Below are 144,179 nucleotides of genomic sequence, written 5' to 3' on the forward strand. Positions count from 1 at the left end.
TTACTGTATTTCTGGCTGAAAAGTGCTGTGACTTTTTTGCAAAGATCACTCTTCAGCGTTTTTGCAATGGATGCCGCCGAAGCCGGAGCTGAGAAGGGAACTCCTAGAAATGCAATAGAGAATAAGGAAAAATGGTGCGTGATTGTATGTCTGTGTCGGTGGGAATGCGGTATGGAAGGGTCCTGCCATGGAGGATTTGAGCTTCCATTGGCAGGACATCAAAAACTTAATAATTTATCAATATTATTTTATACAAAGATGGTTATTATTAGTATTATTATTAGTATTATTATTATTATTATGTATAGTATATTATATTATTATTAGTATAGGTATCGAATAGGTGAATGGATGAATGAATGGGATGCCTGGGTCTGGGGCCCTCCGTTGTCGGGCCTGCGCGGGTGTCGCCTTGTTGGGGGGTTCCCTCTCTCCGGGCCCGTCTCCGGTCCCCCCCGCTGCCTCTACGGCGGGGCGCCCCCTCTGGTCTTGGAGGGCCACTTTCGTGGGGGACGGGTGCGCCTGCCCGCGTCGGCGGCCGGGGCGGCTCTGTCTCTCCGGGCAGGCTGGCCCCCTGCCGGGTGGGGGTCGTTGGCCTGAAGGGTGAGGGCCTCCTGGCCGCGTGTCCGGCCCGGACCGGGTGGCCGGGGATTGCCTGGGTCGCGGTCCGCCGCCGCGGGATCCCTGGCTGCTTCTTTCCGCGCCGTGGGGGCCCCGCCCGCGGGCCCCCTCGGCCGCCGCCGGGTGGGGGGGGGGCCTCGCAGGCGGTGGGTTGCCTCCCTCCTACTTCTCCCCTCTGTGGGGTTGCCGGTGGCCTGGGTTCCGGGCTCTTCCTTGTCGGCCTCTGGTCTCGCGGGTGGCGGGGTTGCTCCCCCCCCTCCCCCACTATAGATACACTTCAGGTGGAGCTTTGTTTGGTTTATTACACACACACACACACACACACACACACACACACACACACACACACACACACACACATACACACACACATATAGTCATTTAGTCACATGCATACACACACACACACACACACACACACACACACACACACACACACACATGCATGATCATATACATACACACACACACACATAGACATACACACTGGCTTGTTCACCTGCATGCTGGCTCTCTAGTTTTTGGGTTTAGGTAGCGGTAGCGATAGCTTAGCTCAGACTGCGATCAGATCTCAAGATTTAGGTCGATTGCTGTTCGTGTTTTGGATGGCTCCGTGCCGGTTTCGTGCTTTGTTTGTGGTTTTTTTGTTGCAGATTTCCAGTGCTTGACGTGTGTCTCCGTGTGTTCCTGCTTCCTGGATTGGCAGTGGATGTCGTCACCCCCCCCCCCCCACCCCCCCCCAAAAAAAAAAACAAAAAAAAAAAAAAAAACACTGGGTTTGTATGTGTATATTTATGTATGTCTACGCATATGTGTGCGTATATATATGTATATATTACATATAGTAATAATGCACATATATACACTTTTGGTTTCTACCGTCATGGTATCAATCAATAATATGTGTGCAGACAAGGTAAAAAAAAAAAAAAAAAGAGAATAAGGAAAAATAAGAAAAAAGAGTAACTCCGAGAATAGTTGAAGTTAATTGTAAATGTAGAGATCTACAAACCTCTACAATAGACTGCAAAATCAATTACGATGGCTGATGGCATCAGGAAAGCCTCTCCTACTTTGGAGTAGCTGGTTCGGACCATAATGTTAGGGCTTTGGGTGTCACAGGCAAGCGCCACCGCCTCCACTCCAACTGACTCCAGCCTGGCCACCTATAATAAAAAAAAAAAAACAAAAAAAAAAAACAAGGACATTAAATATAAACAGAATTTGTATTCTACACCAGGAGAGAGAAGTGGAGTGATATGTCATGCAGCAAAGGCTGTCGTTGATGAGAGGCAGTCCCGTGGGCTACAGCTATACTGGTGACTCATAAAGTTTTCCCTACATAAATATCTTCGCAGAAATTAGACAATCTACAAGCTCAATACTCGCAAAGCAAGCTACGACCCTTGAGCTTGTCGATCTGGTATTGTCAGCAAAGATTTCCCCCAAATATGAATGCTGGGGTTTCCGAGGTTAATTTGTATCTAAAAGCTACTATATGTTTAGATTCAACCATAGACAATAATTTTGCTTCACATTAATAAGTTCAATAACTTCTTGATTGCAGATGGCTTTGGAAACAATATTTTCGACAATATCAAACGAAAACATTTCGATTTTGTGTCAAATAAATGATAGAACTCAAACCACAGGGCAAATAGTATGGAACAATTAAAATAGATTGGCTCTGTGACTAACTATAGTACCCGGTTTCCAGAAGGTGACATGTTAGCTTGTAATTCATAGAGTTAGGTAGTATTTAGGCTAGTGTTATAGGAAAAACTGTTGTATTGTTTCTGTGAAATTAGGGTTAGGATTAGGATTAAGATTAGGCATAGTTGTAAAAGCAAAAAAGATGAACTGACAGTCACAGCGTACCATTATAATGTCACAGTGCGTCTTTGGTTGAACCTAGTGGTAGTTACATATACACATTCAAACCTGCTTTTCGACACAAAATGTAATCTAAATCCAAATGTCATGATTTATTTATTACTTATCTCCAAACATACTAATTGGGTTGGAAATATTACCCCTCCCCAACATTGTTTGCAGAGGTAATTATATACCGATTTCTGAGCACTGTCGTGGGCGCCGCCATAACAACGGTGTCGAACGTTTTGTACCACGACACCCAAGGCCGCGGTCAGGAAATCAGTCTATAAAATAGCTACCTAGTGATTTGTCCGGTGAGATAAAGGAAATACATGACATCAGCCTTGGTTTTCAAAGCAAGTCCTAGTGGATTCAAATAATTTATATTTCCCCAGAAGTATTAGTAAGTAGAGATCTCTTTTGTTGATTTCAAACCTCCATCTGGATCCGCTTGATGTGGCCGTCTATTTTTTTCTGCCTTTGTTTGTCGCTAAGGGGCTGTGGGGGGTCTGCAGCGTTCAGAGCTGCAGCCCTCCGCCGATAGCCCCTCTGAGTGTCCTCATCTAATGAGGACCACTTAGTGGCCGCCTCATTGAAAGAATGGCTTGTTCCTGAGATTGGAAGGGAAAATCACATTTAAGCATGTCTGAAGGGTTAATGAAGTGTTAGTATGGCAGTTATTTCAACACAGACACCCTAAATAAGATACTGTATAGACAAAAATACAATGAGCAGTTCAAACTAGAAAGATGCAATTTGAAATCACAAGTGTGGTTGCCATAATGCTGAATTTCCAGTAACATTGACCAGTGTTTTCTCTTTTTTCCTCTCTCTTTTGAAGGGTTTTCCCAATGGATGATGAAATGAAACAAAATGCTAAAAAGGTTAACGATAATTCAAAATAGTTGACGCTATGCTGCAGTACACATGCTGTAGTTAAAAGACACTCACCAGCACCGATTTCCTCCCCCACAAACACATTGTAGCCGGAGCTCCCTTTGCTATAAAGCAGCTTATGCTTTGGGGGCCGGGGGGGTCCAGCGGGTCTTTGCCCTCTTTTGTGGTTCCCGATCCAGTTCTGAACAACACAAAATGTAATTAAGGCAAGTTATACTTAACATTTAAAAAAAAAACACACAGGTGAAACCTCGCTTACATAGTTAATTGGAAGTAAGTGATGATTTCAAGTAGTCTATTTAGGGTAAACATTCCTGATCAAAATAGTGTGGAAAAGAGGTGAAGAAACAGGTGCAAGTAGGCTTGAATGGGTGAAAAAAGTGTGAGGTGTGGGTTGTATGGTTTAGACACAGTATGGAGCTTAAGCTATGGACTGCTATGGCAAATGACAAAAGCAACTGGAAATGATCAGCACTCGATAGATAAAGGAAAAGCAGAGCTGGAGGTAGCGGAGTCTAATACATGTTGAGGTTCTCTCTGGGTGTGACAAGAATGGATAAGATCAAGTATGAGTAATAAATCGAATTATCAATAAAAATATATCTGGAGATATGAGGGACAGCTTGTTAGATATTTGAGGTATAAATTCAGAGGAGACGGAATGAGATGATTTGTGGTATAAAAGAGGAGGGATAATGAATGGTAGGAGGCAGCAGGAGACTTCCGGGCCTTTATTATTTGAATTGACTTTTAAATCCCCATTATAACATAAGCTCTTGCTTTCTTTTCATTATTTTTGATATGTATATGATGAGTACTGACATAGTTCTGTTTACACAATGATGTACCCCCTTCCAAAAGTAAAAGGCCGTTAAGTAAACATATGTTTACTATTGGAAACAAAGCTCTGTTTAATTAAACATTTAATCGAGGAGTATGACTGCTCCTTCAATTGATGATAACAATGAAAACATAATAGCCAGAGAGACAGAGGTCTAGATGAAACACACTATAGAGATTTCAGGCTGGGCTGAAGGACAAATGAGGGGGTGGAGGGTAAAATGGTAAAAGTCAAAAGGAAAAAGAAGACAGTTGGGAATGCACAATGTAGATCCAATAATCTTATGTTATCTAATGTTACCTGATTGGAAACTTACTTTTATAACTTCAACTGACAATCCTGTCCTCCGAGCTGCTTCCTGTAGCAGCTCACCATTGGACGAGGAGGTGTTGGACAGGCCTTCGTTATAAAGGGACACCAGCACCTCCCTCTGCTCCCGGGAAATCGGAGTTCTGCTTGCTATGGAATAATCAAGAGAACACACGCACACACACAGCATGTTAACTGCCTTGCAGAACACAAAACTAATAAAGTGTGAAGTAACCAAAGATTGCTAATATGTCATGACACATTGTAGAAACATGTTGTCTATGGAACCCAAACCACTAAAATGCACAGGTAATTATGGTGAACTTGAATCTACGTGATTAAGGGAGATGTACGTTTTCATTTTACATGTCCTCTGGGCAATAAAAAAAACAACATTAATATCATTTCACTTTCAAGACATGACAGGGTATACACTACATACATAATACCTGAGATCTTACCTTTGTCAGCCATATCGAGCCTAAAAAGAAGGGGAAACAAGGCTTAATTTAGAGGTTTTCTGTTTTCATTACACAATTTACATTGATAATAATCTTGGAAACACACACACACACACACGCACGTGTACACACGTATATGTGTGTACATATATTTATTACACACACACACACAGTCCAAAGTTTAATTATAGTAGGCTACGCCGTAAGACTGATTTATGGTTCTGCGTTACACCAACGCAGAGCCTACGGCGTAGGGTACGCCGTAAGACTGATTTATGGTTCTGCGTTACACCAACGCAGAGCCTACGGCGTAGGGTACGCGGCGACGCGCACCTTACGTGGAAATGCAGTCTTTTTTTCTGCTATTAAAATATGATTTGTAATGTGAATTTACAACACTTTGAACTACAAATAATAGTTTTTGAGGCTACATCATAGATTGCGCATGCTCTCTGTGAAAGCATGAGGCAAATCGGGTCGAAGCACTGCTTCAACTGTGATTCCTTCACGAGGAGCGACCAGGATTTCAAACATGCTTGATTTTCTTGCGAGCACACGATTTGTGATCGGGAGCTCGTCGTGAGGTGTTAATCTCTCATCGTTACCCCACGTTTACTGCACGAGGCACGACCAACGATTGGGTCAAAATCCGTCTCGATCCAAAAAATGGTCGCACGACTGGAAAATCGTCTCAAAACGAGCCGACAATCGCACAGTGTATGCAGTAAAAATCTCGTGGGTATACACTTGGCTACATTCTTGCATTCAACTTAAAATAGATCAAACTATTTAACTTAATTTAATTGTACCAACCTGTGTCGTGTGTCCACGCGTGGGTCTGTGGCTGGTCAACGGATACGGAACTGCCTACGTAGGCTACGCCGTAGGTTACGTAGCATTTTTATGCAGAAACTAACTCAAAATATTGATTAAAAAATAAGAAATGTCCGCCGTGTTTTTTTTAAAATTCATGATGACAAGAAATGTCCGTTTACATCCACTCCAAAATGTCGCTAGAAATGTATTCAAAACACATTTTTATGCAGAAACTAACTCAAAATATTGATTAAAAAATAAGAAATGTCCGCCGTGTTTGTTTAAAATTCATGATGACAAGAAATGTCCGCCGTGTTTTTTTTAAAATTCATGATGACAAGAAATAGCATTCTGTATTCAAAACGCATTTTTATGCAGAAAGTAACTCAAAATATTGATTAAAAAATAAGAAATGTCCGCCGTGTTTTTTTTTTTAAATTCATGATGACAAGAAATGTCCGTTTACATCCACTACAAAATGTCGCTAGAAATGTATTCAAAACGCATTTTTATGCAGAAACTAACTCAAAATATTGATTAAAAAATAAAAAATGTCCGCCATGTTTTTTTTTTTAAATTCATGATGACAAGAAATGTCCGCCGTGTTTTTTTTTTAATTCATGATGACAAGAAATAGCATTCTGGGAAATTTTTAGTAGCTGGGTTAAAATGCATAGAGAAAGCCATTATCAACCCAAAGAATCATGATAAAAAATCTACCGGGTAGACAGTATCCCGTCTACTCACACCATTGAAAGCTCTGATTACACACTGATAAATTCCCATTCAATGGACTGATTGCATTCGAACCGGGTGCACTAATCTTCGCCAGCTGTAATGTCCCTTCAGGCAGTCTGTAATACTGACTGGCCGAGGAAGTCTGCTAGGTCATCCATCTCATTGTCCTTTAGGTTGAGGACCTTTGTCATGGTGGCCATGTGTTTTCTCAGTTTAGATGAGGACAATGCTCCTGGGTGGTTTGCTCCACAGTTCTGAGCCATCTGACGAATAACATTTCTTTGGCATGATGGTTGTGCTATGCCCAGAAACATCTTAATATGTCATGTTGACATAATAATAATGAAGTCTATTGAAGTCTACACATTTTAAAAATCACTCACGTATTTGGATAGAGATTTTGTCAGCAGCACTGAGAATCTGCATCAACTGATCAACTCCATAATGGTTGGCCTTTCGCAGGGCTATGCCATCAGGCAGTCCAGTCATTGTGAGGAAACCCTTCTCTGCTTTTAGGTAGGGTAGTAAACCCACACCCCCGGCATCTTCTAAATGACACAAACACCAGAGCAAATTGTAAACGGACAATATTCTGCAGGTCTGTTTAAAATAACACAATTTAGATAGACAATTTGAGTCATTGATACTTACTGTATTTCTGTCTGAAAAGTGCTGTGACTTTTTTGCAAAGATCACTCTTCAGCGTTTTTGCAATGGATGCCGCCGAAGCCGGAGCTGAGAAGGGAACTCCTAGAAATGCAATAGAGAATAAGGAAAAAATAAGAAAAAGGAGTAACTCCGAGAATAGTTGAAGTTAATTGTAAATGTAGAGATCTACAAACCTCTACAATAGACTGCAAAATCATTTACGATGGCTGATGCCATCAGGAAAGCCTCTCCTACTTTGGAGTAGCTGGTTCGGACCATAATGTTAGGGCCTTGGGTGTCACAGGCAAGCGCCACCGCCTCCACTCCAACTGACTCCAGCCCGGCCACCTATTTAAAAAAAAAAAAACAAGGACATTAAATATAAACAGAATTTGTATTCTACACCAGGAGAGAGAAGTGGAGTGACTGAGAGTCTGTGGTCTACCAAACATGTACGGATTCTCATCCAACACATCACAATTACGGCGATTCTGAACAAGCAAGTCCATTGATGACACCATGTCAGGTGTGAGGAGAATGGGGACCTTTCGACCACGTTTACCTTTTATCTCAAGTCGCTGGAAGTGCTTACACAGCTTCTTTTCGACTTCAGACAAGGCAAGCTCCACATCTGGCTGAGTGACAGAGGTATCCCTCAAGGTAAAAGCATTCAGAGGCATCTTGGATACTTCTCCCTCTCTTCTCCGGTTGAAAAGTATCACCTCACAAAGGGTGACTTTGGCAAGTTCAGCTCAGTTCTTCTTCACCACTTCTTCCGTGAGATTCCTCTGGCACACCATCCTTTTTTCATCAAGATACTGGTGCATCTTTCTCACATCTTCAGCAAACGGAAGAAACTGAGGAGTGTTCCATTTTGCCTCATTCAGATTCCTAAGTGCATGAGAAGACACACATTCGCTCCATTTGGTCCCACAGATTTGCTTAAAGACCCGCACATTGTGAATGATATTCTCATCACCTGAGATCATCGCCTCACATTCGAGAACATCAGCCACTTTCTTTAGGTTGTGACCCAGCTTACGTGCTAAAGATGGGGTTTTGTAGACATTTGTTTTCTCATCCAAGCCAGCCACCTTCTTAACAGCTTCTATGACATGAGGGAAGTTAGCTGGCACAAAGAAATCTGACAGCATCTTTAACTTGCCATCTTTCTGTCCTTGGAGAACAACCCGCCCAGTCTCACGCATCTTTTGATGGATGTATTCATGCCTTGTGACATCTTGACCATGCTTATTGAACAAGTGTTGTCCAAATTTCAAGATGCACTTCTCACTGCGGACAACCTTTGTTATGTCATCATTGTTCATGTCAAGCACTAGTTTCCAGAACTGTGCATTGACGCTGTCTGGTACTGGCTCTGCATATTTACAAAGGGCTTGGACTCTAGATGTTCCCGGCTTTATTCCTTTCACTTTTTGACTGAGTTGACACCTCTGCATATGCCTCAATAACAATAGATTGTTGGCGGGGAATGACTATTCCTTTTCCCTCTTTAATCACTTTATTATTATGCGCACGGTTTCCTTTATTTCTCAATAAAGACAGCTGCAGCTGTCTTTATTGAGAAATAAAGGGACATTTGTCTCTTTAGAGCCTTTGGGACATTTTAGTGCATTTTCCACCTCTGGTTTGTCACTGTGTTTGGATTCCAAATGGCGTGATATTTTGCTGTAAGGTTTACTGCAAAATACACAATAAAACCTTTTATTGTAAAGCTTGCCGCCATTTTCCTTTTTCTTCAGGGTCATGACTGTCTCATCAGAAGACGAGGACTCAGTGGGGTCAATGACATCAGGTGAAGAAGACTCAGTGTGGTCACTTACAGCCTGGGAGCTAGAAGGGGTCACATGACTTCTCTTAATTGGTTGGACTTCCATAGAGAAAGCTGAAGTTCTTTTCTGGACACTTTTTTTCTTCCTTATGGGCTGTTTAACATCCGGTGAACTGTCACTGTCTCTTAGACTGTCGCTCTCAGAGTCATTAGAATCAGGAACATATTCTTCTTCACTGATGTCAGAACTTGATAAACACTCCTCTGTGTATCCAAGCATTTCTTTGTGAAGCTTAAAGAAAAAGAGAAAAGAAAAAAGAATGAATAATACATGGATTGGTAAAGTGACTGAACTTTAACATGGACGTTTTAATAGTTCTCCCTACTTTTACTAGTTCTCCCAGACTGAGAATTTGACAGAAACACGGCTATTTGTAACAACTGACAAGTTGAACTCCCCGTTAAATGTTTCTGCTGTTACCTCAGAAATGACTTGTTTTAATGTTCTGATTGTGCTGAGCCACAATCATTTTGTTGGATTTTGTTTGTAGACTTTCTTAATTTTTTTTTATAAAAACAGGAAGACATTAATGCCCTAACAGTGGAAATAAGCTTTATTTTATTTTACATTTTCTAACATGAGATTTACACTAAATATGTGTTACTGACAAGTGGTGATGTTAAAAATTGTTTGAACAACAACTGTTATGGCACTTTAGTTCACATGGTAGCAGAACATTTAAATAAAAGTGTATTTTACACTACTTTTGAATTCATTATTTGATTTTGCATATACAATGCAATTAATTGTGATTAATCAGGAAAATAATTCGATTAAAAAGTTTTAATCGTTGCCCAACCCTACTTTTTTCACATTTTAAAATAGGTAAGTTATGTTTTTCCCCATTTAATCAAATCCCTGCATTCCAAGATGCACCATCATATTAAATTTAAGTTCAACATCAGTGCAATGTTATCTTAATTGAGGGAATTGTAGCCTACAAAAAACTAAAAGTACACCATTGATAACTGCTGCTTTTCTGGCCTAAGAAGAACAACATTAATTTGCTCTGCTTCTGAAATACGTCTGAACTCTTCACTTGATGGGAGGAACAGATCAACACCAACTGCATGCAATTTGCAAAAATGGACACTTGGACGAACATGAAAATCCATCTTTAGAGGAATCAGATTAATCATAATCTCGTCATAACCAAACTTTCACACCTGGAACAAATTTTGTTCCTAAAAGGTGACGAGGGTTTACTGGCACATGACAAATAACCGAGTTCTTGGACAGCTTTGTTTTAAATGCTGCATTACACAACAAGTTAAATTAACAGATGGACACCACAGATGGACACCCAGTTAGATGGTGATTCTTTGTAGGTAAACTTACAATCACACTTTCAGTTCATGTGAGCTCAGGCGTGCTCATGTGCTGGACCACCACAGCTGGAGTTGGTTCAAGGATGATGGTATCATCGCTCTCAGGTGAGAGATTTGGCTTTCCTGAACCCATTCTGATATGATGCCATTAATCCTCTGCTCTAGTGTATAATTGAGTCTCTGGACCAAGATCTTTTCCATCCATTTACACATATGAGAGGTCAAGGCAATGGGTCTGCAGTTTCCAGGGTTATTTGGATCTTTACCGGGTTTACTAAAAGGCAAAATAAGTGTCTTCCAACTTTTTGGCATGACCCCTTCTCTCCATATCTCATTAAATAATTCCAGAACAATTCTTAATACTTGATCAGGCAATTTGCGAAACATCACATAGCTTAGTTGTTCCTGTCCTGTTGCTGTATTCCCAGTGCCATGTAACACTATTTCTAACTCACTCATAGTCAGCTCGGCATCGAGAGTTGAGTCTACGTTATATTTTTTCCTAATTATATTCTGGTTTTCACTTAGTATTTCCTCTTTCCTCTTCTTATGCCGCTCATCCAAATGATTTCTATCATGTACACTGGCAAAACTCTTACCCAGCAAATTAGCCTTTTCTTTATCATTTACAGCTGTTGTTTCTCCATCCTCTAATATTGGTATGTTAGTTTGCTTCCTCTTACCACTCATCTTCTTTAACATATTCCAAACATCGCCTAATTTCACTTCTTTGCCTATAGTACCACAATACTCTCTCCATGTGCTCTTTTTACTAGATCTAATAATCCTACGAGCCAGGGCCTTTTTCTTTTGGTAGTCTATTATGTTTTCTTGGTTCAAGTTACTCCTCAATACTCGTAAAGCTCTATTTCGTTCTTTGACAGCTTTAGTACATTTTTTATTCCACCATGGCACTACTTTTCTTTTCCCAGTTATACTGCTTATGGGTATGCTCTTCAATGCAGCATTCCGAATCACATTAGTCACTGCAGCACCACATTCTTCTATATTACCATCCATTGAGATCAAACTAGCTTGCTCTATACAGTATTCTTGAAATTTACCCCAATCAGCTTTTTCAAAGCACCATTTATTTAGCTTGTATCTTTCCTGGGCAAAAACATTAAGATCTATAGAGCAAAGAATTGGAAAATGATCGCTTCCTATGCTAGAGTTGTCATCAACTTTCCATTCAGATGAACATACTAAGTTTCTGGATACTAACGTTAAATCCAGACAAGATAGGGTATTTATATATATATATATATATATATATATATATATATATATATATATATATAGTTATATATATATATATATATATATATATAGTTATATATAGTTATATAGTCTAGTTCCTTTACCATCATTGAGACAGACTAGAGATCTTTCTTCTAATACTTCCTCCACCACATTTCCATTATTATCTGTGTGTTTACTGCCCCAGAGACTGTTATGTGCATTAAAATCCCCACACCATATTTCTTTTTTATTATCATGCTTAATTGTATTAAACATTTCGACACACAACTTCTTGCAAGGGTTGTAAAAGTTAATTATTTTAATGTTGGCCTCTACATTATATACAGTACTTCGATAGTTACACATTCCATGTCTGCTGGTGATGATAGTCTTCTATACTCTGTTATCTTTAATAAATGTAATACAGCCACCTCCTTGATTGTCTACCCTGTCATGCCGAGCTGAGGTATATCCTGGCAGAACAAAATCAAGGTGAGGCCTTAGCCAGGTTTCTTGCACACATATAGGCTATCTGTTCATTCATTTGAGCTATTGTTATATATTCGTCTTCCTGCCTCACCTCTGTCTTGTTCCCTTTCGGTGGCATTGTTGTGGCACTTATTGAAGTGAGTCGAGCCTGGCTGGCGGCAGCTGGATGATGTTGGTCTGCAGGTGATGTTGTTAGCGGTTGCTAGCCTGATGTTGTCTGGTGTTGTTAGCAGTTGCTGGCCCGGTGTTGTTAGCAGTTGCCAGTTAGATTTTGTGGTGAAGGTTCTTATCTGTGTCAGTGGGAGTTGAATTGGTTTCCGTTCTCTCGGAGTGGATCCCGTTCTCCGTCCGTCATTTGACTGCTCTGTGGAGATGAAGCTGAAATCCGGGCTGCGTCTTTTCTCCGTTTCTCTCTCCTCGACCATGTGGAATCGTTTGGTCAGTACCTGGTACCAATAGTACCAATAACAGAGGACATAACAGCAATTTTTATGTTGTATGTTTTATGTTTACTTGTAACCTGGTACACAGTCACTCTCACATCCTTGCATCCATGCAATATTAATCAGAATTGTTCAGCCTAGCCTGCCGCTGTCTGTCTCCCAGCCTCTGATATTTATTCAGCCAGTTTCTTCTTTTATCTTGTTAATGAAGGCTTGTACTTCAGTCGGATTGTTAAAAGTGTGTGTCTTTTCTCTGTACGTTACTGTTGCGGTCTCCCCACAAATAACATTGAAATATGGCTTGAAAATGGAAACCACAACATCAGGAAGGGCACCAACAAAAGAGTACAAGTAAGGAAATAAGGAAAAAGGGGACCTGGAGATGCCGGCTGAACTAAGGAGCATGGGGGGGGCACAGCCCACCCCTTTAAAGGGACGTTGAAGCTGGACCCCCCCCTCCCTAACTCAAAACCCAACTAACTACAAACAAATGAGCAAACGACCTAAAATAAAGACTACCGGCCATCTCCAGGCCCAAACTAAACTAAGGATCAAATTAAACAAAAGCTAACAAAAGAGCATCCAGTTTGGTGTTGCTTGGTCTGTCTCTCCTGGCACACTGAGCAGAGAGGAGTTGTATATGCTGATGGGAATCAGTTCAGGTGTGCCAGTCCAGGTGTGGTACTCTGAGATGGGAGGAGACAAGATTAATTAGCTGATTGAGAATGGTGTGTGTTGAGAGAGAGAGAGAGAGTCATGGCCACACGCAACACCCCCACCCTATGATGGTGCATACCGGGAGTGCAACGTGAGGTCGTTCACTCATCAGAAAAGGAGCGTGACAATGTGTCGGCCAGGACATTATCTTTGCCACGGACATGCCTGACCTCCACATTGAAGTACTGTAAAAAGACAGACCATCTCATCAACCTCCGATTGGTGTTCCGCATCTGGTTCAGGAAAACGAGAGGGTTGTGATCAGTGTTAACGAGGGTGGGTTCATTGGAGGAACCCACATAAACCTCAAAATGCTGTAGGGCCAAAATAAGCGCCAGTGCCCAACTTCAGTGCTAGCATTAGCGGCATCCTCGTCGTGGCCATGGTCTTCTCTAGCCTCTCGGCTAATCGTATGCTCCATGCTCCATGCGTCCTGAAGTTAGTTAACCTCGACTGCGTCTGCGTTTTTCCGATATCCTTACTTAGTTTCGTTCGCCTTCGCATAGCCGCTGAAAGTTGAAAGTTGTCTGCACTTTCAAAGCAGTTTTTAAAGTTTATGTCAGGATTTAGCCAGGATTTCGGCGGAGCAGAGTTGAGCGTGACTTACTAGGAAGTGGCCATAACCGGAAGTCACTCCAAAAAAAAAAAAAAAAAAAAAAAACATTTTTAATAACACTAACTAACCCACATCAATATCGGATCGGATTGAATCAAATGGTGATTTAAAAAAAAAAACAGAAAACAGAAGGGCTAATACAGCATTTCACTTTTTTACTTGAAACCTTTGGGTAGCGACCGCACGGCAGAAAAGGGGCCATTCTTTTAGTGTGGTGCAGCGCAGAGATGGCGGGGGAATATGAACTGGCCTGAAAAAAATGTTTCAGTCAAAATGTTTTTGCTTTAATCCCTAAATATACCTTTGAGACCTTTCAAAGAATCATCATGGATATTGAAAGTAGGCTAACTTCCCTGAACCAGCTTTTAGCTGACTTGAACTATAATGAAATAATATTAACTCGTGATCTAAACTGGGACTGGTTAAATTCTAAATCTGATGTCTTCAAGGATTCCTGTGCATCATTAAATCTTACACAGCTCATTGAAAGCCCCACACATCTCAACTTGAAGTGTCCTGATAAATCATCTTTAATTGACTTGTTTTTGACTAATGCTCCACACAAGTTTCTATGTCAGGTGTCTTTGCAAACGACATAAGTGACCACTGTGCGATCGCTGCAGTCAGAAATGCCAAAATTCCAAAATCCAAACCTCGCATCTTGATAAAACGTAACATGAAGGCCTTTGTTGAACAGGGGTTCTTTCATGACTTATATAATTTCAACTGGGAGCGTATTGAACTGATTGATGAAGTAGAGACTGCATGGCAATTTTTCTCTGAAGGTTTCTCCTCCCTGCTTGATAAACACGCCCCCTTCAGAAGATATAGGGTTAAGGGAAGGGATAACCCTTGGTTCACGCCTGATTTAGCTGATCTATTGCATAATAGAAATCTTGCCTGGGCTAAGGCCAGAAAGACTCAGTCCGAGGCTGACAAACTTATATTTAGGCAACTTAGAAATCGTTTTACCCTCTCCATCAAAAAAGCAAAGTCCAGTTTTTATCTTTCTGCTGTAACGAAAAATTTAAATGACCCTAAGAAATTTTGGAAAGTGATTAAATCTATCTCACCCACTGACAACCATAGAGAATTCCCATGCTGTATTGTCAATGACGCTACCACTGTAACTGATAGGGCTACTGTACTTGATTGTTTTAATAATCACTTCTCTGCCTCTGGCTCGTTATTTTCTGGGTCTTCTTCCTCAATTGCTTTGCCTACCCTTAGCCCTGTGTCTTCTGCCCTAGATGCTGGTAACATGTCTGGTCAACCTTCCTTTGCTTTTAGGTTGTTCTCAGTGGAAGATGTTCGTAGAGCCCTTCTCTCTCTTGACATTACTAAATCTGCAGGCCCAGATAATCTGGAACCATATTTTTTAAACTTAGCTGCTGATTTCATCGCCAAACCCCTCCAATATCTTTTTAATCTCTCAATCACTACAAATTGTATTCCAGAAATTTGGAAAGTCGCTTATGTCCTTCCCCTTTTGAAAGGGGGGGACCCTACTTGTTTAAATAATTATCGACCTATCTCCAAGCTGTCCATTTTGTCGAAGGTCCTTGAAGGTCTAGTAAACGGTCAGTTAAAGTATTTCCTTCATATTCACAATATTCTCTCTCCATATCAATCTGGCTTCAGGAAACAACACAGCACAACTACAGCCACTCTCAAACTCACCAATGACATAATAGACTGGCTGGACCATAAGAAACTTTGTACAGCTCTTTTTGTTGACCTTTCTAAGGCCTTCGACACAGTCGATCATTCTATTCTGAAGCAACGACTGCTTGACGTAGGTTTATCTGAGCAGGCCGTTGGTTGGTTTGATAATTATTTGTCTAATAGAAAACAATGTGTGCACTTCGAAAGCACCTCATCCACACTGTTAAATGTTACCACAGGTGTGCTTCAGGGCTCAGTTCTGGGACCCATTTTGTTTGTTATTTATGTAAATACACTGGGCAGAAACATGCCAAATGCCAAATTTAATTTTTATGCTCCACTCTTGCCGAGGCTCTGGGCAACTTACAGACTGCTTTTAACCTCATGGAAAGTCAGCTTATTGAACTAAGAATTGTCCTAAACGCTGCTAAAACCAAATTGATGATATTTTCCAATGGCAGGGAAGTACCTGTGTCTCCCCCCATCATTTTGTGCTTACAAGGTTGTGAGATTGAACTTCTGACCTGTTACAAGTATCTCGGCATTTTAATCGATGATCGGCTTTCTTTTAAACCACATGTAGAAAACCTGGTAAAAAAATTACGACTGAAACTGGGATTTTTTTTCCGTCACAGATCTTGTTTTTCTTTTTCTACCAGGAAAAAGCTGGTTGCTGCCACTTTCCTCCCTGTACTTGATTATGGCGATCTCCTTTATATGTATGCCCCCGCAAATTGCCTACGCTCACTGGACACCGTGTATCATGGTGCCTTAAGGTTTGTTACTGGATGTAAAGCCCTTACTCACCACTGCACTCTATATGCCCGAGTTGAATGGCCATCATTAGCAGCACGGCGCCTTATTCATTGGCATATTTTTATTTACAAAGCTATCCTGGGCCTGCTCCCCCACTATTTATGTAACTATTTCTCCAAATCCCAGAGCAACTGCCACCTACGTTCCAACGAGTTTTATTTACTAAATGTGCCTAAAGTTAACTCAGAACTTGGTAAGCACTGCTTTAAGTACGCTGCACCTGTTGCCTGGAATGCACTGCAAAAAACTCTAAAGCTAAAGGAGCTCATCAATCTTGGAGCTCTGAAAAATTGTGTTAGAGAAATTGGAGCAGCTTCATATCGTACTTGTTTCTGTTTTTAATGTGAATCCAGAGCCTTACCCTGCGTTCACACTGAAAGAGTCACAAGCGTCCCGACGCCAGCATCTCGCCGCTTGGTGCATTCACACTGAAAGCGTCAGTGCCTGCAGCGGGGCGGGGGTGGGCGGGGCTAAAGCTGCGCTGCAGAACTGAAGGGAACAGTGGGAACAGCCTACACATCTTCAGTTTCCTATTTCACCATAGATCACACTTTGGGACGCCTTCTTTATATTTTAGCGTTATTTCCGCGTAGATAAGAGTGAGTTTGATGCTCCTTTAACAAGTTTGGTCCGTGGATTCAACATCAACCGCCAGATCCCACTCCCGGTGAACCATAAATCCGCCTAGGCTGATTTATGGTTCCGCGTCACACCAACGCAGAACTACGGCGTAGTGTACGCGGCGACGCACACCGCACCGCGTCCCTACGCCGTCGGCTACGCCGTCGATTTAACGCGGAACCATAAATCAGGCGAAGCTGCAGTCTGTCTGCGCTGATACTGACGCACCGGGTCGGAGCGGATTTGGTCATGTTTAAACTGTGTTTTGTGATTAATAAGCACGGGTTTTAATTATTTTTCGTTGGATCAATGTAGCAAATAAAATCGTTGGGACCATCCAGCTCCTCAACCCTCAGTTACGTGTTTAACGTGAGCAGTTCAGGTAAAAACGGCAGTCAAACCAGCAAAATGTCATTTTGCTGGATGAAATATATTAATTCCTGATAAAATTAGTTTGTTAGTGCACAGCTCTGCTCCTGTACGCATGTGAATCAGTGTACGTTTGTGTGAACATGAAAGTACAATCTGCATTGAGAGTTCTCGCTTCGGGAATCCCGGTGTGTGATTGGACGACGCCTCGGCGTCAACGCTGCTCATTTGCATAAAGTTCAGATTTTTCAACTTTCAAATTGACGCGCCGCGCCCGCCGCCAGACGCTCCTGCCGCCCCCGCCGGTCCCGCCGCCCCCGCCGCCTCTCGACGCCCGTTTTTCATAGACAATGAATGGCAGCCAGACGCCTATGACTCCCGTGACGCTTTCAGTGTGAACGGGGGGTTAGCCCTGTTGCTTCCCCCTTGAAATGTATTTTATCTGTGTGTTGGGATTTCTATGCCTTGTAATTGTTGTAATTTTTTGTTGTGTGACTTGTGTGTCTGCAATTGTAATTTCTGTGTAAGTGTAAGAATATTTAATTTAATGTTCATACATAATTCTTTGTTTGTTTTTTATATTATCAAAAGATTAGCCTACCTCACCTCTGAGCTGTTTGTTGTGCTTTTGAACAACTGTTAGGCTATTGAAAAAGTATTTTCATATTTTTTTATAGTTATATTTTAAAGAATAGCCCAGCTCACCTCAAAACTATTTGACAAGGTTACTGTAATGTTGGAAATGTAATAAAAGAAATGCAAGAAGTTGAAATGTGTCTTTTCATAATTTTATCTTGGAGGTAAGTAATTCGATTACTTGTGACAAGTTGACGCAATTTCATTCGTTTTTCTGAAAGTGAAAAAATACATTGTATTCATACGACATATTACTTTGTAGTTATGTAAGATTTTGGCTCAAGCCAGGGTGAAAATATAAGTTAATGCAAAGCATAAAAAAAATTGCAAGTTGAAATTATGATTTCATTGTATTGGAAAACTTTCCTTGGTTTTAATTATATTTTTTAATTAACATTACTACATTTTTTACTTTGTTCAAACAATTTTGTATTGGAAAAACTAAAAAAATTAGATGTGACAAGTTATACAAAACGAACACAAGGTTTTTACGGAAGAGTATTAGGGCCAGGCAGGGGAAAAATAAAAATATTTTAGAGGAGGAAGATTTTTTTTCATTATGCACTTCGAGAAAAAAGTCGAAATGTCGAGAAAAAAGTCAAAATGTTGAGATTAATCTTGAAGTACAATTTCAAGAATAAAGTCGAAATTTCGAGGATAAAGTTGAAATACATTTCGACTTTTTTCTCCATATGAAATGTCGAGATTAATTTTGAAATACAATTTCAAGAATAAAGTCGAAATTTTGTGAATAAAGACGGAATTTTGTGAATAAAATTCACAAAATTTCGACTTTTTTCTCGAAATTGTACTTCGACATTAATCTCAACATTTCGACTTTTTTCTCGACATTTCGACTTTTTTCTCGAAGTGCATAATGAAAAAAAAATCTTCCTCCTCTAAAATATTATTTTTATTTTTCTCCTGCCTGGCCCTAATACTCTTCCGTACAAGGTACATAAGAAAACAACACACAAAAAGACCTGCATAAAACAATCCCCATTTCCCACCCCCTCCCCTCCTCCCAGGACTTAGATCTTGTCACAACAGGGCTGGCCATCAAATCATGGTCACTATTCAGCTTGAGTCATCAATATATTGTAGAAGGGATTGCCAAGTCTTATTGAACTGTCTGTTTGTTTGTAATGTAACAGGAGGAATTTCTGTTTTTTTTCCAAAACATCAAAACAAGTTTCTTTGCTATAAAAAAAGCACAAGATAGCAGTTGTTGTTGACATATATTAAGTTGAGAAAACTGATCAGAGACTCCAAACACGATCAAAAGTGGATCCAGTTTCAACTCTTGTTTGCAACATGTCTGACATAGTTTTAAATATGCAAGACCAAAATGGAATTAACTTAGGACACAGTGCATAACAGTTGAGAAGAGTGGATTCTTCAGTAAGACATTTGTCACATAGTGGGGATATTCTTGGAAACATTTTGTGTAACTTTGTTTTAGCATCTTAAATTGAATAAGCTGGTGCCTAGAGTTAGCAGAGCACTTGTATGTATTCTCTAGAACAGTGGTTCCCAACCTTTTTTCCTTGGAGCCCCCCCTACTTGTGTCTAACACCAGCCGGGCCCCCCGACCCGTACGTACTAGCACCAAGGGTAAAGTGATTCGTTACAAATCTTTAATTGAAAAAATGAACATTAATTGTTTTTTTTTTTTATACATTTCTCTTTGCTTTACCCTGTGTGTATATATATGACTTTTTTTTCTCACCTTCATTTTGTGTCACCAATGTACGGAGCCCCTCTGGTGACATTTGAAAAAAATAAAATAATGCGTGGGCACGAGATACATAATGCATGCCCACGCATTGATTATCTCGTGGCCACGCATTAATAACTCGTGGCCACTCATTAATAACTCGTGGCCACGAGATAATCAATGCGTGGCCACGCATTATGTATCTCGTGCCCACGCATTATTTTACTCGTGGATGGCATTATAACCTACTGTCTGGACTTCGTGGATGCACCTTCCTTGGTGGGATGGTTATTCATCATTAATAACGGTAATTATAGTCTATTTATATTAAAGAGCAGGAGTATTGTCATGGCGAGTGTAGTAATAACATGTGACATTTGAAAAAAATAAAATAACTCGTGGCCCCGAGTTATTAATGCGTGGCCACGCATTCTTTTATTTTTTTCAAATGTCAGAGGGGCTCCGTACCAATGTATAAAATATGCAGTAAAAATAATTGCAAGGACATAAAAATATTTCTGAAAAATGTCTTTTTTAATATGAGAGTACACATTTTTAACATTTTTCCTTAAACAACCTGTCGGAGTAGTATCCGACAGGTTATTAACAGGTTGCTAACCCAATTGCCCTTCCTGACACTACTCTCTGCATTTACCCGGGCTTGGGACCGGCACAAATAGGACACTGGCTTGTGCCCTGTTGAAGCTGCATTTATTTTATGTTTTTTGCTTTTTTTTTTTTTGAATCTATCAATCATATCTGGCTTTTGCCCTGTTGAGGCTGCATTTATCTTCCTTTAATCTTTTTTTTTTTATCTATCAATCATCATATCTGGCTTGTGCTCTGTTGAGGCTGCATTTCTTTTGTATCTTTTTTTTATCTTTTTTATTTTTTATTCTCTCTGTCTATCTCTATAACATGAGTCTTCTGTTTGTCCTGGCAAAAATGGTAACAAATTCATCCATGTCTAATGTATTTGTTATAGATTTCTGATGTGTCAAGATGACCAAGTTCTTTTTTCCTCCGTGCAACATGGTGCAACGGTAGGGGGTTAGGACACGTGCAAGTGTGGAGAAGGAACTCTCACATGAAGCTGAAGACACACCAATTACAAGAGCTGTCACATACAACTTGTGCAACACAGGAAGTGATTTCTCGTATGTCTTCATGTGTTTAGACACAGTGGCCAGGTCTGTTTCATTTGGACAACATAACTTGGACAACATTGGCTTTGCAACAATGAGTTCGCTTTTCAGAGTCGCATAGTCTGTTCCACTTCCAGTAAGTGCATGCAAAGGTTCCAACAAGGTAGTCTAGAAATCTCTCAGAATAGGGTACGAGGCTTGATATGGCTGTCATTAGGTCTAAATTCTTCTTTGAGAATCTGTTTTCCATGTCTGAAATGGCCCTGATGAGGATGCTGAGCAAGGATCTTTTGAGAGACTGAGAGGGGGTGATGGTGGGGTTATCAGTATCTGCATGACCCACAGTTGACAACACAACACTTTCACCGAGGTGTTTGCTCAATATTCTCCCTCTTTTAGGTTAATGTGACACACCCTGATCCTCTGCAGATAACTGTGAAAGCTCAGTCTAGACATCGTCTTTGCAGATGTCTTTCAAGGACTCCAGTGTTTGAGTAACAACCAAACCTGCAGAACACACATCTACAGCATGAGACTGTGGAATTCCATTTGCTGGTATTAAGACACTAAGCACCCACACAAGAAATGTAGCCTCTTAATTTGAATTAAAAGGCCTGATGCTTCAGTGCACAACTCAACTGAGGCCTCATCATCCTCTGAAATCTCTGACAGGATAGTACAAAGATTTATTCATTCTCAACAATGCACCTTGTCATATCATAATGGCTTGTTCAGCGAATTTCAATTAGTCGTCTGAGACAAGGAGCATCATACCTTTCTGACACATAGTGGTGATGGAAGAAGTTATACAGGGAATTGCAGAGATCAAAAAACTTTTTGGCACGTGGCTCACCCTGCATAGCATGCACAACCACTAAATGCAACTGGTGGTTGTAACTGAATAGATGGCACATATCTATCCAGCTTCTTTTGAAGTAGTGCTTGGACACCACCTTGTACTCCACTCATCACCAAAGCACCATCATAACACTGGCTAACTATATTGTCAGCACTGTAGCCAGCCTCAGAAATGTGTTTTAATATCTCAGTGCAGGTGTACTCAGCATCAAGTTGGTGCAAGTTAAGTCATCCAATTAGATGCTCCTCTGGTATGGATTTACTTACAAATCTTAGAATTATTTTTCTACATTTGTCCTGTCCCTTGTCCCATCACTTTTTATACAGAATCCTGCAGAGTCAGCTTTTGAATATTTTGTCTGTATCTCTGCAAAAACCATGCTGGCTAATGTTGCAATTATTACCTTTAGATGTGTATGTTGCATTTTTATTCATGCTCTTAGCAATAGCTCCTTCGCTGAGGTGTACTCAAATAATTTCAAAAAAAGACCAGAATCAATGTCATCATGATCACCAGCATCAGCATTGCTGTGGTCACGTAAGTTTTCTTTTGTTTCACGGAGCCCCAGCTCGTTAAGACAGAGAAACTTAATAACATCTCCAATGCTTTTAACATAGTACCGGTTCTTTTCAAGTGCTGTTTTACCGCCCAGCATACTATCGACTGTCGCTCCAGACGCCTCTCTGGACTTGTGTTCTGACCAGGTTGCTGCAGCCTGTATATGATTGTGGCTGGATGCAAGTTTCTGCAGTCCCCTTCCACTTTCAAGTGCCGCTTTCCAGTTAGTGTAACCACGCACGGTAAAAACATCCCTTTCATTACCAACACTCAGTACTCAAGATGAGGAGGGATGAGGGGGGATGGCATCCCCCCTGAAATAAAAATGGTCAAAATCATCCCCCCTGTAAAACTGCCATCCCCCCTTTCAATCCCTTATGTAATTTCATCAATGAATGGTGTTTTACTGCTATTTCAACATTTAGAGTCATCACCAAAATAACTTATTTGACAATTTTCACCGGGACCGGGACCGCAGGCCAGAATGCAGCTCCCGAGGCTCCGGCCTGCAAACATGCACAAAAGAGAAAAAAGGGGGCCCGGCACAAGAAACTACAGGAACGATGGACAAAAACGATAGCTATGAGATATTTATAATAAATAAAAATGGAAAAGGAGAAGAGAGGAAGGGTGAGAGGCACCGCCCAGCGGATCATGTCGGTGCCCCCCTGCAGCATAAGCCTATAGCAGCATATCTACCGCAAAGCTAAATTTGAGACTAACTATTATAGTCTTGTTCTGTAGACTGTAAACTGTATTACACAGTTTAATTTCCCTATCAAGGTTGTTCCACAGATTGACTCCTTTTACTGAGATGAATCTCTGTTTCACGGTCGTTCTTGTCTTGGTTTTCATGAACATACATAATCCTCTCAGTTCATAATGACTGACTCTGCGTTGGAAGAGCTTCTGATCACAGTCAGGGAGCATGTTACTATTTATTTTAAACATAAACTGAGCGGTTTTAAAATCCACCATGTCATGAAATTTAAGAGTATGTGAGTTTATGAATAGATTGGGTCTTTTTTTTTATCTGGTTAAATAAAGGTGGAAAGAAAAAAAAATCTTGGTTGATGAACAATAATCTGCATTATTTATGATCCTAATGACGTAACAACAAGGGAACTAACTTCCTACGGTTAAAGGCCCTCTTTTTTAAGAGGAGTAACATCATATAAAGTGATGAATCTAGCAACTTAAATGAATTTACAGTATTGTCAGATAGGCATCCGCTGCAATAACTGGGGCCCGAGCACTGATGGTGTGAGCAACATATGGTAATCTTTATTATACGGTATTTTGTTTTTCTCCACAACAAAAATGGCCTTGTTGGCAGCTTTTCCATACTACAAACTCATCACATTTTGCACATGTATCAGGTGAGGCAGAAATGTTCACATTTTACAGGTCCTCTACATGGGCATGACAAAAAAGGTCTCAATGGAAACACCTTGAAAATGTCAAAAATTGAGAGCATGGTAAGTTTTGCCTACGATTTGTAGATTTGTAAAAAGGGATGTCCCAAGTCTCAAGAGCCCATACTCTAAAATGTACAGGAAGTCTGCCATTTTTAGTTAAATTTGTGATTTTGACCTCATTTCTGAGCAAACGATTCCCAGAGGCTCGATCGGATATATTTGGCCATACTTGGTCTGTCTTCTTGAGCTATTGCTCATGGTAAATGATGTGGCTTTTGAGTTTTCGTCAGAGGGCCGCAATGATTGCACACACATCAGATGTCACAATAAATTGTGTTATGGGCTCCAGGCATGGGCTCAATAAGGCCACCTATTTCACATTTCTTGATGAGCCCCACCGTTTACTTTCACCTACTGTAGCGGCCATTTGCTTATCAAACAGTCACTGCCTGGCTGTGCTTAGAATTCAGTATGACGCGTGCAAATACGAGCCGTTCCAATGTTTCCAATATAATTTTATTCCTTAGTGTTCAACCAGGTATCGCCGCTTGTAACATAAAACAAACAAACATAATATCCACCTGCTATTTCCTCCTTGTTCCATTCGCCCGAACGCACGGTCAAAAAACGTTTTGCCTCCACACAGCCACCTGTGTGTGATTACACCCTGATTAAATAGGCCGTGCTAATTGATGGTATCACTACTCCCCCTAGTGGGCATAAGGCTGACCAAACACAGGATAAACACATTGTACAATAACACAAAATGGCTCTTACACCTACACTGATGAAATTTGTGTCAGTGATGTATCAGACTAAGACAGGTGTCAAGCCCAAAGCCTGCAGGCCAAATCCAGCCTGTCATAACTGTTTATGTGGCCATCTAGATATTAAAGGTCATAATTGTCTCATCAAAGCAGCCACCCTCCATCATGCAGCGACATTAAATACTGCCACAACCGGCCCTTTGAGGTCATTCATGAGCTTGATGTGGCCTGAAATTAAAATGAGTTCGACACCCCTGCTCTAGAGGTAGAGACTGGAAGAGATAAAGAAGGGGCGGGAACACATTCATTTTAATTATTTATTTTCTATTACTCATATCCAGTGGGAGAAGGATCCATCTAGCAATATCAGACTTGATCTCTTCATTTATTGGGCCGTAGTTGTTTTCAAACGGTTTTGAAACATCTTTAGTAAGGTTTATTCCTAAATATTTTATTTTATTTCCCTTCAGTATCTGGGTGGGGGATATAGTTAAATGTGAGGATTTGAGTTTTCTGGATATTAAGCTTATATCCAGAATATACATTATATTTTTTAGCAAGGACATCAATCTAGGGATGCTTGATTCTGGGCTCGTAAGAAAAAGCAGGACATAATCTGCAAACATACAAGTCTTGTGTTCTTCTCCCCTAATCGTAGTCCCCTTTATCTCAGAGGCCTCTCTAATTGCCTGAGCTAGGGGTATAAAATAATACACCAATAACAATAAATAATGCAAATAGTGTCGGACTCGGGGGACAGCTTTAGCGAGCCCCTCTTTCCAAATGGACGGTTTGCAACAGTTGACCATTAAACCTGATCCTAGCTGTTGGAGAAAAGTATAGCGCTCTAACAAATTTAATAAAACCATCTTTGAAGCCGAATCTAGCAAGTACCCTGTATAAATATTCCCAACCCACCGAGTCAAATGCCTTTTCGGCATCAGCCTATAGGCTGACCAAGACTGCACTGATGTTTTCTGATGTAATATGATTCACCACCTGTAATGTTCTTCTCAAATTATCCTGTGTCTGTCTGTTTAATATATACAAGTTCAATAAAAAAAATTAAATCTTATTGTTTCAGTAAGATAAATTGACTACTTATAAAGCTCACATAAACCCCTTTTTATAACCTGAAGTGGGATCATTTCTGACCAGCTTTAAAATGATCTTGTTTCTCCAGGGAATCAGCTGAATGTCTGCAACAGTCATAATTTACAACAACCAGCATTGGATTTCTTTTGTAGGTCAGATGGTGTAATTTTCTGAAAAGTTTCCATTGTAGTTTTTGACGGTAGTTTTCTTTTGGAAAACATTAACAGTTTGTCAGAGCAACACCACTCAGTCTTGTAAAAGAGATTTAGAGGTGATCAACAGAACAAATTGAAAGAAATCCGATACAATTATAAACAGGAGGAAGCTGGTACACTAATACAGCTGGATGTAAGATGTATGTTCTCTTGATAGACAGAGAAGTCTAGAGACAGACATAAAGACTCACTGACCACTTTATTAAGTAACCCTGGTATACCTAAGTAATTCAATAAAAAAAGAAATCTGATGTACGTAAGAAAGGCTTAAAGTTTAGGATGACACACTGTGTAAGACATGATTAATGTTTTACACTTTATTATGATATAAAAGAAAAAAAAGAAAGACATAAAATAAAAGTTTGGGTATGTACCAAAGCCTGCACTTACTTTCAATTATTCAGTTTTGTCAAGACAAAACTTTCGGCCTCTTTTTTGCAGTTTTCCTTTGTGGCTGTTTGGGGTGTGTTTTGGGATTATTATCTTGTTGTAGAAGTCATTTTTTTTTGTACTTCAACCTTTTCCTTCTCCTCCTTTTCGTGAATAAAGTTGAAATGTTGAGAAAAAAGGCTAAATTTCGACTTTATTCACGAAATTTTGATTTTATTCTTGAAATTTTATTTCAACATTTTAACTTTTTTCTCGAAGTGCACAATAAAAAAAAACTTCCCCTCTCAAATATTTGTTCTACTCCATGGCCCTGATACTCTTCCGTACGATACAGTAGTACCGTAATAAGGATTCCTACAAAATAAACCTTTGTGAACTTTCTTTTGTACTCCACATCTGAAACGGACATCCAAATGTTCTGTAAACTGCCTTTTCCTAATTTGATTAAAAGCTGAGCAAATGGCCACCTGAAAACGCTTTGCTATCTTTTTGTAGCCTTTTCTAACTTTGAGGGCATGAGTTTTTTGCTTTTTTAGCTACTGTCCAGCTGCATTTTCACGAAGCTTAAAGGGTCAGGGCATTACAGTTTGCCTCATTGTCCTTTCTTGTCATAACCTCATGTGCAGCTCAAACCACATGCGTTTTGTGGGCCTCTCTTCTTTTGTTTTCTTCTAAAACATGTAAGAGAGATTTAAAATGGGTGTCCAAACTTTTGCACAAGACTGCATATTAGCCTACATAACACTCAGACCAGAATCAGAATCAAAAAGAACTTTATTGCCAAGTAGTTTAACACACACAAGGAATTTGTTGTGGTGATTGGTGCAATACAAAAGAACAAATAATATTAAAAGAATGCAAGGCAAGTTTATTTATATAATGCACAATTCAACACAAGGTAATTCAAAGTTGTTCAATTTAGTTGTTCAATTTATTTATTTGGTAAGGTACAATGTACATCAATCAGCATTTAAAAAAATGTAGATGCACCCAGCCATAGGCTGGTTTACATCCGTAGTCCCCCTGCCAGATGTAATCAGCAAAAGTCATACAAACGACAATAATAACAATCACAAAAAAAAAAAAACAATATAGCACACATAACATAGCATATGCATTCACAATAGAGGTCAATGATGATAAAAACAGTACTGGCGAAATGAATGGTTTGAGAACTAAAGTGCTGTAGTGCTATTTTGTGCCTGCTGTGGTACATGATAAATAATAATAAATAGGTAAATGTTAAAGTGCTGCCAGTACATGATTATGGTACATGCAAAACAAAATAAGTAAAAAAAAAAATAAATAAATAAATAAATAAAGTAAAATAAGTAAACAAAAATAAAAATTATTAATAAATAAACAAAGAATAATGTTTGTAGGGGTCTGTACGGGGTGTGTAGATGAAGTTTGAGATTCAGCAATGCAGAGTCCGGTACTTAGTTATTGTTATAATTGTGACTAGTTGTGGTTGTCAGTTATATTGTGAGGTAGTTAATAGATAAGCAGTGGAGGAGGGAACCAGACTGCCATAAATACAGAAGTGATGATAGATAGGAATTTATCATAATAATAAAGTGCTTTACATCAACATTAAAAGCGGCAAGACACAATTAAACTGTAAATAACAAATAAAATGAAATAAAATGATAAGAAAAGAGGTAAAAATAATAAAAAGCACAAGTTGTTAAAAATAAGGGCAGTAGAGTACAGCAGGTAAGTATTTAATTAAACAGTACTGTTTTTAGTCCTGATTTAAAGGAGCTGACAGTTGGAGCAGACCTCAGGTCTACAGGAAGTTTGTTCCACCGGTGAGGAGCAGAATAACTGAACGCTGCCTCACCTTGCTTGGTTCTGGTTCTTGGAACACAGAACAAACCAGATCCAGATGAACCTCAGGGGTCTGGGAGCTTCATAGGAACTAACAGATCAAGCATGTATTTTGGTCCAAGACCATTCAGGTCTTTGTAGACCAGCAGGAAGATTTTAAACTCTATCGTTTGACTCACGGGAAGCCAGTGTAGTGATTTCATGACCGGTGTAGTTTGTTCCAGTTTCCTGGTGTTTGTAAGGACTCTGGCGGCAGGTTCTGGATCAGCTGCAGCTGCCTGATTGATTTCTTAAGGTCAGTAAAGATGCCATTGCAATAATCCAACCTACTGAAAATGAATGCATGAATAAGTTTTTCCATGTCTTGTTTAGAGAGAAACCCCTTAATTCTAGCAATGTTTTTCAGGTGGTAATAGGCAGATTTAGTGATAAACTTTAGATGGCTGTTGAAGTTCAGGTCTGAGTCAATAATTACACCATGATTTCTGGCTTGATTTGTAGCTGTCAATGACATGGAGCCAAGGTGAGCACTGATCTTTTCCCTTTCATTTTTAGGGCCAAAAATAATCACCTCTGTCTTTTCTGCATTTAGCTGGAGAGATTTAAAATGGGTGTCCAAACTTTTGCACAAGACTGCATATTACCCTACATAACACTCAGACCAGAATCAGAATCAAAAATAACTTTTTTGCCAAGTAGTTTAACAGACACAAGGAATTTGTTGTGGGGATTGGTGCAATACAAAAGAACAAATAATATGAAAAAAATGTAAAAAAAAAGACACAACATTTCAATTCCACAGTAAGATCATCAGCCTAAATTCATTTTACTGAACCCACTCGTGTACCCCAAGGCAAATCTGCATTTGGGAAGTCATCATTCTCATGTATTGCAATGACTCAATGGAAAACTCTGCCAACTGACATTATTTCATGTACAAGTCCCCGAACCTTCTCACATCCTGCCAAGTGCTGGTTACTGTCAAGACAAGTGTGTGTACATTTATGAAGTGTGTTGTGTGTGTTTGTGTTGGGGAAGCAGCCTAGCTTTAATCTTAGGTGCCAACATCTGACAGATCCCATGCTCTGTTGAATCTGCTTCCATGTTTTATTTATCTATTCTATTTCATCTATGGTCTTTTTGCTTTGTTCTGCTCTTTTACTTATTTTTTCTTTTTCTATACTCATTTTTATGTAGTAGCCTATTCCATCAACCTGTCCAGGGATTACAGGTGGGAAATAACAAGTTGCTACAACCAGTACTGGAGTTGAGGGGGGATGGCATCCCCCCCTGAAATAAAAAAGGTCAAAATCATCCCCCTTTTAAAACTGCCATCCCCCCTTTCCATCCCTTATGTCATTTCATCAATGAATGTGGTTTTACTGCTATTTCAACATTTAGAGTCATCACCAGAAAAATAACAGCAGAAAAATAACTTATTTGACCATTCTCACCTGTTTCAAGTAAATTTTCGCTGGAAATAAGTAGAAAAATCTGTCAGTGGGACAAGATTTATCTTCTCATTACAAGCAAAAAAATATTGTTCCACTGGCAGATTTTTCTACTTATTTTAAGTGAAAATCTACTTGAAAAAGGTGAAAATTGTTGTTTTTTCCAGTGATGAGTCTTGTTTTAAGTGTAATAAGATTTTTTAACTAAAATGAGACATTTTAACTAGAAATAAGACAAATATTCTTGTTAAGATTTTGAGTTTTTGCAGTGATCCATGTTACTTATCCTGTGAAGGACAGAGTCATATTGATAAGTTCAGAAAAGTGTTTTTTATTGTTGTGTTTTGATGTATTTGATGTAAGCCCAGTGGATATTTAAAGCTTACAGAAGGCTGCATTTAACTGCTGCTATGTCATTCCTGCAGTATTTCTGCAGGTGTTTTGGTCAGTGCTATTATTTGTAATATATTATATTATTTGTAATCAGCACAAATATTATCTGTCCCCATATGATAAAATCCACCATCCCCCCTGATTTTTTTTTTTTACAACTCAAGTACTGGCTACAACCTGGCACAATGCATATTATCTTGCAAAAGATCAATTTCAATGTATTTATTTGGTAAGGGACAATGTACATCAATCAGCATTTAAAAAATGTAGATGCACCCAGCCATAGGCTGGTTTACATCGGTAGTCCCCCTGCCAGATGTAATCAGCAAAAGTCATACAAACAACAATAATAACAATCACAAAAAAAAAAACAATATAGCACACATAACATAGCATATGCATTCACAATAGAGGTCAATGACGATAAAAACAGTACTGGGGAAATGAATGGTTTGAGAACTAAAGTGCTGTAGTGCTATTTTGTGCCTGCTGTGGTACATGATAAATAATAATAAATAGGTAAATGTTAAAGTGCTGCCAGTACATGATTATGGTACATGCAAAACAAAATAAGTAAAAAAAAAAAAAAGAAATAGAAATAAATGAAAATAAATAAATTTTAAAGTAAAAATAAGTGGTAATTGTCACTAGTTGTGGTTGTGATCAATGTCTTATTGTGCACTGTCCCTGTTTTGAAATAAATAAATAAATGACCAATTCCACGGGCAGAGCCGCAGTGAGCTGACTCATGTCCAGACTCCTGTCCAGACCTGGCCCCCCCCCTGCCCCCCTCCCCGGGGCGGTGCTGCAGCAGAGGGGGCCGGGGATGGGAGTGTCCCGGCCCGGGCCGCACACACTCACTGCGGCTCCGCGCCCCTCACACTCCACGTCTGCTTCCGCTGCAGCTTGGATCACTCACCGCGGCTCCCCAGGTCCACACCCGTCCATCCATCCGCTTACAGGCTTCACGTCCAGGTAGGACCGAGTAATAACTGCATTCAAGGAAAACCCCCGAAGCAGCCGGGGGCGCAGATCACGGCTGTAATCTCGGGCAGTGATTTATCTAATGCCCGCTCGTCCGGTCCAGACTGGAGCAGCGGCCTGCTGGCATAATAAGAGCAGCCCCTGCGCTGCTCACCGGGGGCTTTATGCTGCGTTCCATTTACCTCGGAAATCGGAACTGGGAACTGGGAATGGCAGCCATCTCGGAATGGTAACTCGGGAGTGGTGAACCTCCCCCCACTTTCCCAGTAGGAAATCCCACTTCGAGGGGCGTTCCAGTTGAAAATTCCGACTGAGAACTGGGAAATTCCGACTTCCGAGGACAAATGGAACGCGGCTTTAGAGCCGTTCATTTCTCCACAGTAAAGGGGAGACAAAACAGACTTTGCAGCGTGTACAACTCATCGGTCTCCATATATGGAGAGGCGGTGGAAACTGGCGGAAATTCAGCGCAGTTTCTGTGGCCGCAGGCGGAGGTTTATTACTATCTTATTATTACTCAACTGAGCTGAGTTCAAAGTGTCATAATGGGTAAAATATTTTATCTGGCAGTGTTGTTTCGTGTAGCTCAATACAATCAAGTTGATTATTGGATAATCTCGATGTTAACCCGAATTTTTTCCTGGCAGACATCAATTCAATTCCATTCCATTTTATTTATATAGCGTCTATTACAATAGTGGTCGTCTTTAGGCGTTTCCAGAGATCCAGAACATGACCCGAGCAATTATTACATAAACGTAGGAAGGTAAAAACTCCTCTAGTGGGATACATCTTAATCCGTGTGCATAGATATTTGTGGTTGCTATAGAGACAAACAGTTACAAATAGTTAGTGAGTTCATTGAGGAAGTTTAACCAACACATCCCGTGTGAGGTGAGTGTGTCATGCATTGTGATGCAGCCTGTGGTTGAGAAAGAGACTGTCAGAGTCAGATGCTGCAGTCAGAGTTAGTCAGAGGTATGACAAAAAGCACCAACTGTTTAAAGTCCCAGAGAGCTGAGGGCCTTCTGCAGGGTTAGACTGCAGGGTGTGTTTGGATATCACATCAGAGGACATTCCTAGCTTGCTTTCAACCAAATCAAAGAGTATAGATAGAGTATAGATTTGCATTGTATATAGTCACACATCACTGCCTCCATGTTCTCAAAAACAGAGGTGGTGTTTGTGAAGAGTTTTGTGATTTAGGCCATGCAAATGTTGCTTCTTTTGTTAGTGTCTACATCTCTGTATTCAGCACTAATGTCAAATTTGAAATCATGATACAACTTCATTGTTTTTTCCCCCCTTTTTAATTTGGACATGTGTAAAAAAAAAAAAAAAAGATTGTCTGAAACTGACACAACAAATACGTGAAAAACAGTTTACTATTTCAAAAATCTGTTCAGCAAAATTATTTCAACTGAGGCTGTGACGGTGCAGTTGAAAGATCCAGCTATAGTTCGAACTCTATTTCTGAGCTAACTTCATATCCCCTGATAAGATTTGGAAATTTTTTGGTGGCAACAGTGGTTTTCTCTTGGGCTGGATTTGATGCAGAACTAACAGGCTTGCGTGTGACTCGTATTTTTCCATCTGAAGTGGAATCTCTTGTCTTATCACAGATCGTTTGCACATTCCTTAAAATCTTTTGTCTGACCCAGATGTACATGGAAAAGGCATTTTAGTCTTTTTTGGCTGGGCATCATCAAATAAGTGTGTTGGATTCTTCAAACAACGAAGGCCGAACCTTAACTGTAGGTGACAGACCAGCGACAGCTCAAACAAGTGTTTGCTTTGGAGCGCCACGTCGTTTATCCCGTACATCCATCCATTCATTAGCTAAACCCACTTCTTTCTGTTCAGGGTCACGGGGGAGTGCTGTAGTCTATCCCCACTGTGTTTGAGTGAAAGCCAGGGGCGCACTCTGGACCGGTCCAGTTAAAGGGAAAGTTCGTTTTTTTACAACCTGGACCTTATTTCTGGCATTTTTTATGGTCGTATACTCACCCAGGCAAGTTTGGTGTCATTTGGAGTCCTTCGGAAGATATTAGGGGGTTTTTTGCGAGCCGCTTCTCCATATAATGGTAGCGAATGGGGGCACAGCGGGACACAGACGATGCAGCGTCTAAATAACACATGATTGCCGCGAAACACGTTCATTTCTTTTATGAATCACTAGATCTGCTTCCAGGACCTGTTGTCTACATCCGGGGCTTTGTGTGTAACAAATAAATCAGTTTGTAAACAAGACCTCTGAACTCATGACGTCATCTCTCTACGTGCACTCTGTCCTCCGTTCAGTGAGCTCTTCAGCCGTATACTCTGGCTCAAAACGGTAAGGACGTCCATCATATTCAAAGTCGTCGTCCACAACCTCAGAATTTGACAAATATTCAGACATATTTCAAATAACTAACAGTAAACTAACAGTAGCGAACTCCAGCTGTACACAGAGCTGTGTCTGGGATGCGCGCAATATCTTCCTCCAAATGACACCAAACTTGCCTGGGTGAGTATACGACCATAAAAAATGCCAGAAATAAGGTCCAGGTTGTAAAAAACCGAACTTTCCCTTTAAGTTAACCAACTCACATACTGAAAGAATGGAATTGGGCAGCTGTTGAATACGTTCATTATGGTCGTGTTCCTGAGAACAGACGCTTCTGCTTTTCTGAAATATGAGCAACTGTGCTTTATTTCATTTATTCCGGACAGAGAAACAGGCGGCAGACAGAGGACTTCACCTTGTGTTTGTTTCCCTCAAAGAGTTTGCAGCTGCTTTGTTCCTAACACCGGCCCGTCATATCCTTTAATAAGCATCCATATGACAGAGAGGCTGTTTACAAAGTCTTTAACAACCGTTGTGCCTCTCTGTTTTGTATTGACTCAACAGATGTTAGGGAAGCAGTGTGGCTGCTGAAGGAGGATGTGCAGAGCATACTGGGATGTTCGCTGACCGAGCTGAGTAACTGCCCACACGAGGCTCGGTGTGGCATGCATGGAGAAAATGAGTCATCAGAAAAGCTCCCCCTTCTTGAAGGAGAAGGTTTTTTTCCTTTTTTTGTGTTTTTTTTTCTCTACATGAGGAGGGGGGGGGGGGGGGGGGGTTGTGGGCGTGGAAAGACTGAACAGATATTGCTTTTATACCCCAGAAAAAATCAGATTTTGCAAATTATATTTGTTTTTGAATTGGGAGTGCAGCAGGCAAATCACAAGGGCTTTATAAAGATTTTATTTCTTGTCATGCGATTGAGTTCACGGTTACTCCGGAGTGGCTCGGGCCCCCGGGGTGATGGCAGATACAACAGAGGATGGTGATAAGCCGGGGGGGGGAGGGGACAAAATAACTGAGGCTGGAATGGCACGCTCGTTCTGTGTTCGTTAGGAGAAGAAGGGGTGGCAGGCGGTCCCACGGAGGAGGGGACGCAGACAAACCCTGCACAGACGGGGTTCACACTACAAGACACCATCTCCTTTTTTCCAGCACGCCTGTGAAGAAGTACTGACCAACAGTCATGTGACCTGTTCTATTTATGTTTGCAGCAGGGTGTGTGTGTGTGTGTGTGTGTGTGTGTGTGTGTGTGTTGTGTCTCACACACACTACCCTCCTTGAGTCACTTTATCCACCTTGGAGAAGCTCAAACCCTCTCAGTGTTGTTTCAGCAGGAAAATCACAGTCACGGCTGTCAACGTGTCATGATCTCAAAAAGCTAGATATGCAGCATGTTTGGGAGCATTTCCAATGAGAGCTGAAGTGAATACAAGGCTACTTTTTGTATTTACGCTTAAACTACCATACCCTCTGCGCTGGAACCCCAGCAGTTTGTGTAATGAGCAGTTTTAAGTACCGTTAAGGGACTTGGGTGTGCGTGAAAACACCCATCTCTGTTTCAGTGAGGATGTTTGCGTGCAGGCTGTTTTTGGATTCTGCCTATTCTAAATTGACAAGACGCTGCAGTATATCAAGCAGAATAAATAGATTTCTTTTCCGTGCTGCCTGTGAACACAATGCCATTGTCTCAATGGGTTGTTTCAGGTCTCATGATATTTAGATTTGGAGATTGTGGTTTTTTACTTCACTTATAAGCCTTGTAAATAACAAACTCTAACCCTATTTGCAGAATAGTTTGTCAGGAGATGCAGCTATGGATGCCAGCCAGGGTTGCTTACGTTGCTGATTTATGATCATAAACTAGTTATAACAGCCCAACTTTTTGGCAGACACAATTGACCTCATTGTGTTTCTTTTTTAGCCTTTAGATAACTATGGGTTATCTGAAGCTGTTTGCAAATCAAGACCAGTAACACTTGTATTACACTGACATTACTGTGTTTACTGTCATCTGTTTTTGGAGACTACTGTCAGGCGTTAACAAAGCTTAGCTCCGCAGCAGCAGCGCTGGGACAGCTACAGCTGCTGCTCTAGCAGCTAACACGCAAGTCTCAAAGGGTTGATATGACACATTTTGTGTTTAGCGAACTACACCGTTATTCCACTTTCTTTTTTTAGACACTGAATTATGTTGTTCAGTGGCTGAATGTGATTACTGGGAGAACTTTGCCATAGAGTTGAGAAAGTAAACCCAAACCACAATCATTTCCAAAACTGTTTTAACAGTAATATTAAGATTAATAAAAACAATCCGTCTTAAATGGTGTGGAGACTTACACACACACACTCACAAAAACAAAAAAAAAACACTACTGGAAAATTCAGGCTTTCACACCCATCCAGTAATCATAACGGAACGACTGGGTTCCTCTAGTTCAGTGGTTCCCAACCTTTTTTCCTTGTTTCCCCCCTACTTGTGTCTAAGACCAGCCAGGCCCCCCGACCAGTACGTACTTGCACCAAAATAGTCTTTAATTGAAAAAATGAACATTAATTATGTTTTTTTTTATACATTTCTCTTTGGTTTACTCTGTATACATATTAATTTGTTTTTCTCCAATGTCACCAATGTATAAAATACACATAAAAGGACATAAAAATATTTCTGAAAAATGTCTCTTTTAATATGAGACCAACAATTTTAACATTTTTCCTTTAAAAACCTGTCGGAGTAGATTAAATGTTGAGTAATGATATAATAATAAGGAATGAAATCATTTCCTCTTTGTCACTAGTGTATAAAAAACACAAAAAATATTCAAGACATTCATAAATTATTCCTAACAATGTCTTATGAATGACTTATGAATATATTTTTTACAACTGCATAATTTCAAAGCAGACAAAGTGCCGCGCCCCCCCAGAGATCTCTGGCGCCCCCCCAGGGGGGGCCCGGACCCCAGGTTGGGAGACACTGATCTAGTTGTTTCAAATCCAACTAAATGTGGCGGTAGACACTGTAATGTCATAGAAGTTCAGATGGTGCTCAGCCTCATACGACTTCAGGACATTGATGTTTTGACTGTGAGTACGTCATGCTGTAGTTAGTTAATATGCTCTATGCTTCACAGTGAAGGTGAGATGAAACTATCAGTGTCCGACCCACAGGCGGACCTCTAAATATGACTTTGGTTCCACACAGCAATCAGTTTGTGAAAAAAATCGTTTCTAAGAAAGATATCGATTGTAAAAAAAAAAGTGTACCGTATTTTCTGGACTATAAGCCGCACCCGCTCTATTTAAAAAAAAAAACAATAAAAAAAAGATATACAAGCCGCAGATATTTCTGTTGTTAGATTAGATATTTACTACATGTACAGAAGGATTTTGAACTGTAAATGATGTATATGTTTGTACCTAAATAGATCCTTTTAACACGGCAGAAACTTTGCTGATTAAAACAGGACAGAACCAAGAGAAAATAACCGGTATTTATTTATCTATTTATCTGTTTGAAATCTGCTTCTACCTACTTCTATCTGCTAAAGAAGAAGTAGCGTATTCTTCTTTGCATTTGTTTTGTCTTAGTTTTGATTCTAATACCAGTTAGAGCGCCCCGAGCGGTGGAAGAAAAATCCACAGAATAGCTGCACCTTTGTATAAGCTGCATGGTTGAAAACCTATGAAAAAAGTAGCGGCTTATAGTCCAGAAAATACGGTAATTCTTTTCCATGGTGGAAAAGTTAGGGAATTCCAAAGCTACGGAATACAGTTACATAAGATGAGTGTGCACACGGGGAACAGAATGAACCCCACGCTGGTCGGCCTGGTTGGATGGATTCTAACCTCTTCCTGCTTCCAGGGTCACGACCAGATTCCTGCCACGTTTGTGGGCAGACGAGAGCCTGAAAGAACGGCTGATTCCTGCTGCAGTGGGGACGGTTAGTCATGCAAGTTGAATGTGTTCAAGTCCAAACAGTTTGCAGTTTTCAACAGTTACATTTGATATGTTTGCCAACAGCTGGTTAAGAGTAAAGACAAAATGAGACATTGGACTGAAATAGTGAACGGTCACAGAGTCTGAGCTCTGCTTCACTGTAGTAATTGTTTACAGTCCAAACTAGAAATTAATATGGGGTGTGGTGTTAGTGTGGGCTGGAATCTGGTCGCAAATTTTAGCAAAGCCTGATTTTTTTTTTGTATGAATTATGTAACCAGACTGTTAATCTGTAGCTACTAAACATTTGCCAAAAATGTGACAAGTAGTGTATTTTTGTTTAATTGTAGATAAGGAGGTGTACTTTCTCTATTCTGCCACTTTTATTTTATTTTTTTCTGCCGCTTTTATGAAGACTGATCCAGCGTGAGCAGTTAACTTTGAACCTCCTTTTACACCAGAGTAATGTTGCATCTTCACAAACCCGTCTGTGTAATCCATTCTTTATATCTCACTTCTCTAAGACAAATATCTTATCTGAACAGACAACATCAGCTGATTACAAGTTCACGTTGTTCATTCCAGGCTTTCATGACAAAGAGTTTAATCAGATGCTCAGCTCCCGTTACAGAAACCTCAAATATCCACTCAAGCCGCTGTAAAGCCGGCAGGCTGCACTGCAGCGCAGCGCAGACACACACTTGAAACCCTTGATTAGGCGCCATGTGTCTCCTGTACTGTCAGATACAGCTCAAGTGTTTGGTATTTGTTTTTGGGTGTGATTGGATGGATGCCTGAAAGTAGATGTGGGAGGAATTATTATCTTACTGTCCACTATTGTCTACGCTGTAGTAAAAGGCTGAGAGACTGCTCCCGTGACTCTAACTGGAATAAGAGGAAGATACTGAATGGATGAATGAATCTTTCACTCCACACTTTTGAAGTACACTAAATGAATTATGGTGTGAAGTTGGGTACTGATTAACACGTATAATCATTTTACTCGACATCTATGATGTCACTGTTGTCTGGGAATTGGAATTACATTTTGTCAGGCTGGCAGTGGCTTCAAGTAAAATTATCATGTGATGCTCTCAAGTGTTTGTTTTGTTGTTTGTTTTGATCATTTGTCCTCTACACTAGGTTCAAGTATTTTGGATAGGGCTGTGCGATTAATCGATTTTAAATCTAAATCGGATTTATTAATCACAATCGATGTTAAAAAAAGGAAAATCGGAAAATGGATTTTTTGCAGCTGGCTGCATTACAGACACAGCCCGTCTAGTCATCTTTGTTTGGTCTAGAAAATTGTAAATGTACATACAATATACACACACACACACACACACACACACACACACACACACACACACACACACACACACACACACACACACACACACACACACACACGCGCATGATCATATACATACACACACACACACATAGACATACACACTGGCTTGTTCACCTGCATGCTGGCTCTCTAGTTTTTGGGGTTAGGTAGCGGTAGCTTAGCTCAGACTGCGATCAGATCTCAAGATTTAGGTCGATTGCTGTTCGTGTTTTGGTTGGCTCTGTGCCGGTTTCGTGTTTTGTTTGTGGTTTTTTGTTGCAGATTTCCAGTGCTTGACGTGTGTTTCCGTGTGTTCCTGCTTCCTGGATTAGCAGTAGATGTCGTCACTTATATATGCTTTTGGTTTCTACCGTCATGGTATCAATCATTAATACGTGTGCAGACAAGGGAAGAAAAAAAAAAAAAAAAAAAAAAAAATTGTAAATGTTGTCACTTCACTAAACTCAAGGAGGATTTACAGTATCTTTCAATTGCACTTCATTCCCAATAGGGAAATTTGTTTGCTATTTTTCTTTAAAAATAAAAGATAAAATATTTGAAACAATTTATTCCATTGTCTTTTGTAGTTTTACCAAAAAAATCGAAATCGAAAAATCGGGTTTTCAGAGAAAAAAATCGGGATTTTATTTTTGTCCAAAATCGCCCAGCCCTACTTTTGGATATAAAATTATAAATTGCATATCCAAAAGCCATGAACCTTGGATCTCTCCTGGCCCTCAGTCTCAAGGTTCTCTTCTTATTTTAATGGGAAACAGATATACTTTATCAAATAAGATGTACTGGGGTATACAGTCGTTATGCAAGGATGAAGGGCAAAATCCTCTTGTTGAAAAGCAGTTTTTGATGATAATACTTTAGCGTTTTATTCACCAGCTTCTCTGACAGTTACCAGGATTTCCTCTCTCACTGGCCCCAGAGGAAATACTCAGTGACTCATTTTACTGTGTGTTTATTGATTAAAACACTAAACTTTATCTTTGCATCCATGACAACAGCGGAGCCTTAAGGGAGTGGCTTTGTCTCAGAAACAGGGAATCCCTCTCTTTCTGAAGAAGCTCTGCGACTCTCACCGGTGTGATTTTTTTACCCACAGGCAGGATGGCAGCACAGCACCCAGAGTTCGAACGGGCTGGACAAAGCCCAGGCCTCCAGGTGTGGAGGGTGGAGAGCTTTGACCTGGTGCCGGTTCCTGAGAACCTGTACGGGGGGTTTTACACCGGAGACGCCTACCTCGTCCTCAACACCATCAAGCAGCGCTCCGGGAACCTGCAGTACGACCTCCACTTCTGGTTGGGTGAGTGCCTGGAGACACGGGCCATCTCACCATCATTACAAAAACTTGACAGATGTTAATTCTTTTTCTCTTTCTCTTTGCTTGGATTGAAAATAAAAATTGGATACATTTTGGGACAGATTTTCTTTGTTTAGTTCAGTTTCCTTTTGTTGTTTCACAGGAAACGTAACAAATCAAACAAGAAGCAGCAACGCTCCTGTTTGACTTGCAAAACAGATGTGGCTCTGGAACAGCGATTTCATTTGACAGTGTTGCTGCTCTGCAGTTTTCACTGCAGACGCTGAAAGCAGCTGCAGCTCATGTGTTAAAAGCGCAGTGTGCTCTTATAAGCGCAGCTTTAAATATCAAATATTTTCAGCAGGTAGTGGTTTCAGTTTGTAGAATGATTCACTGGCGTACAGTGAAATCCCTGGGAAACTTTCATACACAGTCTATCTGTGATCTAAGGGTGTTGAGAATCCAGGTATATTGTCTGTAATAGATGACATATTAAGATCATCTACTGCAATAAAAAGAGAAGTACATCATAAAATATTCAAAAGAACTAAGGTCCACTTCCGCAACTAAATGTTGATCTACTTGATTTATACTCTTATTAGCTTCAAAGTAAAACAGTGCATCACAGTCTGTACTAATCATGAAAAATATGTGCACTTTTTATTTTTAATGACTTACTTCAATACGCATAACGTGCACACAAAAAACTGAATTAGATCCACATGATATTTTATTTTTTAAATCAGTTTGTCACTGAAGTTCAAATTTAATGAACTTTATTGATTCCATTCATGGCATTAAATACTTTTTCGGTGCGTATAATAGATGAGATTTGTATTTGAAACACGTTTTGCAGGCAAGAATGGTATCTATGCACTTGGAAATGTGCAGAAGTGGTCATGAAAAGGCCCTTATATGTTGTTATGATAATAATAATAATAATAATAATAATAATAATAATAATAATAATAATAATAATAATAATAATAATAATAATAACAATAATAATCATGATGATGATGATGATAATAATGATAATTATAATTGTAATACATTCTCTTTATACAGTATGTGCCTTTCAACGACACTATATATTAGGTGAAAAACAAATAAACATCATAAAACCATAAAATAGCATACCATAGATAAAAACATAATATACAACATGCAAAAATAGGGTAAAATTAGATGATGCATGTGTAATCAGGGGGAAAAAAACTTAAACAGATGGGTTTTGAGTCTGGATTTAAAGAGTGACACCAAAGCGGAAGGAGTTGCAGTAATCCGGACGAGAAGCAACAAAGCTGAGAATGAGGACAGCAGTGATAGGGGTGGAAAACGGGGGGCAGACGCAGTTATTGTTACGTAGGAGGAAATATGCAGACCGGGTAAAGGGCTCTTGGATAGAGCCCTGGGGCACACCTCAAGTGAAGGGAGAAGGCTGATGATATGAGTGCGGCCTGTGAGATAAGATTTAGACCATGTCCACACAAAGGCAAAATGTTTATAATTTCAAAAACATTCTTCGTAAGGACAAAGATGTGTCAGTAAATGTGTGCATCCACATGAATGTTCCCAATAGGCCTGAAAACGCTGTAAATATACAGGCCAGGTATGTTACAGATGGCTAAACATTGGTCAAGAGCACTTGTGCAGAAATCTGTGAAAAGAGAAGTACGAAGAGAAGTGATGTGTATGATGCAAGCATTTCAGAAAAGTTGCAGAGAGGGGGTAACAACTGAGCCACGGAAAAAGCATCTTCTAATCTTTCCACTTTGGAACCTGGTTTCAAAAAATGATGATATGCTGGTGTGATGGAAAATGTAGCCTTGGCCACTTGATTAAAGCAAAACCGCTGAGATCAGGAAAAATATAGCCTTGGCCCAAGAGTGTACAGACTGGTAGTCTGCCCCAAAAAAGATTAACAGTGACCTTAAAGAGGTTTTTTTCTACTCGAATCGTAAAAATGAATCATCCTCTGTGCCTTAAAATCATTATGCTTCCTTTGTTCATTGTCATTCTGTATCGAGACACCTCATGTATGTTTTGACCCTTTTGCATTAGACCCTTTTTGTTTAATTACATCTACTGACATCTGGATCATCTCTCACGTCTTATTCTAGTAATTTAGACACTGAGTTTCAGTCCAGTTATTCACCTAGTTGGAAAGAACATATTAAAGAGCATTTGATGGGTTTTTCCACAACAGGTGGTTTTATTAAATACGTTTGCATTTAGGCCTTTGTGGGATGGGGTCTTAAACCAGTCTAGTGGGATGTGAGTGATACAGGCGGAGGATGGTCTATGGAAAAAACTGAAAAAAATCGTGTCAAAGACTGAACTCAGAACAAGGAGGATGAGAATTGTTAGTACTCCAGAATCAGCAGCCATGAGGACATTAGCTTGTTTTGGGATGTTGTTTCTGCTCTACAGAGGAGGGCAGGCACCACACAGGAACTGTCCATACAAGTTGTTTGTAACAAGTGGAGTACTGTTTTCTCAAGAATTTGTGAGAGGAAAGATAGATTAGATATAGGACATAGGCCACTGAAGCTGCTATGATCAACACGAGGACTGATATGGAGTGTGTCTTTGGTTCCCACGGCACAGGGGATTCCTGCAGCCAGGATGAGAGGGGCTCCGCAGCCATCTTTACAATCCAAATGGACGATTTCCTTGGAGGGAAACCTATCCAGTACCGCGAGGTGCAGGGACACGAGTCCAAAACCTTTCTCGGCTACTTCAAGTCTGGAATCAAATACATGGTAAAATGTCTTATTCTTAATCTCTCATATAGAAAAGTCAGATGTTATGGCATGATTCATTTACGAGTAAAGCTTTTACATTTATAAGTTAAAAACATGTCTGCTTTTGATGTGATCCGTCTTCCAGAAAGGAGGTGTGGCCTCTGGCTTCAAGCATGTCGTCACCAATGAGGTGACTGTACAGCGGGTGCTCCAGGTTAAAGGTCGTCGTGTCGTCAGGGCAACCGAGGTGGCAGTCAGCTGGGACAGCTTCAACACAGGGGACTGCTTTATCCTGGACCTGGGCAATGTGAGTCAGAGTTATCAGATCATCATCAAATAAACATTACTGCCACATGTCCCACCGGGAGGAGACCCCGAGGAAGACCTGGGACTAGGGCTGGGCGATATATCGAGATTTTAATATATATCGATATATTTTCAAACGCGATATGGTACGAGACAATATCGTTTATATCGATTTAAAAAAATATATATATATATTTTTTTTTTCTTTATGATTTTGATATAACTTATTTTGTGACAAATTGACTTGAATGTTTTATTTGAGATTTGCACAAATGTTTTTGCATTTATGCAGGAAAGGGATATTTGTTTTATTTTATTCAAGAAGCATTTTTATTCTATATATGCAGGCAGTTTATTTTTATTTCATTTGTTTTATACATTTTGATATTGTGCAGACCTCTGCTAATAAAGGAACCTGTGTGACATTTGGCACGAGGCTTTGTATTAAAACTGACTGTTTTTTTAAGGGTTTGCCTCAGAAAAAAATGAAGCTAACAGAGATGCTATGCTATAATGCTTTGGGGGAAACCCCAATTATGGCACAGAAAAAATATTGATATATATCGAGTATCGCCATTCAGCTAGAAAATATCGAGATTTGACTTTTAGTCCATATCGTCCAGCCCTACCCGGGACAAGCTGAAGGGACTTTGTCTCTCAGCTGGCCTGGGAACGCCTTGGGATCCCCAGATGAGCTGAACAAAGTGGCCGGTGAGAGGGAAGTCGGGGCTCCCCTGCTTAGGCTTCTGCCCCTGTGACCTGACCCCGGATAAGCGAACCAAAGATGGATAGATGGATGGATGTAACATGATTGCGATGTGTTTTTAGTGCTGGCAAATGCATTTTAACCACCAGAAATGAAAAATAAAGAGATCGTCTATTAGGGCTGAGCGATATGGACCAAAAGTCATATCTCGATATTTTCTAGCTAAATGGCGATACTCGATATATATCAATATTTTTTCTGTGCCATAATTGGGGTTTCCCCCAAAGCATTATAGCATAGCATCTCTGTTAGCTTAATTTTTTTCTGAGGCAAACCCTTAAAAAAACAGTCAGTTTTAATACAAAGCCTCGTGCCAAATATCACACAGGAACCTTTATTAACAGAGGTCTGCACAATATCAAAATGTATAAAACAAATGAAATAAAAATAAACTGCCTGCATATATAGAATAAAAATGCTTCTTGAATAAAATAAAACAAATATCCCTTTCCTGCATAACAATTAAATTAAAATACACTGTGCAATTAATACAATGTAGACAGTAACAGGCAGACTTTTCCACTGAGGTTGACAGTTGTGCAAATAACAAAACATTTGTGCAAATCTCAAATAAAACATTCAAGTCAATTTGTCACAAAATAAGCTATATCAAAATCATAAAGAAAAAAAAATGTATTTATTTATTTTTTTTCAAATCGATATAAACGATATTGTCTCGTACCATATCGCGTTTGAAAATATATCGATATATATTAAAATCTAGATATATGGCCCAGCCCTATCATCTATGTAAAGTCAACAACTGTTCCACTTTAATCACCTCATCTTCTGTATCTGCACCTCATACATCTGCTCATCTTCTTCTCAATGCACAGGAGATCTATCAGTGGTGTGGCTCTCAGAGCAACCGCTTTGAGAAGCTGAAAGCTACCACGGTTGCCAAGGGTATCCGTGACAACGAACGCAGCGGCAGGGCCCGAGTGTACGTGTGCGATGAGGGAATGGAGAGAGAGAAGATGGTGGAGGTGAGACCACTGAACCGCCTGAACAAATGCATTCTCAAACTCATGCTTTTTAATAAAAATCTGCCTCTGTCCTCAGGTTTTAGGTCCCAAACCAGACCTGCCTGCCGGGGCCTCTGATGACATCAAAGCTGATGCTTCCAACAGGATGAGGGCCAAACTCTACAAGGTTGTCAGACCATTCCTTAAACTCTCAATGGCAGTGACCCCTCATTGGTCTAACTGACAGCTGTGTTCACCTCCCTCAGGTGTCCAATGCCAGCGGGGACATGACCATCACTCTGGTAGCAGCAGAAAACCCATTCTCCCAGAGCGCCTTGGAGTCTGGTGACTGTTTTATTCTGGATCACGGGGCAAATGGCAAGATCTTTGTCTGGAAAGGTCAGTGGAGGAAGGTGCAAATATTTGATCCCCAAAAGGCACAAACCTGAATAACTGTTATCAGTCAGAAATATCTCATTCAGACTAGGGCTGGGGATCGATTCAAATGTCAAGAATCGATTTGATTCCGATTCTTAAGATTCAGAATCTATTATCACGCTTCGATTCGATCCGATTCGATTCGATCCGATATTGATTTGTGTTACTGTTAATAAAACTGTTTTTTCAGCTGTTGCATGAATTATATGACTGTAGTTATGCAACATATTAATACTAGTATTATATTGAGATTCAACAGCAAGTATTGCAGCTAATGATGCTGTAAGGACCAATCAGCTCCCAGAATGCTGATAGAACTGCTTTCAGAAACATCATGTGGGTCAGAATTACCAAACAGATCCAGGGAGGAAACAGAGATGGATGAAATTAGTTTAATTTTTTCCCCATTTATGAGAATTTTGTTTTTAACATTTCTGCAAATGTAACCCCAAGACAGTATATAAAGCAAAGAAATATAGACAATTTATGCAATTATAACTGAAAACTTTAATGTTTTCATACCTTTAAACATATTTAAAGGCAAAAACATGGCACCAGTTATTCTCGTGTCCAACAAAATATTCCTTTTTTGGGCATAGACAAAAAAGTACCAAAAGTTGTAATGTAATGATGAAATTTTCTTTTTTTTTTTTTTTTAAATCGATCTTTAGACATATGAATCGATTTTTAGGAATGAATATGAGAATCGATTTAAAATCGGAGAATCGATCTTTTCAACACAGGCCTAATTCAGACAGATAACTTATTTCTTTTAGCTAAAAAGTATAACATGGGTTTTCCCTCTTTTATTTAAGTTGCCTCACTATCATTTCTCTTCAGGGAAAGATGCCAACATGGACGAGCGAAAGGAAGCGTTGAAGGCGGCAGATGAGTTCATCAAGAAGATGGGTTACCCCAAACACACGCAGGTGCAGATCCTGCCAGAGATGGGCGAGACCCCGCTCTTCAAGCAGTTCTTCAAGAACTGGAGGGACAGAGATCAGACCGAGGGCCTGGGAGTGGCGTACATCGCCAACAGCATCGCCAAGATCGAGAAGGTGCCTTTCGACGCCGCCACCCTTCACGAGTCGGCTGCCATGGCCGCCCAGCACGGCATGGTGGACGACGGCAGTGGAGAGAAACAGGTAAGACTTACTCAAGTTTATGCTGTGATTATGTCTCAGACTTGCTTATTTCATGGATCGTTACTATTTTTGTTTCAGTGTCATTACTTTTCTACGAAAGAGTATTAGGGCCATGCAGGAGAAAAAACATTTGAGAGGGGAAGATTTTATTTTCATTATGCACTTCGAGAAAAAAGTCGAAATGTGGAGAAAAAACTTGAAATGTCGAGATTAATGTTGAAACACAATTTCGAGAAAAAAGTCGAACTGATGTGAAAAAAGTCGAAATGTCAAGATTAATGTTGAAGCACAATTTTGAGAAAAAAGTCGAAATGTTGAGGAGAAAAAAGTCGAAATGTTGAGGAGAAAAAAGTCGAAATGTCGAGAATAATGTTGAAGTACAATTTCGAGAAAAAAGTCGAAATGTTGAGAAAAAATTCAAAATTTCGTGAATAAAGTTGAATTGTTGAGAAAAAAGGCGAAATTTTGACTTTATTCTTGAAATTGTATTTCAACATTAATCTCGACATTTCAACTTTTTTTCTCGACATTTCGACTTTTTTTCTCGACATTTCGACTTTTTTCTCAAAGTGCACAATAAAAAAAATCTTCCCCTCTCAAATATTTTTTCTCCTGCCTGGCCCTAATACTCTTCCATACTTTTCCAACCTAAAAGGATATATATGTATATGTATATATATATGAATGAGCCTGTCTTTTCTCAATAGATCTGGCGTATTGAGGGGTCCGACAAGGTCCCTGTAGACCCGTCCACACATGGACAGTTCTATGGAGGAGACAGCTACATCATTCTGTATAACTACAGTCATGGAGGACGTCAGGGACACATCATCTACATGTGGTGAGAAAACACACCACAGTCTCAAATGAAAGATTATAAGGATGACAAAGTTATCAGCCACCAGAAACACAATAATGTGTCATCACATGATGTCAATTAAAAATGCCTGAATGGAGCGGGATGTTCTCATTGGACTTGAGAGTCTTGTGTCCATCATAAAATTTTCAAAAGAACTAAGGTCCACTTCCGCAACTAAATGTTGATCTACTTGATTTATACTCGTATCAGCTTCAAAATAAAACAGTGCATCACAGTCTGTACTAATCATGAAAAATATGTGCACTTTTTATTGTTAATGACTTACTTCAATACGCATAACGTGCACACAAAAAACTGAATTAGATCCACATGATATATTATTTTTTAAATTAGTTTGTCACTGAAGTTCAAATTTAATGAACTTTATTGATTCCATTCCTGGTATGAAATACTTTTTCGGTGCGTATAATAGATGAGATTTGTATTTGAAACACGTTTTGCAGGCAAGAATGGTATCTATGCACTTGGAAATGTGCAGAAGTGGTCATGAAAAGGCCCTTATATGTTGTTATGATAATAATAATAATAATAATAATAATAATAATAATAATAATAATAATAATAATAATAATAATAATAATAATAATAATAATAATAATCATAATAATGATGATGATGATGATGATGATAATAATGATAATTATAATTGTAATACATTCTCTTTATACAGTATGTGCCTTTCAACGACACTGTATATTAGGTGAAAAACAAATAAACATCATAAAACCATAAAATAGCATACCATAGATAAAAACACAATATACAACATGCAAAAATAGGGTAAAATTAAATGATGCATGTGTAATCAGGGGGAAATAAATCTTAAACAAATGGGTTTTGAGTCTGGATTTAAAGAGTGACACCAAAGAGGAAGGAGTTGCAGTAACCCGGACGAGAAGCAACAAAACTGAGAATGAGGACAGCAGTGATATGGGTGGAAAACAGGGATAATAGATGCAGAGATAATAGATGTGCATCGTCTCTCAGGCAGGGGACGGACTCCAGTCAGGATGAAATCGGGGCTTCTGCGATCCTCGGCGCTCAGCTGGATGAAGAGCTGGGCGGTGGTCCTGTGCAGGTACAACATACAATTCCCTTGTCGACTTTGCTTCAGCTTTGTTTTTTCATAATCATATATTCACACTTTATTTCATGTGATTAATGTCTGCTCTACTGTGGCTTATTCAGCGCAGTCACTTTTTGCTCTATCCTCTCCCTCATGGTTTCTTTGCTGCTGCTTCTTCTTTCCCACTCGGCTTCTGATCCTTTTCTTACGTCCCAGGTTGTTGGTGCTCCTATAACCACCCAGGTACTCTCCCTTCCTCCCTCTCTCTCCCCCACTCCCCTGCTCTGTGTTCATCGTCTCCAAAGTGACTCCCATGACATGTGCAGAGCAAACAGACAAAAAAAACTGAGCTTTGTTCTCTTTCGCGTGCTGTGCTTGTTACGTGAGGATAAATCACTTTATTATCATTTAATTTACAGAGAAACAATTGACGTAAAACCCAAATCAGATTAAGTGTAACGCCAGCCCAATGAAACCCAAACAGGACATTCCAGGGTGATGTTTATGGGACACTCCTTCCTCCTCTGTCACCAGCCCTGTTTCCAAATTCTGCCCTTTCCTGATCATAGATCACCATTATCCTGCTATTATCACAGCTATCTAGCCACATACAGTAGAGCCTTATGTAATAGCATGTCTCTGCACTGATGGGAGTCCCTGTTTCATTTTGCATCTTCAGTTTTTGTGTATACTTTTCATGTTCATTTTTTTCCCCTTTTTTCTCTATGTATTGTTCACTTTCCAGTTTTAAACAAGTCTCCTGCAAATGACAATTTTCTTTTTTATAGTCAGACTCTCAAATTAAACTTAACTTGGCCTGTTAAGGCGGCTATTGATTGAATCTTTGCAGATACATGCAGTGGTACAATAACAAGAGTTTGGTGCAAAACCAGTTTTATTATCATTATTTTTTACTCAGCCTCTTATTTATTTTTTAAAAACCTGCTTTTCTTATTGTCCATCAAAACAGGAAAATCTCAAATCACAAATATTTTCAAGACTTCTTACAGAAATTGAACAATTTGGGACAATTTGTCTAGAGTGAGTAATATCAGAAGAGAAGCAGGAACCGACCCTCGACGGCATTAGCTGGCAGATTGAGTCCTGTGGTTGAGACACACGTAGACAGTTGGCATCATACTGAGATCAAGAGAGAAACAGCCCGCGGCAGGAAGTTACACCAACAAGCCACAAGCGTGACGTGTCAATATTTGCAGAACAAGAGTGAAATGTGTTGGTTTTATCAGCTAAACTTCAGATAATGCAGAGGATTTTACTCCCTCAGATTTGATGTAAACTCATCTGTAAATGTTTACCTTTCCTCTGTTTGCTTGCGCTTGCTCAGGATTAGCACGTTTGCATTGCTGACTGAGAGCAACTAATTGCACCACCTCACAGCTATAGATATTTAGGACAAAAATGTTGCACACTAAAACCTGTCATGTCCAAACTCCTCTCGTTTATGTGAACACATGGCTCAGCTTCATGCTGCCCTCATGTGGCAGCAATCGAGATTGCAGGACACTTCTGTCACAACTTGGCAGTGCTTACGATGTGAATCATCGTGATTTGACTGCACCACTCTGAAATAATCTCTAGCATTAAAATGCATGAGTTTTGTGATGCATGAGTCACAGGAGCAACCGTCCACATCAGTTACAGAGTTTGAATTCTGGCTTTTTTTTTTGTCCAAGGTGAGGGCTGTGCAAGGGAAAGAGCCGGCCCATCTGATGAGTCTGTTTGGAGGACAGCCCATGGTGGTGTACAAGGGAGGCACGTCCAGGGACGGAGGTCAGTCTGCTGCTGGAGATATCCGCCTGTTCCAGGTGCGCTCCAACTCTGCAGGACACACCAGAGCGGTGGAGGTAAGAAATCACTCCTCAGTTAGAGACAACTCTATTTTCATTGCTGTCATTGCCACTCCTTCCTTACACCAGTTAGTTAGTTAGTTAATATTTATTTCGGTCAATCACAAGTATAAAAATCAACAAACAAGATAACACAGGTTTTTCCCTGGTCAACATTGTGATTATTTGACTGAAAAGGTCTGAAGCATAAAGCTTATCTTTCCCACCTTTTGACAGAATAGAATATACAAAAATAACAAATGAAGTATCATAAGTTTACACAAAATAATAATAATAATAATAATAATAATAACAATAATGATGATTATGATAATAATACTAGTAATAATAATAATAATAACAATAATGATGATTATGATAATAATACTAGTAATAATAATAATAATAATAATAATAATAACGATGATTATGATGATAATAATAATAACAATGATGATAATAATAATAGTAATAATAATAATAATAATGATGATTATGATGATGATGATAATAATAATAATACTAGCAATAATAATAATAATAACAATAATGATGATTATGATAATAATAATAGTAATAATAATAATAACAATAATGATGATTATGATGATAATAATAATAATAATAATGATGATTATGATAATAATAATAGTAATAATAATAATAATAACAATGATGATTATGATAATAATAATAATAATAGCAATAATAATGATAATAATAATAATGATAGCTCTGAAAACAGAAAGTTAAAAGATGCTAAGGAAACCGACAAAACCAATTTAAGTTGTCATTTTATCTCATGCATGTGTACATTCTTCTTTGTTTGCTTATTGTGTTTCTATATATGTGTCCATTACCTTTGCTTTGAATAATATCTTTGCTTTTATTGAGTTTGCTAGTTTAAGGTCGTTATCTAATGAGTTTCACAGTTTTACTCCTAAAACAGATAAACATCTGCCCTTCGTGTTTGTTCTTACTGCTGTTGTCTTAAACATTGCAGTTCCCCTGAGCTCGTGTTTGCCCTCTCTTAGCTTGAACAGTTCCTGCACTGACTTGAGTGTTTTCTGCTGCTGAAAGTTCTCGCTGGCATCGTAGATGTGGCAGATCTGGATTAATCCGCTGCTGAAAATAGTCCCTTTACACCATTTGCTCATGTTTGGGTACAGATTAATAGCATGCAGAGTTAGGAACTTTTTGAGAAGCTGAAAAACAACTGCCATCTCTCTACAGTCTTTTTTAATCTTTTTAAATCTGACGAAAACAAAACATAACTTTCATGTCTATTAGTGTTTTTTCAAATATGAAGAACTGGTTTTTTCACCAGAGCTGCACCTTCACTGACAGCATCTCTGTATTCTTGCAGCTTGATGCAGCCGCATCCAACCTCAACTCCAATGATGCTTTTGTCCTCGTAACTCCTGACGGCTCCTTCCTGTGGGGGGGAGTGGGCGCCAGCGACACAGAGAAACAGGGAGCTCAGCAGCTGTGTGACATACTGGGCGTGTCGGCGTCCGAGCTGTCTGAGGGAGGAGAGACCGGTGAGCAAGATGAACACCTCAGATAAAGTTTCAACTATTTTTATTTTTTTGTCATCCTGACATTCAGCAGTTTTTAAAACAGGGTTCTGTCTCCGTCTGCGACTAAGTGTGGTCTAGCCGTTGAAGCAGGGCTTTAATATCAAGCTGAATGGTCCTCTTTTGGTTCTGCAGCCAAGTTCTCGTGTTCATTCATATTAAAACAAAAGAGGGTTGATTGCATCATCCCTTTAGGTGCTATCAGCGAGCTGGTGATTTCACTTTTAAGTTCAAAAAGAGAAAACTCACTGCTAATATTTTCACTTATAAAAGCATCTCAAGCTCAAACTGAACAGATTAAATGTTTTATAAACACCCACCTCGGAGGATTGGCCGCAGCTCAAGGCTGTTAAAGAGAAAAGAGAAATTCACTTTCTGTTTCTCATCTCATACATTACTGAGCAATCCCGTGCAGTAATGTATGAGATAAGTGAAGCTGCACGGCATCTCCATCTCAGAGAGTTTAGATGGGAATCAATATTCATGTAAGAACTTTACAACTGTTTTTTGTGTGGTGATGAATCTGCACATATCAAAGGAGTTAATATTAACAATGTGTTTGGTAACCAGTTCACAACAGTTCACAGTCTGCAGGGGGTGTAAACTACCCGCCTGCCACCAAACTGTGCACATATCTAGTGCAAGACACTATACTTGAGAATTAAACACCTTAAGAGTGCTGCATTTTTCGCAAGAGTTGGTCCAGGACAGAAGAATACCTGATACTGGACTTTCTTTCATCAGACAGTGAACACTTATGTTCAAGCTCTGTTTGTTGTTGGCTGCAGATTACAGTTACTTTGCTTTTCCAAACCCACAACAGCACTTCCTGTTCTAGTTATATCCTCCCATAAAGTTTTTTTTTTTCATATATATTTATTTTATTCCCTTAAACAAAGCAGAACAGTTGTTTCTCCATCCTTGTTGTGATGCAATATCTAGACCAGGGGTGTCAAATGTGCGCCCGAGAGAGATTTTCATGCGGCCCGCGAGAAGTTTCCAACGCAAAAAAAACCGAAATGTTAATTTACTAAAAAGGAAGGCATAAGTAATTGCCATGAATCACAGCATATCCGATGATATATTTCTTCTACAAATCCATCGTTATTCCACAAAAAGAGAAGTTTTCGATATTTTTTTAGTTTTCTAGAATGCATTTGCCGATTTTATTTCTTTGTAGACGGTCGTTTATTTTTATTAACTGACTACTATTATATATTTTCGCAGGAAAAATATCACTGCTAAAAAAGATGATAGAAGGTATTTATTCAGAGAATTTCAGTTTTGAATACGAGGATAGTGACAAAGTAAAACAGTTAAAAAAGAAGTGCTGACTTTTTCGGCACACTGGCGTAAATATCCACGCCAATTTTTTTAAAATAAATACACTTAATTGTACTGGAAAAATCTCTAAATCACAAAGAAACACTCTCGGATGTAATAAGAAAGATTTTGCTTTTAATTAAATTTCCTATAAAAAAGCCAAATATAAAAAAAACATACTTGTTTCTGTTTATCTTTGTAAAATGATATTAAAGGTATCTTACACAATTTGAAAAAAAAACGAGAAATTTCAAGAAAAGATCCTGAAAAAACAGATGAGTGGAGTAAAGACATGAGAAGGTGACAGCCATGTGTCATGGCTTGTCATGGATGTGTCAGAGGGAAAAAAGATGTCTACAAAAAAACATAAAGCCTGCTTCCTCTTCATCCCGCTCTCTTCCAGCCGTCTGAAAAAGGGACACTCTTCTAAAAATGCTCATGAATGTTTTGAGGAACATGGCAAAGAATCCAAGCTGGTGACTGATAATGAGAAATGATGGCCAGGTCTAAGATTATAACTATACTAACTTTTAGTATGTCTGTCATGTTTCCAGATCAGTTCTGGGAGGCTCTGGGAGGAAAGTCAGAATACCGCACGTCCAGCAGACTCAAGGACAAGATGGACGCCCACCCACCCCGACTCTTTGCCTGCTCCAACAAGACTGGAAACTTTATTGTAAGATTTTAGCTTTAGCTTCCCGTACTACTGCATTTGTTTTAAACGTTAACTCTGTACAAGTCTCACCCTTTTTCAGCCCGGTGCTTCTGTTAGTGCTTGTACGTAAATGTAACAGCGTGGGAAGGGGGATTCCCACCAGGACAGCGAGGTGATCACTGATAATAAACCCTGGATCACTGGTGACCTGAAGCAGCTGCTGAACCAGTAGAAGTGCAGTTAGAGCTGACTAGCAAAGATGTCTGGAGAAAAAGCACAGACAGTGCTAATGGAGATGAATTTCAGAGGTTTACCTCAGGAGGAAGCTCAGCATTTACTTCCCCTGCACCCACGTCATCCCTGTCACACAGTCTCTATTAAGAGTCAGGAGTTTCCCGTGGAACACATCCTGCCTTGTTTACTTGACTTAAAAAACTGACTACGTTTACATGCAGTCAAAATTCTGGTTATTGCTAATATTCCGGTTACTGAAACATTCGGAATATTCCGTTTACATGCGTGAGCAAACAGGGTTATCCCTGTATACATGGTGATTAATCACTCAGGATATCTGGATCAAACCAGCGACGCACGGAGAACATCATGATTGACGCAATTAGCATCATTTCTGCTTCTTCTTTCTGTTTCCAAATTCAAAACAAATGCTGCTTCACGCAACTTTTCTCTCTCCTTCTTGTAAATCTCACTATCCCCGTACTTTCTACCGTCTACAAATGCAGAAATGTTCATATCCTTCATTACATTTATGAAGTGATTAGTCTCCTCCTGGTCTTGGTTTCTCCATGTTTATAAGAACTTCCTGGACTCAAAAGACCAGGATTCCTTGTGAACAGAACATGTGCAGAAAACAAATTCCTGTTCCGTTTGATGGGGATATTCCGTTTGGCGTTTACATGACCCAATATTCAGGTTTTAAAAGGAGTAACCCAGGGCTCATATTCGGGTTTTTAAAAACCCGAATATGAGCAAATTCAAGTTATTCAAAGGGTTTATTGGTGTTTACATGGCCGTGCAAATTCGGGTTATTGCCAATATTCAGGTTTTAAAAGGGTTATTGATGCATGGAAACGCAGTCACTCTCATCCATCTGTGCTTAAAGGTCATAGAATAGTTGTCCAACATGCTACTTGTTGTAAGTCCTTGTGAGGTTGTTATTGAGCCACCTCCGTTACACGACTGTGTTAGGAGTTAATGACATCATTATCCAGTTGCTTCACTCTCGCCTAGAAGGGAGCAGGTGAGGAGATTCAGACTGCAGTACTAAATGAGACGCTCCCGAAAACACAAGTGGACGCCTCCACAATCGCCTGGATTATTGACGAGGTGACAGAGAGACTAACAGGCGGAGCTGGTGGGACAGAAGGGCTGTGGTCTTATGAGATCTAAGAATAAACATCCTGGGAGAGGTGGTGTAGGTAACGGAGGGCTACACATACCTGGTGTTGGAAATCCAATAATGAGGCTTAGAGAAGACCTGAAAAGGCTTATGTCCATCAGGATGCTGCACATCCTGTTGTTGGTTTCCGCTGAAGCCCCTGGAGATGGTTGTCTTGTGAAGCCGGTTTAGTCTTTGGAGGGTCTGAAGTGAAAGACTCCTTCAGTTTTGATGCAGGAGAGGAGACAGAGATTTTTTTTTTCAATTCATTTCATTTATTCCATTCATGGTATATATTCTTAATAATGTTGTACAAAATTCCATGAAGTACCACTCTTCTATCTATTTTTTTCTCTTTCTCCTTCTTCTTTTTTGTAGGCACTTATTTTTTTTTTTTAAACATTTTCTTTAGCTGATACAAACTTGTGCAACTTTTCAGTTCCTTGCTTTGTCCATGCCATAATTTTACACCTGTAACAGAAATACACATTTGTTTTATGTTTAGCCTTGCAAAAGTATGTTTGAAATCAAGTTTAAGTCTGTTGTCCTCATCCTCCAATCTGAACAAAGTTTGTAACTGTTCTGGTAAAGATCTACATGTATTTTTTGCTTTAAACATTATTTTTTAAAGTTTGAAGTTCAACTATATAAATACTAGATCATTCTTGATTTCAATTATACCAGTGCACACCAACTCTTAGTAGTTATTATTTATTCACACACACAAACTGAATCACTGCATCTGTCTCTTCCCCCCAGATTGAAGAGGTACCTGGGGAGATAACCCAAGATGACCTTGCCACTGATGACGTCATGATCCTTGACACGTGGGACCAGGTTAGAAATATATATATTGTATTGGAACTTTCATTCATGAACAACAAAAATAAGATTTATTTCTAAAATAAAATAATCCTTCTTCAGGTATTTGTCTGGATTGGAAATGAAGCCCAGGAGGAAGAGAAGACTGAATCCATGACCTCCGGTAAGGAAATGTGGATAAAAGCTCAACACCATCTTATCAGTTCATATATTTGCAACTCCACCAGGAGGTTTCTCCACATATTTACATTTAGATTTATTTATTTGCACAGTTAAACATTACACAAATAAAAGTAACAACTTTACAAATTAAAATGCAGGAAGAGGCGAAAACTCAAAGAGCTTATCAGGTGCCTCCACCTATAGTTAACATAAAATGTAATATCATACTCATAAGAACAAAATATACAAATGAGCAATTAGAAATCTATAGATGATAGAAATAAATGAAAATGACAAAGAATTTACACAAAAGAAAAATGATGGGATATATGAATACCGATAAGGAGTACAATTTAATAATTAAGAAACAAACAAAAAATAAACGACTAAATAACAAACCAAATGAACACAAACAAAAAATAATTTCAAGGAGATTACACAAGACGATAACATTTTTCAGCACATCCATTACTTCTGCCAGAGCAGTTCCATTTACAAAACTAAAATTAAGTGGTGATTCTGACATCCTTTAAAACCTTGTACAGAGTAGGGCTGGGCGGTATGGATGGACTAAAAAAATTATTACGATAATTTCTGGCATTTATCCCGATAAAAAAAAATACCAATTAAACTCCACCTTTTTAAATATAAATCTATCACCACATTCAGTCTTTGGAGCCAAATCACTGCTCTAAAAGAATACAAATGCTACTAAACGTCATCAATGGGAATTTTTCTTTCTTTCCTTCCTTCCTTCCTTCCTTCCTTCCTTCCTTCCTTCCTTCCTTCCTTCCTTCCTTCCTTCCTTCCTTCCTTCCTTCCTTCCTTCCTTCCTTCCTTCCTTCCTTCCTTCCTTCCTTCCTTCCTTCCTTCCTTCCTTCCTTCCTTCCTTCCTTCCTTCCTTCCTTCCTTCCTTCCTTCCTTCCTTCCTTCCTTCCTTCCTTCCTTCCTTCCTTCCTTCCTTCCTTCCTTCACGTTCGTTGTGCGTTGATTTAACGCAGAATCATAAATCATCTTTACACAAAAATGTCATCAATGGGAATTTATCGTTTTTACCGCGAGATACAAATTCTTACCGTGGGGAATTTTTTTGACGGTTTATCGTGAACAGTAAAATATCACCCATTCCTTGTGTACAGAGAAGCATTTTTTTGCACATACAACTTACTGAACATCAGAATCAGCTGTATCCTGTCCCGTCCTTCTCTAAAACACTCAGTACTTCACATATAAAGGATGTTCTTACCTGCTGTTGAAGCCAGATGTGACTGTCTCTAATCCTCCTCCTCATGTCTCTCAGCTGTCCGTTACATCGAGACGGACCCGGCTAAACGGGACCCAAGAACCCCTATTGTCAAAATGAAGCAGGGCTTCGAGCCGCCCACGTTCACCGGCTGGTTCCTGGGCTGGGACCACGAGTACTGGACCAGCGACCCGCTGGAGCGGGCCATGGCAGAACTGGCTCTGTGAGCGCTCACCACAACTCCACGTCTGCCTAGGGCTTCATTCCTTCTGCTTTCCTGCAGGCACTGAGCTTCAAACAGACTTGTTTTGTTTTTAGATGCCGGTCGACCCTTTGAGCAAGTTTTTTTTTTGTTTTTTTGTTTGTTTTTGAGGCAGTGTTTTAATGTTAAATGCCATGTTGGTGCCTTTACACTTATCAGGAAACCAACCAGTGGAAACTGCGCTTTGACGTACCAACAAGGTGTTTTTTTGGCTTTTACACTATAGTCTTCATTTATAAGCAAAGACAATTAAATCCAAGAACTCGTGAAATGAAACAAAGCTAAAGAAAAACAGTTAAAGCTTGGTGTGCTGCACGATTGTAAAAGTCACTGCCAAGGAACAACAGGGACGATGCCTTAATATCATTTCTCCCACTTTACTGTACGCCAGCTTGTTATTTTTCTACGGTACTGCTCCAGTCAAAAGGATAGATTTATAGATTTTTTTTTTGCTTTTATTCTAGAGATTATTTGTATATTTATTTTCAAAAATGCCACACAAAAAAAACAACCTTTGCTGTTCTGCTGCAACTTAATTTTCAATGGAAAACAGATATTACACCACTCTGAAAACCAGTTACTTCCTGTTTAACTCTTATTTTAAATAAACCAAATTAAACATGTCATGTGTTTTGTCTGATTTTTCACTCCGGCCTGAAAAAATATATCCTGATGCAAACAAGCCTACGAGATCTTTATTTGAATTCTTCATATGCATTCATACAAGGTAAAATCAATTCAAATCCAACGGTACAAAAATATTGTTAATGTTCATTTTACAAAAACATCACATACTGGCATGTGTAATGATTTTGTAAAAGGCAGAAAATGCTTTATATTAATGACCAGGCTTTTTTCTTTCAACAGTCAAAGTGTAACAAAGGATAAGAAAGCTATAAAAGTGACTTCTGTGAACAATGCACCTGCCTGAGAAACTGGAGAAAACACACAAATCAAACATTTGGCAAACCACTGCAGTATAGCAGCAGAAAGTAGAGAGTCTGAATGTGTTCGTTCATCTTCCTTCTGAAAGAGACTTTCTTTTTCTACTAAATGTCGATTCTGTAGGTGAATTCATCCCCATCGGTAGCAACATTAACACAAGAAAACAAGTATTACTGCAGTAAAATACAACAGCTTTTCTATACTGTAACAGAATAAAAACACCATGACGAGTGAGCCCAGTCATGTGACTGAGCTGAGCTTAGAGTCCATTCACCGCAAACTAATAGAAACATCACACCATTATCAATATATACATACATGTATGTATGTATATAAATATATATATTTATTTTTTTATGTAGAAGTACTTTTAGCTGTACTTTCAACAGAACAAAAAAACATGTGTCAACTCATAACTATAAACATGTTGAAATATTTGGCTTGTTACACCCAGAAAGAGCGTACAATAAAAATCCAGTTAGAAAATGTAAAGAACCCCTTTGAAGAATTTCCTTCGGAGACGCATAGATTGTGATACTAGTAAAGATGAATGGATGGCAGTGAGTTAAGGCTTTTGGCTGAGATATTTGTGGGCCCTACCTCTCCAAAGCAGAGAGAGAGAGAAAAATAAAAGAAAGAAAGGCACAACTGGACAGCTATGCTCAACCGAGTTAGTTACTCATCAAGACTGTAGGAGGTTAGTCAACTTGGTTTTTTAAGTCGCTGATAGCTTTTCTACTTGGTAGTCCATATACTGTTAACTCTATAAATCTATCTATCTATAAAGCAGAGGTATAACGCAATCCTGGTCCTCAAATGCCCTACATGTTTTAGATGAATCCTTTCATCGACACACCCGGTTCTGATTACTGGTTGTTCTCAACGTGTCATCACAGTCTGTGAATCACAGTCATTTGTACCAGGCTGCTTTGAAGCGGGGAAATATCTAAAAGAAGCAGGAGTGGCACTCGAGGGCGAGGGTTGGCTACCCCTGATATAAAGGATTCAGTAAACACTAGGATTACATCAGTAACATTAAAACACAACCAAAATGATCAAGTGTCACTTCTAAAAGACGGTTCAGCACATGCGTGTTTCTAAGTCTTCTTATTTTCTGAGGGGCTCAGTGCAACACCGGTACTTAACGAGCAAACACTCGTCAAAAGTAACAATCATTTACACATAAATGCATTTACACACAGTTCACAAAGTCAAAATGAGGCTAGTCAGGTCCAAGTAGAGTATGTTATACATTTACTGTACAACTTAGAAGATTAAAATGTCTAATTTAATGCTTATATAGGGTTTATGGTAAAATTCTATAAAAATTGGAAAAGTAATATCTGAAAGAACAAAGATAGTAAGGTTTATGTTAGGCCTGTGTTGGAAAAAATCGATTTTCCGATTCTAAACCGATTCTCATATTAATTCCTAAAAATCGATTCTAATGTCTAAAGAGCGATTTTTTTTATTTTTTTTTCCTTTTTCTTCATAATTTTCGCCAGGTGAACTTTAATCCCAGTAGTCGGACACAGTTTGTTATGACACTTCTGAAAAATGCCAGGTGCTTCATGGCAATATTTGTGCGTGGTGACAGAATAAATTAGATAAGCTAAAATGATTTGTTAACTGCATGAACTGTTGCAATTTCTTTTGCACTTTAAATGGATATTGAAAGGCCTGTTTGAGTTATTTATTTCTTAGTTATTTCACAATAATTATTGTGAAATTATTATTTCACTAGTTATTTTACAGTCATATAATTCAGGCAACAGCTCAAAAAACATTTTAAATAACACTAAGCCAAATCAATATCGAATCGGATCGAATCGAATCATGATAATCAATTCTGAATATTAAGAATCGGAGTCGAATCGATTCTTGACATTTGAATCTATACCCAGCCCTAGTTTATGGATAGGTGAAAAAAAGCTACTGAAGCCAGAATACATGTGATGCTGACAGTCGTCCTAGCGTGGTTATAATATCAGGGGATTATAGATATATAGATGTAAGTATGTGTGTGTGTGTGTGTGTGTGTGTGTGTGTAAGCAGACACAGGCCACTAATCCAGCAGGCATCCCCATAAACATAAAAAAGGGTGATGATGGATCAGAACACACAACAATCAAACTGCATCAGAAACAGAAACCAGCAGCTGTTTCGCTGCTGCTTTTGTTCTCCTGCTCGGTACTAAGTACATTCGCTCAGTGGTCAGTTGTTGGCAGACATGTCAAGCTGACTGCTCTAGATCTTTCTGGGTGTTTGGCACCAGCGCTCTCTCCAGCAGCTGTTGGGCTGATTGACGCCTCTGAAACAGGTGTTGGTAGAGCAGCCTCACGGGCAAGTGGTAAATCTTTACCTCATGTTCAGCAAAACACAACGTTAAGCACACAGACTATGCTCATCAGAAATTAATTTTTACAATAAGACAGCTACTTTAAATGCTGATTTAAACCGCCTGGATCAGTGTCCGTGTTGCGTGAGAGTGTGGGTGTGAACGGGATGTTAAGACTCCTTAGTGTTTCATGAAGCCGTGCATCATCTCCAGCGGCAGAGGGAAGATGATGGTGGAGTTCTTCTCTGCAGCGATGGTGTTGAGGGTCTGGAGGTAGCGCAGCTGCAGCGCTGAGGGAGACTCTGCAATCACCAGGGACGCCTCCTTGAGCGCGCGGGACGCGTTCATCTCGCCTTCTGCTGCTATCACCTTGAGAAAGAAACGGAGCAACAAAGACGAGCCTTGAAGTTAAAGCCCATCTGAAGGGGTCGACACCAAAAGTCAGATCCGTCTTTAAAAGATTTTTTAAGCTTTGTTTTACTGGATTTCTGTAGATTTATAGTTTGATTTTTATATCCCAATTCTTTTATTTTCTTTCTATCTTTAAATCTAGAGTAAACATACCTTAAGATGTAATCGTGTCAGTAGGATTAGACATTAGGAGGCAAGGATGAGTGAGTACATTTACACAAACAACAAGAAAACTAATTATAGTGTCAATAATAAAACACATTTAACTGATACTATATTAAATTTCTCAAAAGTTGGAGTAACACACTCCACTCCAGCTGTAAATGGTGGCTCCTGCATGTCTATTTGGAACAAAATTAGCAATAGGTCCATATTTGAACAACAGAAGCAGAAGCCGCTGAGCACACAAAATGATCACAAGAAGGAAAAGGAGTTGTAAGCTTTTACATTCACAGCTCAACGTAAAACGACTTTACCACCAGCTAAACTGTCCGTCACTTGGTTCAGTGTGTAAAGTAAGAGCTCAGCTTGAAGCGTCGTCAGCTGTAATTCCCTCCTGTTCTTGTATACAGTGATTATAAAATCAGCCAATTAAATTGGCCAACTTGAGCTGGACCGATGGTTCAGAAGAAAGCTTTAGAAAAACTACTTAAAGGTAGGGGTGTCAATTTAGTGCGTTAATTGCGGTTAGTTGATTACAAGTTATATTTAGCGCATTATGTTTTTTAATCGCTTAATCTATTTTTTAATATCTCATTTTATTTCTTCTGTTTATGAGTTGCCTTTATTTTTAAATCTGTGTCTGTGCGGTGGTCAGTTCAGTTCCACCTTGAAGTGGACGTTGATTGTCTGTCCCTGTGTGGGCGTGTTTAGCTGCACTGGTAGACTCCCGTGTAGCAGGAAAGGTGGGGGGGGCGGTGAGTATCGGAGAAGAGAAGTGAAAATGGAGGAGCATGTGAAGTTGTCGGTCCTGTTAACGGGGAATTTACAACACAGTTTACAAAACCGCCCCGACGACACCATTGATAAAGCTAGAGTGGAAAATAATTTTTTTTCCACCGAACCAACTGAAGTTTAGCCACATTAACGCAAAGCACCCGGTCGTGAGCGCAGCCACAGCTAATGTTAGCAGAGAGAGGCAGGCTGTTCTTGCCAAGTGGATCTAAATAGCTAGGACTGTATCTGTTCAAGTCTGTTAAATAAATAAATTTATAAAGACACTTTTTTTGTTATATATCAATCTTTTGATCTGCACAATAATGTAATGAATTCAAAGCTAAACACCTCAAGTTGAAGGCTTTTCCCAGCACTTTTTAGGTGAGATTAAAAAAGAGATTAATCAGATGAATAAATTACAGATCCTAATTAATTAATAGCTTAATTTTTTTAATCACTTGACAGCACGAATTACAGGACTGTCTCAGAAAATTAGAATATTGTGGTTTTCTGTAATGCAATTACAAAAACAAAAATTTAATGGATTAATTACAAATCAACTGAAATATTGCAAGCCATTTATTATTTTACAGCTTAAGAAAACTCAAATATCCTATCTCAAAAAATTACAATATTCTGGGAATGTTAATCTTAAACTGTAAGCCATAATCAGCAATATTAAAATAATAAAAGGATTGCAATATTTCAGTTGATTTGTAATGAATCCAGAATGTATGACATTTTAGTTTTTTTAAATTGCATTACAGAAAATAAAGAACTTTATCACAATATTCTAATTTTCTGAGACAGTCCTGTAAAGAATCTTACATGGTTTCAGTTTCACTCATCATTAACTTCCCTGACACCAGAGCATGTGGGCACTCTGACACTTAAGAAGATGGTTGGGACAGATTGAGCTCACCTTGGCTCTGGCCTCTCGGCTCGCCTCGGCCTCGGCCGCCATGGCTCTCTGGAGCTGCTGCGGCAGCTTCACGTCTTTGATCTCCACGCGCTCCACCTTGATTCCCCAGTCGTCTGTTGCATCATCCAGAGTGGACTGAAGGGGAAGAGAGACAAAACACGTGTGTGCCACACCAACCAGGAAAAGCTCTCTAACAAGACGCCTAAATCAAATATACATCTGACCAAAAACTAAAAACTAAAACTGCAATAATGTGATGAATGCCAACCCTCTATATTCAGCAAACTTTTATATTCTAGTATAGATATTCCAAACAAAATTTTAGTAAAGATTTAAGTGAGAAGAGACCCCAAGGACATTTCAAAATAATCCACCTTTTAAAACCCACGTTTGTGCATTTTTAAAACTGTCCAGCAGATGGAGCTAAACCAGTCATTACAGTTCAAATACAGATGTGTTAAGTTAGGGGGGAAAAATTATGTAAAATATGAGTATTCAAGTTTGTGTAAAGTACATAAAAAATATCCCACCATTGTAAAATGACATTTGCCCAGAGGAAAGTATTTAACAGTTGGATTTCTCCAGTATGCAGAGCACAGGAATGTGCCTGTTTCTGGTTTTAAAAGCATATTATGATTTAAAAAAGTTTGTTTCTAAACTACTAAACATTTACGATTAAAGAATTCCTGTGGTGTAAGCTGTTTTTGATAACTATGAGACAGAAAATACAGTAATCCCTCATGAAGCCCCAACAGGACATTTGCTGCTGGATACATGAGGGACTCCTGGCCGAAGTGGATCACGTGTCTGTCCAAACTGTCAGTTGAGGATGTTGAAGATGCTACATAATTGGATTCCTGATAACAGGATTTCTGCTTTTTGGAGTTGGCGGTTACCTGGCCTATGAACAAATTTGGAAAATGTGGACAGCTATTCTGGACCTTACAAGGCTGCCTGACGCGTGTAAATGGATAAGATGTGCAACCAACACTCAGACTGAAACGCTGCGTGAGCAAAATCACAAACTGGAGGCGATTCTTGAAGAGAATCTCATCGGCAGGATGGAAAAGACCTTGGAGTAGTTGGAAGCTCGGCTTGGCAAAAATTGACCACAACTTCGTCTGTTTGGAGTCGCCATTGAGATGAACCAGATAGATTTGAAGGCAGATGGAGAACTAGTGGAGCCTGCCTGACCCAAATACAATTGTTGATATTTCAATCTGACCTTGACAGAGCAGCTTGGCAGGCCGTCTGGCCACAGTCTCCCTGGATGTATGAAAACAAGACCCTTTGCTCCTACGAGCCCTCGCCTTCCCCTCATGACACCTGTGGACTTGTATCAGAACTATACCGAGCCGGCTGATAATAGGGCTGGGGATCGATTCAAATGTCAAGAATCGATTCGATTCCGATTCTTAAGATTCAGAATCGATTATCAAGATTTGATTCGATCCGATTCCGATATTGATTTGGGTTAGTGTTATTAAAACAGTTTTTTGAGCTGTTGCATGAATTATATGACTGCAGTTCTGCAAAATATTACTACTAGTATTATATTGAGATTAAACAGCAAGTATTGGCAGCTAATGATGCTGTAAGGACCAATCAGCTCCCAGAATGCTGATAGAACTGCTTTCAGAAACATCATGTGGGTCAGAATTATCAAACAGATCCAGGGAGGAAACAGAGACGGAGGAAATCGGTTTTATTTTTTCCCACATTCCGTTTTTATTTGTTGCATTTTCGGTCTATTTTGGTTTTTAATTTTTGGGCATTTGGTTTTTAGCATTTTTTGCAAATGTAACCCCAAGACAGTTTATAAAGTAATGAAATATAGACAATTTATGCAATTATAACACTTTAATATTTTCATACCTTTAAACATATTTAAAGGCAAAAACATGGCACCAGCTATTCTCGTTTATAACAAAACGTTCCTTTTTTGGGGATAAACAAAAAAATAACCAAAAGTTGTAATGTAATGATGAAAAAAAAACAAAAACAAATGAATAAAATTTAAAAAAAATTTTTTAAAAATGTAAAAAGAAATCGATCTTTAGACATATGAATCGATTTTTAGGAATTAATATGAGAATCGATTTAGAATTGGGAAATCGATTTTTTTCAACACAGGCCTAGCTGATAACAGAGGACAATGGCCGAGGAGTAGATCTGGGACAAAGATCACACACTTAACACTTCAAACACACGTACACACAAACATGCACATAATGATAAATACACCTCCCTCATTATTCAACGCATTCCCAGACTCCCCCTGTATCATCCTTCCTAACACAGTAAACCAGACTGAAACGCTGCGCCAGGAGGCAGCGGCGATCACCCAGGTGACCCGGGACCCCCTCCAACCTCACTCCCCTCCACATATGCTTGTATCATGTTGTTAATCCATGAGTAAGTTGCTTTTCTGTGCTGAGGTGTTTTTTGTCACCTTCATACTGTGTCTTTATACAGTGTGGAGATGTATTTTTTCCCACTGCTCTTTCCCAGTGTCATCCTTTCTCAGCTAATGATAAAGGCGACGCTTACAGGGAGCGGCTTCAGCACCTTACTACCCATGTCGGTTCACTGACTCAATGACAATAAAATGAATCTGAATCTGAATGAAGAAAATAATGGATCCCCTCCCTCCTCCTCACACTTGGTGAACCTCATACACTCTTCACCAAGAGGAAAAAGATAATATATTAGGGGTGTAACGATACACTAATCTCACGATACGGTACGATACACAATATTGAGGTCACGATAACGATACGATATTATAGCAGTATTTTTTTAACAACCTTGAATGAGGAACATATGACTGGAAAAAATGGTCTTATTTGAAAGACACAAAATACAAAACAATACTGTGCATTTGCCCTATTGTTACAGTTTGTAATGTTTTATAACTGTTTAAGTTTTAGAGAGAAAGCCAGGCCAACCATTTTCCACAAACTGAACTAAAAGTAAATGTCAGGTTTGCATTATGCATCTTCAGTTTCATACAAGTACAAATATTTTGCCACAAACTGAATAGTTTCTCTCATGTATGATTTGACTTTTTTCTTTTCCAGAAATTTAACAACTAAAATTTAAAAAATAATTAAAAGTAAATAAATACATACAATTTTACATCATAAAAAAGATTGACTCATGCTCACCTTATAAGTGTAAGAGGAGATTTATTTTTGTTAAAGGAGCTTGAGGCCGGATTATGGCAGGATTTATGAAAAAAATCTGTATACATTTTAAGTTTTCTAGTAATAATGTCAGATGAAGCGTTCCAAACCCAAAAGAATGATTCCTCTAGTGTATCTCTCCTTTGCCTTGAACAGGCTGTGTGCTGCAAAATGTGCTGCAATTCGGTCCCGAATTTCCCGCGCTGGGCTGTGGATGTGACGTCACATGACGCTGCATGTGCGTTCTCCCCGTTCTCCCGTGCCGGCTTCGCTGTTGGCTGCAGTACCCCCGACGGCCGTCGTGGTGAAGGGTGGCGCTAGAGAGTCTCATTTCTTAAAAGGAGCCTCAAGCTCCTTTAAGAAGGTTATTTTGGTAATTCAGGGTTCATTATTTTATAAATATATTCTTTATATTCTGATGTAAATCAGGGACTATAACGACACTAGTCAGTTTATCTGTAGTGATTAGTCTGTTTTAGATTGGGCGGAGTGATACGCCACAGTACGGCACTAGGTGCTGTGTTGATGTTCTAAAATCCTACACTGTTGAGGGACATTAAAGTACACTGGAACTCAGCAGAAGTTGTCCCCGTGTTTATCTACTCACGACCCCAAAAAGGTTTAATTTAATAAGGTAAGGCTTAACTCTACACCAGCCTTACATAAGTAAAAGTTCAGAGCTCAAAACCCTGCTAGAGTCCCGTGATCGGGACCGCAAAACGGTACTAGTTTCTTCTGAGCGGAGGAAGATTTTGGTCCGCGGGTCGAGGCGCGGTCGGATGCGCGTTACTAGTCAACACAATAGATTGATATTAATAACCCAATATCGCGATACACTTTGTCACCTCCACGACACATATCGTGACGTTTTTGTATCGCAAAATTTCGTGACACGATATATTGTTACACCCCTAACATATACAGTATGTACGTTTTATTTTGTATTGACCCTGGATCGATGTATCATATTCTTCCTCTAAGCCTCAAGCCTCAGTTGCTCCTTTGTTGGCTACACTTGATGAAACACTGTGACCCACCCGTGAGACCCGGAGAGTCTGCAGTGAGCAATGTTAATACTTCGGTTACTAGGAGAAGGGAGGCTTTCATAAGTGTGGGATATTTGTTTGGTGCACCACACATGGGCTGAAACCAGGTGCTGTGCCATCAGCGTTACATTTCAGTAACTACAGACTAGGCCTGTGTTGAAAAAATCGATTTACCAATTCGAAATTCTCATATTAATTCCTTAAAATCGATTCATATGCCTAAAGATCGATTTTTTTCTTTTTCTTTTATTTATTTATGTATTTTTTTTTTCATCATTACATTACAACTTTTGGTTATCTTTTTGTTTATCCCCAAAGAAGGAATGTTTTGTTGGACACGAGAATAACTGGTGCCATGTTTTTGCCTTTAAATATGTTTAAAGGTATGAAAACATTAAAGTGTTGGGTTATAATTGCATAAGTTGTCTATATTTCATTACTTTTTATACTGTCTTGGGGTTACATTTGCAAAAAATGCTAAAAACCAAATGCTCAAAAATTTAAAACCAAAATAGACCGAACATGGAACAAATAAAAACGGAATGTGGGAAAAAATAAAACCGATTTCATCCGTCTCTGTTTCCTCCCTGGATCTGTTTGATAATTCTGACCCACGATGTTTCTGAAAGCAGTTCTATCAGCATTCTGGGAGCTGATTGGTCCTTACAGCATCATTAGCTGCAATACTTGCTGTTGAATCTCAATATCGGAATCGAATCGGATCAAATCTTGATAATCGATTCTGAATCTTAAGAATCGGAATCTAATCGATTCTTGACATTTGAATCGATCCCCAGCCCTACTACAGACACGAGGATACAGACAGACCAGTAGTGGAATTGACAGATGCTGCTCTCCATCGTAGAGATTGGAGACATAATAAAACACGCCAGTCAGAAAAACAAAAAGCTACATTACATCCGACCCGTCTAGTTTCATTCATTAGGCCTTGGGGGCGGATTGTGGAAACATGAGCAGCATTTTGACATGGCTGATGCACCAAATATGAACGTCACTTTAACTGTATCCTTGTATAGATATATATTCTGGGACGAGGTGAAAGGGCTTACTTATGGACTACTACTTTGGCAACTAGACACTGACTGGCTGATATAGAATGAGAACTGTCAAGATAGCAGGCTGCCTGTCAGACGGCTGTCAATCTTTTAGGAGAAGGAGATGGGGAGCAGGTGATGTGTTATACATCCACTGTAAAGTGCAAAACCAGTAACATCAACTAGCGCTACCTCTGCTCTAATCCATGTTGAAATGCAGTTTTTAAAGCAAAAGAGATCTCTGCATTTCAACTCAGTGTCGGAGTGTTGGTATCTATCCATGTTACACCATCATTATCACTTATCACATCAATCAATGCACACTTGGCCCACGTGTACAAGTGAAAACAACTGAAAATTCCTCTAAAACACTCAGATTGATAATATAATGTCTGTCCTCCTACAAATGTTGTTCCACTTTTATTAAATCCAGTCTTTGGCTGCATAAAAACCAGTGTTTAGCAACTAGTAGTAATTTAAAAACCTTTGCTTCCAGATACCAACCACTCCTGTGACGTCACCCACTGCAAAACCAGCGCCAGCACATTTAGTAAAAACGTCCCATTTATTTCAACAGAAAAAATAACTTTTGTGACTTCGGCTTTTTGCGGTACATCTTGACAGTTCATTGATGTTACAAATATGGATTTACTTTTGCTCTCACGGTTTAAGGAGAGCAGAAATAAGGGAAGACGAGAAAGCAGCAAAGTCAAGGGTCTCCCTGGCCGAGGATCAGACCAGTTAATGGACACGGTGAGTTGAAGACCAAGTTGTTTGTCTGTGAGTGTGGGTTTAAACTTTGATTTGAAATTTTCACGTTTTGAGTGGCTGAGAAAACATTTACTTATCTACTAGGGGTGGGTTAAAAATCCAAGTATCGATTTAAAAAAAAATAATAATAATAATTTTTTTTTTTTTTTAAATCCCGATTTTTTTCCCCCATTTTATCACCCAGTGCTCCTTCCTAAGTCAGTCCTGGGCATTGCTCCCTCTAACAGCCCCGGGAGGCCCTACACTGAGCTCAAGTCTCCTCCTTAACCTGAGGAGTGAGCAGGCTGCTTCTTTTCACCAGGCACGGTGGGGTTTCTCTGGCCGGACGTAGCGATGGAAGGATCACGTTATTCCGTTATTGTAACTAGAATATCTATATTGAATCGTATCGGAAATCGTATCGTCTTGGGACCTAGTGTATCGGAATCGTATCGTATCGGGAGGTCAGTGATGATACCCAGCTCTATTATCTACTTGATTTTATTGATCATTAGGGATGGGAATTGATATGATTTTTACGATTCCAATTTCATCGATTCTGCTGAAGGATTTGGTTCTTTATCGATTGCTTTTCGATTCTCATTTGGGAAAAAAAGGACAATAAAAGGTTGATTAGCATTGCCAATATAAAACTTTGTTAAAAAAATGTAATATTCTTCTGTAGAAATTAACAAAATAAAACATAAATTATTCTGTGGTAATTCCATGAAAATGGACGACATTTTTCTAAGAGAAATTAAAATTCTCATTTTTTAGAAGAATATATGAACTGGGCACTCAAAAATAAAACTATGTCAGTCAGTGACAAATCCAATCAAGTCAAATCCAATCATGTGTATTTTGCAAATCTGCAATCGTAACCCTTTGACGAAATATCCACTAGGCAAGTATTGCAAGTTGCTCCAAGGAATCAAAAGACAGAGAACCGGTTCTGAACAAGAATCCCATCCCTAATTGTCATATTTATTGCCGTTTGTTTGAGCTGTTGGGCTGTCTGTGAATGGCACTTGTATGCTCAACACTGTAAAGCAAATCTACAAATAAAGTAACCTGAACCCGAACAAACAATGAGCAATCACAATCTGGGGTTCTGTAGGTACAGGTAAATCTCTAAGTCTTTGTGCGTAACGAGGTATCTGGGCAAAGATTAAATATTCCCAAACAAGAATCTATATGAGGGAAAATCAAAGAATATCAAATTTACAGGTGGGTAAATTTAAGAAGCGTTTTTTATCAATACAGTTAAGCTGAAGACAATGCCAGTCTGTAACGATTACAACATCTAACACACTCTACCTGCATGCTGTGTGCGATCTCTTCACGGTCAGACAGAATCTCTGCCAGGTTCTTGGTACCCAGGACATTTCTCAGGGTGGTCTGGGCCAGCAGCCGGGTAGCAGCATCTGCATTAGTGATGTTAGCCACAGCTAGAGTCGCATTCTGGACCCGGTAATACACCACTCCGTCAACGCTCACTGTCACTGAGTCTTTGGTCAAAACCTGGGAGGAGGACAATGATTACATTACTGTGTTACATGTTTGAGTTATTATGATGGAAAAAGGAAAGGACATCAGAAGAATTCAGACAAACAGAACTGAAGGGTTGAATTTAAAATCAACATAATTATTTTAAAGCAATTTCCATTCATGTAAGTGATAAAGAATGTAATTAATTTGGCTGGATAGGTGCATGTTGTACCTCTTGTGGTGGGATGTCGAAGGTGATGGTGCGCATGTCCACATTAATGAAGCTGTCAGTGCACGGCAAGATGAAGAACAACCCTGCATAATCACAAGAACGCAAATAGCTTTAACAAAGACTAAAGCCAGGGTAAACACAATAATGAGGAAGCTTATTTGCAAATGTTTGAAAACACCAGAATGAATGAAATTCTGGCAAGAGGCCAAATCAAGCTCTTCATAAGACTGCAGCTGTGCCGACAGCGAGGCAAAGCTGTGGATCTTCACAGCTTTCATTAGCCCGTTTCAAGTCGCTGTGATTGAATTAGTGCATCAAACAACACTAAGCGTGTGCTGAGTGAACAGGCACGTGCTAGGTGTGCAATCATTTAGCAAACAATGTCAAACCAGACAGAGAGAAGTTGGCTGCATTTGCTGCCTTTATATTGTGAATTTAAATGGTAAAATCCAAGCCATCCGTTCAGGAGGGAGGGAATGCAATCTCTGACTTAGGCCTGTGTTGAAAAAAATCGATTTTCCGATTATAAATCAATTCTCATAAATTCCTAAAAATCGTTTCGTACCTCTAAAGATCGATTTTTTTCATCATTACATCTTCGCCCGGTGAACTTTAATCCCAGTAGTCACGTCATTTAATTCACACATGCGCTGTTGCAATTTATTTCTTTTTTTTGCACTTTAAATGGATATTGAAAGGCATATTTTAGTTATTTATTTTTTAGTTATTAATTTCATACAAATCATTTTTTGATTTTTTTTATTTATGTCCAAAAAAAGAATGTTTTGTTGGACACGAGAATAACTAATGCCATGTTTTTGCCTTTAAACAGGTTTAAAAGTATGAAAACATTAAAGTTTTCAATTATAATTGCATAAATTGTCTATATTTCATTACTTTATATACTGTCTTGGGGTCCCATTTGCATAAAATGCTAAAAACCAAATTCTCAAAAATTCAAAACCAAAAAACACAGAAAATGGGAAAAAATAAACCCGATTTCATCTGTCTCTGTTTGCTGTCCTGGATCTGTTAATGGATCTTGGTAATTCTGACCCACACAATGTTTCTGAAAGCAGTTCTTTCAGCATTCTGGGAGCTGATTGGTCCTTACAGCATCATTAGCTGCAATACTTGCTGTTGAATATCAATATAATACTAGTATTAATATGTTGCAGAACTACAGTCATATAACTTACGCAACAGCTCAAAAAACAGTTTTAATAACACTAACCCAAATCAATATCGGAATCGAATCGAATCAAATCTTGATAATCGATTCTGAATCTTAAGAATCGGAATGGAATTGATTCTTGACATTTGAATCGATACCAACCCCTCCTCTGCCATTACTACGACTATGACATTTCCAGCACTCAAAAAATGGACTTTCTGTCAGAGAAATTATAAAGGGCTACAGAGGGAGATGCTGTAAATTCTCCTCCAAAATGTGGTCAGTGTTGAGACTTTCAAATAAGGCACAAGGTCCTGCAGCTCCTCAAGAATGCTAGACAGGCAGCTGCTGTTGACCCTGGGCTGTCATGACCAGGGTATCCCGGCTGTTTCATGAGTCAGATTTCAGGACTTTCAAAAGGACGCGGTCAGTTACTTCGATCAACTAAAACAAGGAAACAGAGAATAGTAAATCACACCTTGTGGGAGTCTGAAATAGGAATTCAGATTCATACATTTAACAATACACAAGTCAGCAGCATGGCCAGGCATGGACTGCAACCCGTTTTTTTGACAAAAAAAAAAAAAGTATCTTCTTGTGGTTGACATTAAGCCAAAATATGTTTCTTTTATTATCATTCATACCACTCATTTGCCCTCTGGGAATCCACCATTAGCAGGAAGCAGATGGGTCGAAAAACTGGTGGTCGCAAAATAGTACAGGCTTGAATATAAGGTTTTACTAAGGGTTTGACGAGATAAATGTAAATCTAGTGATCAGATTAGAATAGAATAGGATAGAATAGAAGACTTTATTGATCTCCCAGAGGAGAAATTCAGTCGTGCAGCAGCCAAAACACACACACACGCTCAACGGTTTATACAAAAAATTTAAAATAGAAATAACCAATAAATAGTTAAATAATAAAAAAGAGCAATATAAAAAGTAGAAAAAGAGTATGTACAAGAGAAAAAAAATAAAAATTAAAAAGCATTGTGTAATCTAATGATTTTCTGAGAATACATACTCAACAGTTGATGTAGGAAATGATTAATCAAGTGACTGGTGAGCGCTGCAGGCAAACTTACCACCCAAACTCTTATGATTGAGCTATTCTGCTGTTTAAATCAATTAAATAAAAAGTGTGCAGCCACACATACTGTAGTGTATACCTGGGTAGCTGGGGGAAGAATTACTTTTTTTTTGTTTTGTAATGAAGTGTTGGTATTGTAAAGTGGAAAGGTTGACAGCCTGAGCATGTGACATGACACGCCCCAGCTGCTCTTGTGACTGACATGGGTAAGTCACACGAGTAAAACAAAACTCAAGGAAAAATGTCTCGATAATTTGGAATTTGATTTGACACTACTCTAACACCGAGTCACACGTTTGACCTGTCAAATGACTGTGGAACATGAGAGCTGTGTGTGACACCGGCCATGACCCCTGCACACTTCACCTAAAGTAAATATTACTGTAGTTTTTGTACGAGTAGTCAGCTTTATTTCAAACAAAGTCTACAGAAGGGCAGCGGTAGAATGGCAAACCATTTCTCGCTTTCTAAATAGACAATGCTCTGCACACTATGTCAGCTTTGTCCTCTGAGTTGTCATAGCAACCAATGACATTAAAGATGCTGGGAAAGGAAGCCATCAAGTCTAACTAAATTGACTGACTCATAGGTGAAAGAGCATAAGGCCCGATCTGAAGAGATGCCCATGTGATTCTACATGACCATCTCCAGTCAAGCCACCACACCCCAACATTTCTCCTGTGTAAAACAGATCAGGTCTTATGAGGATGGATATTTTTACCATATTGTTTCTCTAACGGCATTTAGTGACCCTTTTGCATTGGTTCGCACCATCCCCTGAAATTTGAAGTCAAATCCAGAGGAACCAAACTAATTCTATGTGTTGAAGAGGAGAGAATGGCACGAATGGCCAGGCTGGCATGAAGTGTTTTAAAGGGGACCTATTATGGCATCTAATACCTATTTTAAACAGGCCTTGAATGTCTTAAAAACAAGCTTTTGATTGTTTTTGCTAAATAAATTAGAAATTCAGCCTCTGAGCAATGTGTGCAGGATCCCATTCTCTAACCTCATTATCTATGCAGGATTCTGAGTGGGCGGGGCTATGATAATGAGGCTCTGTGCTGATTGGCTGCCTGAATGACGCGATACACCACTACGAAAAAATGGCGGAAGCTCCGGCCGACGGAGTTAGTTGTGGGCGTGGTTTCACGCATCGGAGGCCAACCTATGTAAATCACATTTTCGTTACGTATTGAAAGGGAGCAGAATCTGAACGGCTCGTAGATCCACATCACACTGGACGGATCATCCGGGCGGCTGTACGGACACTGCAGAATTTAGTTGCTTTCCTCCTTCTCTGAGTTGGCAGGCTGAGGGGAGACCACTTTATATATGTTAAAGCAAGAAAAAGGTGTTTTTCATAATAGGTCCCCTTTAAATGCAGACGCTGGCTGAATAACAGCAAATACTATGGACAAGAAAATCAGCACCACTTGCTGTTTTCTCTGCATGATGTTTTTTATACCATCTTAAAGACCATCTCAGAGTTATCCTTTGGTGAAGGTCATGTGATATAGTTTTCATGCATAAGAGAAAGATAAGTGGTGATCCAGAGAAGCAAATAAAGTGAATCGGTGCCAACAAGTGTCAACTAACAAGTCAACTAACTAACAAGTGTCTGGGATGTTTTAGGCAGTTGCTGCTAGAAATAACCACAATGAATGACAGACAAATGTAAAGGCACACGGGAAGCAGGTGCAGGATTCTTGTTTAACCCAATTACTGTTGAGTATTTTAAAGCTTACTTGAAATATATTTTATATAAAAGAACTTTCATATGGAAAATGTTAGTTTATTTGGATAAAAAAAAAGAAAAAAGAAAAAGTTGTCTAACCTGGTCCTTTGGCTCCGCCTCGCAAAATACGTCCAAGACGAAAAATAATGGCTCGCTCATACTCCTTCACAATCTGCAGAAAACAAACACGGTACTGTCACATGCTTCATCTTTCTCATTAGACATTTCATTCAGTTAAGTTCAAAGGTTAGTAATTAGTCCTCACTCTTGTAAGCCTATGTTTTTTTTAATAAAACATATATCATTATAGGGATAAATATAGGGATAAAGCGGGTAAGATAATGAATGAATGAATGAATATATAATTATATATATCATGATATATACATATATCTGATCATAGTGGTTCTTAATAATGAAGAACAATACTTTCATTGTGACATTACATTATATAGTTAACAACACCAGATGTGCAGACCTCAATAAAAGAATATATCTTGCTAGTCTGAAGCATTCAGGTGTATGTTCACATTGCGACTGAGAGATAGAAAACAAAAAAAAAAAAAATATATATATATATATATATATATATATATATATATATATTCATTTTTTTGTAAAAAAAAATAAATAAAAATAAGTCACATCTCAAAAAGTGACGCTGTGTGTTAAATGAATGTGTCAAGGTTTGACATTCCCCCCCAGCTTTCAGTTTCTGTCTTGCCCCGCCTGTGTCCCATCTGCCCTGATTGTCTGCACCTGTGTCTCGTTGTGTCTCGTTATCCCCTGTGTATATCTGGTCTCGTCATTCCCTTGTTCCCTGTCGGTCCGTACTGTTTTGTCCTCCATGTTTCCTGCCACGTTTTTCCTCCTCAAGTTTTTTGATCCCTGTTTAGTTTCTTTTGATCCAGCCAAGCAGCCTCCTGCTCTCGGGTCCACACCAGACGTGACAGAATGACTGGCTGTACCCAGTCTGGTTTACTGTGTTGGGAGGGGTGATACGAAGGGAGCCTGGGAAGGCGTTGAATAATGGGAGATGTGTATTTATCATTATGTGCATGTTTGTGTGTACGCGTGTTTTTATAAGTGGTAAGTGTGTGATCTATGTCCCAGATCTACTCCTCGGCCATTGTCCTCTATGTTATCAGCCGGCTCGGTATAGTTCTGATACAAGTCCACAGGTGTCATGAGGGGAAGGGGAGGGCTTGTAGAAGCAAAGGGTCTTGTTTTCATACATCCAGGGAGACTGTGGCCAGAACTGCCTGCCAAGCTGGGCCGTCAAGGAAGGAGTCGGTGTAAAGTAGCTGCTCTTCCCGAAAAACGGAAGATACTTGAGCGTGGGAATGTGTTTCAGGCATTTTAAACTTAGAAAAGCCCAGAAACATAAAATCAAACATTCTGCATTTCTGAAAACATGTTAGTGAAGGCGAGATGATTTGGGGTTGTTTTGCGGCTATAGAGGCTTAGCATCTCCCACATGTCATTGTGCTGACCATGAACCCCTCTGTGTACCAGAGTGTTATAGAGGCAAATGTGCATAAGTAAAAGAAGAAGACTGAAAGAAGAAAAACAAACAAACTAGCTTGATGATATCAACACTGAAAGAGCTGAGGTGGTTACTGTTGTTCTATTGCTGTGTGCATACACTGCAATAGTGGGGATCAATCAGAAGAGACGTGTCGTACTCACAGGGTACATTAGGACAGATGAACATTATCATCTCCTGGCCACAGTATATCTAATTAGCAACTAGTCAACACAACCACCCTTCTTACAGTTTCATAGGGGCTCTCTGATGGCAGGTATGCGTTTTAGCCGTGTAGAGCTTCCCAAAAAATCTCTGTAAAACCACCATAGACTCCCGATAATAAAACCCACCCTAATGCTATATAGTGGGACATGAAGAGAACTGTGCGTAAGCCAACCCCTCTCCCAAGCAATGTTGTAAAGAGGAATAGGACAAAATTCCTCTACAATGTGAGAGACTGATTAAGTCATACAGGAAACCACTTATTCAAGGCTATGCTGTTTAATATTCAAGATCCCATACTGTGTTTAGTATTGTCCAGATACAGGGCTTTTTTCTGTTGAATTAATGATGATTGAGTGAAAAAAGTGATATTGTTGACTGTGTGACGTTGTATTTACCTAACGATAAGATGCAATGACAGATGGGAATTTAAGAAGGAAGGTACAAACAATTATAGTTAACTGTAATGGGAGGGGGGGAAAATCAATAAAAGTAAATATTAATAACAACAACATCTGCATAGACTGTAGATGGTGAGTATGTCTAGATGTAGCTTTAACTCCATCATTTATAAATACTGACTCATCTAAATAGAATACATACTTAATCTAATGATACTCATCTGCTTTGCTTGCAAAGCGGTAAACCCTGCATCTGATAAAAAGCGTACCTTGATACACATCCATATGGAGATAGGCAGAGTAGCGATCATAAGAAGGACAGAAAGTCCAACCAGAAACCAACCACACATGCCAATGTCATTTTCTCCATCCTCCAAAGCTGTGGGACAGAAGACAGAAGACAGGCACATGCAATGAAATGTATTTTCACGTCTGTTCAAAGTGTTTATTTAATTGAAAATATTATCTCACAAGACGACTAGATTTGTGATCCATTCATGCAACAGATCAGCTTTAATTCACCTACATTTTGTTAATCACGTTCAACATCAACTACACACACTTATACATACTTTAGTATTGCTAGGCTACAGACGGGCAGTCATATTTATTTTGTGACATGCACCCAATCATCAGCCCGTACCTTCAACATCATGTAAACCATACCTGCCTGGACCTACAAGGTTGAAAGACGCAAGTGTGTTAAGTAGTCAATGAGGCGTACATTTTTTCTTGAATACAAAATAAAAATAAATATAACAGCCAGCTTTACTTTATCAAAAAATATACCTACATATATATGCTATACATTATAAAAATATAACAGCACTTTGCACATATTGCAATATTGTACCTGAGCATTATAAATATTATACCTGAGTATTATAAATATAAACATACCTGAGCATGTTAAATGTTAACATATCTTATAACACTGCGTTATACCAATATTATAACCATTATATACGTGTCATCCTAAAAGTGGTCATCTACACACAATACATTTACAATTAATTTTAAATTACAGTCATGTAGAACCACAAGCAAAAAAATGTTGCATTTCAAACAGTGGAGGGAGGCTATGGTACAGTCTGAGTGAGGAGCTGAAACAATGTCCAACCATCTACAGGTTCAGAAGCAAATACAAAGAAATTATTTTTGCCAAACATGAGGTAGTGATTGTGTGGGGAGTCAGCATAATGTGTATATAAAATGGGATATATAATAATGATTATATTGTTTATGAAAGATGTGTGTGTGTATATAGATATATATATATATATATATATATATATATATATATATATATATATATATATATATATATATATATATATATATATGTATGTTGTATATGTATGTTATTTATAATGCTCAAGTATATTTATATTTATAATGCTGAGGTATAATATTGCAATGAAGTGCTGTAATATTTTTATAAGGTAATAACAGGTCTAATTTATTTTGTAAAGCTTGCTGTTGTATTTTTTTCTTATTTTTATTTCAAGCAAAATTAAAAAAGAAACAAGGGGTAGGACCTCATAAGTTTTTTTTACTTCCTCCTACTCCTCTTCAGGCATGAAGGTTTATTTCCCTTTGATTTTGTTTAATGACTGTTTATTTACATTCTTTCTTTTGTTGTTTTGTGTAATTGTTTTTTTTTATGTAAGCTCGAAATAAAGATCAATCAATACATCAGGTTTGTCCACCCATTTATGCAGCACATGTTTATAAAAATACAAATAATCGAAAGTAAAAATGTAAAAGGTACCAGGGCATAGTTATGTTGATGTTGTTGGGACATGGGTTTATTATTTATCATGGCTGTTTTAAGCCTGATTTATGGTTCCGCGTTAAATCGACGCAGAGCCTACGGCGTAAAGTACACGGCGACGCGCGACCCTACGCCGTATACTCTGCGTTAGTGTAACGCGGAACCATAAATCAGGAACCATAAATCAGCCTTTAGGCGTTAGCATCACGTAGCTATCTGGTCGGAGCCCACGACCTAACCTCTGCGACTAAAGCCTAATCTGGATATCTGTACACTGGATAAAGATACAACACTAAACTGCATGCTGCTATGTGTAAGCGGATAAAGACGGCAGTCTGTGCACGGCTCCTGCACTGAATGGGTTTCATTACCAAACACAACAGAAACAGAGAGAGGGAACTTTTTACCTAACTGGCGCTCTCGCCTTTTGGCTTCTTTCATTGCAACCGTCTCGCTGTCTCTATCCATGGTCCAGGCGAACTTAATATCCAGCAGGACCTGAAAACGTGTTTATTGAGACTTAACTGGAGACTGTCGCTGTCCTGGCGTCCTGCCGTGAGTCTCGCGATGACTGGACACTGTCACTGTCCTGCCGTGAGTCTCGCGAGACTCAGTCCCCCTTGCACGCATGTGTGTGTTTGGCTGAAACCACGGACTGGGAAAATACAAATAAAACATCATTATCACGTTATAACGTGAAAAGTTTATTGTTAGAACAATTAACTTTTCACGTTATAACATGATATTTTTCACGTTATTACAATATACTAACTTATCACGTTATAACGTGATAAATACTATATTGTTCTAACAATACATTATCACGTTATAACGTGATACGTTTGTGTAATAATGTGAAATGTTTATTGTTTTAACAATAAACTTTCACTCACAAAAAAATTCACCACGCCAGGAAGGGTGAATCAGAATCAGAATCAGAATCAGAAAGGGGGTTTATTGCCAAGTTTGTTAACACACACAAGGAATTTGTTGTGGTGATTGGTGCAATACAGTAAAAATAAAAATAAAAATAAAAATAAAAATATAAAAGCAAACAAGTATATGGAGATAAAATAAGAGATAGAATAAAGTAAAATGTATAAACAGAAATAAACAGAAATGTACAATATGAGGATTAAAAAGTGAATCTTTATGAATCTTTACAAAAAGTGACGTAGGATGACAGATGACGGACAAAATGTATAAACAGAAATGAACAATATAGACAGAAATGTACAATATGGGGTTTTTAAAGTGTCGGATGTGAGTCTGTACAAATGTTACGGGGTTGGAATATTTACGTTAATGTAACGTAGAGTGGGATGGGGGGGCTGTCCGTAGTAGTCAGGGGGAGGGGGCCTTGTTGATGAGGAGCTGCAGACGGGAAAAAACTGTTTTTATGGCGTGAGGTTTTGGTCCTGATGGAGCGCAGCCTCCTGCCAGAGGGAAGAGTCTGAAACAGTTTGTGTCCTGGGTGGGAGGGATCTGCTGCAATCTTTCCTGCGCGCTTCAGGGTCCTGGAGGCTTGGCCGGCCCTGCCGATGAGGTGTCCCTTATTTATTTTTCAGGGAGTTGGCAACCCTACATGTGACCCACTGGTTTATCTTTATAAATGTTGTTTTAAAGCCTCTTTTTCTTCAGACCCAATCACAAATTATCATATATACACCATACGCTGTACCCTACGGCGTAGGCTCTGCATCGATTTAACGCAGAACCATAATTCAGGCTTAAGCGTGGGGTGTATACATGCCAAAATAACTCGAATTAGGACTGCATTATCTAGCACTAATAACACATTTTATTTAAACAATACCATGGCAAATGCATGACTGGGTCATGACTGGGCATCTCTAAACCAAGGAAAAATTGATTAAAAAAAATAACAATAACTTTTATGTGTTTTGATATACTGTATACATATATACATATATACATACGTATATATATATATATATATATATATATATATATATACATATATATATATATATATATATATATATATATATATATATATATATATATATATATATATATATATAAAATATGAAAAAGTGTGAAAAAGTGTTTGCCCCCTTCCTTATTTCTTATTTTTTTGCCGTGTTTGTCGCACTTAAATTTTTCAGATAATCAAACAAATTTAAATATTAGACATAGATAACAGAAGTAAACACAAAATGCTGTTTTTAAATGAAGGTTTTTATTATTAAGGGGAAAGAAAAATCCAAACCTAAATAGCCTTGTGTGAAAAAGTGATTGCCCCCCCTGTTAAAACATAAATTAACTGTGGTTTATCACATCTTTGGAAAGCTGAGTTCAATTTCTCCAGCCACATCCAGGCCTGATTACTGCCACACCTGTTCTCAATCAAGAAATAACTTAAATAGGACCTGCCTGACAAAGGGAAGTAGACCAAAAGATCCTCAAAAGTAGACATTATGCTGTGATCTAAAGACATTCAGGAACAATTGATATATATATATATATATATTTATATATATATATATATATATATATATATATATATATATATATATATATATAATATACATATATAAATATACATATATATATATACATGTAATAACAGAAACACAAAGCAGATCCAAGCAGTGACGGCAACTTTGTTAGACATGAACAACACTTGGTCTCTCTTGTATAAGCTGTACACTATATTATACAGTAAGTAAACACGTTATGTGTATATATTTGTTTTAAATGATATTTTAAACGTATATCTATATATTCCTGTTCAGTCTGTCATGAACTATTGTTACCCACAAGAATCTAATGGACTGCTAAATGGATTGCTACTTTGCACCCTTGGAAAGTGGAGCGAGGTATGAAATTAATTAGTGACATTTCAGTTATTCAGTTATTATTTTTAAGTGTTATTGTGATATTTACAATGTTTTTTCTGTTTGAGTTGGTCAATACAGACTTGTGAATTTAATGTGAATATTTACTTTATTGTAGCCTATTGCGTTTACGTGGGAATATTCTTCATTCATCTTTGAGCATGTAGTTGATATCATGTATAAAACTATGCACCTTCTTTTATTTGTATCATACTTCTAGTTTCACGGTGCTGGAAGAGTGGCGATAAACGTGATTGCACCCGTTTTCAAGACTTCTCTTCTTTCGGTTCCAAGGGCTGCTACATACATCTGTATATAAAAGTTACATCACAGATACATAAAACACGGAACACAACCATCACACACAATCAATAAGAATACAGGGTTTAGAGCAGTTACATGCACCAAGACAAGGCCTCCCTGTTGCTCCCATTTTTTTTTTCCTAACCCCTGTTTTCACTGTTTTGGATCTGAATCATGGAGGAACTTTGGGAGCAAAGGGTGTAAAAACTTTGATAATGAACCATGAGTTCACGCAGTAACATTTCATATTATCATTGGTTGAGGTCAGGGCCACAGGTTTAATTTTAAAGCCTCTTCACATGCCAATGGTCAAGCTGAAGTAAAACAATTCCCTCCGCTCTGCCAGCTAACTGTTAAAATAGCCAGCTCTGTAAACACATCTCGTCTAATTATAGACACCACTCCAGGATTAGTTATTGAAAGCTGAAAGCAGATTCTTTTATTATTCTAGATACCACAAACTGACCAGTTATTGGATATTTAATGTCAGTGAAGTGAAGTGAAGCATTATAAACGAGCATCATCTTCAGAGTGACAAGATGACATTTGCTCAATGTACAGTAGGAAGATTTCCCTGAAGTTGATTGCAGCCTATATCTGTAGGAAATAGTTTTTTACATGGTTGTTTATGAATTATTTTATCCTTTATATAATTTGTGCAACAAGAACAAATTACTCTAAATTTATATTCGTAAATATTTTTGAAAACCTTTATATTCTTGTTACTACAAAGGAGACTTTCTGACCTATTTCTTTTTTTTTCCAAAATGAACACAATTCATTTAGGTCTAACATGGTTTTTGTCAAAATACCACAGAAACAGTATACAAAAGCACCTTTTTTAACCACATCTTTACACTTCTGTTGAAAGCAGCCAGTTTCAGGACTGAATCAGCCACTCTGTTCTACACCATCCAGCACTAGGATGCATAGGATGTGAAACAGATGGTACAGCTTTGCACGATACCGGCTTCTAAAGTGAGCAGAATGATTAGGAGTTGGGTGACTAGAGGAGATGGATAATACGACTCAGATCTCAGTCTGTGATGTCACAGACCTTGCTCATTTCAACAGCTTACTGAAAGACATAATTTTAGGTAATGCTTGGACAAAATGAATGGGTTGTGTCATATCAGAGATTTGGATATATAAGTAATGTCAGAGATAGTTGGTGCTGAACAATCTACAACACTGGAAAAAAGGGCAAATTAAAAAAATCCAATAATATTTGTACCCGATGGTTCTGTGGGATACACTCAGCTGTGCTGGCCTCAGTTTGGTGTTTCTGGAGGATTTGGGGATGTTACTGCAGCTGGAAGAGGGATCTTCTGGCAGATACTCCTCTCGGCTGCTAAACTCGACAGCATGATTTGCTGAGTAACTAGTGCGCCATATTCGGCGAACGGCGAACGGCTGCAGAATCGCCTCTCTGCCAACCCTGACCCCTCGTCTGTGTGGAGAGGCCTGCAGAACATCACTGGGTTCAAAAGACCAGCTCCACGCCCTGCAGGCAACCGCAAACTCGCCAACCAGCTTAACAGCTTTTACTGCCGGTTCGACTCATCATCATCACCATCATCATCATCATCATCATCATCATCACCTTCATCATCTTCATCATCATCATCATCACCATCATCATCACCTTCATCATCTTCATCATCATCACCATCATCATCATCACCATCATCATCACCTTCATCATCATCATCATCATCACCACCTCCCCCCCCCTCACCCTCCCCCCCTGCAGCTACACCTCCACCACCCCCCCCCTCCCCCCCCACTGCCCACCTTTTCACACCTCACCTCAGCCAACCCCCCCCACCTCTGTCTACCCCCCTCCCCCCACCCAAGACCCTGCCTGCACTGAAGATCTCTGTGGAAGACGTGTGTCGGCTGTTCAAAAGGCAGAAGATCAGGAAGGCTCCTGGCCCGGACGGCGTGTCGCCCTCCTGCCTGAGAGCCTGCGCCGAGCAGCTGGCTCCCACCTTCACACGGATCTTTAACCGGTCCCTGGAGCTGTGTGAGGTGCCCTCATGCTTCAAACGCTCCACCATCATCCCAGTCCCCAAGAAACCCACCATCACTGGTCTAAATGACTACAAACCCGTCGCCCTGACGTCTGTGGTCATGAAGACCTTTGAGCGACTGGTGTTGAGCCACCTGAAAGACACCACAGGCTCCCTGCTCGACCCCCTGCAGTTTGCCTACCGGGCAAACAGGTCGGTGGATGACGCAGTCAACATAGGACTGCATTACATCCTGCGTCATCTCGACACCTCAGGGACTTATGCAAGGATCCTGTTTGTGGACTTCAGCTCGGCGTTCAACACGATCGCACCCGCAATCCTCCACCAGAAGCTCACCCAGCTCACCGTGCCTGCCCCCACCTGTCAGTGGATTACCAGCTTCCTGAGTGACAGGAGGCAGCAGGTGAGGCTGGGGAGCATCACATCCAGCACCCGTACCATCAGCACTGGCGCCCCCCAGGGGTGCGTCCTCTCACCACTGCTCTTCTCCCTATACACAAACGACTGCACCTCAGGGGACTCTTCTGTGAAGCTCCTGAAGTACGCGGACGACACCACCGTCATCGGCCTGATCCGGGAAGGTGACGAGTCCGCGTACAGACGGGAGGTGGATCAGCTGGTCCACTGGTGCGGTCGGAACCACCTGGAACTGAACCCGCTCAAGACTGTGGAGTTGACAGTGGACTTCAGAAAAAACCCACTGCCACTCCTCCCCCTCACCATCCTCAACAGCACCGTCTCCTCCACAGACTCCTTCAAGTTCCTGGGGTCCACCATCTCCCGGGACCTGAAGTGGTCCACCCACATCAACTCCATCAGGAAGAAGGCGCAGCAGAGGTTGTACTTCCTGCGGCAGCTCAGGAAGTTCAACCTGCCACAGCAGCTGCTGATCACTTTTTACACTGCAATAATCCAGTCTGTTCTCTGCTCCTCCATCACTGTCTGGTTTGCATCAGCCACCAAACTAGACAGGCACAGACTGCAACGGACCATCAGGTCTGCAGAGAGGATAGTTGGGACTAACCTCCCATCTATCGACGACCTGTACCGGTCCAGGACCAGGAAACGGGCAGGTCGAATCTCTGCAGACCCCTCACAAACGGGACACAGTCTGTTCCAACTCCTCTGATTCTGATTCTGATTCTGATTCTGATTCTGATTAATCAGTAATCATCACTGTGAAGCTTCTCAGCCTGCACACGTCTGGCAAAGTGTTCTTTGCTGGATAAAACAAGTAAGAGAAGTGAAATGAATTGAACCGGGTGGTTTTTGTTCTTTATATATACAGTGGGGCAAAAAAGTATTTAGTCAGCCACCAATTGTGTAAATTCTCCCACTTAAAAAGATGAGAGAGGCCTGTGATTTTCATCATAGTTTCACTTCAACTATGAAAGACAAATTGGTGGGAAAGAAACCAGGAAATCACATTGTAGGATTTTTACTGAATTAATTGGTAAATTCCTCTGTAAGATAAGTATTTGGTCAGCTACAAACAAGCAAGATTTCTGTCTTTCACAGACCTGTAACTTCTTCTTTAAGAGGCTCCTCTGTCCTCCACTCATTACCTGAAATAATGGGCCTGTTTTAACTGGTTATCAGTATAAAAGACATCTGTACACAACCTCAAAAAGACTCCAAACTCCACTATGACCAAGACCAAAGAGCTGTCAAAGGACGTGAGAAACTAAATTGTAGACCTGCACCAGGCTGGGAAGACTGAATCTGCAATAGGTAGCAGCTTGGTGTGAAGAAATCAACTGTGGGAGCAATTATTAGAAAATGGAAGACATACAAGACACTGATAATCTCCGTCCATCTGGGGCTCCACCAAGATCTCACCCCGTGGGGTAAAAATTATCACAAGAACGGTGAGTAAAGATCCCAGAACCACACGGGGAACTAGTGAAGGACCTGCAGAGAGCTGGGACCAAAGTAACAAAGGACCATCAGTAACACACTACGCTACCAGGGACTCAGATCCTGCAGAGCCAAGTGTTCCCCCTACTTAAGCCAGTACATATCCAAGCCCGTCTGAAGTTTACTAGAGAACATTTGGACGATGCAGAAGAGGATTGGGAGAATGTTATATGATCAGATGAAACCAGAATATAACTTTTTGGTGGAAACACAACTTGTTGGGTTTGCAGGAGAAAGAAAGCTGAGTTGCATCCAAAGAACACCAAACCTACTGTGAAGCATGGAGGTGGAAACATCATGATTTGGGGATGTTTTTCTGCAAAGGAACCAGGGCGACTGATTCGTGTGAGGGAAAGAATGAATGGGTCCATGTATCGTGAGATTTTGAGTGAAAACCTCCTTCCATCATCAGGGCATTGAAGATAAACGTGGCTGGGTCTTTCAGCATGACAATGATCCAAACACCCCACCCGGACAACAAAGGAGTGGCTTCGTAAGAAACATTTGAAGGTCCTGGAGTGACCTAGCCAGTCTCCAGATCTCAACCCCATAGAAAATCTTTGGAGGGAGTTGAAAGTCCATGTTGCCCAGCGACAGCCCCAAAACATCACTGCTCTAGAGGAGATCTGCATGGAGGAATGGACCAAAATACCAGCAACAGTGTGTGGAAACCTTGTGAAGACTTACAGAAAACATTTGACCTCTGTCATTGCCAACAAAGGGTACAGTATATAACTAAATAAGTATTAAGATTAACTTTTTTATTGACAAAATACTTGCCCTGTCAGGTTTAATACATGGGATTCCTTGCCTTAAATATGGGGTTGGGACCATCAGTTGTGTTATGCAGAAGTCAGATGGATACACAGCTGATAGTCCGAAGAGTCACCTCTGGTGCGGAGGACAAGTTCAGTTAACAGCAGCTCAGATTAGAGACCAGGTCAATGCCACACAGAGTTCTAGCAGCAGACATGTCTCTAGAACAACTGTTCAGAGGAGACTGTGTGAATCTGGCCTTCATGGAAAAATAGCTGCTAGGAAACCACTGCTAAGGACAGGCAACAAACAGAAGAGACTTGTTTGGGCTAAAGAACACAAGGAATGGACATTAGACCCGTGGAAATCTGTGCTTTGGTCTGATGAGTCCAAATTTGAGATCTTTGGTTCCAACCACCGTGTCTTTGTGCGACGCAGCAAAGGTGAACGGATGAACTCTACATGCCTGGTTCCCACCGTGAAGCATGGAGGAGGAGGTGTGATGATGTGGGGGTGCTTTGCTGGTGACACTATTGGGGATTTATTCAAAATTGAAGGCCTACACAGCATCTTGCAGCAGCATGCTATTCCATCCGGTTTGCGTTTTGTTGGACCATCATTTATTTTTCAACAGGAAAATGACCCCAACACACAAATCCAGGCTGTGTTAGGGCTATCTGACCAAGAAGGGGAGTGATGGGGTGCTGCGCCAGATAACCTGGCCTCCACAGTAGGAATGGGTGATATTTTACCGTTCACGATAAACCGTCAAAAAAATTCCCCACGGTAAGAATTTGTCATCTCACGGTAAAAACGACAAATTCCTGTTGATGATGTTTTTGTGTAAAACTGATTTATGGGCTGTGTTAAATCCACGCACAACGTACGGGAAGGAAGGAAGGAAGGAAGGAAGGAAGGAAGGAAGGAAGGAAGGAAGGAAGGAAGGAAGGAAGGAAGGAAGGAAGGAAATGAGCCTGAAAGAAAGAAAGGAGTCTAAAAGAAAGAGAGAAAGAGAAAGAAAGAAAGAAAGAAAGAAAGATATGAGCCTGAAAAAAGAACGAAAGAAAGAAAGAAAGGACCCTGAAAGAAAGAAAGAAAGAAAGGACCCTGAAAGAAAGAAAGAAAGAAAGAAAGAAAGAAAGAAAGAAAGAAAAAACGAAAGAAAGAAAGAAAGGAGCCTGAAAGAAAGAAAGAAAGAAAGAAAGAAAGAAAGGAGCCTAAAAGAAAGAAAGAAAGAAAGAAAGAAAGAAAGAAAGAAAGAAAGAAAGAAAGAAAGAAAGAAAGAAAGAAAGAAAGAAAGAAAGAAAGAAAGAAAGAAAGAAAGAAAGAAAGAAAGAAAGAAGGATAAATTCCCGTTGATGATGTTTTTGTATTGGTATTTTTTTTATCATTATCAGGATAAATGCCAGAAATTATCGTGATACATTTTTTAGTTCATACCACCCATCCCTACTTCACAGTCACCGGAACTGAACCCAATCAAGATGGTGTGGGGTGAGCTGGACCCCAGAGTGAAGGCAAAAGGGCCAACAAGTGCTAAGCATCTCTGGGAACTTGTTGAAGACTGTTGGAAAACCATTTCAGGTGAGTACCTCTTGAAGCTCATCAAGAGAATGCCAAGACTGCGAAGCAGTAATCAAAGCAAAACCTAGAATATAAGACTTTTCAGTTGTTTCTTTTTTAAGTATATAATACCACATGTGTTAATTCATAGTTTTGATGCCTTCAGTGTGAATCTACAATGTTCATAGGTCATGAAATTAAAGACGACTCTTTGAATGAGAAGGTGTGTCCAAACTTTTGGTGTGTACTGTGCATGTGGAGTTTGCATGTTCTCTTTGTTCTTGGTAAGAGGCAAGGGTACATCCTGGACAGGTAACAAATATGCATTGTCCTGCCCTTGTGACATCTGTTTTGGTAACAAAACTGAGCTGGGATGGTGGCATGAAATGAAAATCCAGACCTTTCCAGTTAGTATTGTTATCTTAGCTAAGAGAAGAGATGGCGGCTATGCGTGTTGGGTTTGAGCTCCATCTCATCTAATCCTCCTTTAATTAGGGTGAGAGAAAATGTGGGACTCCTCCTGGATTAGTCACAGCACATTGACAAAGCACCATGCTGAGACCAGTTTATGATACTGGTGGCCAATGTGGCCAGTTAGGTACAGACAAGACCCTTTCAAGTGTGAAAAAAAATCCTTCCCATCTCCCTGCGGCTACCTGGCGTCTGACCCTCCTGCATATCAAACCCAGGTCTCTGGTGAACAGGGAGGATAAGTTACAGCATATGATCCGCTCATTTCAAGTCCTTTTCCCATTTTCACTCCCACTTGATGGGCTACTGGATCTGCGGTCACACTTGCTCCCTATTATCCACCCTTTTTGCTAATCCTACAGGGTACTTTGTCCTCCTCGTTATCTTTCCTCATCCCCATCTATCTCTCTTCATGCTCTATCCACCCATTTCTTCATCCCTATTTTTCTTAGCTAATAATGGAGGCACAAAATAATCAATTATGAACCAAAAAGTCTCTGCTGCCTGCACAAATATTCACAAGTTGCTGACACAGGCCATCTTAATCTTTAGAGTAAAGTTTTGATTGATTGGCTCTCATTTACATTGTGTCATGCACTTAAAAAGTTCAGCTGCAGCGGTGTGGCCTTTTGACAAAAAGATGTAAAGCTCCCATGTTTTTGCAGTCGGGATAGTAAAAATAAAAATAAAAGTCTCTAAGGCTGATGGTATTATTCCTGATTTTTCCTGTTTACAGGAGGATCTTTGTCTTTTGTTTACCTCCCTCTGTGGCCATTTTTTTTTACGAGACATTGTTTGTCATTGAAACATAAATCTGATATCAAAAGACCCCTTTTCTGCCTAAAAAGGAAGGATTTTCCTCTAAAACTTATGAATATCACGTGTTAGAGAATGAAAGACAAGATACTGCAGCGCTTCAAGTCGGTATTCAAATTCAGGGCAAACATGCAAAGAGGAATTAATCGACATTCAGTGGCATGCAAATGTAACTTTCTGCAGTTTTGTTGTGTTTCATTGGAGGAAATCTGTGTATGAAGCAACAAAAAGGCTTTCTGAATTTGCATTGCCGCTACTGAGCATAAACTCAACACATAATAAAAGTCTCTCGTGATTATCTCAAAATAGACAATAAAAAAAAAGAACTGCAATAAGCAAGTATAATGAGACTCTGTAAATGTTCAACTTGATGTCAGTGAGAGCTCTGCAAGCTGTGAATAAATGAATATAAAGAGTGACTTGAACGCACACTTCAGTTGTTGGTTGGTTGATGGGAGAAGTGACCACTAGGGGTCATTGAGGGGGTTCTGCTGAGATCTCTGGTGTCAAAACCAGCACACAAGGCGCTCTGATCAATGAGAACATTCATCATGAAAAAAGAGTGTTTATGATAGTGTTTGAAAGGACTCAACAGCAGGATGTAAGTTATTTTATTTATAGCACCTGGATTAACGGTTTCACTCCACTGTTGTCTGAATATCTGTATTTTATGTGTTAGATAAGTAACTTCTCCATGTGGACAGACACCATACCATAATTATTCACTGCAGTTCTGTTTTCTAATCCTAACAGATAACAACAAAATGCACTCTCAGGGTACTTCACATAGATAAACCCAACAATTCCCTTTGATTAGCACTTGGTAAGAAACATCCACCTGTGAATTGCTTGTTTCCCCATGAATAATAATTTCACATCTGAGTAATAAATATAAAAGGCCGCCAGTTGTCAGGTTTTGTGTTTAAACACAGCAGCAGCTGTATTTTCTTTTGCAACGTTTGCTCAGTCTTGTCAGAGAGTTTATAGAGGCACATCAATGAGCGATCAGTGTGAAATGAAATGCAGGTGTTGATGTGCGGGAGTGATGATTAACAGCTAAACCCAGCCAGTAAATTCAATTTTACTGAGATATGAGCTTCATCTCTTTTCAAAAACTGATGAAAACACCATCAGTATCCTCTTTCATAAGTTGCATATGATAAGTTGAGTACATCTTCATTTTCAAACAGGTTTATAGACTTATAGCCCAACGACAAAAACAACAACAAAAAAGCAAATCTTTCATTGTCTAACCAGGCAACCATCACTGCATAACAAAATCCTCTTTGAAAAATGTAATGTGGGAGAAAAGTTCCTCCTATACAAGTTTTTATTCTAGTTTTCCTGCAGGATACACACATACCAGCACTGTGTTCAGATGAGTAAACACATGACGGACATTAGCAAGGTAAATCATAACGGTTTATAGGTTGAAGAGGTTGAAGAGAACAGATACTCATGTAAAAAGAAGATCTCTGATTGTCTTTTCAAGGTTTTAAGACGCAGTTTGGAAAGACTGAACAGTGTTATTATTGTTAAAGTATCATAAAAATAATAAAAACAAATAAATAAAAAGAAAACAGTGAATTTTCCAGTTAGCTTTCCAAAGGAAACTGTTTCTTACTGCTGTCTGAGCCCGGGAAGAAAAGAAAAAAAAAGAAGATGTTAGGTTAACGTACGCTGAGGCTCTGCTCGGGGGGCATGAAAAAACAAATAGGCAGAAAGAAATCTCTGAGATGAGCAGTGTTTTTAATGCAGCGTCCTTGGGCTTCACTATTAGAGAACAGATCTCTATTGGTGCTTTATTCTGAGCATCCCTCTGTCAGCTGCAGCAGACAGGAGAACCAGGCTGAAGCTGCTGGTGGACCTCATCTCTTCCTGCCTCGGAGCCTGTAACACTGGGTGGCAGTGTGTCCCCCTCATATGGAAAAAGATTTCACCATCTGTCCTCAGCAGAGGAGCTCCCGCTATAAGAGAAAAGATTTACTGAGGTCTGATCAGCCTGAAATGCAAGACAATTAAAATATGTTGCAGCACCTGCTCTGATCCATGTTCCTTCTAGAAAAGAAAGATCATTTTATTTATCAGTTCATTTTATTTATGCTCAAAGTAAATACTTTTAATCCATGTATTGTTGGATTTGCTCAAGGATGCACTTGCTTGACATAAATGTCCAGTTTGAAAAACCGTCACGGCTCCAAATTATTTGGGGAAAAAAAATCTATATGGAGATGAACGATTTCTGTCAACGTTGAACGCTGCAGTTGTCCTATAAATAAATCTTAGACTGTTTTTAAATTAACATTTCAAAAAAGAATCACAATTTTATTTTTAACCTTGAAAATCAAAAGGGCTAATTTTTGTTTATTTGCATTTTAGTTGCAACAATGGCAAAGACAAATGTACACATTTACTAGCAGTCGCGCTGAAAGAAATGTTCAGACTCCCGGTTAAGTTTTCCATGTTTCATGGAGTGACTTAACTCCATAAAAAAAACAAGTGCGTCGTACTTGAAGCGGATTATTAACTTTGTAATACAGAGCAAGCAGGGTCAATTTCAAAATCACACCATATATTGTTTCGTTTCTCTTTCAGTCGGGGTGCATTTCAACAGAATCAAATGCAACTTGAATGAAAATCAATTTCCATTATTATGCATAATACCAGATTATCTTGGAACAGTTTGCAACAACTGCGAAAAAGCCTCCGACATCCAATTTTTCTCCGAAACCTGTCAGAGAAGATGGGGGTCAGGGAGGTCATGACGTGCATAAGCTGAGAACTTGCAAATCCCATCAATATGCTTTCAAATTACAGCAGAAACAGCGTGCGAGGTGTTGCTTCCGTGTATTATGGTAATGTAATAGCTAAGGCAGGCCTTGGTCTGCAGCTCCCGTTTGTTTGCAGATACTCCCCGCGTTTGGCATTCTGCTCCACTTCTCCCACTGAAATGAGTTCTCTCTCTCACCCTCTAAAGTTACAGAGGATGCGGCGCCCACACAGCTGTTCTCCCCTGAGCTGGCGTACATAAAACATAAAAAGCCAGCCTATATGAAAAATGCACAGAGCGCTGGAATATAATGCGCTTGATACCCTGCTGCTGTTGGGCAGGAGAGAGATAAAGAGAAAGGCCTGCCCTGGATAGATTCCTTTTCTGCAGAATTCGTTTGACTGCAGCCTTGGATGGATGCCTGTGCAAACATTTACTCACCGTGCTCAATCTGTGGATCACATTACAAAGATTGATTGTTCGCTTGCCTCTCACTCTCCACTGTTTCATTGGCCAACACGAAATCAAATGGGATTCTTTTTGAAGGAAGAGAATCTGGGGGGTAGAGTTGTTATGCAGAGAAAAAGTTACCATGTTTCTCAAGTAGACGTGAGCGGGGCCCGACATGGGTGCATCTGTGTGCTTTTTGAGCAAATTCTTCCCACTGTTCTTATGCATTTGAGACGAAGAGGAATGCTGAGTGCCAGGCGGTGAAAACAAATCAAAATGATTGTTACAGTTGAAACAGTGGCACATCGCGCTGTGTTCCCCTCCTCGCATTGCCACGTAAATTAGCCGCGCTGCCTTGAGAACTTGAAAGGATAATAATTTGCAACATGCAGGTGCCTTGCTACCTACCACCATGTAATTGCGAAGTTCAGTGAAGTGAAATTAAACAAAGGAAACACGGGGATTGTGTGTGATCTCTTTGGAGAATTTGTAGCCCAATTAAAGCTCAGCAGGTTCGTGCACAGACAAGGCATTCTTTGGTCATGCCAAACCTTGGCTGATTATCACGGTTTCGAGCAACTGCCAAATATTTACTCAGTTGTTTTAAAGGCCTCTGGGAACTATATCAAGAAGCCTAACGAAGAAAACAATTGTTCAGGAGACAGAAACGAGGAGCAAAATAATCTGGAAATTCCTCTGCTCCCTTCATTTGCTGCTGAGAACCAGATCGAAGCAGACATTACTCTGAGTTCAAGGTGATCCGCAGCTTTTACCCCAGTCATTTCCAACCAACTACACCAGTCAAAGTGAATAAGATCCATAATCTGTAATTCTGTGCAGCGACTGGAGATGCCCCCCCTCGTCTTTTAATCAATGGAAACGGGGAAGGAGGGTGAAAAACTGAACACAAGCAAAAGCAAAATATGATGATCTTGGTGTCTAAACAGCTCAAGGGAAAGTACAGAGCAAAGATCAGGGTGTTTTGACCTCAGGGATGGAGGGTCAGCAAACAGTGTGCCGGGTTTTCTCCCCAGATATAAACAAACTGCTCCTGGAGACCTCGAGCCACAGCAGATTAGCCCCCCTCTGCTGTGTCTTGTCCTCTCTCGCCAACACGTTTGGTCTCTCTTTTCCAGTCCCCCCTCGGCGTCGTCCTCCCATCATCATTTTCCTCCCCTCCCCTCGCTCGCCCCCTCACATCGTTAGCATTTAGATAGTTGAGAGCAGAGGAGCTTGGGTAATAGGCTTTTCCCTTCCCTCCTTCCCTCTTTCTGCTCTTGCTCAAATCAGCTGAAGTAAGAGGGATTAAATCAAAAGAACAACAATGATGATGAGAGCAACTGCGAGCGAGAGAAAGGGAGAATCAGGAGGTGGTGGTGGTGGCGGTGTATAACGCTTGATCGGCTGTGAGCTCATTAACCCGGGCCTTGACAGAATTGATGTTAGAGGTGATTGGAGATTATCACATTTAGGAGATACTTCATCCCCTTATCTCTCTCAGCTTCCCCCCGAATGCTCCCCCTCCTCCTCCTCCTCCTCCTCCTTGCCTCTTTTTTTCCAGTCCCTCATGGTTCTCTTTCTCTCAATTTCATCCAGGTCAGCTGTCCACAGTTTGATTCTCCTGGGTGCGGGGAAGGAGCCTCGCAGATGCCATCAACACCGGTTCCCGTGTCTGCTTGATCTCCTAATTCTGCTTCATTTAAACTTCATCAACTCTTCCACTGGACCGGAAGCAGAGAAGAATGAGAACAGCTTGTGCGGAAAGAGCTTTTTCTCCCTCGCTCCTCTTTTGTTGTTCGATCTGACATGATATCCCCAAAGCAGCTGCAGTAGCCCCCACCGACGACCACTCTGCTACACACCCAAGCCCTCACTGCACCTTACCACTCTTACTCTAATCTTACTCATGCATCGCCACCATCACTGGAAAAATGTCCAATCTTAAGAGTTTAACATGAATCAGGTGAGGACTCTTAACATCTTTCAGGAACTAAGAAGTGACTGGAGAATATAAATTTAGGAGATAATGATTGCACCAAACATTTTTCAACCAAGATGTAAGAGTTTCCACGCCTTAAAAATAGGTTTCAGTTGGATTCTGCTGGATTTCTGACGTGCAAAGTCCAAACAAACTCATCAGTTTGAGTTCAAGTTTCACTACTCCCCTCAGAAACAGTGAAAATCTCACTAAGCGCTGGAGGAGATGACAGTTGAACCTGCTTATGGTTTTAAAAGATGGTCCTCATCTCACCCTGTTCTTTCTGTCAGGTGGTGAAGGAAGAACTTGTTCCTGATCTGACCGAGTATTTGCATGCGTTGTAACTGTCACCCACGCCATGCCATGCCAGGGTCGCATGAATCAAGCAAGCTCTCAGTCAACATTGTTGGTTTTAAGCACTTTGTAAACAGTAACCACTGATTTAAAATACATTAGAATAAAAAAATGTACCGTATTTTCTGGACTATAAGCCGCACCTTCATATAAGCCGCATCCGCTCTATTTTAAAAAAAAGATATGCAATCTGCAGATATTTATGTTGTTAGATTAGATATTCACTACATGTACAGAAGGATTTTGAACTGTAAATGATGTACATGTTTGTACCTAAATAGATCCTTTCCTAACAGTGTCTTTTAACACGGCAGCAACTTTGCTGATTAAAACGGGACAGAACCAAGAGAAAATAACCGGTATTTATTTGTCTGTTTGAAATCTGATTCTACCTACTTCTATCTGCTAAAGAAGAAGTAGCATATTCTTCTTTGCATTTATTTTGTCTACGTTTTGATTCTAATTCCGGTTAGAGCGCCCCGAGTGGTGGAAGAAAAATCCACAGAATAGCTGCACCTTTGTATAAGCTGCATGGTTCAAAACCTATGAAAAAAGTAGTGGCTTATAGTCCAGAAAATACGGTAATCCATCTTCAGAATCGCTGATCTTTGGAGGATAAATGAGGCCAACCCAATTTAGATATATCTTTTCCTAAGTTTAATAAAAAAATAGATGGTTTGTTTCACTCATATCAAATATCAATCTTCTCTGTTAGGAATGTGGACGTTTGTGTCCTCAAAAGTCCTTTAGTTCTTTGAGGCAAACTGACTGTTGAATCCCGACCTGAAGATTCACTTCAACCCTGTTCAGTCATGCATTTGCAGATTATCCAGGTTTAACTGTACTGGTAAAGTGTTAAAGGACTTTGGACTGTCAAATTAAATAGGATGCACCATACTGAAGGTCCCCTGTGAGGTCTTTCTATTTTAAGAAGAAAAAAAAATCAATATCTCCTAGTAGTGTTTTCAGGATTATACGGCCCTGAAGGCAAGAAACATGCACTAATCAAAACATGCCATTGCTTGAATTACAGGAGCAGTAGGCCAAATACTGAACGACTGAGTGGCCCGTTGAAAAATAAAAAGTACTTCAGGGAAACAAGGCTTTTTAAATAGCTGACACATTTCCTGAGGTATTCATGACATTTCTGTGGCATGCTATGGTCACAGAGCCACTTATACTGCATAACCTTTACTGCTTTGTACACAGACTCTTGTTTTAGAGGTGGATTCAGGCACTCCACTGCAATCATGCCTCCTTCGGTGTAAAAACCTTGGAAGAGGGAAAATGCAGCATCATGTGAAGTCAGGTAGAGACATCGATTGGGAGGATAATTTTGCTCTGATCTGATAAGTGGCATCACAATGCCCTGCTAGTCTAAAAAGCATGAGAAGAGACATTTTCAGAATAATGCTGCAGCCAACAAAGTGACCCGGATGTTTGATATCGGTGTTGTTGAATTCATAGTCACTTTAAAAGAAAAAAAGACACTCTCAAGCACAAAAACGTATTTATTTTTTGTCATATGTTGCTGTTGAAGTATTTTCACTGTCTGGGTTTGCCCCTTGTAACACACTGCACATTGTAGGTTTTGCTGGACAAAAGGGTCATTTAAAGAAATATCTTTGGGCTTAAAGAAACTCTAAGAAGCATTGCCCTGTCTTCTGAACTAAAAGAAATCATTAATCTGAAAAAAAGAAAAAGGGCGACAGTAATTATTATTGTATTGATCCAAAAAAAAGAATGAAGGAAAGAAAATCAACATTTCTCAAAAGGTGAATATACTCACTCAACTTTGGTTTTTCACAGGATCAAAATCATTATTAAGCCACGTTGTCAGTCAGATATAACACATTTCTTAAATCGTTTGACAGGTAGGTTGATCTGTAAAATGAAATGTTTATGCAGCAAAAAATGTGTTTGGTATGTCAAATTTGAACTAAGAAATCACTTTACAATTAATGTTTAAAATAAAACTACAACAAATAAAACCCGATATAAAATAAAAATATATTACTTTTCTTTCTGGAGTTTGCTGCCGCTGTTAGCGTGCAAACTTGACACATGATGTGGGAAACGTCTCTAATCCCGCTGGCCCTGAACGCGGAGCGCTCCCCTCCATCCTCCCTTCACACTGGGATATTTAGCATGCCCCCTCGGCTGAGGCAGAAAATGAGATTACTGTATTTAAATGACTATGGTAATGGCAAGCATGCTGCCGGGCCCCTGTAGAATTAGAGATTTCGCCTGTGCTCATTGTTAGCAGTTTTGCAAAGTGCCATCGTCTTGCTCAGGCTCACAATGGGGATGTCATTTAAAAGACATTTCGCTTTTCTCTCTCACTCCCCCTTGCTTCTTCTCATGCCCCCCCCGGCCCCCCCCTCCATCCCCGTGCACCGGTCCCCTGGAGGGCCGGTCTCCGAGTGTTTGTGTGCGTGTCAACCTTCCCGACCCACCAGCCCAGACATAAGGTGAATATTCTTCTTTCAAAGGCGCACTAGAGTGATTGGACACGGTCAGTCTGTTTTGGAAGACATAATCCAATCCATGTTTGTAATGAAGTGTACTCTCTGAGGACTGACACCATGTGTCGGCTGTTGATGCTGCAGAGACCAGGTGGCCAGTAGGGCAAGCGTTTGTGCGTACCTGTGTGACACTGCGTGTTGTTGAGAATGATGATCCTTTTGTATGCAGCTTACGCTTCAGTACGACGAACACTGGCCAGCCAAAAGTTGAGGTCACTTTTAACAAAACTGTTAAGAGTTTGCAGGCTCGTTTGAAACTCAACCGTTGCCATGGTAATCAGCATCCAAATCATTGCTCAGTTTTTTTATCTGATTATTTACTCAAAACTCACAAAAAAAATTTGAAACTATTTTTAACAGGCTAGGAAATGCGTTATTGACCCTTTTTTATATGCATGTTTTGAGACTGATACTATCTAGATTTTATCTGATACTATCTAAATTATCTAGAATAATTAGTGAGCTGATGAAATAAGACTCCGATGTTTCTGTTATTTACCCAGCTCAGTATATGCTTATACGTGGAACCTTTGTGACTGTTTCTCATCCAGCAGTCAATGATTTAGTCTGAACAGTGTTCGTACTATAAGTGCATATTGAACAATTTTCTCTTTTGTTTTTGGTTGTAAGTAATACTGGAAAGTGAGAATATGTTAAAGGTTTTAGCTCCCTGCCACTAAAACATAAATGGCAGATTTACTCATTTTATATCATGCTTATTTAGGCTTTTTGACCACTGGAAGTCTCAAAGACACATTACAGGCCACACTCGCCCATTCACATGAAATGTGTTTGCACATTCACACATCAGTGAAGGCATCAGGCACTTTTTTATGAATCGAGAAGAAGATATGGTGGACTGTAAGGGCTGATATTGGGCCATCCAACTGACTCATGTGACTAATTTATTACTTGATTAATTAGAAAAGAATCAGATAAGTAGGAAAAATTTGAATAAAGACATCTGGTACAGCAAATATTTTTGAAAGAGTAAACTGAGAGACTACAATGTCTTCTAACCACTCACTGGCCAATTTCTAAATGTTCACCTGAGCTAATTTCGAGTCCTGGGTGCCTCTTTTAAGGAGCAAATGCATTTCAGAAAGGATGAGCAGGACATTGACGGGCATTTACAGGCAGGTTGGAAGAGGACATGTGGACTCACATCACCACTTTCTTAAGCAATCACTTAACACCAGCCAGGCTGCACATCAAAGCTAATTGTAGAAATTATCGCTGCGCTGAGGTTGATATTCAGTCTTTATGGAGTTGCAGTGAGAGCTTTAATAAGGGGAAGAAGGGCTCTTCATCTAGAAAAAAAAATGAGAAAAAGATGAGAAAAGACGCAGGGGAGGACACTGAAGCGAGCGCTGTGCAGGGATGCTGCAGAGGAAGAAAGAGGAATGTGCTCAGGGGGACAGCAGGACGCCGACTGCGAGCTGCGACGGTGTCGTTGCTTTTCCTCTGCGTCATGGAGTACTTCATCATAGGTGCGTTTTTCTCCAGGTACCCCCCTTCTACTACCATCCCTGTCTCTTGTCCTTCTCTGCCTCCCGGGCCCCCTGCCGCAAGCCTGATCTATTGGTTTTCAGTAGCATGTGGAGTGATAAATCATGAGAATGGGGGCCGGCGATGATTAGGTTGCATGGCGCAGAGATAGAGGGAGAAGAGGAAAGAGAATACGGATGAACTGGAGATGGAGGAGGAGGAGGAGGGGGTGAAGGTGAGCCTGGCAGCCTCGTGAACAGCAGACAGGTTACTGATGGTGTTTGTTTCTACCAGGCTTGTACCTGTGCAGGCGGCAGATTCTCCTGGGTGTTACATAAAGGAGCGATGGGTCTGCCGGGGCCCGACGCAGCCTCAAGAACGCATAAACTGAGCTGGAATTACCCCGGCGATGAGATATATATGGGCACGGTAGCATCGCTTATTCTGGGCAACCCATTATATCAGTCCTGCTGAGGCGAAGAAGATGAGGACGAAGGGAGCAGAGAGGCAGCAGGAGCCCATGGGACCAAAAATGTGGATTTGTCTCATGTTGTATCACAATTAAAACTTCATTTGTTTAAACGTGTGGACTTTAACCTCATTTAAGGCTTGGTGGCTTGGTAGTTTTTTTATTTAAAAAAAAGGAGAAAGTAAGAGCTTGAACAAAAATGCCTACAGCTTTGCCGGCATAAACATTGTCTGGTTTAAAAATGGATAGTTAGGCTACACCAGGTTGTGCCCAACTCCTGGGAATTGAGCGCCCTGTCATTTGCTGATACCCCCTTTGGTATATATAGTACACTTAACAGTCCAGAATCTAGATGCTGTCCGGTAGGGATGGGCCGTACGGACTAAAAAATGTATCACGATAATTTCTGGCATTTATCCCGATAACGATAAGAATGACAATAAAAAAAATACCAATTCAACTCCACCTTTGTAACTATAAATCTATCACCACATTCAGTCTTTGGAGCCCCCAAAACACTGCTCTAAAAGATACTAAATGCTACTAAACTACACCAATTCAATTGAATTGATAAAAACCAATTAAATGAGTTACACCTGTACTGCAAAACTGGAATGACTCAGATCTGCCATGTTTGTTACACAAAAACCTCATCAACCGGAATGTTTCCTTCTTTCTTTCTTTCTGGCTCATTTCTTTCTTTCTTTCTTTCTTTCTTTCTTTCTTTCTTTCTTTCTTTCTTTCTTTCTTTCTTTCTTTCTTTCTTTCTTTCTTTCTTTCTTTCTTTCTTTCTTTCTTTCTTTCTTTCTTTCTTTCTTTCTTTCAGGCTCATATCTTTCCTTCCTTCCTTCCTTCCTTCCTTCCTTCCTTCCTTCCTTCCTTCCTTCCTTCCTTCCTTCCTTCCTTCCTTCCTCCCTTCCTTCCTTCCTTCCTTCCTTCCTTCCTTCCTTCCTTCCTTCCTTCCTTCCTTCCTTCCTTCCTTCCTTCCTTCCTTCCTTCCTTCCTTCCTTCCTTCACGTACGTGGATTTAACACAGAACCATAAATCAGTTTTACACAAAAACGTCATCAACGGGAATTTATAGTTTTTAACGCGAGATGACAAATTCTTACCGTGGGGAATTTTTTTGACGGTTTATCGTGAACGGTAAAATATCGCCCATTCCTACTGTCCAGGATCATGGAGACTTCATTTGTTTAAACGTGTGGACTTTAACCTCATTTAAGGCTTGGTGGCTTGGTAGTTTTTTTATTTAAAAAAAAAAGGAGAAAGTAAGAGCTTGAACAAAAATGCCTACAGCTTTGCCGGCATAAACATTGTCTGATTTAAAAATGGATAGTTAGGCTACACCAGGTTCTGCCCAACTCCTGGGAATTGAGCGCCCTGTCATTTGCTGATACCCCCCCTCACAATGTGACGATATTAAACCGCGGTTGAATCGGTTTGATATTGGATATTGGATATTCGACATTCAAAGACATACATAAAACTTGTGATACATACCACGATTTTGGTCATATTGCTTGTGATGCGTTCATGGTCCTCTAGACTATATATCACAAGAGAGTAATTATTATAAAATCATATTATGGGCTGATTTAATGTGGTTTTATGAATTCAACACCCATAAAACTTGTGATACATACCACTGATTTTGGTCAAACCACTTGTGATGTGTTCATGGTCATCTAGACTATATATCACAAGATTATTACTATAATTACTGTCTTGTGATATATAGTCTGGATGACCATGAATGCATCACAAGTGGTTTGAAAACAATTGGTGTTATGTATCAAGTTTTATGGGTGTTGATTGAATGTCGAATATCCAATATCCATAACACTGAGAGCAATCTTGATGAGGTTTGAGCAAAACTGGAGTTTATTGGCTCATGGAAAGGGATTTGGCAGTCAAGCATCACTTATCCTGTCACCTGTTCTCAGGTAACAAACCTCCCCAAACATAACAGGTCTGGAGCACAGAACACAGGCAGGGATGATAATGAACAAGCTTGTGCGTGAGTGACAGTGTGATATGCCAAAACAAGACCCCCTCACAATGTACAAGTGGGTTTTTTTTTTTTGTTTTTTTTACCTCTCGCCCGTTTAATGGCTGTTCTCCGTTACTGTATGTTTCATCAGCGGCGCAGGGCGGCAGGTGGGAGGGATGCTGCCTTTGGAGGAGCGGAGAGAGGCTTTGTTTGCTTTAGTTTACACGCTCGCGGGTTGTTTGTTGCATGTTGGTGCGCCAGCTCTCTGCTGTCAGCCTCCCCATCATCGAGCCTGACAACTCCGCGGCCATGTTTTAGAGAGGAGAGGAGAAATTAGAGATTAAAGCTAAGGATATGTGGAGGGGAGAAGAAGGGGAAAAAAAAGGAAGAAAGATCCAGGTGTGATGCTTTAACCTAACCTGCCAAGATCTTACATGCTGATTTCCCTTTTAGGGGAGGCTGGTTTGAGGTTCAGAGCGAGGCTACAGAAGGCAACCCTCAAAGCTAATGTGGGTGATTCTCCTCTTTTTTCTTGGGGGGCAGGAGGAGAGGAGGGAGGGAGGGCCCAGGATTACAGAGATGATCCTGCCATTCATCCTAGCTCTAAACAGAGCCCCGTCTTCCCTCCCCAAACCCTGCTAATTCCCTTTTGATGAGGCGTGCTAAATAAATCCCATTTCCACGGCTTTATTCCCCACCGACTCCTGGAGCGTAGATCAAGGATGCAGATTTTAGGGGCTTCTGTCGCCGTTTGGGGACCCACAATGGAGCCCGTCTGCATGGCGTCCCACACCAGTCCAGTCAGCCTCATTACGCTTTCACCCCAACACATGCCCAGTGGCCCACAAACACACGAGCAGACGGAAAAACATCGACACAGAGTCCTATAAAAAAATATGAAATGATGGCTCTGTGCAGTTCTTTGAAAGAGCACTGGACATCATGTCATGCACTTCAAATTTGTGGTTGAATTGGAAGAAGATGCTCTAGGTGTCCACATTTGAGTGTGTGTGTGTGTGGGAGGATGTGTGTCTCTTTACTGTACATCTCCCTCCTGTCCTGTTGGCCCTTCCACCCTCGCACAATGAGCCCCTGTGCTCGACTATGAAGCTAACAAGCTCCTCAGTCTCTCCTGCTCTGTCTGCGCCAGGGCCCTGTTATTAATGGGGACCAGCTGGGAGTAGTGAAGGTACATGCACAGCCAGACAAAGCCCCATATATAATCATAAAGTCATAACAAATGACCCAATGTAAATGAGGACAGGAGAGTGTTTTAAAGAAGCCTTGGTCTGGAGGAAATAGGGCCACTGATGCAGGAGTGCAGGACTTAAAGATGGGAGATGTCACCTGACAGCAAAATTGCCCCTCTTAGCTGGCTGGAAAAGACCTGCACACCTGACCTCTGGTCTCACCCTGGACACGGCAGAGTGCGGGTCAAGGCTTGAGATTCAGCAACCTTGACAGTTAATTTCTCTGCTGATGGGGCCTGAGTGGAGAGTCGACACGTACGTGTGCAGGCAAACAAGACCGCTTCCCAGACTCTTTTGGAGCCTCTTTGGTATATAGTAGTACACTTAACAGTCCAGAATCTAGATGCTGTGCGGTAGGGATGGGCAGTATGGACTAAAATGTATTTATTTATCCCGATAACGATAAAAATGACGATAAAAAAAATACCAATTCAACTCCACTTTGTAACTATAAATCTATCACCACATTCAGTCTTTGGAGCCAAAACACTGCTCTAAAAGATACTAAATACTACTAAACTTGAATTGATAAAAACCAATTAAATTAGTCCACCTGTAATGCAAAACTGAAATGACTCAGATCCGCCATGTTTGTTACACAAAAACCTCATCAACTTTATCAAATTTATCTTTCTTTCTTTCTTTCTTTCTTTCTTTCTTTCTTTCTTTCTTTCTTTCTTTCTTTCTTTCTTTCTTTCTTTCTTTCTTTCTTTCTTTCTTTCTTTCTTTCTTTCTTTCTTTCTTTCTTTCTTTCTTTCTTTCTTTCATTCAGACTCATAACTTTCCTTCCTTCCTTCCTTCCTTCCTTCCTTCCTTCCTTCCTTCCTTCCTTCCTTCCTTCCTTCCTTCCTTCCTTCCTTCCTTCCTTCCTTCCTTCCTTCCTTCCTTCCTTCCTTCCTTCCTTCCTTCACGTACGTTGTGCGTGGATTTAACACAGAACCATAAATCATCTTTACACAAAAACATCATCAACGGGAATTTATCGTTTTTACCGCGAGATGACAAATTCTTACCGTGGAGAATTTTTTTGACAGTATATCGTGAACGGTAAAATATCGCCCGTTCCTACTGTCCGGGATCATGGACAATCTTTTAAAACGAAATGATTATTATGATGTTACCTTAGAGGTGGGTACAATCCTGATCCTGTGCAGCATGCCTGCATCAGTTAGGCTCACACAGACTTACTCATTAGCAGGGCTTCTTCATGTAAATGCTTCATAAATTATCCACCCTACCCCGGGATTAGGTACTCATAAAGAGAGTTAGCATCTCAATAAACAGCAAAGGTTGTGTATGGAGAACAAATTAGAGGTACAATGGGAGGGTAAAGAAAGAAGGGGTAAGCCGGAGGGAGGGCGATGGTGGGGGGTGGTGATAGGTGTTGATGGAGTTTGGCTGGGTTTTGACTGCAAACAATCTTAAAAACAAAATTGCAAACGACTGTAAATACTATTGAGTACTGTTACAATCTGAAGTAACAACTGAAGGCAGAGAACTACCATTGATGCCGTTTTCAAGGCTAATGTTGTGAAATGCAGGAATTTCAGATCAAATACTGGTGTTTTCAGAGCTTCAACCATATGATTTTAAAGCCCTAACACCTGAAAATAAAGTAAACTCCAAAGAAAAAAGAGGACAAAGATATTTAGAAATTATTATGTGAGGATCTGCAACAGCACCACCTTCCTCATGGCTCTTTTCTGGGGAAGCCATTTATTTTATTTATTTTAAGTAAGAGGTTTTGGTGTTTTGGACCTGCACTACTTTTGCCTTTGCAAACAGGACAGAATGTCAGAAAAAGTGTTGTGATGGGGTTTATTTCAAAACAAGCCTTTGTGCTTTCCTAAACCTAAACAAGGGTAAAAAAATGTAAAAAAAAAAAAAAGTAATTTTGCGTCTTTCCATGTCACCCCAGCTGATTATCATGTTTATTAGCTGATTTGAAAAAAAGTTGGACAAGAGGATGGATCCAGGAACCTCGTGGATGGAGGTAATCAATGCTAACCAACCATCAAGACAAAAAAGTTATTCCATTATCATTATGTTCTTACCAAATAATAACATGTTATATTCTTACCAAATACACATCAAATATATTGAAATAATCATGCCATTTTGAAGATTTGTTTCTCTCACAATGAAAGCATTTGTCTAAATGACACATTATTTCCTTAGGTAACGTTGTTTCATTCGTTCTGACTTCAGTCACATGTGTTGCTGAGTATAGTTTGGTATGTAGGCACATCTTTTACAGTAAAAGTCCTGCTAAGACCAGGAGGTCTTCTATCCTGATTCAGAGGGAATTATGGTGCAGGAAGAATTTAATTTTTGAAGCTAGCATTTTGTTAGCCATTTTGTTACTTTGTTTATCCAGCATTCTGGTGCACAGTGCTGTACTTGAGGAAAACTCTTAAAGGGGAAAAACAGACAACTCTCATTGAGCAGTTAAGGTAAATTAAGGCCTTGGCCTTTGCTTGAGGGCTTATGATAGTTTTTAAAGACTAACCAAACAAGGTGGTTTACATGCCTAAACCTAACCAAATGATAAGCAAAAATCTAAATGAAACATCATGAAATGCTGACTTAAACTGGTAAACATGCTTTTTAATGCCATTTCAACAAAGGTTTTGAGATAAAACTTCTTCAAAAGTACACAAAAAATAAAATAAAATAAAAACAAATTATCTCAGGATACGTGTCCTGACAGTTTCAGACAAAATGTTGATTTATAATAATACTGAAGCTCTCTTTCTTTCTTATCAGGAATAGATGTTTTATAATTTCTTAAAATGGACAGTATGAGTGACCAGTTTCATCTGACTAAAGACATCAAAAGTCTTACAAATGATCAAGTAAATGGATAACAATAAACCAAAAAACCAACAACACCCAAATAAAGTCCAAATCAAAAAATGTATACAAACATAAAGAGGCATATTTTGAAAAAGACAGTGGCCGGCAAGTTAATAATGTGCATTATAAATTTGAATAATATAGTTATGACGCACATCTTCTTTTGATAATTTTAAATACAATTAGTTAGAAAGTACATTTGCTAGATATGATCATATTTAGTTAAAATGTTAAGTCCTTTTTAGTTTAATTTCTTGAAAAATAAAAATAAAATATATATATTTTTAAATGTATTTCACATTGGTGCTTAATAATTATACTAATACATGTGATAAATGAATTCATTAATTATATATATTTAAATTGAGTGCATTATGACATCTTACCTTTCAATATATACAATTAAACATTTATTTTCTAATCCCTTTAATTTAGCTTGTAATAAGATTGAAATTTTATGACCTTGTTGGACGACAGTTGTAAAAAACTGATTACCGTTTGACTCTGAGGAGCCAAAAGATCCTCACAAGCTAGAAAGAGTGGAATGAATGCTTGAAGTTTGTCTGACTAAAGAGTTTTCTTGTCGAACAAGCAATTTTTAATCATTGATTGACTATTTGTCTGTTGCAGCTCCAGTCAGCGAAGGTCTGAGAGGGTCTTCATATTTCAGACAACACGTGCAGAATGTGATGCTTTTCTTCCGATCAAACATGAAACAATCCACCACCAGTGTAGTAAAACAACTTGTCTGACTTGGCTCGCGCTGTCTGTCAAAATACATGCCGGGATAATTTGATAAAGCGGCCTTGTCTGTGTTACGGCTAATAGATAATAGCTGGAGCATTATGAGAATCAGGCAGTTTGGTTTGTGCAAAGGTGCAGGGTGAGCGAGGAGCTTTTGAATTCTGCTGGGAATGTAAAGCGTCTGTAAACACAAAGCACCCGAGAGCTTTAACAGACTAAACCTCAGGCCACACTGGCCACACAATGGACTGTCATAATGAATTGGCCGAGAGCTGTGGGAGAGAGGCTGGTTAAGAAGATGCAGGATGGGAGTTAAGCTGAGAGAAGGAGCCCAGTGTGACAGACACTTGTCCATGTAACAGCTCTGCAAAAACTCACACTCAACAACACTCTGCTTTTCTGTCCATCACCAAGACACTGCAACACCGGTTGTCACCCGCACATGTAATATAAATGCAATCTCACATTTTTCCCTATGATTTATCTAAACCACCTCATAGGGCCAGACAGAGACCGACACACACACGCTCTCACACTCTCTCAGTTTTGAACGCAGCACCGCACAGACAGTCAATAACAGAATGGGGTGTGAGATTAAATCTAAGCCCACTTTCTTTTCATGTGGCAGAGCAGCCGCTGCCCTGAGATCTGGCACCAGATGGCGCTGTGCTGGTCGGTGCCAGGAGATAATCGGGACAGATCGGGCCGCATTACTACCCATTATCTTCTAATTATTCTTGTGCGGAACGCTGATCCTGCCGTTTGTGTAAGTGGATGGCACAGAGAGCCTGTCGCCCCCGGCATCACAAGAATCCTCCCCACTTTCCTCACCTCCCTTTGGGGATGGAAGTAGAGATCAGCCTGAGGAGAGAAAGAAGGGCAAGCAGGTGGGTAGGGTACCTGATGGATGGCTGATACGGCTTTGTGAAATACAACACAGGGACCGCTTATCGTAAAGTGACACCAGTGAGGCCAGAACGAGGAGTTCCCAGCAACTTTTGCCCAGCATGTTGGAGTCACATTAAGCCACATCCATGACAAAACCTGAGCAAGAACAGTGTATTTTCTTCTCTATAAAAACACGGTGAGGATACAGTTTAAGTCTCCCAGGCTCCATTTGTACTGTGCCTGTGTGAAAACAGGCCCCAGCCCCCCCCTACCCTAAAGGATAGCACTAACCGCGCAGAGGCATATGGCTTACCATGTGCTGGGTCCCTCATGCACACTCTTAAGCGCGATTCTACCAAGAACATCTTCGCTTAATTATCAGCATTTTGTTCAGCATCCGCCTATTTTGCATATTAATATCTGTCAGCGCTCTATGTAATATGAGGGGATAAAAGCTTAGGCTACGCTAAAACACACCCGTAAACACGGGCTTCGCTGAGCAAGAATGTACATGTTTATCTGCAGTGTCTCCCACAGGGTGCAGAGTCGCAGTTGATGTATGTGTTTTCTTTCAAAATGATCTCAAATGAGTATTTGTGTTTGCAAAGTGTCAAAGATCTGGAGGTGAAGCATGGGTTCTGCGTGCGTTTATGAGGCTGTCACGCATGCGTCACAACAGACACCGACTGCTCCTACCCTCCTCGGTATATATTTGTATGCGTGCCCGTGGCATGTGGTACCAATCTCTCCGACTGACATGTAATAAAACACGGAGTGGCATTGTTGATCAATCTCGCCAGCCCACGGGCCGCACAGCGAGGGCATGTACATGCAAATGAGAATAGCTAAATGCCACCGAGGGGGAGGGAGGGGGAGGCAATCACTTCAGCTGACAAACTGCACAGGAAGAGGTGAGAGAGGAGGGGGTATCACATAAAATTCCATTTTTTTCAGCAAGGTGATCCAACATAAAATAAGAACGGTGGGTTTATTTTCAGTAAGCACCACAAGATATAATTTACCTTCACTGCGGTTTAAAGTTATAGGCTAAAAGAGACATTAATAACAACTACTGTGCTGATAATCTAGACCAGGGGTCGGCAACCCGCGGCTCTAGAGCCGCATGCGGCTCTTTAGCGCCGCCCTAGTGGCTCCCTGGAGATTTTTCAAAAATGTTTGACCTTTTTTTTCCTTTTTTTCTTTTTTTTCTCTTTTTTCTCTTTTTTCCTTTTTTCTTTTTTTTCTTCTTTTTTTCTTCCTTTTTCCTTTCCTTTATAATCTCGACATTTCGACATTTTTCTCGAAATTTCGACTTTTTTCTCGACATTTCGACTTTTTTCTCAAAATTTTGACTTTTTTCTTGACATTTGACTTTTTTCTCAACACTTTGACTTTTTTCTCGACATTTCGACTTTTTTCACAACATTTCGACTTTTCAACATTTCAACTTTTTTCTCAACATTTCGACTTTTTTCTTGAAATTTTGACTTTTTTTTTCGACATTTTGACATTTTTCTCGACATTTCGACTTTTTTCTCAACATTTCACCTTTCGCCATTTGCCTTCATTCTTAGGATTATACAAGACTTTTCATTTTGCGGCTCCAGATATATTTGTTTTTTGTGTTTTTGGTCCAATATGGCTCTTTCAACATTTTGGGTTGCCGACCCCTGATCTAGACTAGAGGAGGAGAAAAAGGGGCTTCTGTGTATGTGGCAGCAATGGAAAAGCAGGGAGCTGTGATTAAAATGTAGGAGATGCTTCTGCTAAGACTCAAACCATTCTCTGCCAAGCTGAGGTCAGGTCAGCTGATCTTGGGGCCACTTGGGCAAATCCCAAACGCAAACACGGTAGAAGAAAGGCAGAGAAAGCACAAGGAGGCCGGTGGTAAGAACAGTGATAGAACTCATCCATGGGAAGATGAACAACCGGGGAGATCATGAAGGGATAGCTGATTAACTCACTTTTAGATCTCTGAGAAATATCCAAAGGATTGCACTTTTAGCCCCACAAACCCTGACCCCTAACACTGAATCCATCGACCCTGGGAGCCCCTAAGCAACAATGAGGAGTCTATAAGTTGGTCCAAGCTGCTCTATTGACGGTTCATTAAGCAACAATGAGGACAGATAACTACTGCATTGCTGTATTGGTGGCTTTCGCTTTACACCCATAAAGGGCTTTTAGCTTACGTCACCCCAGAGGGCATCCTCTTTATGCTAAACTCGGGACACGCATTCAAAAGGCAAGACGCAAAGACTGAGGCAGGTGTTTCTCTTCTCACACATGTGGATGGTGTGATGCTGTCAGACATGCACTCATCATTATATTCTTTTATCACAAATACCCTGGACGACATCAAGAGGAGAGAGATGGAGGGACGTTTGATATTAAAGCCTGTATCCAGGACTTCATCTTAATTCAAACAGGACCTGTCATGGATCAAAGGTGAAGCAGAAAGTCAAAGATCAGAAAGCAGCTGGGTGCCACGCTTACAGGAGAGAGATTGTCCTGTAAATGAAGCCTGCAAAGTTCGGCCCCAAAGGAACTTGCATACCAGTGCCTGTTATCGGCTGTGGCTGAAGAGTCCCTGCCTTGCTGAGACAATGGCCCCCTGCAGACTGTTGTTGAGCCACCGCACCTGACAGTCAGTGTAGTTTCTGTAGTGTACCTGGCAGTGGTGGTTCTGATCAGGCCGCAAGTCGTTATCAGAGGTGTCAAAGGTATTCACATTCATTACTCAGGTAGAAGTATAGATACTAGAGTTTAAAAATACTCCTGTAGAAGTTGAAGTATCAACTCAAGTTTTTTACTTAAGTAAAAGTATAAAAGTACTGGTTTCAAAACTACTTAAAGTATAAAAGTAAAAGTAATGTAAGGGGGGAAAAAGCCATTAAGGACAAAAGCCATTGAAAGTGAATGCATCTTAGTATAATGCCAATATATTATTGAGCATTAACATGTGTTTCAGAGAGCAGGAGATATGATGACTAGTTACTTATAAGTATTGTAATGGTGCAAAAAGTCAAACTTCAGAGGCATGTTATCATTTATCCTAACCTTTATTGGAATGTACATCCAAGTTTAGTTGCAGGAATCTGAGGGAACGGATGTAAGAACAAAACTGGACAAGAACATCTGAAACAACCACAACCAAAGGTAACGAAGTATTTATACTTCGTTACTTGACACCTCTGGTCCTTATTGTGCAGCAGATGGTACAAGTTTTAGATCGTAGTTTTCTTTTTATGGGGTTGGAGATGTAGATCAATCAAAATACCCATGCTGACTTCTGTCTATTGTTGAAGTATTTTTAATTGGCACCTGAGCCTCATAACTGTACCAGGTGTGTGTGCACTAACTTACCTGGGGGAAAGACGACAGAGGAGTGCACTACAACTTTCTGTCTCGACATGGACCACAGACCTAAACACTGGCCATGATATTCTCTGGTGGCAGTGGCTCCTTTTGGTATTGAAACTTTCTCAGTCCCCGCCCACCCCAGTTGGTTTTGTTTAAAATACAAATGTGTCTTGTTTACTTTAGACAGTAGACAGCTCGGTCTTGGTCAGAAGAAGAAGAAGGTTTGGAGAACAGTTGCTGAGAAACACCAGAGGACCTCATTTTGCGGCATAAACCAACTCAAAACCTCACTCACTCATCTTCTCCCGCTTTATCTGTTACCGGGTCGCGGGGGCAGCAGCCTCAGCAGGGATGCCCAGACTTCCCTCACCCCAGACACCTCCTCCAGCTCTTCCGGGGGGAGTCCGAGGCGTTCCCAGGCCAGCCGAGAGACATAGTCTCTCCAGCGTGTCCTGGGTCTTCCCCGGGGTCTCCTCCCGGTGGGACATGCCTGGAACACCTCCCTAGGGAGGCGTCCAGGAGGCATCCGGTACAGATGCCCAAGCCACCTCAGCTGACTCCTCTCAATGTGAATGAGCAGCGACTCGACTCCGAGCTCCTCCCGGGTGACCGAACTCCTCACCCTATCTCTAAGGGAGCGTCCAGCCACCCTGCGGAGGAAACTCATCTCGGCCGCTTGTATCCGCGATCTTGTCCTTTCGGTCACTACCCAAAGTTCATGACCATAGGTGAGGGTAGGGGCGTAGATTGACCGGTAAATCGAGAGCTTCGCCTTTCGACTCAGCTCCCTCTTCACCACGACGGTCCAGTACATCGACCGCATTACTGCGGACTCTGCACCGATCCGCCTGTCAATCTCACGCTCCATTGTTCCCTCACTCGTGAACAAGATCCCGAGATACTTAAACTCCTCCACCTGAGGCAGGACTTCTCCACCCACCCGGAGAAGGCATGCCACCCTTTTCCGGTCGAGAACCATGGCCTCGGTCTTGGAGGTGCTGATTCTCATCCCTGCCGCGTCGCACTCGGCCGCAAACCGCCCCAGCACATGCTGGAGGTCCCGGTCTGATGAAGCCAACAGGACAACATCATCTGCAAAAAGCAGAGATGAAATCCTGAGGTTCCCAAACCGGATCCCCTCCGGCCCCTGGCTGCGCCTAGAAATCCTGTCCATAAAGATTATGAACAGGACCGGTGACAAAGGGCAGCCCTGCCCGCCGGAGTCCAACATGCACCGGGAACAAGTCTGATCTACTGCCGGCAATGCGAACCAGACTCCTGCTTCGATCATACAGAGACCGGACAGCCCTTAGTAGAGGGCCCCGGACTCCATACTCACTGAGCCCTCACAGAATGGCACGAGGGACACGGTCAAATGCCTTCTCCAGATCCACAAAACACATGTAGACTGGTTGGGCAAATTCCCATGAACCCTCGAGCACCCTGCGGAGGGTATAGAGCTGGTCCAGTGTTCCACGACCGGGACGAAAACCGCATTGTTCCTCCTGAATCCGAGGTTCGACTATCGGCCGTAATCTCCTCTCCAGTACCCTGGCGTAGACTTTCCCCGGGAGGCTGAGAAGTGTGATCCCCCTGTAGTTGGAACACACTCTCCGGTCCCCCTTTTTAAAAAGAGGGATCACCACCCCGGTTTGCCACCCCAGCGGTACTGTCCCCTTCCTCCATGCAATGTCGCAGAGGCGTGTCAGCCAAGACAGCCCTACGACATCCAGAGACTTGAGGTACTCAGGGCGAATCTCATCCACCCCCGGTGCCCTGCCACTGAGGAGCTTACGAACCACCTCGGTGACCTCGGCTTGGGTGATGGATGAGCACGCCTCCGAGCCCCAACCCTCTGCTTCCTCAGTGGAAGGCATGTCAGTCGGGTTAAGGAGATCCTCAAAGTATTCCTTCCACCGTCCGACAATGTCCCCAGTCGAGGTCAACAGCTCCCCACCAGCACCATAAACGGTGCCGGCAGAGTACTGTTTCCCCCTTCTGAGGCGCCGAACGGTCCTCCAGAATTTCCTCGAGGCCGACCGAAAGTCCTCCTCCATGGCCTCCCCGAACTCCTCCTAGACCCGAGTTTTTGCCTCCAAGACTGCCCGAGCCGCGACCCGCTTGGCCTGCCGGTACCTATCTACTGCGTCAGGAGTCCCACCGGCCAACATAGCCCGGTAGGACTCCTTCTTCAGTCTGACGGCATCCTGTACTTCCGGTGTCCACCACCGGGTTCTAGGATTGCCGCCACGACAGGCACCGGAGACCTTGCGTCCGCAGCTTCGAGCCGCCGCGTTGACAATGGAGGCAGAGAACATGGTCCACTCGGACTCGATGTCCCCCGCCTCCCCCGGGATCCGAGAGAAGCTCTCCCGGAGGTGGGAGTTGAAGATGTCCCTGACAGAGGGCTCAGCCAGACGTTCCCAACAGACCCTCACAATCCGCTTGGGTCTGCCCGGTCTGTCCAACCTCCTCCTCCGCCAGCGCATCCAACTCACCACCAGGTGGTGATCAGTTGACAGCTCAGCCCCTCTCTTCACCCGAGTGTCCAAGACATGCGGCCGAAGGTCAGATGAAACGACAACAAAGTCGATCATTGACCTCCGGCCTAGGGTGTCCTGGTGCCACGTGCACTGATGGACACCCTTATGCTTGAACATGGTGTTCGTGATGGACAAACTGTGACTCGCACAGAAGTCCAACAACAAAACACCACTCGGGTTCAGATCGGGGAGGCCGTTCCTCCCAATCACGCCTCTCCAGGTATCACTGTCATTGCCCACGTGAGCGTTGAAGTCCCCCAGTAGAACAATGGAGTCCCCAGTTGGAGCACTATCAAGTACTCCTCCCAGGGACCCCAAGAAGGCCGGGTACTCCCCACTGCTGTTCGGCCCGTAGGCACAAACAACAGTGAGAGACCTATCCCCGACCCGAAGGCGCAGGGAAGCGACCCTCTCGTTCACCGGGGTGAACTCCAACACATGGCGGCTGAGCTGGGGGGCTATAACCAAGCCCACACCAGCCCGCCGCCTCTCACCCTGGGCAACTCCAGAGTAGTGGAGGGTCCAGCCCCCTTCAAGGAGCTGGGTTCCAGAGCCCAAGCTATGTGTGGAGGTGAGCCCGACTATCTCTAGCCGGTATCTCTCAACCTCACGCACAAGCTCCGGCTCCTTCCCCCCCAGCGAGGTGACATTCCATGTCCCCACTGTGAGGGTTGATGTCCAGGGATTGGGTCGTCGAGGCACCCCGCCACGACTGCTACCCAGCCCACAATGCACCGGCCTGCCATGGTCCTTCCTGCGGGTGGTGGGCCTACTGGAAGGCGGACCCGCGTCGCCGTTTCGGGCTGAGCCCGGCCGGGTCCCACGGGCAAAGACCCGGCCATCAGGCGCTCGCCTACGAGCCCCGACCCCAGGCCTGGCTCCAGGGCGGGGCCCCGGTGACGCCGATCCGGGCGACGTAACGGTCCTTTGATCTTTCTTCACCATGACAAGCTTTGGAACCGCTCTTAGTCTGGCCCGTCACCCAGGAGCTGTTTGCCATGGGAGTCCCTACCAGGGGCGAAAGTGCCCCCGACAACATAGCTCCTAGGATCACTCGGGCACACAAACCCCTCCACCACAGTAAGGTGGCGGTTCAAGGAGGGGAACTCTCCTTGAACTCAAAACCTAAAAAACTAAAATAACACTTTGACTAAATTCTATGCTGTCTTCTTTTTTTCTCAGGTAAGAACATCCATGTTGTTCCACATTAGTACACAGTGGCTGTACAATGTAAATGGCTACTTTTTAGCTGGGGTCGACAAGTCAACGGGTAATTAAAAGATTACACTGCGCAATGTGTTGAAACACATCCATTAATCAATTGAGTAGGTGTTTGATGCAAAAATTATGCGATAAAATTTCATTTTCAAAAACAACAAAAAAACAGAGTTTGCATGAACTATTATAAGATTTCTGAGGTTTAAGTTATTTCAAATGACAAAAATCCAAACTAAGAGCAGGTTGACGGCTGTCTACTTCCACAAACGTCAAAAACAACCAAACATCCTCCTTATATTGGCTTTTCAAAAATATGTTATTAAGTATGTTAAGACATCATGGCTCCTAGAAAAGCATTGTAATAACTAGAGTGACAATGTTCTTGCTCTGGATCACCGTTGACAACTTGTGTCCCCTCTTAGCAGAAAGCACAAAATCACTGGGACATACGGTTCATGTTGGATACATAAAAGAGGAGGAGGTCATATTTTCATCCCAGTTTTACAAACTTCAATCAGGCTTGCTCCCTGGACCTGCCATTTATGTTGAAATATTTGACGTATTTACCAAGTTTCTATCAAGAGATACGCTCTTGAGCTATGTTCACACTACAAGCCCAAGTATGATTGTTGGGGGGGGGCACATCTGATTAGGATCCGATCTATCTGTTGTGATGAGGTTTGCATTACATATTGCAAGGGATCACGTCTATGTTTTCATCTTTGTGGGACATTCCTGAATCTGTATGGTTGCTATGGTAGCCTACAGAACTGCAATTCATTAACCGACCAGCAGCATTGCCTTAATGCTTGAGAGACAGTTCCTCTGAGGCCCTTGTTGTACCAAATGAGCTGCTATCTTCCAAAATGTCCCGGCCCCACGTATGATTTCATTGTCTACCACTTTCTCCTCAGCTTCCTCCACAGATTGGTTGATGTACCGTATGTGTTGAAGTGTCAAAAGTTTAAAATTTCCGAACTTCTGATGAAAGCAACGCAAGACACAACCAAAGATCGGCTCCACGATGGATGACATCACTCCATTCAAGCTGTGCATTCATTAGCTGTGAAATCCTATTTCAGAGACTGGTCTGTTCACAATCAGACGGATTTGTGTAAATTTAGTTGAAATCACATTTTACCTCTGCATGCGATTTGAATGGAATGTGATTTTTGTTTGTTTAGACTGTTAACAAAGTCGAACTAGATTCGAGATAGTTTCATTTAATTTAATTTCATTTTTATTTATTCCGATCATGGAAATATGCAAAGAAAAGAAACAAAAAAGTAAAATGACAACACAATCAAAAGCATATTCCGTAACCAGAAAGGAGCAGGAAGAAGAAAATCTTATTATACCTGCCCCTCCCTCAAAACTAAATTGAACAATAATAACAGATGGTCTGCACAATTGCTTAGTTAATATCACAAAGAAAGAAAAACAAGAAAATAAAAGATTCATTGTCTGTCTCCATACGCATATATTATATATTTAGACTATTTCATCCATACATTGCTATTTTTTTCTCTTTAAATGTATTTTTAAACTGAAATATGTTATACAGCCCTTTAAATCATAATTTAATGAATTCCATAACTTAATTTCAACAATTGAAATGCTCATCTGCTTTAAGGTTGTTCAGGCAAATAAATGTTTAAAATTACATTTTCTACGACTATCTTCATTGTTTGAACTGAAAGTAAACATGTATTGTAAGTTTTCTGGTAATGCTTTACATTTAGATGTGTACGTGATTGTGAGAGTCTGTAACTTAACCAAATCATCGAGTTTCAGTAATCTTGATTCAAAAAATAATCTGTTGGTGTGTTCTCTGTAATGTGTATTGAAAATAACTCAAAGTGCTCTTTTCTGTAATAAAAATAAAGGATTCATATTAGTTGGATGTGTTGCCCCAGATTGCAACACAATAAGTTAAATAAGGCAAAATGAATGAACAATATAAAATTCTCATTACTGTATAATTTAACACAAACTTAGCCTTGTTCAAAACAAAAATATTTTTGCACACTTTTGATTTTACATGAGCCAAATGAGCTTCCCATGTCAATTTCTCATCTATAATAACACCTAAAAACCTAAATTGTGTTATGGTATATATAGTTATGGTAAAAATCGGATGTGGGCTGGTAGTGTGAACATAGCCTTAAGAGAGGATCTCGTCAGAGAGTATGGTGACAAAAACAGCTGCACATCTGCTGGGAAACAGCTGCACAGCTGCACAGCTACAGTCACTGTGAGTGACAGCGGTCCCACCACAACCACCTTGGAGCGGTTTAGAGGCATCCGTTTAGAAGTAAGCGTTTACTCTCCACTAGAGATACGAGTTGAGTCATTTCTTTATTGCTCAACCCTGGAAAAGCTGTTTACACTCAGCAGATTGAGAATGGTAGAGAATCAGTTTTATCTCAAAATAAAACACCACGAGGGGGCTCCGACTCGTACGTAGACGTGGACATAAACACTTGGGGGCTATATAGAACCATTCAGAGGGGTTTCACTTGGACCAGGAGAGGTTCAGTTCAGAAGTAAAACAATCACCTTATATTTGACACCACTTGTCCTTTTTTCTATGAGTAATTCCGGATAGGAAAAGACATGCAAGATATGTATTTAAATGACCAGACTAACTGACGATTCTCACGGGATCTCTGAACCTTCAGGTTTTCTCGTGAATCCCGCCTATCTAACAAAGCAGGCAGCACTTTGCTTCTGAGACACTCCCTTTGGGACCTGGGCTTGTGCTGAGGATGAAGTGAAACAGCTGAAGAAGCAGACTGTGGTACTTTTGCTCCAGGTGGGACCTGGGGGGGTAGAAGTGGCAAGAAGTTTCAAGTGTAGCAGTTTACACAGGAACTACCTGTAAATAGGTAGAAAACGATATAGAGATCCAACAAATCCATTATTCCTTCAGTTAAAATTGTTGAAATTTCATGAACTAGTAGACTATAGTATTCTGCAAATTATGTTTAAAGCTCATAAAAAAACTTTACCAATCAACATTCAGAAAAGATTTGAAAAAAGAGAAAGCAAGTATGACTTAAAAAGAACAGAGATTTTTAAAAACCAAGATTCAGGACAAAATTGATGGAACGTTGTGTTTCTGTGAAAGGAATCAGTTTATGGAACAATCTGAATAAAGAAAACAAAGAATCCAAATCAAACATTACATTCAAAAGTACAATTAAAGCCTGTATGTTAAGTAAATATAATGAAATATGTTAGTTGAGTTTGATTGACATACCCATAGGCGGCGGTAATTTTATTTAATTTTAATTTTTATCTTATTTTAGTTTTTTATTCACTTAGTTGTTGTTTTTTATTATTAGTATTTTTAATTTATGTTATTTGTGAAGTTATTTCTTGGAAAAAGGGGCAGATCAGATAAGATTCTTCTTCTTTCTGCTCCCTTTTCATTCACAATTTAAGAACATTTGTATTTGTATTTGTATTTAATTATTTATTTTTTTTGAATGAAATAAAGAATAAAATGAAAATGAAAATAGTTTGCTGTCTTCTGATCTGATCTGGTCAAAATCTCTGTGTAAAAATTAACTTATTATTTTACTTTGCTACTTTAAAAGTTATAGTTTTGCATATGATTGCTTCTATCTATTTATTTAAAAGAATTAGCTCATTTGAACATTTTTATTCCCTAAGTAAGAAAATGACAAATGTGTTTCTTTGGTATTCGCGTCTTACAGACCACTTTTAAAGCTACCAAACCCTGCCTTTAAAACTCATCTAAAAAAAACAAAACATTTTTATTCTTTGACTTTCAACCTCAGGGAAACTTAGTTCATTAATTTGATCGTCTGTGTTTTAATTGTTCTTATTGTGTTGATAAATGTCTGATATTTTGATCTGCTTTATGTTACTTATAGCCTCTTATAATCTATAGTGTTCAGTTATGTGTAGCACTTTGCTTCAGCTGTGGTAGTTTCAAAGTGCTTTACAAATAAAGCTGGTTTGGTTTGGGAGGGGGGTTCCCTTTCAAAATAAAAGCACCACTATCATAGTCACCATTGAACCTGACACACAAACTCTGTGTTCACTACACGCGTGTGTTGGCCTTCAGCAGCAGAGGCCAAAGCTTCCCATGAGGCGTTGCTCTCACTTCCAGGGGTTCATGGGAGCTGCAGGGTCATCTCCACAACAAGAAGTCACCCTTTTCTTCCTATTCTGTTTTAGCCTGTGAGTGTCAGTCAGTGGTGATTTCTGACTTGTGTGATGGTAATCAAAGCGAATGGCAGAGTGAGCCAGGTGGTAATTGTGTATTATTCAACTTAGGGGCCAGGCTGCTCTGCTTTAGCTTGTTGATCGCTTATGTTTAATTTAAAGCCGTCAGCGCATGTATTATGAATGAACACAGTTTTCAAAGTAGCAGATAGACTACATTTAATGCGTTGGCGCTCGCAGCATGCAGATTGACTGTCTTTAACCTATTTTCTGTTGCTCATTTCTGTCCCTTCATCTTTTTAACCCCCTCTTCCTAAACCTCTTTCGCTTCCTTCTTCCCCACGTTGTTCTCCAACCTCTGCTCCCTCTCTCTTTCGCCGGGAGTCAATTTTATTAAAGAGTATGAGTGAGAGGGAGTGAATGAGCACTCTGGAGGCAGTCAATACCTTATCAACTCCTGCCGAACACTGACACCCTGACGTCCTTGACAGCAAATTATTACTTTTTCATGACGCAACCAGGTGCAATTACAGCAACATCTTTGGGGCTCTATCCTGCTGCTCCTGCAACTGTCAAAAGGTGTTCCTGGTGGGATCCTGCAGGAGCTGAGACATCAGTCTCACAGTCCCTCCCCAGATCTCTGCAAAGACAGACTGACAGACAGGAACAATGTGAGGGGGACTGAGGGCAAAGAGACAATAGAAGAAGATGTTCAAACGCGCTCAAAGATTCAGTAAATAGTTGCATTCTACTCAAATTCCTTTTTCTGGGAACAATCAGCAGTTTGTTTAGAGGGACTGCTGACTGACACGGAGAATGTGCAAGAGTTTTGTTGTTGTTGTTCGCCGCATACAGGCGGCTTCTGCAGCTGCTAGCGGGCCCAGTAAACAACCATGTTTGTAATGTCATCACATGCTTCCCGCTCTCTCCGCTTCACACTGTAAACCCTGTAGGCTTGATTATAAAGTTTAACTACACTTTATGGCACAACAACACTGAAGAAGAAAAAAGGAAAAGAAAAAAAACACCAGGTAAACCTCAATTAAGACTTCAGAGTGTCACTTTCTTCCCAGAGCACAGCAGTAGAAGAAGAGCGCACAAAGAGCCCACAAGCCTGTGAAGCCGCCCCCGTGAATACGGGGATGCTGGGTGGTGGTGGGGGAGAGAGACTTTGCCATCCTTGAGGTGAGTGTTGCCTCATGTCGCTTTGTGTGTTTGCCGAGCCCCCCTGGTTGGTGTCGTTGGGTGTGTGTGTGCGTGGGGTTTCGGCAGCCGCACCACTGTGCACATGCACGCTCCGTGTGTCACGGAAAAGAAGGACAGGTAAGAGGAACAGAACAAACCATCAACACGCCACAGAGACACTGGAGAGTACCGCCTTTCATCTCAGACTCATCATCCACTGATCCTCACCCCACCACCCACCCTTTCCTCCTCCCCTCCACTCAGCCAATTTCTTTTTTTTTTCCCGTTTCCCTTTAACATGCCAAGTGCCTCGCAGATATTTTCTTTTTAAAGTCACACACACACACGCACACACACTCGCCTGACTTATGTAGGTAATGACACCTCCGTGAGCTATTGGTTTTCCTCGGCCCTCTGTGTGTTTTTCTCTTCTCCTTCTGTCGACCCCTCCCCATCTCTCTTCAAGCAATGCTTTCCTCTCTCTCCGTTACTCCCCAAGGCCCCAGCCCCCTTCTCCCTCTCTTTTTTTTCCCGTGGTGTCAAACACAGATTTATTCTGCCTGTGATGCGTGTAGAGCATAGGAGTGTGAGTGAGCGGGGGGGGGGACGGGGGACGGGGGGGTCAGCAGCAGCAGAGTTGGGGGGGGGGAGGAAGGTGTGCGCACGTGTATGTGTGTACAATAAGAGATAAGATCATGGCTCCCTAGGGGCTTGTTTGGCCCTGTACCCGATCCATCAAACGCCCGCTCCAAGTGCCAAGGTCAACTCTAATGAGCATTTTCTGGGGTCTTATTCTCGGCGCTGAGCACCGACCGACGCATGCACGCTCTCACGCAAGCACACGACTGCGCACGCTCTCTAAACACACTTTAGACACACCTGCTTAGGTGTAGGATTGATGGTTACTTGCGGCAGGAAATGTAAGATGCTCGCGTGCATCCCAACAGGTATTTCATGCAGAAATCAGACGTCACTGCAGGAGAGCTGGTGCAGAATGACATCTGGGCGGAGGTGAGCGATCCATGCCAGGTATGACCTGTGGCAGGTGTGAGGATCGTCAATATTTTCCCACTAGTGATCACAATGTGTCTATCGTGTCAGACATCAAAGAGTGTCAGGTGTCTAGCGATAGTGCTGGATGATGAGTCACATTCTCATTTACTTCTTGTACTTCTTTTATTCAGGAAAATATTTTGTTGTACTGTTTAGAGTTATTTCTGTCCTATAAGGCTGCAGAAATACAACTGTATTGCCCAGGTGTTTTGCATTCTATTTACATCAGCTGGTGGGCCACATGCTCAGACAAGAAATGGGCCACAGTGCCAGGTAGGTGGGCTTTTAGCGGAAAGTGTCCCTCATTTTCCCCTCATCACGTGCTGATCTGCCAAAACTTGTTAAGGTCTGAAGGCTCGTGGAGTGTGGGTGTGCATTGGAGCATGTGGAGCGTACTAATGAAGCAATAAAAGTCACGGCGGGAGGGGGGAGGGTGGGGGGTGAAGGCATGTTGAGGGGAAGGTGGCGGATGGAGGATTGGGAGCTGCAGACAGGCGGTGGGATAATTGAGATGTTGCGACCCCACATATTACCTGCATATTGGCCAAATTAGGAAGCAGAGAGTTTAAGGCTGGGATGGTAAAGTAGAACCCCCCCCTACAATGACTTATATGTTTGTGTGTTAAGCAAAACTAGAAAGGCTTTTTTAGAATCGTATGCAAATATTATGCAAAGTCGGGTGACGTAAGATGTGCAAGTTTAAATTTAAATTTGAGAAAAACAGCTCTGTGCTGGAGTGACAGACATTAAAAAAATATGGTGGGCTTTTTGTTTAGGTTTTAGAGTAAGAGAAGTCCAGTCCTAAGTACAGATACCTCTACACCCCCATTTCTGCTTTCTAGGCCTGCACACTAATTGGGGGCATGCAGGAACGTGCATTTTGCATGAAATAAAGATTAAACTTGATCCCAGATATGATCTCATGTCGATTCAGCATGTTGCATGAAATAATTTGATCTATGAGTCTGAATACAGTACAATAAAAGCCTGTGATGTCAGAGAAATGTCAGTTCTTGGGTGTCCAGCTTAGGTTGGTATTATAAGGCGATGCATGCAAATTCCTGCCAATCTATCTTTGACGAATATCGTTTCTAAACATTTATATAAGTTTTTGAATGTATTTCCTGACAAAGTGGATGTCATTCACCCATCTTTGCATTTAAGACTCAAGATTTTGTATTTAGTGTTAATTCTGTTAAAATCAATCCGTTTATTTTTATTGATTTGGTTTGAATCCTTCCAAATCATCGATAAAAGCTAATGATTTGGGGTTGTATGATACAAACAGGTGCTATTAGTGATAACAATAACATTAATAATCACTTGTAATTATTATTTTTTTTTAATTGCAGTTGTACTCTGTCAGGAAAAAACATATTCTACTTTTCTAAAAAAAAAAAAAGCCTATTTTACTCATTTCTTTTTTAAAGGATTTTGTGGCAATAGTGGCCTTTATTGAGAAAGTAGGTAGACATGAAATGGGTACAGAGAGGGGGGAGACATTGCAGTACAGCGCAACAGGCTGGGACTTGAACCTGCGTCGCCTGCACGAGGACTACAGCCTCTACAAATGGTTCCTGCTCAAACCACTGAGCTATATAGGGCCCTACTTCTCTCATTTCTAATACTGCAACTCAGACTGCTAGAATATATGTGGGTGCTGGGACATTGGATGGACAATATGAGCAATTTAAAGTCATAATTTTAGTCCCTGGAAATGTTTGCTGAGAATCTTTGCTCTACACTTGATACTGATGAAATAACTAAAATAAGTTGCAATGCCAGAGATAAGTCAACGTCATCGGTTTCCTGGTGTCTCGTGCCACGACTAATATTTTTACAGCTTTCTGCAGCATCTTGTCAGTCAAGTGTTCAATAAGTCTTGCATATTGAGTATGCAGTGTGTGTTCCCTGAGAGACACTAACAATGTTATTCATGGTGATAGCAATGGCCTTTTCAAAGCCCGTCTTCTCCACAAAGACCAAAAAAACCAAGGGGCTAGTCTTCCTGAGTGTCCCGAGCTGGGGTGAGATGTAGCGGGCAAACCTGGGGCCTCTGCCCCCCCCTGCAGGTACGCGGGCTCAGGGGTTGCCTCCACGCGCTCCTCCGGCTTCAGTGAGCTCCCGTTGGCAGCTGCAGAGGATTCCCTTACCAACATGAACCCCACAACACGCCATCACTCAACAGGAGCAGTTCATGACGGATTATCATTGAACTATGACATCACCAAAAAAAATAAAATTCTTCTCTGATGCAATTGTTTGTTGTATGAAATACATGCCTGAAATTCATAAATAGTTCACTGGTCCCTCCAATGTAGGATTGGTGATGGCCTTCTTTTCTAAAACCCATCTAATAGTAGTGGGTCTTATCATTAAGTAAATACAACCTCAGACAAAAGATAGTTAAACTTTTAAATGAGCTGCACTGATGACCAATTCATCAACTGGCCGCAACTTCTCCTCTTTAATCCAACTGAAGTAGTAATAGAATACAATTATGTTTTTTTTTAGCATAATTTTTGTTATTCATCATATGGCACAATGACTGACCATAATCAGGCTATTAGGCACTTCCAAATAAATTAAACGCCAGACAGCTACTTCTGTACAGACTATCATAAACCCTAAAAAATAAGGACGTAAATAAATAGAAGACATATCTGGTATAGGCACAAAATAAACCTCCTACTGGAACACACATTTTGAAATGAGGTCATATGAAAAAACATGCAGAATGTGTGTCCATCAGCAAGAATACAGTGACCACGGTGAATAAATTGCTATTTCATATTTAAACAAGGTGGAACAAATTTACCCAAGCTCTCATTTATATGGACTTTATTTGATGAACTCTCTTCTTCTTGACCCAATGTACATCCTCAGAAAATCAATATTTACTGACAGACTAATCGATAATTGTGTCACCACTCCTTAACTAGTTATTTTACACGGTAATTTGTGTGGTATTTTACTTGCAGGATTGACTGCAAGGCTCCATTTCAGGGAAAAGCTTCACATGTCTGGCTTTTGACTCTCACTACTCGGCTGGCTGTGAGTCATGTGAGCCTGTAGTCATCCTGATAGTAGGATGAAGCTTTACAGCTAATATCATTTAAAAAATGTAACTTTTCTCTGGGTATAGTCAATGACATCACATAATCTATATATATATATATATATATATATATATATATATATATATATATGTGCCAGTAATACAGTACCACACTGATGTCAGTATGTTGCTGTGTACATGTATGCACAATGGGTGCATGAACAAGCAAGTTTACAAATATGAAATACAATTTAGACATCCACACCAAAAACACCATATATATATATATATATATATATATATATATATATATATATATATATATATATATATATATATATATATATATATATATATATATAAAGATATGTGTTATGTATACAAAAACATCAGAGAGGTAAAAGGGTTGAAAAACTCACCAAATCTACTTTTTCCAATGATATTTTTTAAGCTGTTGACTAATTAAAGTAGTCCTTTGTCTTTTTGTACAACCAGACAGAAGTCCTCACATAATAAGTCACACTTCACCGTTGTTTATTGTTAAGATCTTCCCCAGTGTTTTAGAAAACTGACATCCATTTATCACTAGTGGATTTTCTTGTATCTTTTATGACTTTTCTTTGAATATCCTCCTCCCTCGCAAGAAAACTCCAGGTCAAAGTTCCAGGTCAATGAAGGACATACCAATGTAGGAGTTCCTCAGTTTGAGTTCAACTGGCGTTCTGTGGTGAAAAAACAAATTGTATGTCAATGTAAGAAATAAAATAAAATAAAAGAATTGTCCTGTTGCTAATAATTATTAACCTTTATTCATCCCATGAGGTGAAATTAGTCCTCTGCTTTTAACTAGTGGTGGGACTCGATTAAAAAATGTATCTAATTAATTAGAGGCTTTGTAATTAATTAATCGCAATTAATCGCATATCAATATTTGACTTTTGGTATATGACTGAATCATTGAGTTGACACATGAATGAGCTTAAACAACAAAATTGTGTTTATTTTGATAACTAAATGTTAACATAAAGTGCAATATGAATAATAGGAATATGATTGCATTGTCCACAAGGCACAAACTTAAATTCAAGTTAGCTATATTCAAGCTTTTTCAGGACTTTTTGTAAACTTTCTATGTCTTAAACACATTTGTTTTTGTTTAGTAAAATTAAAAAACAACTGGAACTAGGAGCGTCATCTGTGCTAGTTGCAACATGTTTGGCATTGAGGTGGTAGCGGAGGCTGGAAGAGCTCCGGTGATAGGCAAATTATTTCCTGCACAATTTGCACACAACTGTGCTTTTATCCAGGTTTCCACTCGGTAGTTTTTTTAAAATTTCCGCCCATCGAACCCAGCAACGACTTCCCATCAGTTTCGGTTTCCATCGTTGTTTCTCGTGTTGAGTTCTGTGCATCAGTATTACAGGAAACTTATACCGGGAACTCGTGCAACGAGAAACGTCCCGCACTGTTTGGAGTGCAAAAGTAAATTGCGATTAAATGCGTTATTTTTTTTTGTCGCGTTATTTCTTTGTAATTAATTAATCGTAATTAACGCGATAAAGTCCCAGCCCTACTTTTAACCCATCACTAGTTGGACAAGCAGCAGCGGGCTGCCATTTTTTCCAGCACCCAGGGAGCAGTAAGGTTAAGGGCCTTGCTCAGGGGCCCATGGTGGTTCACCAATCCTGGGGACTTTAACCTGGCTCCTCCAGACCCCAGCCCACCTCTGTAACCACTAGCTTGTTTAAAAGTGTATTTAAAAGAGGAAAACAGAAACAAGAAAAACAAATAAATCTCTCCATGTTCCACAGCTGGATGAAGAGAAAGCCATCATGTATAAACATGACACCGAGTTTTAATGCCGCTTAATGTCAAGAAAGGAAAATAATCCAGGGAGGTCCTCTTTCTGGGAAGCAGATTCTGAGAAGTGGCTGTAGATTTTTACGATAATGGCCTCAATATCCACTGACAGCTGATTACAAGCTGCTTGCAGGTGTTATGAGCTGTGTGTGTCAGGCAGTTAGCTGTCAGAATGTCATTGCTGGCACGTCTCAATACCTGCTAGACAGAGTGCTGCTGTCCAAAGTTGACATTAGTATTATCAGCTGCATATGCAGTGATGTAATATCCAGTCCTTTCCAGACAGTTTATCTCATGTGTGACGTTTGCAGTTTCATCACAAAGTCAAGTAACCTGCATCCCACACAGAAATATCTCACACACAGGAAAGATGATTCTATTTCCCTTGTTAGACGCATAAGTGGCATCTGGGAGGTATGTTGGCTCATCACTACGTAGGGACGGATAACCAAAAACACCATGTGCAGTCCTTGGTTCTAAAACATTAATTGCAATCATCTTAGCTTTTGTGAATCTTCTTCATAACATTCAGATTGTGAAACTAAGCATCATTTAGCTTGACAAAACAGTTGGTGGTGTTGTGTCTGTTGACGCTTGACTGCGTGGTCCACATGTGGCTTCACTTGCTTTGTTGAATCACCTCTCACAGGCCAGACCATCGACTGTATGAGAAGAATAGGACAAAACCTCTAGATGTCACTACATGTTTTCTGAAGAGTGCTTTTGAAGCCTCTTGTTCCTGGCACGTTGTAAATGGGTGGAACGAACGAACCCGGAAGCTGGCTGGAACAAATCCACCTTACATCAACCATGGCGTCAATTCAGTCAAAGCTAAGGTATGGCAAGGTTACGAGTCACTGAACTTAACTACAGTATCAATTAACATGCCCAGCAAATACTCATCACAGTGTTGATCAATTCAGTCAATGGGCCTTTACGCAATACGCATCCGTTTTTGGCAACATGGACAGCAAGCGGCGGAGTTAGAGTTAGAGAGCAGAAATAGCGTATCTGACAAACGCAATTTAACTCATTCTGTTCACTTCATTCACTATGTCAGTGCAACAATATCACATGGACATGGAGTGGCTAACAGCCTCGGTAATAGCCTGACTCCTGCTTTCCCTACCTGCTCCTTCTCCCTCCACTGCCGGGGCAACATTGGACCCATCCCTTGCCTTCTTTTTTTGAACATTTTTTTGCAGGGTTACCTGCTTCCTTTTCATTTTTGTAAGTTAGTAACACTGCAGAGCGTGCTAAAAACGAGATTGATAGCGACCACTGTCATCAGGGACGCTGGGACATCACATTTCAAGATATGAGGGGGGGTACAAGTGTTGGGAAAGATAATACCTAGTGAAATCCATCATGTTGTTCTGACTTGCATTTGTAGTTATTTTATATGTATTAAATAATAGAATAATCAATACAAATAGACACAGAGTAATTCCACGAATTTATTTAAAAAACAAACATTTACATTTTCCCCTGAAGCCAAGGTGTGGCAGCTGCCGTACCTTGCCATACCTAATTGACGCCCCTGACATCAACCACAGTTGGCCATTTCAGCTTGGCTGACTTGGCGGATTTATATTAATTTTTTATCAGATCTGTCCAAATATCCTAATTTCAAGCGTCGCAACAGAAACGGCATCTGAGACGTCTGAAGCCAGAACTGAACCCAGCATCGTGGAGTGATGACCTGGGGGTTCCAGCAGGCTTGGTCCTGAAATGATCCACCACGGCTCCCGGCTCCTTCAGCTGCTGGCAAACATGTGTAGCAGGACCTCCTGTTTCAAATACTGTTTTAGTAGTTAGTTCAGAAATAACCGCTGTGTTTAGCTGATGCTCGTTTAGCGCAAGCTGCTAAGGATACAGTCTTTGGAGCCAGCTCCCAAGAAATAGTGCTATTTTTCTCCTAAAACACCATAAATTGGAAGTTGGCTTGCGAATGCTTGGGGTTCACCCACATTTTTTTTGCCTCATATTGCTGAACAGTCTTTTCTCTTTACAAGGTTATCCATATTTGTATACTTGCTAACTTTTAAACACATTAAACCAACTAAACAGAAGCTTTTATTTCTGCAAAGATTAGTGTATGTTTTTGTAGCAGGTTGGATGCTACGGGGGTCACAGAGACAGCGGACACCGGGATCTTTGCAATGACTTTTATTTATTTCGGGCACAAACGGTTCAGAGGCCTCGTCAGCCGAGCTGCTCGCCTCTGGTCTGCTTCCGTCCTTCTCCGCGAAGCAGCCCTGCGCGGGCTGCTGGTCCGCCCCCGTCTTCGCGGGACCCGCCGTCGCTGGAGGCTGCGCCTCCGCAGCCTCCTCCCCAGCCAACTCCGCCTCCGTCTCCGCCGCTGACTCCATCCCAGGAGCCGTCGCCTGGCGGCCCGCAGCTTTTGCCTTGCGGCCCCAAAGCTGCGGCGCTACCAGCGCTGCCGCGGCGAACCTCAGGCGGGGTGCAGGGATGGGTCGCTCCATCGGTCCCGCCGTCTCGGGAGCCCGCGCTGCTGGCGCAGGGGTGGGTCTCCCCGCGGCCACGAGCGCCTCCATCGCGGCCAGCTGCCGCTCGCCCTGGTCCCGGAACATGGCCGTCATGCCCGCCATGGCCTGGGCGAGCGCGTCCAGGGCCCGCTCCATGCCTCTCTCCGTCCGTCCCTCGAAGCCCCACATTGGGAGCCAGATGTGGCAGGGTGCGTGCCACGGGGGCCCGACCAAAGGACGGAGAGACACAGAAATCGTGCAGAACCTGTTTATTTAATAAGCACCCACACACAGTGCACAAGCATCCCCAGGACACAGCTCCTCCGACCCCTCGCTGCTGGAGAGAATCAGCCACTCAGGCGGATGGGACACAGGTGCGTGTTCCATCCATCTCTCCAACCTGCCACAGTTTTTTTTGATGATAAAGAATAACTAGAGGAATTATTTTATGAGTAAAATAAAACCCAACATAGAAAACACTGGATGGGTGACACATGGGTTCAGTGAATGGTTTTTAAGCGACTGGGCATGCAGTTACCGGAATAACAGACAATTTGAGTGAGTAAGAGAACTTGGATTAATTTCTGAAGTAGCAACGTTCCACCATGGTGATGAGAGGATATGCACCTGCTGGAAGTGCTGAAGTCACAGGAATAAGATGATTCATGGGGGATTGACTTTGTGTAAAGCCAAGATAATAAAGAGTTGATTTAAATGTAACTGATAGTTTTTCAAAATTAGACCATCGCCACATGTATTGCTGCCGACTAAGGTGCTCACGGCATGAGTGTAAATTGTATAATTTAGCAAATATTGTCGATTTAGTCCACAACAGGAAGGGAACGAAACTACTTAACTAACAGCGTTTATTTGTCATTTCACGTGTAAATAGTTTGTTTCAGTTAAAGGAGCATGAGGCTCCTTTTAAGAAATGAGACTATAGCGCCACCCTTCACCACGACGGCCGTCGGGGGTACTGCAGCCAACAGTGAAGCCGGCACGGGAGAACGGGGAGAACGCGCATGCAGCGTCATGTGACGTCACATCCGCAGGACAGCGCGGGAAATTCCGGCCCGGAATTGCAGCACATTTTGCAGCACACAGCCTGTTCAAGGCAACGGAGAGATACACTAGAGGAAACATTCTTTTTGGTTTGGAACGCTTCATCTGACCTTATTACTAGAAAACTTAAAACGTATACGAATTCTTTTCATAAATCCTGCCTCAATCCTGCCTCATGCTCCTTTAAAAGAAACTTTGGCTTTTTAGTGCATTTCATGTTTGGATTACTGGTTAAAAACACATTTTTCAGTGATTTTAAACACTTAGGATGCATATTTATCTCTGATTTGCGCTCACTTGAAGGAATCAACATGTCCATTGTTGGAGAAACCAATACAGACTGTTTATAGAGTCAAACCGTACTCTCACACTGCAATTTTCCTGCTGTGATGACCAATCTATCCACCCCTACCTCCGCTCATGGAGGTTTTATTGTCGTATAATGACCACCAAATCATTTAAGCTGTTTGCATCATAAAGGTAAAATCTGAACCGCACTTATATTTCAGAAAAATTAAGTACAAATGTTTTAGGAACTCACAGGGACACAGGGAAGAATCGCTTGCTATTATAAACAATAATAACGAAACCCAACAGTTAACACAAACAAGACTTCATCGAAATATTATAATCACTTAAATTGAGAGCTCCCTGTAGACGTGATGGACTCCCAGTTTGGATTTACTGGGTCAGAAGTCAGGGAAAGTTGGCCGTAGATGGAGGGAGGGAGCGAGCATTCCTCATGAGGGACATTTATGATGAATGGTCCTAAGTCCTCATCCTCTGCCTCACCACACCTCTCCCCATCGGCTCCACACTCACCTCTCCACCTCTTGGCACCATCCCTCCATCCCCTCTTATCCTCTGACCAGATGTGTTCATTGAACTCTGTCAAGAATAATAAAACGCTAGCTGCAAAGGGGCATGTGCAGCGGGCCGACAGAGCAGGACAGGAAGGGTGAGCGCACATTTAGATCTGCGAGTGGACCTGCAATTATGAAACAGATTACAGTCATCATGAGCATCCTAATTAATCTGTCAGTTAATTGTGGTATATGTTGTAATGTGGGGAAGGTGTACAGCTGTAGAATCACTTTCATTGCATGAATGCCTTGTAATTATCGGGCTGTCTGGACTAATTACCCATAAAATGTGATCCAAGCTTCATCTAAGTCAGAATAATTGATAAACACAGTGTACTTAAGTACAGTGTACTTATAATTGCTCATGTCTTTATTAAACACACCAATTAGACTATGGCGGTGCAGAGGGAACAGTAAAGGAACTGTTGGCATTAAACCTGTTTTGGCACAGATTACTTAAAGAAAATACTTTCAGTACTCTGGATCAGCGCTTCACAACGTCTGAGTGAAGGTTTTGACCATTTCTCTTTATACAACTGCTTCAGCTTGGATATATTTGCAGGATGTCCGGTAGGAATGGGCGATATTTTACCGTTCACGATAAACCGTCAAAAAAATTCCCCACAGTAAGAATTTGTCATCTCGTGGTAAAAACGATAAATTCCCGTTGATGACATTTTTGTGTAAAGCTGATTTATGGTTCTGCGTTAAATCAACGCACAACGTACAGGAAGGAAGGAAGGAAGGAAGGAAGGAAGGAAGGAAGGAAGGAAGGAAGGAAGGAAGGAAGGAAGGAAGGAAGGAAGGAAGGAAGGAAGGAAGGAAGGAAGGAAGGAAGGAAGGAAGGAAGGAAGGAAGGAAGGAAGGAAGGAAGGAAGGAAGAAAGGAAGAAAGAAAGAAAGAAAGGATGATGAGATAGATTTATAGTTAAAAAGGTGGAGTTGAATTGATATTTTTTTTATCGTCATTTTTATCGTTATCGAGATAAATGCCAGAAATTCTCATGATAAATTTTTTAGTCCATACCGCTCATCCCTAATGTCCGGTGTGAACGGCTCTCTAGAGGTCATTCCATAGTGTTTTTTATGGGGTAAATGTCAAGAGGTGGATTTTCTTTTCTGAAACTATTCTGTGGGAGTTTAGGGTCATTGTCAAGTTGCAACAACCAACATCTACTAAGCTTCAGTTGGTGGACACAGACAGTCACCCTGACATTACGCTGAAGGATATTTTGATGAACTGGTGAAGTAATTTCCTCCTGATGATAGGAAGTGGCCCTGAGGCTGCTCAAGAAGCCTAAATCATACTTCACTGTGATGATGTTTTGACGCTGGTTAACTGTTCCCAGTTGGCATCATGCATAGAAATGAAGAGTCTTCCCAAAAACATCAAGTTTCGTACACTTTCTTGTTTGCACTGCAGATTGCAAAGACGCTCATTGACAATTCAAGTGCAAGGCGAAGTTTTTTGTTTTCTTTTAGAGCACTGGCTTCCTCCATTGTTTTCTTTCTATTTCATATTCAGGAGTCAGGACTCGAACATTCCTCTTTACCTGACAGACAATTGTTCATTGTGCCTTTAGAGTCATTTTGGCTGGACATCCAACGCTAGTCAGAGTAGCTACTAAACTGTCTCCATTTATAAATAATTTATCTAACTGTGGACTGATGGACACCTGAGCACTTTGAAATTACTTTGTATCCATTTCCATCCTCATACAGATTATCTCAAGATAATTTCAAGGTATCGCCTTCTTTGAGAGGGATGCGTCTTATGAACAGCAAACTTAAAATGTTTGAGTATATGTACAGAATTTCAACAACTGGACTCCAGGTGTGCTGCCTACTGACCCCAATGAGCTTTTATTGAAGTAATTAATCAGTGGGCTCTTACTTGTCTTCTACACTGTTAATGTTTAATGGGTATTCAGTGAAACACAACTAATTATAAATATTTTTTATCATCTTAAGCACTTTGTCTGTTTTTGTTACTGAGATGGAGATCAGATCACAATTTATTTCAAATGCATGCAGAAATCCAGTTAATTTCAATACACTCACTTTTTCCTGCCACTGTACGCGGAAAGAGCACTGCCGTTAGGAGCTAAACAGGTGGAAGGTGAAGATGCCTGCATACTTATCAAACTGCATGTAGATGAACAAAGTGGAACCTGTTCCAAACCAAAAATAATAATAAAAAAAAAACCTGGACAACAAAGAAAGATTTAAAAAATGACTTTGACTTCCTTTGATGGAAATTAAAATTTTCCAATCATTGAAATTTGGTTTATGACTTATTTGCAAACACATTATGTCCCTCTGAATGGAAACATGTTTTCCATCGGGATTAAGTTGCTGCTTGATGCATCAGGCTATATGTTTCAACAATCTACAAAGGTTTGTCACATGTTTCCAAAAAGAATTCAAGTTTAGGAAGACTGCATGAGTCTCAGTCAACAAGGGACAGGAAATGTCAAACAGTGTTCATATTTTGCACAGAAGATAATGGAAAATGAGGAAGGATGAAGAAAAGCGGGCGCTGTCTCTTGCTCTGATGGTGCTGCTCAGCAGGGCCTCTTGGGACGGAATCAAACCCTGCCTCTCCTGAGTGCCCGCTGACCCCTCACCCTCAGAGAGCTGCCAGGATGAGAACCAGGAGTGACAGCAAAGACAGAGGCACGTCCCGCACGTTGATGGCCAGATTGATGATTTCCTCCACAAACGTGGACACAAATGCTCCCACAGTCATCTCCACGCCCCCTCCCTCCTCTCCAGGTCCTACAATACCTGCCTCACACACACACACATACACACCATGGTTAGGCCTCCAATTAAATCAAAAGTGGTTTGTTTTTATTGGTCTTTTGCGCTGACAAGTGGGCTATCATTCTGACGGCCCTACCTGTCAGTGAGCAGCTGAAATTCCTCCGTTGACAATGCCCAATGCTTCCAATTAGGGGGAAATCAGACTCCTGGCGTGCTAGCCATCTTTCCACCCTTCTCCCAACCCCCAGGCCCACCGCCCCCTCCCCACCCCTCTCTCCTTTCTTCTGCACTCACTCCACGATCCTCTACAATTCCCCACTCCTTCCCTCTCACTCTGGCTCTCCTCCGCAAATACCTCCCTCCTCTTTTTTTGCTTCTTCCTCCTCACCTCCTCTCCAGGAGAAGGGGGTCTGTCTCAGCTGCAAATTATCGACACAAAACGAAGGTGGTGGCGGCGCTGGCGCAGGGAGCTGCCGGTCGAGGGCCTTGTCAGCATTAATGAGACGATGAAGGCTTATTTCGCCCACATGCATGTGCTAAATTCTTTCTTGTGTGACAGCTGACTGGGAAATGTGAGTGTTAACCTTATAAAAGATTCAGCAAGTTCTCATTATTTTCTGTCAACTGCAGTACCTGATGGCGTTGAGGTGCATCATTTGCATCCCTGACTGGTCCGAGGTGCGCTGCCAGCTCCAAAGCGAGCGCCTTTTTTCCCCCGATTTTTTTTCTTTTTACCCCAATGCTGTTTGTTTGTTGAGAGGAGTCATCTTTATACACGTATTCCCCTCGAAACACATGCTTTACTCGATGTTCCAAAACAATAGAGATGCCAAAGTTTATTCAAAGGCGACGCACTTTTTTTTTACAAAACACATCTAGAGACATATTTAACACGCCTGTTCAACTGAACAAGTAAATAAAGTGTAGCTCACTGTTTTCTCTTTCGTTTTTGCCCTCAACAAAAGCTTGGACAGCTTCTGAGGAGGCCCAGCAGGCACTATTAGTGCAAAGCTCATGGACAGCCTTCTAACAATGCAGAGGGGAGAAATAAATAAAATAAAAAAGCACATGTCTACAGACAGATTATTGCCGCTGACAGGTCAGTGAGGACAGTTATGATGAAGCTGTTAGTGCTAGTTTGTCTTTCTTAATGCTTTGTGGTATTGATACTATAGCCTACATGTACTTATATTCAAATAAAGTAGTCTGATAAGTGTTAAAATATAGGAATGCAGAGGAATATACGGGAATGTTGAAATATAACAGCTCCCAGCAGAGAAACTGTGTATCCTTCATTGTAATGATCCAAGGATGCCAACTAAGCTTTGATACAAATGTGAGCTGAAGGTTGTGCAGTTGTTCAGTCTGGACCACTTAGAAGGTGTTATTTCACCAGGTGTGGCAACAAGACAGACAGCAATTGGCCATTCATTTCCTGAAAACATCCCTGTTTCCTCTCTTTAACATGGATCAATAACATCCTCCTGCAACTTCACTGGGTCTGTGTGTGTGTGTGTGTGTGTGTGTGTGTGTGTGTGTGTGTGTGTGTGTGTGTGTGTGTGTGTGTGTGTGTGTGTGTGTGTGTGTGTGTGTGTGTGTGTGTGTGTGTGTGTGTGTGTGTGTGTGTGTGTTTTCATCACTGAGGTAACAGCTGCACTGACCCTCAAAATCTGAAAATCTGACCACTTCCTGGAGGGGAACAATAGAAAAATCAAGCTTCACACAAAAATACAGACATGCAGACAAACAAAAGTTACAGTCCAGCTGGGTGCACTATCTCTTCCTAGTAAAAACATATTTCAGTTTTTATTTTTTTAACATTTTTAACATTTTAACATTTTTAATATATATTTTTTGTTATTAATGTGTTATAAATGGGCCATTACACGTACTAAAAGCCAGTAACATTAAGTTAAATTTCATGCACCACTTTTCATTTTTGAACACTACTTTTCATGTCTGATTAGGGGGAGAGTGGTTTAATAAATGTTTTATAATAATCTAAACATGTAACTAATTTATAATGTTAAAATGTGAAATGTCCTCTGGTTGTAGTTTTACTGATATGAGGATTTGCAGCTTCTAAATTAGTCATTCAGATGGAGATGTCACCTCAATATTTGATTTCTGACTTTAAATTTATTTTCAATTTGAATTTCTTTAATCAGCTCTCGTTGACAAGAAGTAACCATCTAACTCACTTTCAATGCTATTAAGTACTTTAAAAAAATTATATATAATATATTTTTATTGGTAAAACAATTTATGTAAGCTTTTTGTCACACAAATTCGTACAGAATATTACTCGGGGAAGTTATGATAAATAGTCCAAATTAAATCCACTAAAGGGAAAGTTTGGGGACATCTTTAAGTTTGACAGACCATGATGAAAGAAGAAGTCAGTTGAATTGCCTTATGATTTATTCACCACAGCATTACTGGAGTCGGTGGACGCAAGCACAGAGGAAGACAAAAAAAAAACTGAGATGAAGCATCAAACCACTGCTCTTTTTCATGCACCACAGACGAAAAAGAAACAGCTAAGTCAGGGTGTGTGTGTGAGAGAGAGATTGTGTGTATGTGTTGCCTTATATCTGTGTTGTCCCCGCCTCGTATGTGACAGCTTGCAGCCGTGATGGGACCCCATGGGAGCAGGGAGCGGATTCACTAACCTGCCGGTGTCTGTGAGACCGCCGCGCGCCTCCAATCTGGTGGTCACATGGGCTGCTGGAGGAGGAGGAGGTGTGTGTGCGTGTGTGTGTGTGTTGTTGAGGAGAGTGTCGATAATAATGTAAGGGGGAGTTTGTTAGATTATTAGGGGCCGTAGCACGGGGCAAACTGTTGTTTGGCCCGCAAAGTGCACACAATGGTATTTCACGCATATTATGGTGAAAAGGGCGCACAATGGCGCTTCATGCGCCTTGAACTTTTGCGTGAGGCCTCTGGGACTATTGTTTAAATTAGCGGCGTCAATAAAATAGTTACGAGTTTTAATGGCAAGACTTGAATCCGTTTTAGGAATGTTTTATTTTTTATTTTTCCATTTTTGAAACGCATCGTAAAAACATTATGTGTAAAGAGTTTTTTGGATTGAAATGTTTAGCATTTAAACTAAAACTGTTCAGCAAGGAAAAAAATGAAAACGCTCGAGAAAAGCAAAAGTAAAAAAAAAACTTCATAAAAAAAGGAAAAGGAGAAAATAAGATTATTTTTTTTTAAATGCACAAAATAAATGTTTTTATGTAAAAAAAATCACCATCACAATGGTCAACAACAAAAATTACAATTATTAATATTACTATAGGCTATTAATATTTGATAACATTCATAATTTGTCATTTATTTTCTTTTACTTAAAATAAACCGTTAAGGACTCTTACATAGAATTTCAACAATTCAAAGACACTGTAAAAGTTTAAAACTGGACAATACGATAAATTATTGCATCTAAATAAATGTAAAGAGACTGAAGACACCAAAAATCTAAAATACCAGGAAAAATCTCGATAGCAGGGAGCTGTGGAGTTGGGAAACAAATCTGCTGAAAGAAGGGGAACCGAGAGGGAAACCGGCGTGCCTGTCCTCATAATAAGGCCATTATGAGCCTCATCAATGATGTAATGAAAGCAAACAGTGTGAAAATGGCCTGTAAACAGTTGGATCTGAGTCTCCTGATGAATTCAGTGTGTCTTTTATCAAAGTGAGGATGAGCCAGGGAGAGGAGGAATATGGGAGGCAGGATAGGGGGTGTTTCGGAGAGGGGGGGGGGGGGGGGTGATTCGAAGCCGGAGTGGGCGTATAGGGAGGTCCATTTCCAGCTTCCCTCAGCCAATGAAGGCTTGTCACAGGGGACTCACGTGGACGAGGCGCTCTTAAAACCTAGCTCCTGACTTTTCCTCAAGTTCAATTTTTTGGGATCCCCTCCCACCCCAATCACATCCTATCCCTTAACTTACCAGTGCTGACTATTTAACCTAGTTTACCTCCGTTTTCTTCTTATTTTCCCTCCGCAGCGCGCTTCCTCTCGTCTTGCGCCTTCCGCTCTCTCCCCCCCCACCAAATCGTTGGACATTTCTCTTTAATTCTGCGTAGTGTTTTCTGTGGTTCACACTTCTCCTCCAAGGAATGCCAACGGTTTCCCTGTGACTCCTGTCCTGAGAATCCTCCTCGCGTCTGATCCTGGCTCCGGCGCGCCGTACCTGTCCATGGTGCTGAAACACGTCTCGCCGAAGATCGCGCTGCGTTCCAGAGACGGTCCTCATTTCTGGACCTTTTCCTGCTCTGAGTCTGCAGCCGAAATCTTAAAAAACCTTAATCTTCCTGCCGTGGCTTCTGAAGTCAAAGCAGAAGGAGTTGATCCTGCAGGAAACCAAAATAACCGATTGTGACTCCAGCGGCTGCATTGATTGCCGAAGAAGAAAATCGGATGATTTGACTGAGCTTAGCCTGGAAATATTTTATTTATAAAGGGCCAGGAGGAAAACTGGAAGTAAGGATGAGATTGTTTTTAGCAACCTAAAAACATTTGTGTTGGTGCTAGGAGGGGGTTGTTTCACCTCTTTAGGATTACTTTAACGTAAAATAACTTAATTCCTCTCAAAAATAAAACTTCTCCTATAATACCAAATGACAATTTGAGGAAACATCATCCAGACAATGGAGGCGTCCGCCAATGGCTCCAATTTTGGCATCGACTCGCTGCTGTCCCACAGGCCCGGAAGCCCGGTGTCAAAGGGGGACAGCTTGGCTGGAGAGTGCCGCTCACCTCTGGAGTTCAGCCCGAGATCAGACGCGGAGAGCGGCTCCTCGTCGCCCCCGTCCCCGAGGAGGGAGTGCGTGGAGGAGGTCGGACAGCGACAGGGTCACGGTGTCGCTCTCCCGCCGCACCTGCAGCACGCGCAGATATCTGCGGGGTCGCAGCAAAGGACAGTGACCTCGTCGTTCCTCATAAGAGACATCCTCGCGGACTGTAAGCCTCTGGCTGCCTGCGCGCCTTACTCCAGCAATGGACAGCCGACCCAAGAGCCGGGCAGGTTGGCCGCGAAGATGGCAGACGACTTCATGGAGAAAATACACAGCAACTCATCGTCTGACAGCGAATATAAAGGTAGGGACGTTAATGCCTGCACCGTGAAGCTGTACAGTTTTAGTGCACATATTGGAGAGTTGGAGAGGAAACGGCATTTTACTACAAGAAATAGTTGTATTCAATTTTTAATTATAATTGTGTACGTTTTTGTTTCTCTATTTGTGATATAGATACTGTACACACACACACACACACACACACACACACACACACACACACACACACACACACACACACACACACACACACACACACACACACACACACACACACACACATATATTAAGCTATTCTAGACATTGTCTAGACATTACAGTTTATTTCATTTTTGCTTATTTTAGTTTTGATTATAATTGATTGATTGATTATAATATTTTTTGACTGAATATTAAACATTCTAAAAGGCCATTAAAAACAGTTAAATTAAACGCATCACTTAATTTTCAATTCAATTCAATTCAGTTTATTTGAGAAGGGACAGTGTACATTCATATACATTTAGAATTAAAAATGCAAATGCACCCAATTTTAGCTACAGGGCTAAGAGTTTCCATTGGCAGTCCCCCAGCTAAAAATATAAAAGAAAGACAAGTTAAACAGCAAGTTAAAACAAATACAAATAAAACGTTGTCAAAGATCTTACATTATTTTCTAAAATTGTATGTATTTGTCCGTCAAAAAAAATTATATTTACTCACTGATTTTTGTCAACAAACTGACATGATCTTGTTCAGGTCACCGGAAATAACCAAATATGGAGGTGCGCCGGTGTAGCGGCTCTCTGTGATTTGTCCCGACGTGGTGACAGCCCTGGTTAATTATCGTTAAGTTATTACATTCCAAATAATATCTGAGTGTAGGGTCCGTTTTTACCTCGGTTTTTGCTGTTATCAGAGAGGCAGAGAGCAGAGTGGAGGAGATGACAGGGTCCCCTGCAGATGAATGCCATCAAGGGCCTCTCTGTTTCCAATCATGTCAGCCTTAACAGACACGTCAGCTCTACTGACAGATTAATGAAGCGGTGTCTGAAAGAAGGGTCGCAGCGGGTTTATACCATATATTAAGAAAAATCACATGTAATTTATCGCCAAGTGATTTTTTTTCTATATTATTCCAACTATTATTCCTATATTTTATGTACTTAGACCTATTCAATTATAATCTCCGAGTTTTGGTTTTATAAATGCTATTTTCTTGTCACCTGCGGGCCAACATCATTATTTCCTCAAAAAATGTGCGTGCACGTGTCCGCACGGTCGCTGGATGGAGAATTTCAGGTATCGCTGATTGATTGAAGGGTCCCACGCTCGCTCCTGCTGTGATTTCCCACGATTCTGCAGCCTGGAATCCGCCGCGGGTTTGATGCAGTTTGTCCCCGGCGCTAATCAGATTTGTAAACCGCCCGGCTCTTGATTTCCACTCATTTCCACGGTCCTGTGAAGTTTCTCTCGCCGTGGTTGAAAGGCCAGTCCTTCCCTTGTGGCTCAATTAGGCGGATTATTGCGCTTCTTGAGACGAGTCAACTGTTCAAGTACCAAAAATCTGTGGCCGTGCAAGCTTCTGCTTCTGCTGCGCGTGTTCTTTTTCATTTCTATGATTTCTGTCTTTTTTATTTCTGAAAATTGTCAGCAAGAAGTGCACATCAGTGCTTCTCCTGACAAGACATCACGAAAACACATCAGAAAGAGCAAATGCCAATGGTTTGGAGACTGGAGGACATTTTTGGTTGGTTGCAGGAACGTTGGAAAGGCATTTCATAACAATTAACGCCAGATTTACAAAAAAAAAAAAAAAAAAAAAAAAAAAACCCTCCGTATTAAAAAAAGCTCTGTATTTTATAGACTTAAGAAACTATGTTTAATGCTGCGATTTCACATTCCACAATCAAAATTGTTTATAATAAATTGAAGGTAATTGTGCGCTTTTACTTTTTATTTTTGTCTAAAACTGTTTCACTATTAATTATCCAAATAGTTTATGTTTTTTATAATTTTGTGTCTTCTTTGGAGCATTTGCTCAGGTTTCGTTCAAGCCAATGATTTCTATATTCAAAGTTAAATTCAGGTTTTTCATGCATGATCAAATAAAACATTTAAAGTAAAACATTTCGGTATGTTTCGGAAGGTTATAGGTTCATTTGGGATTTTTAAGAAACGTTAAGGGTTTTAGTTATAAATCAGATTATTGTAAATGTGTTTAAAGCGTTTTGCTCCTGTAGCACATCTCACACTGTCCCACCTCTTATAAACACACAATGTGTAAAAAGTGACTTTCACAGATTCTCTTATGTTGGGTTTTTATTTACATAAGCCAGTCTTGAATGGAATATCGTTACTTTACATTACAGTATAAAAGCCGGCCTGTGGTTTCACCTTTTTTTTTCTCCTTCTTCTTGTCTTTTCACGTGGACAGTAAAAGAGGAGGGGGACAGGGAGATCTCCAGCAGCAGAGACAGCCCTCAGGTTCGGCTGAAGAAGCCCAGGAAGGCCCGGACGGCCTTCACGGACCACCAGCTGGCGCAGCTGGAGCGCAGCTTCGAGAGGCAGAAGTACCTGAGCGTCCAGGACCGCATGGAGCTGGCGGCCTCCCTCAACCTCACAGACACGCAGGTCAAGACCTGGTACCAGAACCGGAGGTAAACACTGACGATGCTTCTTGAGAGGGAGGGGGGGAGTGGGCTGGCTCCTGACACAGACACGCCATGTTTTTCCTTCACCATCACTTAAAGTTGGTCAGCTGTTTCTGCAGGACTGTATCTACCTGTCATTTTAATTTACTGGAATTAATTCACCTTTTAAACAATCAATTTAAAACGTTATCATAAAATGCATTTTTTAGCGTCACATCATAAAATAATTTTTAATTGTGAATTTTTAATTGAAAGTATGCCAACAAAATTAAGGTCCACTTTATGCCAGACCAGTAAAAAAAAACAAAAAAAAACAAGTTCACATCTGATGAGGTGGCATCACTCAGATTATCATTTTCATCAATTAACTGATGAATGAAATTATTTTCAGATTTATCATTGCACCATTTACAGGAACAATCACGTCTTGACGCCATTCTGAGCTCCATCCATGTATTTGTTTTTGAGTAGCTCTTAAGAAAATAAGAATTTTTCATTTGATACATGTCGGCCTCTCACTGCTTTAATTATTTTCGATAAAGTTAAAATATGTTATATTTCTGAAGGACGCTGAAAATAAGTGCAAACCGGTATCGCTTTTTGGTAAATAAGGAATAATGATCGCACAAGAACCCCCCTAAATAAAAACAGTTTTCTCTTGAATTAACTAGTGGGTCTACTTGTCAACAGTTCTGATTCTCAAGCAGCTAAATGACATAAATAAATATATAAAAACACAATTTGAGTTGCAGTAGTCCATGAATAATGTATTGTTGCATGTGTGCATATTAATAATTCAAAGAAACTACTATATCCACTCAATTATCTTTATTATGAATTATTCACCTGCGTGGAGTGCATACTGGCAATCTAATAGACGTGGTTGGGTGTAAACACAAGTGGCAAAATGGAGATTTAGGTGATTTTTAAAATGAAGGAAAATAATGAAAACATTCCTGGCTTGTAATAGGATCCCATTTAGATGGAATGTGTCAGACACACTATACGATCCTGTTAAGGAAGACTCAAACATGGCCTCTGTCTCCTGCAGGACAAAGTGGAAGAGGCAGACTGCGGTGGGGCTGGAGCTGCTGGCGGAAGCTGGAAACTACTCGGCCCTGCAGAGGATGTTCCCGTCCCCGTACTTCTACCCGCAGAGCCTGGTGTCCAACCTGGACCCCGGGGCGGCTTTATATCTCTACAGAGGCCCCTCGGCGCCCCCGCCGGCCCTACAGAGACCCTTGGTCCCGCGCATCCTGCTGCACGGCCTGCAGGGGGGCAGCGAGCCGCCGCCTCCGCCTCCACTGCCCCCCATGTCCGGCGTGCTTCCCCGGCCAACGCAGCAGCGGTGAGCCGGCTACTGATTGTTTTAATTATTTATTTTTATTACGCCGATCAGCTCGGGGTCCGTTAGAACAAAAAAGACAATAACAGAATTAAAAGAAAAAACTGAACAACGAAAAAACAAAAACCGACGAAGAAGGAAGAAAAAGAAATCGGCCTTTATATAACCAAAACCGGGCCGATCAGGATGAACTGCGAGGACGAATCTTTCTGACGGATGCTCATGGACTATGGACATTTTTCATTTTTGTCTTTCGTGGACTGGATACTTATTTATTGGTTATTTATTTTGCACATGAATCAAGGCATTTAAGTTATGTATTTATTTTAAACCCAATTTCAGTATTCAGTGGTTTTCCCAACAGGCTGCTATTGTTGGTGGCACTTTGACCCACTTCATTTAGACCACCATCCTCATTATTATTATTATTATTATTATTATTATTAATTATTAGCCTATTATTATTATTATTATTATTATTATTATTATTATGGTTGTTCATTCAGATATTTCACAGATATTAACAATCTTCCATGTAATTTCAATATAAGGGAAGAGAGTCTGAGAAAAGAATGTTTTTTTTCTTTTCCATTTTTTAGTTTTGTAAAATTGTCATTGATTTTGTGAAGCTGTCGCAAACCTGTAAATAAGAATATTTTGCCTTTTAACTGAAAGAAACCGATTTTAATGAAACTTTTTGGTTCGGTGGTGTGTCTCTTTCAGACCACAGTAATCCACTATAACAGAATAGGCTAGATTAGCCACCACAAACTGTACAGGCGAGTGAGTTGGAATAAAATAATAATAATAAAAAACTACAAAAAACACAACAAACAAAAACCAAGTAAATAGCCTACATAGAAACACATATATTGTCTGAGAAAGGGCGGACTACTTGCCTGGACCCACGCGAACAGAAAAGCTCTGGAAAGATATTGCGTCTTGTTTCAAAGTAGCCTAATGAATATTTATATGAAAAATAAAGAAAGACAAAAGAGGTTTTTTTATTGTTTGTTTGTTGTTGTTTTTTTGTTTTTGTTTCTTTACCATCGCAGCGGGGAGTACAGCGGCCTGGGGGTTCATTTGGAGTCTTTTGCAGAGGGACGGTGATGTGGGTCCAGGCACAGCTGTATCCGCCTGTTGATTCGCTCTAGTTGTTTCTGAACAGATGTTGTGCATAACTCCTGTTATTTCCTATGAAGCTGTGATAACTCTAATTGTAATACTCTCCTTTGGTGATAATGTATATGGCAAATATCAAACTTGTGGAGTGGTTTCGTATATTTCCTGGATCAACCCCCCCCCCCTCCCCCCCCTCCCATTTTTCCCTTCTTTCTTCTTCGATCGCTTTCCCCCAACCCCAATCCGTGAATATTTATTTTATTTTATTTTTTCATTTAGTAAAGTTCACAGCAAAATTTAATTGAAAAGGGGGGGTTGATGTAAACAAAAAGAAATACTTTTTATAAATGTGGAAATAAAAAAAACCTTTCCTTTAAACCGCATGGCTGTTTTGACTGGATTCTGAAATGGAAATGCAACGGGTGAAAGGGTAGCTGGTGAGGGGGGTAGTGGCAGGCTATTGTCAGGTGGAATCAACACGTGTTCTCATGGATCTTCTTTAAAAATACATTTCTCAGATCAAGAAGACGAAAAAAAAACCCCACCTCTGACACATGTAAAAGCCACAGCAGCATTTATTTTAATTCATTTTTTACACGTTTTTTTTTTTTTTTCTATTTATTTATTCATTTAGTAATTAGGTTTTATTTCTGGTTATAACGTGACAACCAAATGGAAATAGGCTAAGATTTCAACACAAAAACAAAATAATTTTGGATCAAAATGTGAAGCAAATATAATTTTCTTTTTTTTGCAGCGGCGGGGTGCATGGGTGGGGGTACTACAAATCTGACTGGTTTTACATGATGCCATGAGGACAGTTAAACAATGTATTTTCTTTTTAAACAGTGAAAAGTAATTTCCTATTCAAAGAAAATGCGTTTGACAAGTCTGAGTCTCAATATTTTGCCCTCTCCTCTTTGTGTCGATGCTTTGATTTGCTTAAATGTTTACTCGGTGAAGTGAAAAAGTTAAAACGTGTATATCATCTCTTTTTTTTTCCTGACCTTTAAAAAAACAAATTAGTCAGAGAAAACAGTAATCTCCAGACAAATTACGTCACTGTGATTCAGAGTTAACTAGATAATATTTATCTGTTTCAGTTTATTACATTTAATCTCAACCTCCATTATTTGTTTCCGCATGTTGTCCACGGTCAGCCATTACCCCTCAGCAAATACACTCACACACATTCAAAAGTGCAATCAGAGATCAATTCCAGCTAATGTTTTTCGAGAAGCGCCAACAAAGCAGAAGGGTCTTCTGTCCAGAATG

General features: G+C 40.5%; 3 protein-coding genes across 5 annotated transcripts; 2 read left to right on the forward strand and 1 right to left on the reverse strand.

Annotated features, from left to right (window-relative positions):
• The first annotated feature begins 30,656 nt into the window (after positions 1–30,656).
• Positions 30,657–57,963, forward strand: gsna (gelsolin a). Of its 2 annotated transcripts, XM_061734448.1 has the most exons (17): positions 30,657–30,814; positions 39,543–39,743; positions 42,351–42,505; positions 42,633–42,794; positions 44,396–44,545; positions 44,622–44,711; positions 44,791–44,923; positions 45,803–46,107; positions 46,815–46,948; positions 47,975–48,065; positions 48,270–48,296; positions 49,748–49,918; positions 51,267–51,441; positions 53,355–53,476; positions 55,611–55,688; positions 55,776–55,836; positions 57,136–57,963. In XM_061734448.1, exons 2-17 carry the CDS (start codon positions 39,548–39,550, stop codon positions 57,303–57,305), a joined length of 2,220 nt encoding a protein of 739 aa, XP_061590432.1. In that variant the 5' UTR covers positions 30,657–30,814; positions 39,543–39,547; the 3' UTR covers positions 57,306–57,963. The 2 variants fall into 2 exon arrangements, with proteins under 2 accessions (XP_061590432.1, XP_061590433.1); XM_061734449.1 differs by lacking the exon at positions 48,270–48,296.
• On the reverse strand, positions 57,728–79,144 carry stom (stomatin). 2 transcript variants are annotated; one of them, XM_061734450.1, is made up of 8 exons: positions 78,986–79,144; positions 77,448–77,480; positions 77,074–77,183; positions 74,753–74,825; positions 70,649–70,731; positions 70,246–70,449; positions 62,893–63,027; positions 57,728–60,992 (listed from the first exon to the last, which is right to left on the reverse strand). In XM_061734450.1, the coding sequence occupies exons 1-8, from the start codon at positions 79,044–79,046 to the stop codon at positions 60,804–60,806; spliced, it is 888 nt and encodes a 295-aa protein (XP_061590434.1). In that variant the 5' UTR covers positions 79,047–79,144; the 3' UTR covers positions 57,728–60,803. The 2 variants fall into 2 exon arrangements, with proteins under 2 accessions (XP_061590434.1, XP_061590435.1); XM_061734451.1 differs by lacking the exon at positions 77,448–77,480.
• A 57,501-nt stretch (positions 79,145–136,645) lies between these two features.
• barhl1b (BarH-like homeobox 1b) lies at positions 136,646–143,250 on the forward strand. The gene is made up of 3 exons (XM_061733473.1): positions 136,646–137,826; positions 140,221–140,443; positions 141,489–143,250. Exons 1-3 carry the CDS (start codon positions 137,376–137,378, stop codon positions 141,787–141,789), a joined length of 975 nt encoding a protein of 324 aa, XP_061589457.1. The 5' UTR covers positions 136,646–137,375; the 3' UTR covers positions 141,790–143,250.
• The last annotated feature ends 929 nt before the right edge of the window (positions 143,251–144,179 follow it).

This window comes from Cololabis saira, chromosome 11 (assembly GCF_033807715.1).
Source record: "Cololabis saira isolate AMF1-May2022 chromosome 11, fColSai1.1, whole genome shotgun sequence".
NCBI classification, from domain to species: domain Eukaryota; kingdom Metazoa; phylum Chordata; class Actinopteri; order Beloniformes; family Belonidae; genus Cololabis; species Cololabis saira.

Bases quoted from the DNA above. Each gene is read 5' to 3' on its own strand.
- stom (XM_061734450.1), bottom strand. From the start codon at position 79,046: ATGGATAGAGACAGCGAGACGGTTGCAATGAAAGAAGCCAAAAGGCGA. The intron at 70,732-74,752 runs GTTAGACAACTT...GTGATTATGCAG, and splicing joins AGGCGGAGCCAAAGGACCAG to GGTTGTTCTTCATCTTGCCG. The intron at 63,028-70,245 runs GTAGAGTGTGTT...CTTCCCCTTCAG, and splicing joins AGATCGCACACAGCATGCAG to TCCACTCTGGATGATGCAAC.
- barhl1b (XM_061733473.1), top strand. From the start codon at position 137,376: ATGGAGGCGTCCGCCAATGGCTCCAATTTTGGCATCGACTCGCTGCTG. The intron at 137,827-140,220 runs GTAGGGACGTTA...TCACGTGGACAG, and splicing joins GTCTGACAGCGAATATAAAG to TAAAAGAGGAGGGGGACAGG. The intron at 140,444-141,488 runs GTAAACACTGAC...TGTCTCCTGCAG, and splicing joins ACCTGGTACCAGAACCGGAG to GACAAAGTGGAAGAGGCAGA.
- gsna (XM_061734448.1), top strand. From the start codon at position 39,548: ATGGCAGCACAGCACCCAGAGTTCGAACGGGCTGGACAAAGCCCAGGC. The intron at 48,297-49,747 runs GTACTCTCCCTT...TTTTTGTCCAAG, and splicing joins GTGCTCCTATAACCACCCAG to GTGAGGGCTGTGCAAGGGAA. The intron at 53,477-55,610 runs GTAAGATTTTAG...TCTTCCCCCCAG, and splicing joins ACAAGACTGGAAACTTTATT to ATTGAAGAGGTACCTGGGGA.